The 144,179-nt window shown below is 34.9% G+C and overlaps 7 protein-coding genes and 1 non-coding gene across 15 annotated transcripts; 5 read left to right on the top strand and 3 right to left on the bottom strand.

Annotated features, from left to right (window-relative positions):
• Nucleotides 1-11,696: 11,696 nt before the first annotated feature.
• Nucleotides 11,697-11,777, top strand: Trnal-uag (transfer RNA leucine (anticodon UAG)). Its single transcript has one exon. It is a non-coding gene; the product is annotated as a tRNA-Leu (tRNA).
• Nucleotides 11,778-14,645: 2,868 nt separating this feature from the next.
• Nucleotides 14,646-28,198, bottom strand: LOC132565331 (probable protein phosphatase CG10417). The gene is made up of 10 exons (XM_060229972.1): nucleotides 28,080-28,198; nucleotides 25,901-25,973; nucleotides 25,055-25,249; nucleotides 23,963-24,750; nucleotides 22,683-22,807; nucleotides 21,775-21,877; nucleotides 19,750-19,984; nucleotides 19,232-19,361; nucleotides 18,622-18,715; nucleotides 14,646-18,062 (listed from the first exon to the last, which is right to left on the bottom strand). Exons 1-10 carry the CDS (start codon nucleotides 28,188-28,190, stop codon nucleotides 17,892-17,894), a joined length of 2,025 nt encoding a protein of 674 aa, XP_060085955.1. The 5' UTR covers nucleotides 28,191-28,198; the 3' UTR covers nucleotides 14,646-17,891.
• Nucleotides 28,199-28,518: 320 nt separating this feature from the next.
• LOC132565328 (nuclear receptor-binding protein-like) lies at nucleotides 28,519-39,884 on the top strand. Its single transcript, XM_060229969.1, has 14 exons — nucleotides 28,519-28,663; nucleotides 30,389-30,511; nucleotides 30,745-30,846; nucleotides 31,165-31,254; nucleotides 31,690-31,730; nucleotides 33,004-33,098; nucleotides 33,435-33,515; nucleotides 33,751-33,803; nucleotides 34,299-34,406; nucleotides 34,692-34,824; nucleotides 35,170-35,278; nucleotides 35,672-35,722; nucleotides 36,033-36,339; nucleotides 37,068-39,884. Exons 1-14 carry the CDS (start codon nucleotides 28,547-28,549, stop codon nucleotides 37,170-37,172), a joined length of 1,515 nt encoding a protein of 504 aa, XP_060085952.1. The 5' UTR covers nucleotides 28,519-28,546; the 3' UTR covers nucleotides 37,173-39,884.
• A 7,732-nt stretch (nucleotides 39,885-47,616) lies between these two features.
• Nucleotides 47,617-78,087, bottom strand: LOC132565335 (dual specificity protein phosphatase CDC14A-like). Of its 8 annotated transcripts, none has more exons than XM_060229978.1 (17): nucleotides 77,773-78,087; nucleotides 77,533-77,623; nucleotides 76,763-76,838; nucleotides 75,629-75,703; nucleotides 69,329-69,421; nucleotides 68,172-68,251; nucleotides 66,915-66,981; nucleotides 66,544-66,606; nucleotides 65,648-65,735; nucleotides 62,719-62,949; nucleotides 62,206-62,344; nucleotides 61,711-61,885; nucleotides 60,469-60,581; nucleotides 59,905-60,105; nucleotides 58,976-59,023; nucleotides 58,250-58,274; nucleotides 47,617-51,137 (listed from the first exon to the last, which is right to left on the bottom strand). In XM_060229978.1, exons 1-17 carry the CDS (start codon nucleotides 77,837-77,839, stop codon nucleotides 51,111-51,113), a joined length of 1,659 nt encoding a protein of 552 aa, XP_060085961.1. In that variant the 5' UTR covers nucleotides 77,840-78,087; the 3' UTR covers nucleotides 47,617-51,110. The 8 variants fall into 8 exon arrangements, with proteins under 8 accessions (XP_060085961.1, XP_060085958.1, XP_060085959.1 ...); XM_060229975.1 differs by lacking the exon at nucleotides 58,250-58,274 and adding an exon at nucleotides 54,457-54,595; XM_060229976.1 differs by lacking the exon at nucleotides 58,250-58,274 and adding an exon at nucleotides 54,457-54,592.
• A 3,626-nt stretch (nucleotides 78,088-81,713) lies between these two features.
• LOC132565336 (guanine nucleotide exchange factor C9orf72 homolog) lies at nucleotides 81,714-91,502 on the top strand. The gene is made up of 9 exons (XM_060229984.1): nucleotides 81,714-81,803; nucleotides 82,220-83,326; nucleotides 83,860-83,967; nucleotides 85,310-85,438; nucleotides 86,085-86,195; nucleotides 86,833-86,984; nucleotides 87,411-87,471; nucleotides 89,895-90,004; nucleotides 90,247-91,502. The coding sequence occupies exons 2-9, from the start codon at nucleotides 82,787-82,789 to the stop codon at nucleotides 90,440-90,442; spliced, it is 1,407 nt and encodes a 468-aa protein (XP_060085967.1). The 5' UTR covers nucleotides 81,714-81,803; nucleotides 82,220-82,786; the 3' UTR covers nucleotides 90,443-91,502.
• A 562-nt stretch (nucleotides 91,503-92,064) lies between these two features.
• Nucleotides 92,065-104,570, bottom strand: LOC132565344 (adenine DNA glycosylase-like). The gene is made up of 15 exons (XM_060229992.1): nucleotides 104,563-104,570; nucleotides 104,020-104,215; nucleotides 100,900-100,936; nucleotides 99,710-99,825; nucleotides 99,319-99,390; nucleotides 97,976-98,089; nucleotides 97,290-97,387; nucleotides 96,333-96,477; nucleotides 95,404-95,479; nucleotides 94,904-94,955; nucleotides 94,496-94,629; nucleotides 94,053-94,186; nucleotides 93,059-93,214; nucleotides 92,369-92,422; nucleotides 92,065-92,196 (listed from the first exon to the last, which is right to left on the bottom strand). The coding sequence occupies exons 1-15, from the start codon at nucleotides 104,568-104,570 to the stop codon at nucleotides 92,119-92,121; spliced, it is 1,470 nt and encodes a 489-aa protein (XP_060085975.1). The 3' UTR covers nucleotides 92,065-92,118.
• Nucleotides 104,571-104,972: 402 nt separating this feature from the next.
• LOC132565329 (kynurenine/alpha-aminoadipate aminotransferase, mitochondrial-like) lies at nucleotides 104,973-115,141 on the top strand. The gene is made up of 12 exons (XM_060229970.1): nucleotides 104,973-105,054; nucleotides 105,775-105,874; nucleotides 106,268-106,367; nucleotides 106,782-106,850; nucleotides 107,852-107,969; nucleotides 108,586-108,660; nucleotides 109,199-109,474; nucleotides 111,257-111,339; nucleotides 111,922-112,018; nucleotides 112,672-112,798; nucleotides 113,494-113,702; nucleotides 114,069-115,141. Exons 2-12 carry the CDS (start codon nucleotides 105,808-105,810, stop codon nucleotides 114,120-114,122), a joined length of 1,275 nt encoding a protein of 424 aa, XP_060085953.1. The 5' UTR covers nucleotides 104,973-105,054; nucleotides 105,775-105,807; the 3' UTR covers nucleotides 114,123-115,141.
• A 3,816-nt stretch (nucleotides 115,142-118,957) lies between these two features.
• On the top strand, nucleotides 118,958-143,504 carry LOC132565334 (multiple epidermal growth factor-like domains protein 11). Its single transcript, XM_060229974.1, has 14 exons — nucleotides 118,958-119,067; nucleotides 120,074-120,162; nucleotides 128,100-128,300; nucleotides 129,147-129,389; nucleotides 130,464-130,562; nucleotides 130,827-130,922; nucleotides 131,226-131,318; nucleotides 140,273-140,362; nucleotides 141,045-141,140; nucleotides 141,418-141,513; nucleotides 141,601-141,696; nucleotides 142,472-142,589; nucleotides 143,262-143,296; nucleotides 143,416-143,504. The coding sequence occupies exons 1-14, from the start codon at nucleotides 118,958-118,960 to the stop codon at nucleotides 143,502-143,504; spliced, it is 1,551 nt and encodes a 516-aa protein (XP_060085957.1).
• Nucleotides 143,505-144,179: the final 675 nt, after the last annotated feature.

The following is a 144,179-nucleotide window of genomic DNA, read 5'->3' as shown; positions in this document are numbered from 1 at the left end:
ATCAGGTAAGTATTTCTATCATCAGGTATTATTTCTACCATCAGACAAGTATTTCTATCATCAGGTATGTATTTCTACCACCAGGTAAGTATTTCACCCATCAGGTATGTATTTCTACCATCAGGTAAGTATTTCAACCACCAGGTATTTCTTACATCAGGTAAGTATTTCTACCATCAGGTAAGCATTTCAACCATCAAGTAAGTATTTCTACCATCAGGCAAGTATTTCTATCATCAGGCAAGTATTTCATATTTTTACTATCAGGTAAGTATTTCTACAAACAGATAAGTATTTCTATCATCAGGCAAGCATTTCTCTCATCAGGTATGTATTTCTACCATCAGGTAAGTATTTCTACCATCAGGTAAGTATTCTACCATCAGGTATGTATTTCTACCATCAGGTAAGTATTTCTACCACCAGGTATGTATTTCTACCACCAGGTATGTATTTCTACCATCAGGTAAGTATTTCTACAAACAGATAAGTATTTCTATCATTAGGTAAGTATTTCTACCATCAGGTAAGTATTATTACCCATCAGGTATGTATTTCTACCATCAGGTAAGTATTTCTACAATTAGGTAAGTATTTTACCATGAATTTAACACCATTAACCAAGTATTTTTACCATTCAGTTTAAGAATTTCTACCATTTGGTTAGTATTTCTACCATCAGGCAAGTATTTCTACCATCAGGTATGTATTTCTACCATCAGGTAAGTATTTCTACCACCAGGTAAGTATTTCACCTATCAGGTAAGCATTTCTACCATCAGATAAGTATTTCTACCATCAGGCATGTATTTCAACCATCAGGTATGTATTTCTACCATCAGGTATGTATTTCTACCATCAGGCAAGTATTTCAACCACGAGGTATTTCTACCATCAGGTAAGCATTTCAACCATCAAGTAAGCATTTATACCATCAGGTAAGTATTTCCCTCATCAGGTATGTATTTCCCTCATCAGGTATGTATTTCTACCATCAGGTATGTATTTCTACCATCAGGTATGTATTTTGTATTTCTACCATCAGGTAAGTATTTCTACAATCAGATAAGTATTTCTATCATTAGGCAAGTATTTCATATTTCTACTATCAGGTAAGTATTTCTACCATCAGGTAAGTATTTCTACCATCAGGTATGTATTTCTATCATCAGGCAAGTATTTCTACCATCAGGTATGTATTTTTACCATCAGGTATGTATTTCTACAATTAGGTAAGTATTTCTGTCATCAGATATGTATTTCTACCATCAGGTATGTATTTCTACCATCAGGTAAGCATTTCAACCATCAGGTAAGTATTTCAACCACCAGGTATTTCTACCATCAGGTAAGTATTTCAACCATCAAGTAAGTATTTCTACCATCAGGCAAGTATTTCTATCATCAGGTAAGTATTTCTCTCATCAGCTATGTATTTCTACCATCAGGTAAGTATTTCTACCATCAGGTAAGTATTTCTACCATCAGTTAAGCATTTCAACCATCAGGTAAGTATTTCTACCATCAGGTAAGTATTTCTACCATGAGGTAAGTATTTCTACCATCAGGTAAGTATTTCTACCATGAGGTAAGTATTTCTATCATTAGGCAAGTATTTCATATTTCTACTATCAGGTAAGTATTTCTACTATCAGGTAAGTATTTCTACAATCAGATAAGTATTTCTACCATCAGGTATGTATTTCTATCATCAGGCAAGTATTTCAACCATCAGGTATGTATTTCTATCATCAGGCAAGTATTTCAACCATCAGGTATGTATTTCTACCATCAGGTAAGTATTTCTACCATCAGGTAAGTATTTCTACAATCAGATAAGTATTTCTATCATTAGGTAAGTATTTCTGTCATCAGGTAAGTATTTCTACCATCAGGTAAATATTTCTACAATTAGGTAAATATTTTACCATGAAGTAAACACCATTAACAACGTATTTTTACCATTCAGTTTAAGAATTTCTACCATTTGGTTAGTATTTCTTTTATCTTTGTCTTGCTAACTGATACAACAGTAAGGCATCCTTTGTTTGTCAATTCTTCAATGTTTTTAAAAACAATAATTTAGAGATTTTTGATAAAAAAAAAATAAACACTGTGAATATGTCAACAGCAGGAAATGGTGGCCAAGAAATATATGCTTCAAATTTCTAATGTACAGATATATAAGCTAGATTCATCTCTCTTGATGCACCTGCGGCCGTTTTATATTTCAAATAGATCTATCCAAATTCACATAAGAATTTTTTATGGTAGATTTTCCCTTTATTTCTTTGTAGAGATGTTGTTGTCAATATGACGAAATCATTGAACACTTTCCATTGTCATGGTGTAAATTTGGACTCGCAGTAAAATGTCATCTCTCAGTTTAATCTGTAATATGTTAATGTGACAGGCTCTTCAAAGATTATACTTGGTCTAGTGGCTTTATACCAGAGTGAAATACACTGAATGAGATCAGAATTTGTGTAGCCTCACAGGAACCAATACTGAACCTGTGTTCTTGAATCATAATCATGTTAGATATTGAATGTCAAGCACAATTGTCAGGTGAGGGGGTAACGTAACTATACAGGGCAGGAGGGTGGGCAAGGGCATGATGCAATCAATTGATTTCTCTTTGTTTCTGTTATTATTCAAATCAGAAACATCCTTAAATACATATGTAATTGGTAGAGAAACCGTCACGCTTGACCTGTGATTGCTGTAAGGCCAGACTAAGTAAAACCAAATATATCAATACTGCCTTGCCTCTGAACATCGATGTATTTTAAACATATCTGGAAATGCTTGCATGGAAATGTTCTATGAGGGGCAAGGACTTGCATGTTGGATACATGGGGTGGGGACTTGACATGTCAGTGATTGGACACACAGGGAAGACGGGAGACATGAGGGGCAAGGACTTGCATGTTGGATACATGGGGTGGGGACTTGACATGTCAGTGATTGGACACTCAGGGAAGACAGGAGACATGAGGGGCAAGGACTTGCATGTTGGATACATGGGCTGGGGACATGACATGTCAAAGATAGGATACAAACGGAATGCTAAAATCTAAGGACAGACAATACAGTCAACCAAAGATTTAAGATATCAAGGATATAAACAAAAGGATTGATAAAAGACTGAGGACATGAGAGACAAAGTTAAAAGCTTGAAACATGGACAATAAAGTAAAGACATAAGGGATAAAAGACATGAGGCAAAGACAATAAACTGAGAAAATGAGGGACAAAGATAAAGGCATGAGAGAAAGACAATAATTTGAAGACAGGAAGGACAAAGACTAAACCATGAGACAAAGATCATAGCGTGATGACATGAGGGACAAATAAAAGCTAGAAACAGCTGACATAAGCTGTATCTAGTAATCCAACCCTGTAGATGATATGTCAGGAAATGCAATTCTTGGTAATATACAGGCCAACACAAAGCCACAAACAAATCTTGATACAAATCCTGTATGAATGCATTCATGTAGAAATTATGTAAGAATCCTGTCTATTTATGTCTGACAAAAAGTCTTGTGACATTAATCAGGATGGTCATAGTAAATGAATAACCTACATTTATTAACAATTATATGAAATAATCAATAGACTAGGAGTCATTGATTCAGAGACATAGGATCCTAAACACAGAAAATACCATGATATACAACATAGGAAATCTTACAACTTAATTATACATCTAGAATCACGAACGCACACGCACGCACACACGCACTCACACACACACAAAGAGTAGATGTTTCTGATTTCTAGTCTTACCATAAACATTTCCTCTCTACAGTTATGGCTTTATGGTAATGTTAAGCCTTGTAGTCTTTAACTTTTTTATAGATGTCATACAAAATCATTTTATTAAGTAACTCCGAACTCAAACACATTCATAATGACCAAGAAGTTGGTTAGAATGTCCTTCTAGAGTATGTTGATGCCTGGTGAGTGTTTTTTATCAAACAGGTCGTATTATAGAACATATCTATTACATAGATGTTGTACATTATTATGGAGGTGATATCGTACATTACACAATGCCTTATTATATATCAGTGAGGCTTGATAAAGTGGCTAGTGAACTGGACTTGCTGAAGAAATTATTATGAAAAATACTTTTTATTTCTGTAATAATTACCATAACTTTAGTATGTAATAAAGTTATAGTAAGTATTACATCATGAAAATTGGTTTTACATGAAAAAACCTCAATTTCATTTCAGTAATAATTACCATAACTTTATTACATACTGAAGTATTACATCATGAAAATTTATTTTACATGAATTACCTCAAGACCATAGGACTGGAACACCTGGAGACATGTAACTCTATACCTCGTTATTGATGTTTATGAGTCATACAAGATATCTAGCAGAGGACATACCTCGTATAATCATTTACTCGATATCCCTCATTCAGATATCTAACTGAGGAAAGAGATCCCTCCTTTCAACTTTGGAAGGAACAAAGTTCTTAACACCAACATCCCTTTTTTGTGAAAACTTTTGATGTATGTACAGATGTATCATTGTCAAGAAAATTGAAGTTAAACTAAGCATTTTTTTAATCAACAATAAAAGCAAATCGCTAATAACATTTGCATAGGAAATTGAAAATTTTAAGGCAAGGTTTACAAACCTTACGTATGAGAATTTATCATGCTGCATTGCCCTGTCATTAACAAACATTAACAGTGACACAGCACATTAACCATTACCTTTCATTAACCACAATCACCATAGATGTTAATCTTACATATGAATTAGAGAAGTTAAAACATATATATAATATCCCTAATCACATTCATTATTACTACACTGTATCACTGTCTTCAATCAACTTGTATATTCCTTAAAATGTTGAACTTTCAAATGAAGCATCAGGTGAAAATAGTGAAAATTTCCAAAACGCTTCAAAGTTAAAAAAAAAAAAAATAGGAAATACAATTTATTTATAAGACTTGAATACCTTCATTACCATGTATAAATTATCAGCTGAATGTTCTCAAGATATGATATCAGTGACTTGTACCAAGACATGACTAAATATCTGACAGGATGGTTACAGAGAATGGAAAACAAATAATATGAAATCTTAATCGGACAGTTTATTAGCTGGATTTATCATATCACCATGTCACCTGGGTCCTTTTGATGCAGACTCTTTAAGGTATAGTCAGCTTCTATAACTCACTGAACATCTTGCAGGAGGCCCATCAAAGGATGCTATATTGGGTAAAGTGTCTTTCCACGACTACTACATTAAAGTCTACATTGTATGATTTAAGATTCCACAGAAATACAACTGCTTTTGTGTGCTTTAATCACAATTTGATAAGTGTCCTTCACTTTAAAATATGTTTTTTTTTATGTTTCAATTTTTACTTACAGCTAGAAGTGTCATTGATCATATTTTGAGACATAGAATTTTGAACATTTGCAATCTCGTGTTGGAAATTCCCAAAAGTACGCAAGTATGGAATTGAAAATTGGTTAAGATTTTACTGTGTTCAATCTGTTTGTAGTTAGTTGTGACATATCTCAAAAAATGCCGCTTCACACACACCCTCAAACCGACTACTCAACACACATACTAATCCTCTTAGGATAATACCATAACTTATTTATATTTTAAACAGATATATCTGAAATGGAACATTTACATGTCTGGTCTATTAATAAAGTTGAGTTGTAACTTATGAAATATAGGTAAATTTCACAAGATAGTTTTCTCAATCTGACTCTTTAAAATTTGGAAACTTTGCAAACATATATATATTAAATGAATGGCTATTTGTATCAACAATCTATGAGCGTTGTGGATAGGAAGTGAAAATGAAATAGCCGGGTAAACCTGATGTATGTTAAAGGGACGTAATCTACACTGATTTCTACCTAAACAGAAACGAAGTAATTATATCTAACTAACCTGAAACAGATAATTGTCATTTTTATTGAACTTTGACAATAATTAAAACAAGCATGTAAATTCTTATGTGTAATAGGCAGTATTAAGAATTTGACGTGAGTCTGCACCTGTCCCGGAACTTAAGTCGCTTGTAAACGTTCCTATCGATTCATATCAGACACAAAGCAGGTACGAATTACACGAACACATACCTGTCAGCCAATTTGATCATATTGGTGAGGTTGAACGTATATTTTGACTGCTAGAACACACTTGGTTCCCTTTCTGATAAGCTCATACTTCCATACACGTGTAACAACGAAAACACCTGCCGAACAGGTACTCCTCGTTCTCCGCCATACTACAACTGATCTGTTGGTTGTTGGGGGTTCCCCGTGGATATAGTATCTATATTCTAGCGACAAGACGTACCTACTTCCGTCACTAAGCTGGTCTCCTAGCTCTTGGATATAGGAAAGTATACGGAGAAAACACTCACAATCACTGTATTCTGTGGGAACGGAAAGTAGTTAAAAGAAAATGAAAAATATATGCGACCAGGTTTTATCTGTTAAATGCAAGTGTTCTCGTAAAAAATCGATAAGTCCATTGAGTTACAGCTACAAAATGTGGCATTTCCTACTTGTAATCTCACTGCGTTCGGTGAAATAAATATACCTTCTCAATAAACATGAAAGCCATTAGGTGCGACTTTTATACATTTGATATCAATCAAGATTAATCTAATATTTAATATATTAAATCCATGTCATTTCGTTTCACTACTATAGTTTTACAGTTATGGAAAAAGGGGGTGGGGGTTAGACCTCTAACTTCACTTCTTCTTCCTGCTAATATATATAAGTATATGAAAAGTGACTTGGGGGTTTGATGGTTTGGTTTGATCAGATCGAGGGGAAGAGAATGATCGAAATTTACAAAGTGGATTTCAATTTTACCTGAATCCTAGCTTTTTGGTGAAATGGTTTCCCTGCGCTCATTCTTGAATTCTTTGAATACATAAATCAATTACTCGAAGAGAAAAAAATCAATATGCCCGCCAGTAGACAATTTATTTATCCATATAAAATTCTTCTCTTATTGAACAAGTTATTTCAATAATTGTGTATAAGGAGTATTTCTAGCCCTTATCAAACAATGTAATGTAAGATTTAAAATAAACTGTCGAATTCTTAACTTAACATTTCCTTTTTTGTGTGTGTGTGTTTTGTTTTTGTTTTTATTTTACATAAAGTCCTCCATTAATGCTACGAACGTGCGGAATATCTCGTTCCTCAGTTACTGATAAATTATTCGACGCTAACATCCCAATTAACATATTGCTTTGCTCTCGCCATTTTCATGTCATAAAACATCTGTTCATGTGAAAGACCCTTTTAATGTTACGACTATAGATATGTAAATATTTACCTGCACGCGCTAAAATAAAATGTTAGGATACGAAGTAAAAAGCACGAGAAACGCACGTGGAATTTACCATGTAGACCCGAACCCTGTCCTGGCATTCATCTCTAGCTAACTTGTGATTTCAAAAAGAAGTTCAGATTTATGTGTGCTTGCTTTTTAAAACGATATAAACCATGATACTAAAATTCCATTTTACATTTTGTAGCTGTCAGACAGAAAAGTGCATTGAGTCGTATCGACGACAAATAGTGTATTACTAAAAAACTACAGTCTGTTTCAGCAGGAACGTTTTTTTCTCGCATTATTACAAGGGAATGTAAGTCGTTAAAACACGTGCTTTAATTGGTGACTTCTTTTCTAGAATCCACACATCGTTATCACGAATCAAAATAGCACATCTTGTAGCAGTGTTACTTACAAACGGATTCGGATTGTTTCGTTTTAATCCAATTATAAATGCGATGAAAACATCCCTGATATGTTATCTTCTGCACACTGCAAGCAAGGTATTTCATCATGTAATGTCGACACAAATAGATTCCAACCCCCTCAAAATGTTGGTTCAACAGCTGTCATTGGTGGTGATAAGGGGTTGAGCTGTTGAAAACACTTGACTAATTTAACCGAGACATCCATTAAAAATAACTAGTAAATGTCTCTTAAAATGTCTGTTACTGATCGAAACATTTTATTTTACATATACAAACAGCAGCATTGAAATTACTTTCATTATCATTTCTACAAGAATATACCTCACGGATTTTTTTTATAGTACACTTCCCAGACTGCTGGTGGAGTTCACACTCTAGCCTAGAAAACAGCATTGCTATTTCATAAACTGGTTTTATGATGCTTTGCATCATCACGGTATTATCATTGAATTCAATCTGTCTATAAGATCGAAATATGGCATTCGAAGATTGTGATATGTGACGTAAGAATTGTGTAAAAGGAGTGGTTTACATTTGCCAGAGTTCGGCGTGACATTTTTCAGTGATTTCTGTTTTTCAACTGGAATAGCACATCCCACAAAGTCGAGAGTTTTGTATGAGTCACATACCTTATCACTTTATCACTGATATAACAGTAGTCGTTTGGCTCCTCTCTAGAGGGATATGATTGACAGATCATTATCACGTTTGTAGCGCCCTGTGGATTACGATGAAGCAATAATAAAAATGGAATCTGGTCCACTTATTAAGATGAAGTAAGAATCCAGGACTACAAAAGTACAATTGTTTTCAATCCACCCCTTTACATAAAGCATTATCATTCTATACATTTTAATTGTTGAAAATTTACACCTTACAGCACTGGGCAGCACAGTATTTATATTTATGTGTGAATGTCTTAAAACAAACTAACCCAAAACAATTGTGATTTAGCGTACGATAAATACCGCCCAGCACGTGACCATTACATGGTACCGTCTTGTTATGGCATTTATGGTATCATAAATGACTGAGATTTTCTGGTAATCATATTTCTTTTGCGTCGTCCTGCGATTTATTTGCCTGGATTACATTTCATTGAACTGATGAACAGAAACTGTTCGCACCGCCGTCTTTGATTACGAAACGTTATAACCCAGAGCCCGATGGGAGGGGTTAAACGCATAAAACTTATGGGTAATACAATTATGTCCAATTATCCGTAACCAATTTACCTCCTCCAGGTACAGAAACTGTACAGTGCCACCGATTCGATACTGAGGCGTTTAACTTTCACGAAGGAAAGATACAAAGCGCTATTTCATATGAGTTTGAATATCAAAGACTGTTTTCTGACCGTCTGACCATGCGTGTAGTTGTCTCTTATACACGGACAATGGAAATGGAATATAGATTTATAAACCTCGTTCAGAAAGTGACGTGAGTACCAGAGTCCAATGAAACACGTTTAAATCCTTCTAGTCCAGTGGTTAGATGTAACTGGAAATAACTTTTTAACAATGACTTTCACTCCTGCTCGATGAATAGGGCGAGATTAAATAAATTTAAAAAAAAAAAAAAACCATAGGCCTATACACGCCCATCGTTCCTGTCAAGTTACGTTCGGACGAACCCACATCGATTTCACGACCCAATGCACGCGTAGACGGAATATGATCACCATATAATGTACTGCGTGCAATATCTGTTTTAACCCACGCAAACAACTAAGAATCCAATGAAGAACAGAGTGTCCCTTGCATGACATCGTCACATGCCATGCAGTCTGCGATGCGAAGCTCTTTTGCATTTAAAAATGTATCAGTGTGGTTTAGAAATCCGAGGGTTCCATTCTCGATATACATGCACATGTTCACTATCGATATATCAATAATGAAATCGTAGAGTTCCCCTCTCGATATATCTGTAGTATTGAAATCGTAGAGTTCCACTCTCGATATATCTGTAGTATTGAAATCGTAGAGTTCCGTAGAGTTCCACTCTCGATATATCTGTAGTATTGAAATCGTAGAGTTCCACTCTCGATATATCTGTAGTATTGAAATCGTAGAGTTCCACTCTCGATATATCTGTAGTATTGAAATCGTAGAGTTCCACTCTCGATATATCTGTAGTATTGAAATCGTAGAGTTCCACTCTCGATATATCTGTAGTGTTGAAATCGTAGATTTCCACTCTAGATATATCTGTAGTATTGAAATCGTAGAGTTCCCCTCTCGATATATCTGTAGTATTGAAATCGTAGAGTTCCACTCTCGATATATCAATGATATTGAAATCGTAGATTTCCACTCTCGATATATCTGTAGTATTGAAATCGTAGAGTTCCACTCTCGATATATCTGTAGTATTGAAATCAGAGAGTTCCACTCTCGATATATCTGTAGTGTTGAAATCGTAGATTTCCACTCTCGATATATCAATGATATTGAAATTTTAGAGTTCCACTCTCGATATATCTGTAGTGTTGAAATCGTAGATTTCCACTCTAGATATATCTGTAGTATTGAAATCGTAGAGTTCCCCTCTCGATATATCTGTAGTATTGAAATCGTAGTTCCCCTCTCGATATATCTGTAGTATTGAAATCATAGAGTTCCACTCTCGATATATCGATAGTATTGAAATCGTAGTTCCCCTCTCGATATATCTGTAGTATTGAAATCGTAGTTCCACTCTCGATATATCTGTAGTATTGAAATCGTAGAGTTCCACTCTCGATATATCGATAGTATTGAAATCGTAGAGTTCCACTCTCGATATATCTGTAGTATTGAAATCATAGAGTTCCACTCTCGATATATCGATAGTATTGAAATCGTAGAGTTCCACTCTCGATATATCTGTAGTATTGAAATCGTAGTTCCCCTCTCGATATATCTGTAGTATTGAAATCGTAGAGTTCCCCTCTCGATAATCTACATTATTAAAATTCATGGGTTCCACCATCCATATATCTATGGAATAGAAACACAAGGATTTCACTTGTGATATATCTCCAGTACAGAGATTAAAGCAATTTTAAGCTGTACTTCTGGTGTCTTTCAAGATATCAAAGTTTTCATAAATTTAGATAAGCATCCATTTTAGCAAATAAACTTGTAAAATATGGACGCTATATTTAACCATGCCCAGATCATCGTCCAGAGCATGTGTACATTCTAATGGTAATATTTCCTTCAACATCTTTATTTTAGATTTATCAACAAAACAAAAACCATGACTACAGTCTTTAGGCCAGAAGAACAAATGTTACCGGGTTTGAAAATATCATCAAATGGCTTAAAGTTGAAAAAAAATTTGATTTCTTTGTAATCAAAGTCTGGTTGTTAAAAGTAATGATTTAACTATGATGTAAAGGGTGGTGAGAGCTGAGGGCTTCATGTGACACTTTCGTTATTACGACTTTTGGTTTAGTGATACATGAAAAAATACATATACAAAATTGTATGTCCACAGCTATTTGGGGGAGGGGGGAATTAAATGAAATATAAGATTGTCAAAGTCTTATCGTAAAGAATGAGAGGGAAAATATGTGTCCATAGTTTAATATTGAATGTAGTAAGCATGAAACTATTGGTGTTACGAAAAAAATATTTCAATATACATGTATCAATAAGATATCAAGGATTGGTATACTCTAAATATAGTTACGCATTTGATACGTTTGTCTTCACTATCTAGATTTCAGTTATACTTTGACAACCTGCAATGAATTTCCATATCTGTAACATCACAAAATCAAATATAAAATGCAAATTACTTTAAGTTAAGTCATCTCGTCCGCTGAAAGGTCGAAAGGCCAAACTAGTTTGACGTAAATCCGTTAATTAAGTAAGTGAAGTCATATAAAAACAAAAATTTCGAAAATGTGAAGTTTGTACAGGTAGCGTGGCCGAGCGGTCTAAGGCGCTGGTTTTAGGCACCAGTCTCATTGAGGCGTGGGTTCGAATCCCACCGCTGCCATGATTTCATTTTATCACACCACAACACTTTTTTCTGAATTGCAAAATCTGATTGAATCATTCTGAGAATTGAACTCAAAATGGATTCAAAACAGAAAAGTTTCCTGTTATGTTACCATAGGTTTTTCATGAGCCTTTATAGAAAATGATCACATGATTTGACATTTTATCAACATTAGTTGAAAGTCAGCAGCAGGATGCACAGCCCAACTTCAAAAATGCAATGTTCATTAGATACATGAACACATACACAATTGGCATTCAAAATGGGCACATCCAATCAATATCAATCCAATTCTACAATAAAGTTAAGCTTCTGACACTCAGCTCTAAACATTAACAGTTATGAACTGGATTATAGATGTCTTTTCTTGTCTTCTCTCGAATTTTGTTTAGCTTTGACCTAGAAACACCTTTCCATCAGATACAATGCTTCACAGACTTTCAGTTTACCAGAAGAAATCTTTGACAAATTTGACTCCTGTGGCAAATTCACGTTTCATTGTTTCATCCTATCAGTCAAATATTATGGCTCTAGGCCTATTGGTTAATCATTAAATCATTGAAAGGCTTCAACGAAATTGATCCCTCTGACCTTGAATCTCAGTCGTTAATTTTTTTTGTAAGATGTGTTGGATGAATAAGTTGTTCAGATTTCAACAAATTTGATGCCTGTGGCATTGATTATGGGTCCAGATATTTCTTTTCGCAAATTTTGTTCGGCCTCATCCAAGCATGTCAGCCAAACACCATTACTTTGAAACCCCTGCTTATTGAACGGAAGTCAAGGACATTAGACAAACAGACGGATCACAGACCATGAATGTCACACCATGACATAAGCTCACTTTCAGCCAAGAGAGCTAATAACCCAATGTGAAGGGTATTTTTGTGCTATGTTAAAAGCTTCACTGAAATTTGACCAAGGGTTGTAACTCAATATCTAAGACATAAACCACTTGAATGCAGGGCATGAGGGCATGGTAATGTTTAAAGTGCTATGGAATTTGGCAAGTTTGAAAAGTCTAGAAGGAGTTCCAGCAGACAGATTGTCTGATTTCAGTGAAACACCAACTTAGTTGGGGAGGATACGCAAAGTATGGATATCTAAACAGACTCGCAGCCTCATACCACATTAAACACCACAACAACATTCGGAGACTCCAAATTAATCTTTATTAGATCTACATCAGAACTGGGTGAGAATTAAACATATGACATGTAGTGTAACTATAGTGACATTCACAACTGAAACCACTTTAATATCATATGCAAGGTGTTTTGGTCAAAGATCCATATAGATTTATGTTAATGTTACATAGATCTGTGATTGATTTTGTTTCAATTTATTTCAACATTAGCAGCATAGATAGGGTGCATGTACAAAATCATTAATTAACATCATATATTGTACTTTGAAATCTGTAGCAGTGATCATAAAAGAAGCAAAAACACAGATCTCGGAGAGGTAACCTGATTCATACCTTTATTTGTTAGGACTGTTATTTTCCTCATACCAGAGACACGCATCTCTGGTTTTATAATATTCATCTAAATATTAGTCGAATATTAAAAATGCAGAACTTGGTTCTTATAAGAAGGCAACAATTTAAACATTGAATACTTGTCACCAGATCACTGACATTCATTGGTGAGACAATGCCTTATGAACTAGTGAAAATTAATAATCCATTGGTTTTGTAAAAGTCCATGTATTATAGTAATTACAAACCAGTGTGACTTCTAAATAAGGGCGAGTATCCTGTCCTATAAAAGTGACACAATCAGAGAACGCATTAACATTCTAGGTAAGTATTCATATAGTGTATTTATGTAATATATTCTACTTATTGGTGTCATAAAGCACAAAGCTACAAAGCAAAATATGTATACTCATATAGTACATCTTCATCACAACACATCACAAATCTTTGCCAAACTGTTCTTAAATTAGAGTTTGTAACATACTATAAGATGAAGTAGAGGACACAAGTAAAAACAGAAATGCCTCCCACCCACCCCCCAGCCACATTAAAATAAAATAACATCTCAATTCGCAACAAATCCTTTAAAATAGAATCCTGATAAATGACAAATGTCAATATTATCTCTTAGTAATATAGGGTACAGAACATTGCACTATTCCTAAAGCTAAATCATAAACGAATCTAATCAACATTATTTTGGAGTCTTTTTTTTTCCCCACTTGGGTCAGGCAAGTCCAGAATTTATAATTAATATAGGACTACCATAGATGTTTCATCAGATCACAGCCACACAGATCACATCTCTGATACAGTCTGACTGTCACAGTGAAACAGTAAGATCATACAATCATATTACAACTTCAAGACAAACTGTCACAGAAGAGCCATAAGACCACATCTGTAACACAGAGCGGTCAGATTAAATCTGTCGCTAAGTCCAACCATATGATCAGATCATGTCTCTAACACAGTCTGACTGAAACAGTAGCATGGTCAGATCATGTCTCTAACACAGTCTGACTGTCACAGTACAAGGTCAGATCATGTCTCTAACACAGTCTGACTGTCACAGTACAAGGTCAGATCATGTCTCTAACACAGTCTGACTGTCACAGTACAAGGTCAGATCATGTCTCTAACACAGTCTGACTGAAACAGTAGCATGGTCAGATCATGTCTCTAACACAGTCTGACTGAAACAGTAGCATGGTCAGATCATGTCTCTCACAGTCCGACTGTCACAGCAGAATGGTCAGATCATGTCTCTCACAGTCCGACTGTCACAGCAGAATGGTCAGATCATGTCTCTCACACACACAGCAGAATCTCAGATCATGTCACAGCAGATGTCTCTAACACAGTCTGACTGGTCAGATCAGATCATGTCTCTAACACAGTCTGACTGAAACAGTAGCATGGTCAGATCATGTCTCTAACACAGTCTGACTGAAACAGTAGCATGGTCAGATCATGTCTCTTACACAGTCTGACTGAAACAGTAGCATGGTCAGATCATGTCTCTAACACAGTCTGACTGAAACAGTAGCATGGTCAGATCATGTCTCTAACACAGTCTGACTGAAACAGTAGCATGGTCAGATCATGTCTCTAACACAGTCTGACTGTCACAGCAGAATGGTCAGATCATGTCTCTAACACAGTCTGACTGAAACAGTAGCATGGTCAGATCATGTCTCTAACACAGTCTGACTGAAACAGTAGCATGGTCAGATCATGTCTCTAACACAGTCTGACTGAAACAGTAGCATGGTCAGATCATGTCTCTAACACAGTCTGACTGAAACAGTAGCATGGTCAGATCATGTCTCTAACACAGTCTGACTGAAACAGTAGCATGGTCAGATCATGTCTCTAACACAGTCTGACTGAAACAGTAGCATGGTCAGATCATGTCTCTAACACAGTCTGACTGAAACAGTAGCATGGTCAGATCATGTCTCTTACACAGTCAGATTGTCACAGTACAAGGTCAGATCATGTCTCACACACAGTCCGACTGTCACAGCAGAATGGTCAGATCATGTCTCTCACAGTCCGACTGTCACAGCAGAATGGTCAGATCATGTCTCTCACACAGTCTGACTGTCACAGTAGAATGATCGGATCATTTCTCTCACACAGTCCGACTGACACAGCAGAATGGTCGGATCATTTCTCTCACAGTCTGACTGTCAGAGTAGAATGGTTAGATCATGACCCTCTCACAGTCTGACTCACCATAGTATGTTCATATCATGTCTTTAACAGTCTGACTGTCACAGTAGAATGGTCAGATTATGTCTCTGACACAGTCTGACTCACTATAGAATGGTCAGATCATGTCTCTCACAGTCTGACTCACTATAGAATGGTCAGATCACAGCTCTCTCACAGTCTGACTCACTATAGAATGGTCAGATCACAGCTCTCTCACAGTCTGACTGTCACTATAGAATGTTCAGATCACGGCTCTCTCATAGTCTGACTGTCACTATAGAATGGTCAGATCATGTCTATGACACAGTTGGATTGTCACAGTAGAATGGTCAGATCACAGCTCTCTCACAGTCTGACTGTCACTATAGAATGTTCAGATCACAGCTCTCTCACAGTCTGACTGTCACTATAGAATGTTCAGATCACAGCTCTCTCATAGTCTGACTGTCACTATAGAATGGTCACATCTCTAGCACTGTCAATATGACAACTATACTAGAAGAGATGCCTATGTAAAAACTGCCAACCACATTCCAAGCGCATATATAATTTGCGGAACACATCACAATTACGACATTCATTCAGATGAATACTTAATTAAGTAAGCTACTTGGAGTTGAGGACACCAGTGATCAACAACCTCTGTCAGAACTGGTAAGTCAGGTTGAGGAAAATATTGATCAGTGAACTCAGTTAAGACTACCAATAAAGTCAAAGACACCAGCTAGTGGTTGTGACCTCAGTTACAATCATCTCGTCAAGTTGATGATACAAGTGATCTGTGAAGTCAAGTCATGTCTAACCAATCAATTTGAGGAAACAATAGATCAGTGACTTCAGGCAGGACCAATCAAGTCAGGGTCACAGGAGATTAGTGACCTCAGTCAGGACCAATCAAGTCAGGGTCACAGGAGGTAAGTGACCTCAGTCAGGACCAATCAAGTCAGGCTCACAAGTGATTAGTGCTCTCAGTCAGAACCAGCCAATCAAGTCGAGGACACCAGTGATGGCGCTCTCAGTCAGAACCAGCCAATCAAGTCGAGGACACCAGTGATGGCGCTCTCAGTCAGAACCAGCCAATCAAGTCAAGGACACCAGTGATGGTGCCCCTCGGTCGGAACAAGCCAATCAAGTCAAGGACACCAGTGATGGTGCTCTCAGTCAGAACCAGCCAATCAAGTTGAGGACACCAGTGATGGTGCCCTCAGTCAGAACCAGCCAATAAAGTCAAGGACACCAGTGATGGTGACCTCAGTCCGGACCACATATCAAGTCAGGGACACAAGAGATTAGGTTCTTCAGTCGGGACCAGCCAATCAAGGACAGCAGTGATGGTAACCTCAGTCGGGACCAGCCATTCAAGTCAAGGACACAAGTGATGGTGACCTCAGGCCGGACCACATATCAAGTCAGAGACACAAGAGATTAGGTTCTTCAGTCGGGACCAGCCAATCAAGGACAGCAGTGATGGTAACCTGTCGGAACCTGCCATTCAAGTCAAGGACACAAGTGATGGTGACCTCAGGCCGGACCACATATCAAGTCAGAGACACAAGAGATTAGGTTCTTCAGTCGGGACCAGCCAATCAAGGACAGCAGTGATGGTAACCTGTCGGAACCTGCCATTCAAGTCAAGGACACAAGTGATGGTGACCTCAGTCAGAACCAGCCAATCAAGTCGAGGACACAAGCGATGGTGACCTCAGTCAGAACCAGCCGATCAAGTCAAGGACACAAGCGATGGTGACCTCAGTCAGAACCAGCCATTCAAGTCAAATGATCTCCTTTCACAATTACTGTTTGTAGCTGCATTTCTATGTAAATAATACCAGTTGTACAAATTTCTCCCCTCGGTAAAATCTATATATCACCTCTTGTCTACTAATAGAGAATTTATGTACAAATCACTGAAAAAAAAAAAAAAAAAAAAACCCTGACAGATGTATGCGATTCTCCTCCCCATTGAAACCTTAAGGTTATCTAAATCCTGCCAAATAACGTAAATATATTGTAACCAGTTTTGGCTTGGACCTGTATTCACATGTCTACTATATCAGTAACAATAACATGATTAATAACATAATCCTTTCTGCTAAACTGTCTAGATCAAAACAACCAGCATTGTTAAACTAGCTGAAGGCATCGCCCATTCTGATAAATTATGACTGTTTCATAAGTTCATTCTGACATGATGAACATTTCAACAAACAAACATCTTAATCTTCATTTCGATCAACACATCTTCATAGAACTTAAAATCCATTTAAACATGGATAAAATTGTGCATTTTACAGGTAGCACTCATCTAGTCTCAAGAAAACATGTCCTTATTGTATACATGTGTTGCTAGACAAGACAACCTGCTCATATACAAAACTGAACTGTCCAAACAGTTAAGTGTCTGCATTGGTTCATGTCTGCTCCACCTTGACACGTTTTTCTGGCTGTCCATCAAGCTGGTCGGCAGAGCGTTTGTTTTGGTTGTTATTCCACATCTGGTCGAAGGTTACAATGATACATGTCATATTGTCACAGCCAGTCCCATCACCAAGGGTGTTTGGTGCAAGGCAGTAATCAAATATCTGTACAACACAAAAAGCAAATGTCGATTGTTTAATGATAGTATATATCATAGTCAGTGAGCAACCTACAATTTATTTTTATGAGTCCTTTTCAACCTTAATGCTAAATATAATGGGCTACTCTGTTACACTTGAGTTTTTCAAGAAATTCTTCTGTAAATTTTGAGTATTTCCAAAAATTCTTCAAGTCTCATAAAAATTTTATGATAACAGGACTCACATGTAGATAAATCACTGCATAGTGCTATAAAATCCATGCAAGAGAAACAGATCACATAATGGTACAAAAATTTATACAAGGGAAGTAACTCTGGATAAACAACTAGCACATATAACAAAGCTAGTAGAATGTTACCTTAACTACCTGAGAAATAGATTGCAATTTAACACCAAGCACCAAAATCAATGAATTTATATTGATCTAAATTTGCAATGTAAATACTGTCATAAACTATTGGCACATCAATTTGTCAAAGATATATTTAATACAGTGTAACACCTTCAGCATGTTACTTAAATGCATAGTAGTGATAAATACATTAAAGTATAATATATATACCTCTTCACAGATCACAGATGGTTTTTTCTTTTTCTCAGGATCCTTTAACCTCTCAGAAACAAAATCAACAACTTCCTGGCTAGTCATGTAGTTCCTGAAATTTAAGGTTTTACAGTGAATCAATACTTTATACTTTTAATTCTTCCAGGCAATGTTTGCGAAGTATATTCACTAGTTTTTCACTATCAAGAATTTTGGTTCATGTTAAATGAAACCGATCATTTGACTGCGAAAATGAATTAATTTGAAATTATATAATGATGGTAAATGGAAAGAAAAATTATCCTTTGCCATGCAAGTGTTAATTGTAAAATTGACATCAAATGATCACAGAGTATCATAAATGTATTACAGGGAAGTAACTCTTGATGCACAACTGGCATGTGGGACAAAGTCAGCAGAATGTTCCCTTTCCAGCACATCTTATCTATTACTGACATCAAAATCACATGCCACAAAACATCAAGGTATCAGTCATTGTGTTCCATTTTGAATCATACTAACTTTGATATTAGACAGAGTGACTTCTAAAATAATACAAAACATTAGTTTATTTGGTGGCAATTATTTAGTTTTTCATTTAAATAGGAGAAGTCATTTAAATACTGACCATATGCCATCACAGGCAAGCACCATGAACTGGTCGGTCTCTTGTAATGTAGTGCACTGAAGATCAGGTAATGCAGTAATCATCTGTTCCTTAGCATCCTTCTCCTTGTTCCTCTTGTAGAAATGGTCGCCTGTAAACAGAGAAGCCTGAATTGACAATGCTCATCAACCTACATCTTCCTTTTATGTAAACAGGAATAAAGACTTGTTATTTATAAAGAAAACATATTTGCTTTCTTCTCTGACATTTTGTTGTACATGTATACTATGAATTATAATTTCTAAAAATCTTAAATAAATTAAATTGGATACAAGCAGTTTATATCATCTGTATCCTTGAAGAACATAAAATCATCAATGTGACAATGATTTTTTTTTATCTATAAATGGACAAATTGAATACTGCATGTAGCTGGCATTGCTTCAAATGGAGATACACAAATGTACAATAAAACTTGTTGACAATAGAGGAAAAATCCTAGTTTTATTTATAAGTCCTTTCAAGTAAAAATTACTTACCAATTGCCCTAGAGAGGTTGAGACCTCCATTTACCCGTCCATCACTAGTAACTTTGCCCCCAGCAGCCACTATTCTGTTACGTTCTATATCATCCTCTGGCTTGTGGTCAAAGGACAAATCCAGAGCCTTCCCATCCCTGCACAGTATACAGCGGGAGTCTCCAGCATTGGCCACTACCACCTCTTTATCATTAACAACAGCCACAACCGCGGTACAGCCACTACAGTATCCAGGCTACAAACAACAATCACATCATCAACAACAGCCACCACAGCGGTACAGCCACTACAGTATCCAGGCTACAAACAACAATCTCATCATCAACAAGAGCCACCACAACAGTACAGCCACTACAGTATCCAGGCTACAAACAACAATCACATCATCAACAACAGCCACCACAGCGGTACAGCCACTACAGTATCCAGGCTATGAAAAATAATCACATCATTAACAACAGTCACCACTGCGGTACAGCCATTACAGTATCCAGGCTACGAAAAATAATCACATCATTAATGACAGTCGCCATTGTGGTACAGCCATTACAGTATCCAGACTACAAACAGCAATCTCATCATTAATAACAGTTGCCATTGTGGTACAGCCATTACAGTATCCAGGCTACAAACAACAATCACATCATTAACAACAGTCGCCACTGTGGTACAGAAACTACAGTATCGAGGCTACAAACATCAATCACATCATTAACAACAGTCGCCACTGAGGTACAGCCATTACAGTATCCAGGCTACAAACATCAATCTCATCATTAACAAGTCGCCACAGCAGTACAGCTACTACAGTATCCAGACTACAAACAACAATCACATCATTAACAACAGCCACCACAACGGTACAGCCATTACAGTATCCAGGCTACAAACAACAATCTCATCATTAACAACAGTCGCCACTGTGGTACAGCCATTACAGTATCCAGGCTACAAACAACAATCTCATCATTAACAACATTCACCACTGTGGTACAGCAACTACAGTATCAAGACTACAAAAAACAATCACATCATTAACAACAGGGGCCACAGCAGTACAGCTACTACAGTATCCAGACTACAAACAACAATCACATCATTAACAACAGCCACCACAGCGGTACAGCCATTACAGTATCCAGGCTACAAACAACAATCTCATCATTAACATCATTAACAAGTCACCCTGTGGTACAGCCACTACAGCATCTAGGCTACAAACCAACAGTCTCATCATTAACAACAGTCGTCACAGCTGTATAGCCACTACAGTATCCAGACTACAAACAACAATCACATCATTAACAAGTCACCCCTGTGGTACAGCCACTACAGCATCTAGGCTACAAACCAACAGTCTCATCATTAACAACAGTCGTCACAGCTGTATAGCCACTACAGTATCCAGACTACAAACAACAATCACATCATTAACAAGTCACCCCTGTGGTACAGCCACTACAGTATCTAGGCTACAAACCAACAATCTCATCATTAACAACAGTCGCCACAGCAGTACAGCTACTACAGTATCCAGACTACAAACAACAATCACATCATTAAAAGGTCACCCCTGTGGTACAGCCACTACAGTATCTAGGCTACAAACCAACAATCTCATCATTAACGACAGTCGTCACAGCAGTACAGCCACTACAGTATCCAGACTACAAACAATCACATCATTAACAAGTCACCCCTGTGGTACAGCCACTACAGTATCTAGGCTACAAACCAACAATCTCATCATTAACAACAGTCGCCACAGCAGTACAGCTACTACAGTATCCAGACTACAAACAACAATCACATCATTAACAAGTCACCCCTGTGGTACAGCCACTACAGTATCTAGGCTACAAACCAACAATCTCATCATTAACAACAGTCGCCACAGCAGTACAGCTACTGCAGTATCCAGACTACAAACCAACAATCACCTTATAAATAACAGCCACAATGGCGGTACATCTACTACAGTACCACGATCTTTCTACAAACATTTTTTGATTACGTTAGAAATACCTCATCATTGTTCTGATCACTGCCAGTCGGGTAACATAAATCATCATCTTCGTCCTCTTCACTTTCCTCGCTATCTTCACTTTCATCTTCCTCCTCGTCACTACTGTGAGAAAAATATAAACAATGCCAGGTAAACATTAAGGAATAGGATTTTATTGTTTTTGAGTGTCAAGAAGTGTCATGAAATATATATATAGAAATCAATAAACAACTTCAAAAGTTTAATACCTTGAAAAGATTGATGACTGTTAAAACTTTCATGGTCTTAACAAAAACTTAGAAGCAAAAAGATTTATTTTTCCTAGAAATCCTGAAATGGACCATTAATCTGCTGTATTCAAGATATTACATAATTATCTGCTTATGCATCCTTGATATTCCAGGGGTTATGACCATTTTAGCTCTCTTCAACCCTACAACATTTCATGGCAAAATTGAAGGTTCCATGTGTGACACCCTATGGAAGAGACACAAAACACTTTGATGTCCACCAAATGACCCTCAAGGCTGCAGAAATATTTTTTACTGGCTTTGACATTGGGTGTTACTCAATTGTAATCTTCAAAGGAGTGCATAAGCCTTTGATTGGTCAGTCTTTTGCTCCTATAACCCACTCTAAACCCAATAAATTCACTTCACCTGTGCCTTCAAGTTTGCCATGAAATGATCCAGGTGTGCAGACAGTGAAAGTGATGATAACCCAGGAGTATCAAGGACACAATCTTTGTAATTCCATTCTTGTGAATTGGGAAGATCAGAACATTTGCAAAAGAAATACCAGTAAATGTATTTTGTCAGTCTTGTGGCAGACAATGAATGTTTTGCCATCAATAACGTACCAGTTGTTGGAGAATAATATTTTGTGTACCCAAGATGAAACAGTGTATCTGTGCAAGTCTATCAATTACCTGTTAAACTCTACATCTTCATCTTCACTATCCTCATCATCTAATTCCTCTTCATCACTGTCTATATCTTCTAAGTGTCTACTCTTTCCTAGCTTCTTTCCTCCGGATGACGATCCTCCCCCAATCTATCACATTAAAATTTTGAAAAAATGTTGAAGCATTTGCAATATTCATAAACTGATGTTTCAAAAATAGCTTTTGCAATTTTTTTGCTTCGCTGAAAGATGCATTAATTGCAGCAGCTCAAGTATCTCACAGATAAATTTAGGATCAGAAAATAGACCAGATTACTTGAGATCCACAGTATGCATCAGGTGGTGTGATACTCGATCACCCTGTGGATGTAGAGTGACATCTTGGTGTAGGGAATTTAAGTCCCATGTTTCAACCGGTCAACACCCAACACCGGCAAATATATTCAAACATTTTAATCAATTTAAAATTATTCGATAAAATGCAGACATTTGTAAATTACAAAAGCACAATCTTAACCCACGGTAAAATGTATTTACATTCAGTATAATTTGCAAGACGAAATATGACTCATAGATAAAATTCAGGAACTGACCACATTCATTTGTGAAATCAAATGCTGTAATCAAGAGGTGCAACTCAGCATTATGACCAAATATGGCATTGCTATAAATAACACAAACCCAGAGACAGTAATTAATGGATTTAGATTATCAAACATTACATAATGAAAGTAATTCTCTGATTGTCCATAAACATGGGACTTGTGTTTCTGCTGCAAGTCCCAGTCCCAGAGCCACAGATAGATACACTTAATCTACAGTACGATTACTAGTTAGACAAGTCCTTTGTTTCACTAAACCCAACACCTGTCCACATAGAGTTGAGCCAGTGTCAGTATACAGGTAAAAAACTTGGGTGTTAAGCTGGTGTGATCCGGTGTTTCAACCTGTTTCGACTGTGTCCATGAGTGGATGGGATTTAGAGCCTACACTGTGCGGGTGTTTGAGTACTACAATGCTTGACACATACTGTATACTGTACCTCTAGATCTCTACCCTTTCATTTACTTGACAAATCATTTTGTTGGTATTCAAAGATTTACACACACCTGGTGTCGTATGATTATGGAAATTCAGGAGATGACAATCTCAACGAACTGAAGACTGAGAATATATGACCTGGAGTGCAATATGTTTGTGTAAAGATATATACAGCATAGTACAAAGTGGTGCTGCTAACTTTAGAAATATCACTCCACTTAAATCACTAAGAAAGAGCAATATCAATAATAGACATGTATTTACCTGACTTGAGCTGCTTGAACCTCCATTGCTCATCTGATCAGGGTCAGCACTTCCTGTGGATCCCTCTACACTACTATCCATTCCACGGGTAGATGATGGGCTCTCATGCATCTCAGAGTTTTGACTAGATGATCCGCCTACAGACCCTTTTGCTGTTCCAGTCTCCTGTGATGTGCTATCTGCTTCTGCGGTCTCTTCCACCTCACACTTGCTTGTCACTGCCTCCTGGTTATTGTCTGTGCTAGAAACACTGGCATTTTGTACCGATTGTCCTCCACTACATAATGACGATGAAGATGACGATAATACAGATGAAGAGCAAGCCTCAGATGACTCGACTCGCTGAGTCGATGATGGAGTGGATTCCTCGTCTGTCTTAATAACACTGTCACATTCCATCTTTCTTATATCACTTACAGAAGAAGCTGCCATACTTCCTTGGGCTTTCTGTAGAATTTCACTCTGTTCCTTCTCTCTATTAAGATTGTTTTCATTCTCTGCATGACCATTTGCCAGCTTTTCTTGGATGTCAGCTGTGGCCCGCAGTGGGATGACTGACCCTTCTAGTGGCCCATTGTCTTTTACATCACTCTCCTCACTATCATCTCCCTGGCCAAACATTGGCCTTTTGGCACGAATCATTGGTGAATTAATTTGTTTTTTTTTACGAAGATTTTTTATTTCTGATGGTGTGCCAACACCGCCTTCGTATTGTGCCATGAGTTCCTCAATAGGCATATCAGCTTCCTGTCTCAACATTTCAGCCTCATTCTTCTGTCGTATTTTCTCTGAAAACACATAAAAAATAATGAAAAGAAAAAAAAGAAAAGAAAAAAAAGCCAAAGTTAGATTCTTCTCACCAAATCAATTTTGTCTACATTGAAGTCTGAAGTAATTCAAATATAAACTTCTTGGAATCTTTAAACTGCGTTTGAATGAACAAACTTATTGCCTCCTTTGGGCTATTTTTTTTATGCAAATGACTCATAACAGTCTTTACTAATGAAATATATACTGTAATTTTGAAGTATAAAAGTGTTTGTGTGATAGGGTATTTACAGTGAGTTTGGTGTATATATCATTACATAATACCTTCTTCATCATCAACAATATCATCTAATCCTGCAGACACTTTGAGAGCTTTCTGGACCTCATCTGTAAGCAAATGGCTGTCGAACCCGAGGAAGGCTTCTTCGAGGGCAGGACCTATTTCTTTGCTTTTGAACTTGTCAAGGTTCTTCAAGTATTCAGGAAAATGTTCTGCACAATACTGAGCAACTTCAGCACCTAAAAATCATTTCAATTTTAAAAATGTTATTAAGCTTGCAACAGAGAGCAATCATTATCAAATGAGTTAACATGAGCAGACTCTTTTGAAAATGGGAAACATTATGATATTTGAAGAATGGCAGCAGTAATGCAGTCTGGCTGAAACTTTCCAGTAAGATTAACAAAAGTAGTCTTTCAATGTTTTAGGTTAGTATACAAAATATTTACATCAAATGCTGTTTTTGTAAATTGTAACATTGACTATCATCTTCATGCAATATTGACAAATGGTTAAATGTACATCTAAATGTAAAAAGAAATAAAAATGATATTTGTATCTAGATATAACATTGGATATTGAAGACTACTTTACTTATGTTTCATATTTTTACCTTTCAGCCTAGTGATATCCTTTGAGATTGCAAAATAACGATGGTTAACAAAAAGTTCTTGATATTTTGTGACCAATAACAATATTTATGATAGCTTACATATTTTAATTCTGGAAAAAAGAGTCTGATCAATCCTGATATAGAGTGAGAAAATCTAGCTTAAATATATCTGCTACATATTCTAAAACAATCAACACAAAATTCTGGCAACAGGTTTCAAATGCCTGGCTGGGAGGCGCAACTATAAAGTAAATAGAGAAAAATTAACAAAACATACCTCCATGGCCATCATAAACAGCAAAAAAGGATGTATTATTTCCTGCAAAGTTTGGAATACAGTTGTGGGCATCCTGTAACAGTAAAAAAACAAACGCTTTAGTCTGACACAAATCACAACTGAAAATTTAATACTATTTTGCTAGCTACATGAACATATATGATGGCCAGTGTATTAATCATGAAATTGGGACTATTTATTACCACTCTCAGTTTAACATTTCCAATATTTTTTAGATGATGCAGTTACAATCATAACATATTACATATATGCAAAGACATCCTTTGAGCTCGGATTGTCATTGATGTTGAAAATGTGTTTCTAAATCTAAAGGAAAAATGTTTCAGAGATTATAAGTAACCTTGCTGTATTTGTCAAATAGGAACAGCAACAGGTAAGGCAGACCACCTGCACACATAATCAAGGTCTCTATAGACGAGTGCACTGTCCAATTATCTAATTAGTGTCACTTAAGTTAATTCTTGCTGACCACGCTGCTACCCTGTCAGGGAGTACACCTCTGTACCCAGTCGATTGTTTTCTACCTAATTAACAATAGATCATTGGTCAGGACTCATGAGGGGACCATGTTAAATGGTCAGTTAACATGAGGATCATTATACAGACTATTAAGTGGTTGTTACCATGTTTCAGCCAAATAACAAATTCATCATAAAAATGGTTTGAAAAACATCTTTATGACGGAACAATGTGCAAGTGTTCCTCAATCAATGCCAATAATTTAAACATATCAGTCCTTAAAAAGCCTAATTAGTTGGCATCCTGAGTAATAAATCAGACCAAAGAAACATTTCACTCACTTTAAAGTTGACTAAAATTACAAGTATGTTGGGTTTTCCCCAAAAAAACGTGATAATGGTTGAACAGGATGCAGCAACACTTTTGCAAAATAGGAACCGATAGGAACGGATAGGAACAGGACCACACCAGAATAATATTTTTACATTTAATTTATGAATAAACATTTCACAGTAAATCCAAATATTAAAACATCATGAACCATGAGATACTGATTAAAATATTTTGAATTTCAGGAAAGACTTTATTTCATTTATCTTTTTGTACTTCTTTCTCTAAAATTTTAATAAAATGGCAGCTTAAAATTTCATGAGATGACTAATATTATTTTTCCCTTATTTTGAAAATAGTTTCACATATTAACTTCTCTGACTATGACTGAGGTCCCATCCAATCATCAGTTTTGCTAATGCAAGGTTGATTTTTGTCTTGTACAATTAAAATTTCGAAATATTTATATAACAGTTGTATTACAGAATTTTTTTTTAATCATGTTATGTTATCATGGTCTGTTCAGTGTTTCTGACATGGCTATTCCATGTCATATAGGTATATGACATGATAGTAAAAAGAATATATATACACTAAGTAAAAGGTAGCTAACTTCTCACATGGCAAGAGATGACATGAGTCTGTATACCTTGGGCTATACTTATGCATGTCATGTATTTTTAGGGTTAAAAGTCACACCTGTATTTTCAATGTGATCCACAAAGTAGCAGCATTGAAGTATAAGCCGCACCCCTTTTTTTACAAGACGGTAACCACTATGCATTTTTACCAAGATGCTATGATTAGTCAATGTAAAGCAAACAGGTAAATGGCGGTACCCTACCTGACCTGCCTCAACGTTTCATTCCTTTTGGTTTTTTTTAATACATATAGTTGAAATAAATATCACAAATTACACCAGTATACCAGCCCTGATTTTGCCATTTTTATGGCATAATGTAACTTATGGAACTATTACTGTTCTAGTATATACTTCTTATGCTCAGCTGGCCACAAACTTGTGAGCATGACTGGTCAGGATTTTAAAGTCTTGGATTATATCAAGTCATCTGTAGGTCTATCATGGTGAGATTTTAAAGTCTTTAGAAGTATAAATCAGTTACAATGTCAATGATGAGACAATTTTCTCAAGTTGTACAACAGAACACATCATTACTAATTGGAGGTCACACCTACAAAATGTAAGAGAGATCCTTGCAATCATTCCAAAACTTAATATATGCTAAATGAATTTCACAAGATGACTATTCAAAATAAAACATTTATGCGAACACGACCCAAATTACTGATCAGTGTTTTATGTATGATGGAGTCCGAACCCACAAGGAAAACCTTGTCATTGTGATACCTCTTGAGACATTCGCCATCCCTGCATTGATGACGCGCCATATGTAAAATTGCTACATTCTTGATCGGTAGAGTTTTTCTCCGTGTTTGGCGTAGACAGATACACACCCATGGTTAAAGCAGACACTGTAAGATTCCACTTACTTTTACGTGTATACTATAACCCTACATGTGTGTATTTCGCGGTTTGTCGGATAGGCTCACGTGACATCATCTGAGCAGCAAATATTTCTTTTGTTGTGTATTGGCCAAAATATGAAAGAAATAACAACATCTAACATTAATGAGACCGTATATGAAAACAAAGATATTTAATAACTGTCTGATCGATTTCTGACCAAGTAGGTTTCAAGACTAAGACAAATAGGAGAAAATCTTTGTATTTTAGCCAATCGCTTTCCACTTCAAGCCCGTTCTGCTTAGCCACAAATTTCTTGCAGTTGAGGAAGTGCCCGACAGTTGTCAAATATGGCAGAGGTTGACCAAGAAAACCCTGCTAAATCAGACAGTGCTGATGAATCTGAGGATGAAAGTGAGGTTTTAGAAGAGAGTCCGTGTGGCCGATGGCAAAAACGACGAGAAGAGGTTTGTATGGTTTTCTTCTTGGCACTGGCAATGTAAGGGAAATAACTCATGCAACTGTGTAATGACTTAGGATCTGAATGCAAGTCAATAATAGACAGATTTATTTCTTATAGTTTTATAGAATGTATTAGTTTTGATTCTTTACTAATCACCCTTCGCTAATGTACTTTACTCAAACTATCTTCAACAGTTAATGTAACGCAAATTGATGACGTCCGCCATACGCGAGTATTTTGCCTCAGTTACTTGGAGATTTTGGTTTTTTTTTTAGTATTATTTAAGGGATAGACTTTCCAATAGGAGCATGAGTATTACGATGAAACAATAATAAATGAAATAATAATATTTGAATTAATTCCCTCCCAAAGTAGACTAGTCTGAAAATTTCTGTCTTAATGTTGTTTTTACATTGATCATGATGTAATTGACATTTACATTTCCATTGACTAAGCTCATTCACTTTAGAGACAGAATGGACCTGTACATTAAAGTGGTAGAAACACACCCACCATGGATGCGGTGAATTAAACAATGATTCCAGCAACATACTCAGAAGTCTTGGGTTCATTTCAAACCAAAACAAGTTTATTTGCCACGCTCATTTTTTTGAGACCTCATTGTTTGTTATTTCTAAATCATTCAAGTGTATTTTTCCCCTCTCCACTTCAACTTATAAGTTTGATTGCTTTGCCATTATTAGTTATACTAATACTAGCTTGGCATAGTCCAGAATAGCCTGGCTGAACAGCATTTGGCTGCTCCTGGTAGTACTGGACAGTATCGAGCAGTAGAAGGCTGGTGTCAGTATAAATGTTAATGATTTAGTGTTAACCAATGGTTTATATTAGAAAGATTGTGTTCATCATAATAATTTTGAAATGGGCCAAAATACTACGTTATCAGTAATGTCTGTGTTACCATCAGTTGGACATACAAATTTCCAACTCTCAGTTCAGCACATATGAATATTATGCATGCCTTGGGTATCCCCCACAGCACGGGCAAAGATGTCTTCTCCTGATCAAAAGAGCTGGTGTTTATATCCAATGGAGTAGAAATCTATTTCCATAGAATCTTTCTTTTACTTTGGTGAAACCTGTGGGATTATAGTTTTCCTCTCCATCCCAGCCTTTGTCCCTGCATCTGTGAGAGATGTGGGATACGGTCAGGGACATGAACTGTATTTTCCGGGCTATAAACCACATCTGAGTATATGCTGAAGGGCTGGTTTTAAGCAATTTTTCTATTTGATCCACCTATAAGACAGCGGAATTTAAGGCGCACCCATTCTTATTGATCGTCATCAAAGTATTGATATAACAGACAACGGAAGGCTTCAGAAGCAATTACGAAAGTTCTTCCTGTATATTGTTGCAAATGACAGTTCTAGATGATCTGTTTCAGTCACAAACATGTGATGGACAGGTACTCATAAAAAACTTGGTACAGACGTCTCGTACTGATGTACTGGTATCCTTAGTTTAAATCAATATTTTTTATTCTTTCTGGAAGCATGACATGTTACAGCAACCAAAATTATCAGGGTGTAAAGTCAGGCTGGTCAATAGTGCATTTGATACGTCTGTCGACAAAATGACAGTTCCAAAATACATATCGATTTGGAATTGATGCCCAGACGATACTTTTCATTTTTTATTTCATTCTGCCAATTTTTTTTTGTCCATATATCAGCTGCATACTCAATATTTTAATGAATTTTTTCAGGTTGAACAACGGGATGTCCCAAGCATTGATAATGCTTTCCTTGCCATGGACACAGAAGAAGGAGTGGAGGTCGTGTGGAATGAAGTTCAGTTCTCGGAAAACAGGAATCTCAAAGCCCAGGAGGTAACTTATAACTCATCATCACAAGAATAGATGAGGGCTGTATACAGTAATGTATTGATGAAAATAATGTTTCGTAACATGATTTAATATTCTTCAAATGAAAAAAAAATCAAGGGCTATAAGAGTTCAAAAATCACATTCAGTACTCCAGTAAAAGTAAGTTGTAAGATATCAATGTTCTGTTAACTACATCTGTTTGTAAATGTCATATTAAAATTGAAATTGTATTACAGGAGAAGATTGGACAAGTGTTTGACAATCTCATACAGTTGGACCATCCAAATATTGTAAAATTCCACAAGTACTGGACAGACAATAAAGATGGGAAGCCTAGAGTAAGTATTAATAAGGGCATAAGTAATGGCACACTTTCATTTCTTTATGTGATCACAAATTTATAAATTTGTACTGTTTGCAGTGCTATACTTCATGCATTTAACAAACTTGTTAACTGATAAAGGTACAGATTCTTGCAACATTACAAATTAAAGAACATAAAACATAAAAATAATGTCAGCAATTTTGTAAAAGGGCTTCTAGGATAGGTCAGCTTTTTTTGTTCGGTAGTTATAGTATAATCTAGTTCTGCTATATTTATGCATAAATTCTGAAACTACTGCCAAACTTTACTGATTATGCCATTTTCATGACAGGTGATATTTATAACAGAGTACATGTCATCAGGATCTTTAAAACAGTTCCTAAAGAAGACAAAGAAGAACAACAAAACATTCCAGTTAAAGGTAGAGTTTCATTTTAAGGCTTCAGTCAGTCTTTTGTAAAAATTCTGATATGGTACAGTCTCTGTTCACTTACCAAATATGAAAGTAAAAGGAAACTACAAATTATTGATTTATCAAAAATAAATTAATGTCAAATTGAAATCCATTAAACTGATATGTGTTTTTGTACATGGAAACATAAAGTATCATGAAATCAGACCTTAGATATCTGACCCCTGCGTGCTTTAACCTCCCATTTAATGAGGCTGTGGTCTTATTTCTTGTGAAAGAACAACTTTGTATGTGTTATTTTGTATTGTCAAATTTGACCAAAATGTTGTATTTCCATAAGTTCACTTCTGACCTAAATGTTGTGTCCCCATTACTTAATATTGGAAAAGATTTTACATCGTTGCATTGATGGTCATTTAAGGGCAAAAACTGTGATTTTTGCAGGCTTGGAAGAGATGGTGTACACAAATCCTGTCTGCGTTAAGGTAGGTACTTGAACCCTTTCATGGTAGAATTTTAAAAGAAGTGTTTTCAAAAAGACGCATTTGATACAAGAAATAAAAATCACTTAAAAAGATTTGTTTTCATTGTTGTTGATTTTAAGATATTGATGTTAGTTATTTTTATGTGGTAAGATCAGGGATAATGCAGGTCCGTTGTGGGTCAACTAAAAGTCTCATAATGACCTATTGGGATGGTCTTTTGTCCAGAGTAAACTTTTTAACATTTTAAAAAACCCATGAGCTGATTTCACTGAAATTGTACAAAAAACCTTCCACGGCCAGAGGTGCAGGAAATTGTAAATTATATGGTTCCCACCCCCAACGGGCCTGAGGGGCAGGGCTGAAAAGGGTCAAATTGATTGAAACTTCAAGAATCCTAATCTAAATACTCAAGTACAGTAGATTTGAATACTCTTCGTGGATGGAAAGGCCTTACGATGCTTTACCAAAGTTGTAAATTTCCTGTCTCCAGGGTCCCATATTTCCCCCTGGAGAGGGGGTAAAGTTTACTGTAGTTTATATAGGCAAATAACATTTTTGAGCATGATTTGTTTATTTTCTATTGGAAATAGTTTTAACTTGGTTGGAATTGTTACTTCATGATGACTATTAGATGATGTGCACATATTGACCCTGGCTGATCCCGTAACGGCTGATGGGCTGGGAGGGGCCAAAAAGAGGGGCAAATTGACTGAAATTTCCAAAATCTTCCTTTCAATACACGGATAAGGTAGAACCAAATTCTCCTCATAGATGGAAGTGTCTTAAGGTGCTTTACCAAAATTGTAAATTTCATGACCCCAAGTTCTCACATTTCCCCGCGGGGAGGGTATAAAGTTTATTACAGTTTATATAAGAAAATTTGGAGCATAATTTGTTTATTTCTTATTGGAAATAGTTGAACCTTGGTTAAAATTATTACTATAAGATAATTATTTAATGATACACACTTATTGATCCTGACTGGCCCTAGGGGCTGGTGGGGCCAAAAGGGGTCAGATTATCTCATATTTCAAAGATAAACCCAATACCCATATATGATAGAATCTATTAAGTACTGCTCATTAGTGGAAGAGTTTTTTAAGGAAAATTACTTTTTTCAGTCCAATTTCTTTTAATCGGAAGGTGGTTAGAAGCCTTAGCTTGGGATGGCAGTTAATGTTATCCACCGTTTTTATTTGCATCACATGTACTAGCTCAGGATATCTTCCTTTATTAACAAGATTATTTCTGTTGTATTTGTGTCTTATTACAGTTACTTACATTCCTGTACACCACCTGTTATCCATGGTAACCTCACATGTGATACCATTTTCATACAGCATAATGGCCTCATCAAGATTGGCTCAGGTAAGAGTTTGATTTATTAGCAACTTATTGATCTGATATTGTATTGGTAGTCTCAGAACATACAATGTAGATATGCTGGTGCTAACACTGTTACAGCTTTACCTTCTATTCTTTACCTTGAGTGTTTGTGACATTATACATCTCTGTTTCTAAAGTAGAGTAAAATTTTGATTTGAAAATATTTTTAGGGGCCTTGTTCTAGGTGATATCAAACTAAATTCAGTGTTGTGTTTTTTGTGTTAACTACATGAAAAACAGTATGAAAGACTTTTTCTTTACAAATAAAAAACTACAGTCATGTTGGAGTTGAAATTTAATTGTGTTTGAATGTTTAAGTGGCTCCTGATGCTATGCACCACGTGAAGACTTACAGAAAAGATATCCGCAACATGCATTGTGTGGCTCCAGAGTATGGAGGTAAACCATGATACATTGTACAACAATAAACAGTCATTCTCATTGTTTAGTCAAACTAGATTTTCACCAGACCAAATATTTTACAAAAATTGTAGTAAAGTAAATTAGTTTACAGTGAGAAAAATTTTTTAAATCCTGTTTATAAAGACCTCACTATAGGTTTTTCTTATAAAGTCATTTTGATCGTTTTTATTTTACAACTGAAGTCATAGATAGACATCTTATTTCCTTTCAGAAAACTTTGGAACACCTATTGACATTTATTCATTTGGAATGTGTGCTCTAGAGGTGAGATGATGGTGGTTTGTAAACTGACATTTTCTGATTTTTTACCTAAGTAGAATATTTAATGGCATTTCTTTCTCAAGCTCTGGTATGATGAATGTTGTTGTGTAAATGCACTATAAATTGACTTATATGATTTCTGAGGAAGTCTTAGAAACATTTCAATTCTAGACTTTTTCATATAAATTATCCTGCTAGAATAAGAGTTTTATTGTGCAATGATGTCTTACACAAATTGAACTTCTTTGAAATAGAAGTTATTCAGATGCCAAAAGTAAAACCCCAAATAAAACAGACGTTTTTTAAAGACACCACTCTTAAGAGCCTCACTGTGGCAAAGAATACACCATCCATTGTGTTTGTAGTTGAGAAGAGTTGTATATAATTTACTTGATTTCATTAATTTGGTACATGATTAATGCTTCCTAGGACTGGTTGTATATATATGTATTTTTTTTTGTTAAGAACTAAACGAAGTTATGGCTAACATTTTTGTAGATTGCTGCTCTAGGAATCCAAGGTAATGGAGGCGATGGTGGTGGTAACCATATTAGTGAAGATAGTGTTAAGAGCACACTGGAGTCTCTTGATAATGCCCAACAGAGGGTAAGGCCACTTCTGTTTGAAGAAATCAGTTGTTTTTTCTGTTTTAATCATTAACAATTGGAAATATATTTGCAAAAGTGAAGAATCAGTAGACAAATTCTAGAGATAAAGTGATTTGTTAAATACTTGAAATTTGGTTTGTTTCATTTCTATGGAATTCTCTTATAACTTGTATTTAAGGTAGACAGATATTTTTTTGTCATCAATTTTATGCCTTATAACTGATTGAAAAAAATGAAAATAAGACCTTTGACAAAAGTGCACAAGTTTTGATTTTTTTTGTAGGACTTCATTTCCAAGTGTATACAAAAAGATGGTAGTTTACGCCCATCAGCCCGGGAGCTATTGTTCCATGCAGTTCTCTTTGAAGTGCACTCACTCCAACTCCTTGCGGCACACGTCTTTGTGAACAGTCTTTGTGAGTACTGAAAGTTTTCAGGTATCAGAATATTGAAAATTAATGATAGCAAAATATTGGTAGATAATATTCATTTAAAGTCCATCACATGTCAATTTATAGGTAAGATATCTGGTAACTGAATGTCGAGAATTTTATTAAACTCTCAGTTGTCATTGATTAGGATAGATTTATTTTTCAGAAGTGTATAACCTTCACAATACCATTTCCCATAGGCATTATTGCTTCAGGGACATTATGTAATTGTTCAATAATCAGAGTTTAATGAAGCAGCAATGCTGATAATACTTGCCTGTAAAGTTTTCATTCTTCCATAAGATTGATATGAAATTTTTTTTGTTTTAGCCATTCTCCCTGAAAATTTGTCAGATGAATCAAATATAAAGAAGCTGGAGCCAAATCGAGTGATAGCGGAAATCCGACATAGTGATGGACGAGAACCAATCTATTATAAGTAAGAGTTGCCCTGATATTTCTTGTTGTAAAAATGGCTTGGGTATAAAGGTGTTTGAAAGGTCATACTGTCGGCCTTATTGATGTTCATTAGCTTAAATAGTGAATGGCAAATACTGGTAATTCATTTCATAGTATCAAACACATTTCAGACTTAACTGTCAAAAAGTCTTCCACCAAAAGTTTGAGACAGTCAAAATTCCCTAGATACCTGTGTTAATAAAGTTGTGTCAGTGTCTAATGATTGAAGGGTTCCATTCCCCAATAGATTTTTTTGCTTTCTAATGGGTAAAAATTTAGGAATGTGTGTTGTTTATTTTTTCTTTCATTCATGGAAATATAGATATCAGTAAAACTTTGTTGGGTTTTTGACTGTGTGTTCACTTGCATGCAGGTTATCCCAGTGTCCTCCTCTGGAGACGGAGAAATTTCTAGAAGATGTACGGTAAGTTTACTATCAATAATTATCAAACTAAATCATTTTGTTATCATGAGGAAAACTGATTTTGTCAACCCCATATAGCTTTGGAAATTAGAATCACAATTATAAAAGAAAACATTGTAGAACTTCATCACCCAGTATTCTTTACAGGATTTCTGTTAGTTCCAGCATGTAATACTTTCTTTCAGATGCAGCTCCTTAGCAACATGATAGATAAAATATTTGCATAACTTTAACTTTTCTAATAAACTGATTATTTCAAGAAACTTTGAAATACTTAATCAGGGCTTTCTTCAAAATTCTTTGATCACAGAAATGGTATATATCCTTTGACTGCCTTCAACCTCAAACGACCTCGACCATCACGACCACGAGCCAAGACTCCAGAGGTCACAGAATCAGAGAAATTGGAAGACACCGAACGTATGGATATAGAACAGAGACTTGTGATGAACATGAAATGTGAAATGAAAAAAGTGGATGACAGTTCAAACTTCCTGTTGACACTTATTCTAAAAATGGACGATAAAATTAATCGCAAATTACAAGCTGAAGTAACGTCGGAAGACAACTCCCAACTTTTGGCCCAAGAACTTGTGCAATATGGTTTCATAAATGAGGTATGTTGAGATTAGTTTCAATTATTTCATGACTTTTTTCCTGTATTGGGTCTATAGAATACTGATTCCAGAAGTAAAATCTTACTAGTTAATACACGTCTAAACACATTGTCAAAATTTGCCACAAAATTAATCTGAACACATTTCCTATCTATGAACCAAACTGACAACTCATTTGTATCTTTGAAAATTACCCTAATTTTAGACTGGAATTTTGCACAAGACATTAATTTTATATACATACTGTAGGTCACAGTAAATGATTTAAAACAATGACATCTGAATACAAAGCTGCAAGATTGAATGTAATCTGCATTTGTGTGAAAAATCACTCTCAAATTGATATTTTAAATACATCAATATAACAAAAGATAACATATCAGTCTTTGATTGATAAAGAATGTCCTTTCATTAAATATATAATCTGCAAAATAGTTACAAAGGTTTTAAATGTTATATTACTTGATACAGTTTCAAAAGTACATACAAATTTATTTATTTTTACTGTGTTTCTATATTGATTTTGAATATAGGTATGTTTACTGCTCAGCTTTCATAAATATTGATGCTAGAAAATTGATTTGGAGAAAATAACAAGTTTCAGAATGATTAATGAGTAAATCTACAACTGGAGTCCTGTTTTGGGCCTAATAATAGTTTCACATGCTCTTTTTACAGAGATTGATTTGTTTTAAGAAGATAATGTTAGTAATTTTATATTTTTACAGAGTGACCGTGAGAAGATTGCTGACTTGATAGCCCCTCACTTCCAGTCCTGTATGCCCTTGACCAATGGTTCAAGCTCTTCAAATGGTATTCTTGCCTCAGCCTGATTCTACGGAACTCTGATCCAAATTTTTACTTTCTCCACAAGCTTTTTCTGTACACTTGCTTACAAAAATTCTGATATTAATGCCTGATTTAAATGCAAAATAGTGCTGAGAAAATCCCTATGACAACCACATTGTCTCAGTTTGTGTTTAGAGACATCCCTCTCTGCACTGGTGGCATCCATATTGGGATTGAGTTTTTGAGATGGAGAAAACATGGGAACATAGACTGTGATATGGTGTAGTTACATGTAATACATGCTGAAACTAGCCCCCATGATAAACAATATGTGTGTTATGAAATGGTGCTGAGAAAATCCCTGTTCAACATAATGCAATGTCCATGTTTTCAGTTGAAAAACATTGGAAGAGACATGAAATGTTGTTCCCTTGTTTGTACTAGAAACATTTTGAGATGACTCATGAAAGTTCCCTGAGGTTCACGGTTATAGTTTGAGACAACCTTTGAGACTTCAGTGGCATCCATTGTTTAAATGGTTAATGTGTGCCTTTCATTACCAACATTTGATGGGGAATTACAAGTTTATTGATGACCTTTTTAGATCAGTGATTTGCTATAGATTGGTGATCAGTGAATATTTTAGTTTGTGCCAAGTGGCATTTCTTTGGCAATACTCAGTATTTAATTACTTTTGAACATCCCTTATTCAAGCATAGAACAATCTAAGTCAGTGATTCCAGAAATACCTCACTTAAATTTAATAACAAAGAAAAGATAAACAAGTAACAGAAATTTTGATGCAAGTTTCTTCGTTTGATATTCATGCATGCTAATCAAGTGCTATACTACAAAGTCTCTTACAGAGGAAATATCTGGAGCTGCTTTTGTGATAAGTCTCCATCATGTAGTTAGCATGTCACCAGAATATCAGTGTTGTTGGCTAGGAATGGTTTTGATGGTTAAAAAAAAGGGGAATGTTTTCATATTCATGTTAATAAAAGGGTCCGAAAACTTGATCATAATCACAACCTTTTTTGGATATATTTGTGTATTTGTATCGATGATAAAAGGTTTTTTTTTTTGTTTTATTCAGCTGAAATTACAACAGTTGTATTGGAGCATTTTGTGAAGGTTGTACATGATATAAATTTTAACTGTGAACTTCCTTATTAACAAATTCACTACTTTTCAACAGTTTAAATGTTAAAAAGTCCATAAAAGAGCCATTATTATTTTTGAACATGAAAGGATTTCACTAAGATTACAACATGGTGTATTGAGTTGTTTAATAACACTCTTAGTCAGTAGTAAAATTTGGTGAAAGGCTTTGGTACTCTGTTAACTAAAATGCAATATGATGACTCAATTTCCTATGAAACATACACAATAATAACAGTTAGATCTTTCATCCAGCTGTAAATAGTCTGATATGTTGGGGTACAATTATCTGTTTTTAATGACTTTCCAAAGCCAAGTGTCTCTGGTCAGGTAATAAGTAATTCAGATATTACCATCATTGTCTTGTTAGGTATACCAGAGAGCAGATGTTATCAATGATTGGTTGATGTAAGTGGTTTATGTACAGTGCTGTGTTTTAAAGGAATTCTGTTGGAATGAAGTGTGAATGCAATGAATGGAATAAAAACATGTTGATGTACAAATCACAGAAGTTTTAAAGGTTGACTATGGTGTGTTACTGTAAATGTGCTTCGTTTGGCATATTCAAATTTTAGCACATGATTACTTTATTTTGGTAAATTGGGAGTGTTGACAAATATTCAATATCATCAACACACAGAAACTACAATTAGCACAATTACATTTTAATTTTAGCACAATATATTCGGCATGAAAAGCATAAACTAAGGTTACCGCTAAAATACATTTACAGTACTTGGATTTTGTTTTGTTGAGTCAGCTGTGTCAAGATGATTGAACTTATTGTGAATATAAGTGTGTAAATTGTTTAAAACATTTAAAAAAATAAACACCTACGACATTCTTATTAATTAAAGAAATGCTTTTTTTTAGGACAAATAAAATGCTTCATATTAAAACCTGGGAAACTGAAACATGTATTATATACATGTAGTTTCAACTACTGTGATTTGGATCATCAGACGGACTTGAAATATATATATCTTGATCTAGTTTCTTGTGATGCCTTGCAATTTTTGTTTAATATCATGCCATGATTTTTCAGATGTACATATGTATGTTCGTCATGAACCACTGTAGGATCCTCTCTGTGAGGGTTTTAAAGTGTTGATTTTTGAGGATATGACTCTAGACTGGAGTTAAGAGATATTTTGTGAAGATCAGAATAGAATTGTTATAATGAAACATTGTTAATCAAGTAAACTTTGAGAATATTTGTGGAAATTCATGAAGATTTGAGAAAGTCACTGTTTGCCTACATACAGGTATTTCATGAATTCCTCCTTATGCAATAAAATTTTTATTGAAACCTGTTGGGGGTTTCTTACAAGATACCTGAAAATTGTCCCAAGGTTTATATAATCAATTACAGATAATTAATATTAAGCTTTCTGAGATATGAAAACATTTAATAGATTGAAAACAGTATCTTGTTTTAATCTTATTTTTTTCTTATTATTAAAATATTGGTCCCAGTTATCATGACTGCAATACTTAATCCTGATGGCACAACTGATGAACTGGAGCCTGCTGTACAATGAAGTTGTCAAGGATACTGTTATGTTGTTTCATTTGAATAAAAAATGTAAAGTGCAGTGTATGTATTTTTATCTCATTTCTCTAATTTTGAACGAATGCAAGTTGGGAGAGATTAGGAAAAGTCTTTCACTTTCTGCTTTCAGTGTTTCTCTCCTCTATTATGTTGGTACTGCTACATATATCAGTCACACTAAGGTGTCACACCTTGATCAAGTCCACATTTACACCCCTCCCCTTTTATATTGGGTCCGGACTGGGTCAGCCACTCTTGGATATGATTTTGTCAAATTTGGGTTCAGGTTCCATGGGTATGTTTTAGTTGAAATTTCTTCTCAACTACCAATAGGCTCAAGGCTAAAACTTGCCACGAGTTCTGTCGTACATGATTCAGAAAACAAAACTCAACTTGATGTTGCTCCATTAGATTATTCTACAGTTTTTGATAACGCCAAAGATGACAGATTTCTTAAAACCACATTCTGATTGAATCAGAAACGGGCATTCTCAGTTACTCCTAAAATACTGCAGTCAGCTTGTTGTACTCCAGGGTGTTCAATCTGAAAAGGCCCGATGTATCCCACGGGAGTTATTGGCCCTCTTTTACTTCTGTAAAATTTTGAATACGGAAATTTACTTAGGTAAATATATAGAGCAAATACTTGGTGGTCATCACTTCATCAGATCTAGCAAGGACAATAAGTAACACTGATTACGTCACATCTTACGTCATAGTGCTTACTTTGGCTAACTTCTGGTACCAGCACACAACAGACGGTATCATCAGCAATCTGTTCAGAATCCGTATTTAGCTCACGACTCTCGAAATGCCAGTGATATAATAGTACGTGATCTAATGGTAGTGATGAAACTTTAGTTCGTTGTTTTACTTTTGACAACTTCTCGAAGATTGTCAGCAATTGGGTCCTAATATTTGGTCAGAAGATACCAGGGATGGATTGCCATGAAGTTTCCTTATGTTAACAGCCTTGATTTAATTTCACTGTCATATGGTTCATATATATGTATACATATATATATATACTCAACAAAAAAAAGAAAGGTTAACATGTTTCCTTGGCGAATACCTGTAAATGAGTGAAAACAAAATGACGTTTGTGCAATATTAGAAAATGGTAATGTTTTACATTACAAAATCCAAGGGGGTTACCAAAATCATTCAAGCGTGAAAGGCTGTATTAGCGAAAGAGCTGCACGAAGTTTTCTGCGACTAACTTGTATCTTCGCTTGAATTTCATAAACATTCAAACTGACAACTGTTCCCTAGATCCTTAGGACTTTGAAATCACCTAATCTTGCTATCTATCAACTTATCATTATGCCCTGGCTGTCACAAGTACAGAGAGAAAGGGCTGTAGGCATGATCCAGGCTGGGGAGTCTCGCCGTCGAGTTGCACGGCATTTTGGTTGCAGTGTTAAGACAACTTGCCAGTTGGTAAGTCGTTTAAACCAAACTGGGTCAACATCCTATCGTCCCCGAAGCGGCCGACCCCGTAAAACGACCGCCAGGGATGACCGTCGTATACGATTGATACACTTGCGCAATCGATTCGTAATCGCAGTAGAGACTACAAGGACATTATTTGGGCGTCGTGTGTCTCCCCAAACAGTCCGCAACAGGTTGAGGGCCTACCAATTGAAAGCGCGGCGTCCCTACACTGGACCCAATTTGTTGCGACGTCACCGTAATAATCGGTGTAACTGGACCCGTGTACACCGTCGTTGGGCCTTACGACAATGGAACAATGTTCTGTTTTCAGATGAGTCCAGGTTTTGTCTGCAACACGGTGACGGAAGGTGCAGAGTGTGGAGGCGACGAGGGGAGCGTTTTGCGATCTGCTGCGTCGCAGAACGGGACCGCTTTGGCGGCGGAAGTGTAATGGTTTGGAGTGGTATTTGTGGGGGGACTCGTACCAGGCTTGTTGTGTTAAAATGGCAATTTAACCGGCATTCGATATTGGGACGAAATTTTAAGACCAGTGGTTCTGCCATTCTTAAGACGCCATAGCGTTGGCGCCATTTTTCAACAGGATAACGCACCAGCGCACACCAGTCGCGTCAGCAGAACTTTCTTGCAGCAGAATAACGCACAGGTGTTAGATTGGCCATCTAAATCACCTGATTTGTCACCGATTGAGCATGTCTGGGACGTTCTTGGGCGACGCGTGAGAGAACGTCAAAATCAGCCGTCAAACTTGCCGGAGCTGGCCCAAGCCTTGATCGCTGAATGGAACAACATCTCTCCTCGAATTATCCGCCGGTTTACGAGTTTCATGCGACGACGCTGCACTGCTGTTTACTTCGCAAACGGTGGCCATACCCGTTACTAATGGTGTTACCTTTGAAATTGACCCCAACGTCCTTTACAGTCGAATAAAATCAACTGAACGCGAAGTTTTATAATGAACCATGACTGCAGTTTTATCAGAATTGATCAATTACTTTATTCGTACATGATTGGTAAGGATTTATGAAGGGGTTAATTAATTAATCACAGAATAAAGTAGTGCTACCTTTCTTTTTTGTTTAGTATATATTAGGAGATCTAGGCTCATCATATTTGGCAAGTAGGTGTCTTGGATCTTGGATTGGTTTTCTCATGAAAAATAGTATTACTTACGTTTTTGGTCACGGCGGTCAAATACAGTGAACGTTTTAATAATCTCTGCTTTCATATGACCAGAGCCTTGTTAAATGGTTACCAGTAAGTCCTGTCGGGATGGTCGGCTAAGATTTGTTTGTATATAAATTACCTTTACCTAGCTTGAATGTCACACGGGTCAAATATATCATAAATCTTATACCCTATATGAAGGAGACAGCGTCCTTGTGGTATTTGGACACCAGATGTCAAGAATGAGTAGTGATGACGTCTCTTCGTATAAATGACATTGACATAGTTTCATAGCTGCCAAATGGGAATTCCTAAGAACTCGGGGTTCTGAAGCAATGACAATTGTTGCCAGTAGGTACCCGAGAAAAAGTGTTATAGAGTCCTCTGATGAATGGTGTGGACATGTTTCCAAAGTCTTTCGGATAGATGTGTTAAAATCTTCATGGCTATATCCGGTAGACCAGCAGTGTACATACCTACTCGCATGTTTACTACTAGCGCCTTCAACAACTGTCTGTAGTATTTTCATTAACCATTTAAGTTTAACATGGGGAATGCTACCAGCAGTACCGATATTTTTTTTCTTTCGCCGAGCTCTATATACCCTTTGACCTAACTCATTCGCCTGCTTTAATAGCTCAGTTCCAATAGACTGCAGATTTTATGTCCTTATAACATCTTACCCATATCCAAAATCCAAAACATCGAATTAGACCACCATCCGTTTAGATTTCATGTCAATACTAATCCTTGGCTCCGCCATTAATTAGCTCGGTCATTTATAACTACACATACTGCTGATATTGATAATCTGTTATAATTCCTAACTCCTGGATAGCATTCTTTTATCTTCCGCGAATCTTTATTATCTCTCTCTCTCCCTAAAAGAAAAACACACATGCTTACAGCAATACGTTGTAGTTATTTCAAACACTTTCTATAATTCTGACGATAATGCATCGTGCATATATGTACTTATAACAAGTTTTCTTCGAATACTCTATTGTCTAAATACGATGATAATCAAGATGATGATAATGACTGCAAGGAAGTATGATTTTTAAGTATAAAGACAATGTTTTTAATGATGTCTGGTTCGTTTGCTGAAAGACCGAAAGGTCGTGATAGTCGACGTAAAACATGTTAAATAAATAAATGAATAAATAGATAAATAAATGTCTGGTGGTGATAATGATAATGATTGATGATGAACGCGGAAATATATATTTTGATGGATGGCAAAGTAATGATTAATAGATGACGACGATGATAATGACGAGAATGATGTCTTTTTACAGACGACGACAGTGATTGTGATGATGATGATGATGATGATGATGATGATGATGATTTATGTTTTTGAACTTTGTAATGTTAATGTATAACGACGGACGATGATGTTAATGATGATGGTGTCTGTTTACTGACGATGATGATGATGATGATCTTGATGATGATGATGATGATGTTGATCTTTAACAAAGTTGTGGTATGATAACGGATGACAATGAAGATGAGATTGATGTATGTTTACTGTTGAGAATGATGGTGACATTTAAATTTGAGACTCATGCATGTCTTCATATGAAATGTATGAAAATCACAAAAAAATATAATGCGTGGTATGGCGTTTACGGTAGTTTTAACTGACAGAGCTTGTACATTTAACGGTAGAGTGCGCGATATGGCAATTCACCTCCAAAACTCTTGTCATTTATACCGACCCTAAAAGTCTTAACAATATGATTCATTACTTAAATGTATATATTTTGATGCCTCATGTCAGTAATAATTTGATTTAACATGGGGGAATTCACTTCAGTCAGTGTAATCTGTGAAGTAAACAGAGTAATTTTGACGGTAAACCGTTCATGGTCACAAGCTGGATGGCATTTATTGTACTGTAATTTTAATTCCAACTACCTCCAGTACTGTGAATACACTCCAAGAAATATGCACAGTTCATATCTTGGGAGATATACATGTATTTGTAAATCGCAAATACATGTTGTATTGTATGTCACTGAGCGGGGATATTAATGAGCGTTTCCTTGAGGATTTTATTGGTTTCATATTGGTACTTTTAAATTCATTCCCTATTAGTTATCATTAACATGTACCGTAAAACGCAACACCTGTGCCCGACCTTGACCGTGCGACAGAAGATGATGGGTTTGGCCCGATGTGATTCATACAAGGGGTCCAACCTAAACCCGTAGGTCACGGCCTAACTATCCCCGGTCACAACCAAAATGGCGGCGACCATCCGCTTCACGACACAGCGGTGAGTAAAATAAGTGTTTTGTCTGCTTACAGAGAACGTTCCTTATCACATCAATATTGCGTTTCGGATCTAGAGGAATTTATCTTTATATTCGTGCAACGAATTCACAATATAACCCAGTCCTGTAAAAATAAACGTGAAAAAACCTCAGTGTTTTGACAGTCAAAACTGGTATCGAGGTCGGTTTTCCCACTTATTTGCCTAATATATTACATATCAAACATTTGTACGATAACAGAATATGCAATATAAAACCCGAATTGTATAACATAATTGCAAATTATGGCTTATGAATAACACACTGTTTCAATTTCGGACTTATTAGGCACACCTTCGTTGGTCCAATAGAGGTTAGGATGTCATTTTCGTCGTTCCCATTTTTACAGGCAAATTATATGCGTATTGTTTTCAGACACGACTGTGAGGAGTGCGGCCAGTTGTACGCGGGGGGGATCGGCCCTTCGCCGTCATAGAATTAGAAAATATGGCAAACCAGGGGGGATGTCCTGCGATGACTGGGCGAATATTCACAGCATCTGATGATCTGAGAGCGCATAAAGTGTCTTTTCATAAATCCAAGGAAGGCGTTCTACTATGTGATAAATGCCAGAAACAATTTGCGTACCAAAAGGATCTACATTATCACAAACGCAATGATGTCTGTGGGAAATTAAAACCAAAACCAGACAAAATGTCTTTTAAATGTCCTCATGAAAATTGCCAGAAAGAATTCAAAAGCCAAAAGTATCTCAACCAACACCAAAACGTCCACGGAGAGAGAAAAAATATTTGCCATGTATGTGGGAAAACATTTATTTGGAAGTGTGCATTAAGAAAACACCTAAATATTTGCGACAAATAGATGCTTATGTCACATGAGTTTCCTCCGGGATATGGGACAGACACTGATTTCTGTGTTCGTTTCTTTTTTACTTATTTTTATTTTGTCGTTAGCTGCATGCGACTTATTTTACGTTCCGTTTCCTTCAAATAGTGGGTTGTTTTTTGATAAAGAGTAGTTTTTCGCTTTATCCCCGACAAGACCAAAGATAACATGCGTGAGAAGATCATTTATGGACATTGTGGTAGACTATACATTGTCCTAAACTCGGCGTGACCGACGAAGGTTTTCCTAAACTAACAAAAATCGAACCAGTGGGTGTTTCATATACCAGTACCAGTATTTCTTTTACACAATTCAGGTTTTATATTGCATATTCTGTTATCGTTACATCATACAAATGTTTGATATGTAATATATTAGTCAAATAAGTAGGAAAACCGACCTCGATACCAGTTTTGACTGTCAAAACACTGAGGTTTTTTCACGTTTATTTTTACAGGACTGGGTTATATTGTGAATTCGTTGCACGAATATAAAGATAAATTCCTCTAGATCCGAAACGCAATATTGATGTGATAAGGAACGTTCTCTGTAAGCAGACAAAACACTTATTTTACTCACCGCTGTGTCGTGAAGCGGATGGTGACCGGGGATAGTTAGGCCGTGACCTACGGTTTAGGTTGGACCCCTTGTCATAGTGGCAACGATATGCGTGGACGTGTCTGGAATCATCGTTTTCACCGCCTCACACATCTACAAATGGGAACCTAAAACATCAGATCGACATTTATCTCAACGGGCCTCTCTGTTGTAAACCATAGGACACAAGTATGTGCACATTGATCAAACCGGATTATCATTCTGGTACAGCAATACTACAAGGCCCCTGTGCCTCGTCCAGATAAAATGCAAAGCCGACATCAAAAAGATTAGCGGCTGGAAAGAAAACGTGTCATGTTAGGACGCTTAATGAGATTTGAACTAAACGTAAAAAACATGGTTATTTAATGCACATATAACCTTTTTCACCTCTCTAGCTCCTAAGGGCCAAGAAAGGTTGAGACTACCCATTAATTTCATTCCCCAATGATGCCTCCGACAAAATTTTGTCAAAATCCACTGTGTCGTTTAAGACGAGGATTTGTAGAAAAAACAATGGACGGACGATGTAGTCAATAGTTCTAATGGCCCGTGGAGCCAGGTGAGCTAATAACTGTACAGCAAGGATTTTGTATCCGAAATACCTTCAGTTTGGAAGGTGATGCGAAAAGCAAGCCTTTTTGCCCAACACGTGTAGGCATTTTGTGCATGGTACCAAGAAATCCAAGATGAGTACATTGTCATTGCATAATGTATTTCCAAATTCTGTATGGCAACCGACTCATGGGATTACCTCATGTTGAGCACTTATAGTCCAATTAGAGTCATGACCTTTGGTTGACCATGACCCTCATTGCTGAGTTTTACACATCCACCACACTAAAACAACACAATGTTGCTTATGTATATACGGTTGTTTGTCCCTCTTTATACAAAGAGTTATAACCTTTTGTTCATTTTCAAAATTTTTCCAGGGCATTGGGATAATTCCCTTTATTTGACACAACACTAAATTTTTACTGCTTTCTATAGGTCATTACATAAATCGATGGAGCCATGGCATACCGAGTTTCAATTCTAATAGTTTGTAGTTTTTTTTTTTTTTGGCAGAAGTTCCCAGCAAACAAATCCAATTATCAAGAGTTGTAGCCCTTTAAAACAAAACGACACTGACATTGTGTACAAAAGCATTAAAACTTTTCTTGGAAAATTTTAATGGGGTGTATACAACCAGCCTGGTACTATATAATCTTCCACAAAAATTATATGAAGTGTATTTTATTACACCAATATTGGAAATGTGGGATTGGGGATTTATACTAAGTACAATAATTACCTTTGTTTTTGTTTTTTTTTTGTTTGGTATTATTTCAACCACAAATGTAATGTACTGAGTTGAATGAAAAGTTCAATAATAAAAACAATAACTATGAAGGAAATAGTCTTTTATTTTCCCCAGGAGTGATGATTTTCTCACTCTCATTTCATTCTCTCTATAATTCTCTAAAACAATAGAATAATAAAAATATTGTCAACTATACACTTGGTTCATTATTATGTACACTCATGTGACTATCACTACATGTAGAAACGGCTCTCCTATACATCAACTGTACAGCAAAAATGTTTGTCATCACTGACTCAATTTACAAAGGGATTATCACATATTCCATCCTCCTCACCCAAACATTGTTCATGGGAAACAGATTAAATATATAAAGTTCGTGCAGTATTTGGGTGAAAACAATAACAGTGACATCCTTTGTATGGTTATAATTATATATATTTTTTTGGTATACATTTTTCACTTTTTCTTGTATAACATATTTGGTGTGATAAATCACGTATCAACAGTCTCAAACACTGCTACACACATTTTCTGTGATACTCCAGCACAAAGAATTGTTCACAGGTTGAAGATAAAAAAATACACAGTGACACATACCTGGTGTAGAATGTAAATAAATACAGGAAAATAATCAGTGTTAATTGCACAGACTAAAACAACATTTTAGGTAGCTATAGCTATGTAAGGATTAACAGTAAATTGTACAACTTAATTTTTTGAATACAGCATCTGTTTTTACTGAAAACTGCTTACAAGAAAAACTGTTTTAAATGAACAGCTGCCAATCTAATAGTCTTCCCCTTGAAATAAGATTTTTTTTTCTTTCCTGGTAATTTTGATACGATTATTTCAAGTTTCTAAAACTAACCAAATTCTTATTAATCTGGTCACTTGGTTCCATACAAGATAAAGAAATTCACATGGAAGTAGATATGTGTAGTAAAGGCACTGTGAATATGACCTTGACCTTATAGATAACAACAAGTGAAGGATATGACCTTGACATTAGTAACCTTTGATAATGGTTGATAACAGAGGTACACTACATGACCAGTCTTATTCCACTTCCTTTTGTTCCAGTCACTTAATATGATCCATTAGTTCAAATTAATTTGTAAATTAATGTTATATTAAGTAATATAAGTTAATGAGGACATTTTGAGAGGTATTTTTAATATGAAACTTTGGTCACTACAATGTTTGTGAAGGTGCATTTCCACTCAATATCAAGCAAAACACTGATGGAAATCCACCACAAATTATATATAAACAACTTGATGGGTAACAACAATTGGATATTAATGGCTTTCCTCTCAACAGGATGCAATAAGTTATAGGTGTTAAATGGAAAGAGGGTGTAATTATCATGGTTCATTATTAAATTTGAGGTGGATATTTCTACAAGATGGAGTTTGGATGATATGAACACATGTAATATTACTGATTCTTGGTGTTGGTTCATCACTGATCGGCATACATTATAAGGATCCTGAGCACCTTTCCTGTCAGCCAAAGATAATGCACAATCAATTTGCAACTTCCTAACTTGAAAAGTCTCAATTTTTTTCATATATATTCTTAATCAATTCATTTAAGAAAAGAAAAAAAAATTGTAAATTTCAAATATGAACCAAACTGCAAATAAAAAGCAGTTCTTGGCATTGGTGAGTTGATATTGGTACAAATAATGGTTTTCTCCTATTCTTATATGTACATTTTTAAAATACTATCAAAGTGCTATCGATATTGTATACATATAAACAATCCTGTTTGACACAGCAGTGTCAACAGTTCAACCAAACCAAATAAATGGATGTCACCATGTGATGCTACAGTGGATCATGAAGGATATTTCATCTTCATATGACCTTAACACCTGAAGTTCAACTCTGGCATCAAATTTACCTTGGCAACGAACCCTATCCCCTTAACAACACATTACAACAAAACTTCCAATAATTCAATACAACATCACATTGTATTTGAAATTAAAATCAAGTGTTTTTCCCCTAATGTCAAAGAATCAGGTTAAAAACATGCAAAACAAATTAAAAAAAACAGGAGAAAAACAACACTAAAACATTTCTGTCATCAAATTAAAATTTTTATCACAGAAATATTTAACATGGATACCATCAACAGTAAAAGCTCAGTAAGATGGAAAGTATAGAAGAATAAAAGACTAAAATGTTCTAAAATAAGCCATGACTATAGAGCATAATGTAGCAACATGCAGGAATAAATAGACGAAGCAGATATGATCCAACATCTTATATATGTTCTTAATCCTTCATATCAGATTTTTCAATAATCATTTGAAAAATCAGGCAGGACATCAAATCAAAAGTGCAGAAAAATGATGAAAAGTCATTTTGAAACAATTAACACACTGTGTAAGGGTTCACATTCATTAGTACTTATGCACCAACAGAAATGAAACTTAACAGAACTTTTTAATGTGGGATGATGTTTAAAACTGAATGAATCAGGATATACATTGAATATCTGATAATCATGTAGGGTATAAAGTCATTACTGGAACATAATGTAACAGTATCAATGCCATTATAACAGTGGGTAACAAAATGTTCATTCAAAATGATAACACATTTTCCTGCCTCCATTCATTGAGTTTTTCTTTAGCACATGGTGACATTAGTGTTTTGAAGGAAAACTCAATTATAACATTTATATCAGCAACAACATGGCCAGAGCCAATCTCGAGTCTAATCTATGTTACTGACTCTTCATGCTGGTAAAAACACACATTTAAAAGATGATTCTAATAACAATACCATAAAATATAAATATAAAACAGTTCAACAAGCCTGAAGCCTAAATTCCAAGTTGTCTAATGCTGTGTTAAAATCACTTTGTAAAGACTAAAAAAAAAAAAAAAAATATTAAGATTTGTTTCTTTCAAGTCTGAGATATTGTCACCTACAATAAGTGGATTTATGTTATGAAGAAACTGACCAAAGACGTGATCAAGCGACAAAATGGACACACTTTTCATTCAAAGGCATTGAATTGACTAGAGAACTTCTAATAATTTTATGATCAACTGGTTTTGGTTTTAATAAAAAATAAATATTTTCAAACAGCATATTTACTGTAACTCCTGAAACACATGGTAAACACACAAGCTTGGAAATTTTGCATGACAATGGTTTTGTTTCTCGCCCTAACAATTATGAAAGACTATGAACTAAATTTTTCATAATTTCAATCAATATTTCTTTTTTTTTTCTTTTCTTTAAAATTTCTAGCACAAGTTCAATTTCCATAATCAACAAAGACTATTTCATCTTCTCCTTCAATCTCCTTTGTAGTTCAATAAATATTCCATAGGCTGCATTTTTTCATAAATATAATAACTTCTGAAAGCTTCTCAAGAAATGAAGAATTAAAATTGATAAATATTGTTCACAGAATTTGATCCTTCTCATTTTTCCCCATGATTATTAAAATCATGACAAAGCGGTTGTTTTTTTTTTGTCACATGCATAGTCGATTAATTATCACAACCACCTGGTCAGATGCTGGTTAGCTCTGTCATCGTATCAGGGTGGTCTTAGTACTGCGAGTATGAGGAACCGACCTGAAAGAGAAGAAGAAAAATAAATAATGCAACTAAACAAGAATCTAAATTCCGTCCAACATATCTGTTGTTAGTGAGATACATGACCTATCATGATGTTCCTATCTTTAAACTTCCACATTAAGTTGGATTTCATCATCAGTGTCATGAAATCATTTAATCTCACATTGGTGTAATTAGAGATACTCTCTCCCATGATCAAATTCCATTTTTCTTGAAATTAGATTTTAAGTAAATTGGTAAAATGGCACACATCCTTAGAAGTGTGTCTGTCTCTTTGTTTGAAATACCTTGTTTTGAATTGTTACTACATATGTATATCAAAAATGAAAATTTTGATTATCCTTTACTTGACCTGCAAATGCTAAATTTCATCTTAAAGGTGATGTACAAATTATGTATACAAGCTCTTTTCTCTAACAAACAATGTTGATATATGTATATCTTTATCATAAATATTTCATACATTTGCTTTAACTTTCAAGTAGCAATGAAAACAAAAACCAGACTGAATACTTAATTTGGTCAATAAGGCATTATAATGATGAAAATACACACTTATAAATGAATGTAAAAATGTTGTATATTTTTCAAAACATAGGCAGACAACATTAATCACAGCTTTTGCTGGTCTTGAGTATATTTATAAATACCATAGCTAAAAATGCTAAAGCAATGAACAAAACAGATGTATAATTATCACTGTACAATAGATGTACAATATGGATGATGCTGTACAATGTGTGGTATATGAACACTCCAGCACACAAACCATGCACTTCATAGTATCTCAAGTCAAAAAGGGGGAAAAGGCAGAAATTGCAATACTGCAATGTTAAATGAAAGTGTTTAGAAACCATGGACCACAAAATTGACTTCCATGATATGTCAGTGACATCAGTATACTGAAATGATTCAGTACACACCATAGTACAGATTTAAATTACAGACGGTAAAACATTCTGTCAGGATGGTAGTTTTCTCCAAGGTGAAGGTCTATACTGACGTTATTTATTCTACATTTCACACTGGAAACTGATTTCTTTTTTCCACATAAAAACTGCAGTTGTAAACATTCTGGTATGTCCATTCTTCCTGATTGGCATCTTCAGATACTATGTCGTGTCTTAAGAAGACTCACCATCTATTCCTCCCATTCCAATATCATATAACTTCAGCTGCTTGACTGAATCAAGTTATGTAGCTATTTTGAAACCAGCCCCCCCTCCCCTCCCCAAGATACAGTATGACAACATAGATAACAGCAATTTATCACAATTTATTGATATGTATACAGACAATTAAATCACATAATCAGCATACATAATACTGGGAGCTGAAAGCAGCAGTTATTTTCGGTCAAAGTCAAAAAAGAAAATGCACCATCATTTCAATGTAAAATAATAGAATCACAGAAAATGAAAAACAATCTCAATTGTATCCTTTTCCCAATAAATTCTGAAGCACAGAAATTCAATATAACCCACATGTTCTGGATACTGACATGTTGCTTAAGTCAATTAAAGATGTAAAAAACTTTCCCACTGCATTCATTTTATAATCTGCAGATGTTTCATAAACATGTATTATAACTATAAACTACCTGATATTCAACACATGGAGATTATACATATGAACCTCACCATATCACTTGATTTGTGACAGACGTTCAGCTTACATATGGTATATATTAAAAATGAAGAAATTTACAGTTCACTGCAAAAGGACAAAAAGTAAGTAATCTGTTAGCAGACAATGTACCACATTAAGTCATTTTCATAGTATCACAACAAGGACAGAAACCAAAACTTTGAAAGATAAGTAGTCGACAAAAAGATTTTTAGAGAAAGAAGATGGTACTTATTGAGTTACAGGAATAAATCCCAATTGGAGACAGGACACTGGTAGATCCCACAAACATCCTTAAAAGTCACACCAACACTCACCACATCCGAAAATCTAGGGCAATGGTTGTTGTCCCGTGAAATTTCCAGAGAACTTACCTCTCATAGTTTAAGTCAAAGAATGTCAGAACAAAAGAAAGTCACAGCACAAAGTTGGAATATTTGAAATCCTCCGATCAACCGGAGCCAAAACATGAAAACAACATAGAGGACATGTTCAGTACGTAAGAGGACATTATTACTATGGTAACCAACACCTTTTGTAAATCCATGGGTATTAGAGTAAGAAATGAATAATTCATTGTTTTCTAATATATATATATATATATGTACGTATTCAATCCACAGCACACCTATACAGATATCTTACACCGTCCCCTTCAAATGAGATGCCAGTATTAGTGTGTGGTCGCTTAGTAACCTGGTAATCAAAAAAATTGTTAATTTGTGTACAGTATATTCAACAACAGAGAGGTGAAAAATTCATCAAGCATGTTATATTTCCCAAATACCAACAATGCCCAGAGTTTACAACATTCACAACAACCAGAATGGAGGTGGTCATAGCCCTCTTCGAAAGCTTAGCAATGTGTAAGAAACTTTCATATTTTGTATCCATGTCCAAAAATAAAAAAGTTTGAGAGTATGAAATTTGAATGTACAAATACTTGGTATACCACTGTTTCTTTAATTTCAAGTTGGACACCATTTGTACTTTGTTTTATTGAGTGTCTATTGACATCAAAACATATCAATTTCTCTGCACTATTTACACAAAACTAAGACATAAGTGAGGGTTTAAAACAGCCTCTTCCTGATACCATCCAACTATCTAACTACCGGTAGCCTAGATTGCCACAGCTTTCTCCTGGAAAATCGGGTTAAAGCTCTCGTTACTTTACAAATACGAGAAAGAATCATATTCAAAAGTCAAAAATAAATAACAATTTAACTTACTGCTAGCAATTTTAGTTAATTAAGAATTTATCAAATGGTACAATGAAATCTGTTATACATTTTACAATTCAAATTAACTTGCTATTTTTGACACGGAAATACAATTTGGCATCATATGATAATTTCAGATATAAATGTTGATATACTTTTTAAATCACACAGTTACTTTACTTAAGTTAGCTGATTTCTTGCTCTGAGCTAGGACAGGAAATTTACACTGAAATGGCCAGTTTAACAGGAATTAAGCTTACTCTAACAAGGTGCAATTAACAGCTACAGTGGCTGAAATACAACAGTGAGAAATATGTGTCTATATCGAGTAACAACGCGAAAATGGTGGTAGTTAGTGTGTTAGGACAGCAAAGTAGTGGCTACATAGAACAGCTAAACACAACGATGAAACCATTATCACGGAAGCTGATTAAGACGAAGGTGATGAAAATGATTAATTAACTTACTGTAGAAGAACGTAACTGATATTTGTACGGCCATGAGCTCAGGTCTGCTGAAGTATTATACAGGTTGCTTTTAAAATCCTTGTTGAGTCTATTCTCAAAGTAGTCTTGGGAATCATTGTCATATCTGCTTGAAGAGCTGCTGTCAAGGGAGGCAATAGATACAAGCGAATATGCATTAGATTTTGGAGAGAGAATTGTTTATATTGCAGGAATGTAAGCCATGAATGCTGAGAATAAATAATTTTGAGCATTTTTTCTGTATTTCCATTTTCTTCTCAATATTCATTGTTGTTGTTGCTAAGGAAATCTATGAAGATGAATTTTTTCTTTCTTTTTTAAATATGTGAATTTTGGAAAACAACTGACAGCCTTTTATCAATTTTGGTAACTTTGAGAAATATATATATATATGGAAATTCGGATGGGAAGGAATGAATGATGGTAAGGTTAGCACCAGTTTAGTGGTTAGGGCTGACACCAGTATACACGACAAAGGTTAGCGATTGTGAGGCTTCTACATCACACCATCCGCATACACACAGACGACTCCTGATCACCACTGTGTGATAGATCATTAACACCACATAAATCTACAGTACTACTACAGTAGTGCTACGTGTGTCCCTGGCATCCAAATGCTTTGTTACAATCAACTTCCTATAAATCTCCCACTTGCCTAGTAAACCTACAAGCTTGCATATACAGGAAGTAAGTGATGACAAGACAAAATGTCTATATATCTGTGGATGATATAGGATAGAAATGTTGTTGTGAGGGTTGAGTTACAATGCTTGTATCTACAGGTACAAGTGTTGATGATGACAAGGTGCCCCCCCACCCTTATTTAGCATATGATACAGGCTACAGAATGATGTTGCAAGGATTGAACTACAATGCCTGTACCTACAGGTACAAGTGTTGATGGTGACAAGGTGCCCCCCCCCCCCTTATTTAGCAGATGATATAGGCTACAGAATGATGTGGGAGCATTGAATTACAATGCCTGTACCTACAGGTGCAAGTGTTGATGGTGACAAGGTGCCCCCCTTTATTTAGCATATGATACAGGCTACAGAATGATGCTTTTTGGATCATTGAATTACAATGCCTGTACCTACAGGTACAAGTGTTGATGGTGACAAGGTGCCCCCCTTTATTTAGCATATGATACAGGCTACAGAATGATGCTTTTTGGATCATTGAATTACAATGCCTGTACCTACAGGTACAAGTGTTGATGGTGACAAGGTGCCCCCTCCCCCTTTTCTTTCAGATTATACAGGCTACATGATCAAGTAGGGGTTATGACTACTTCTGTATCAACAGGTACTTCCTAGTGTTCACATCAATAAGGTGCTCTACATTTAAGTGGATGATACAGACTACAAAATGTTGTTGAGAAGGTTGAATTACAGCTGCTGTATCCACAAGTGTCAGCAGACACGTCAGTGAAACAATGGATTTGGTGATTCGAGAAATGGTTAATGATGAAAATTGGGAAAAACCATCAATATGTAATGTGAAACCCAGGTGGATAACAGGATACTCATTGGTAGACCAAAATAAAAATGTTCAACTTGGTTCAGTTAAGAGACAACAGGACTTATTTTAAAGTAGGTCTAAAGTCATGATGTAACAATATAGGACCAAGCCTGAAAAGCTCATTCTAAGGTTATGTTGCAAGATTAAATCTTCAAAGTAAATTCTGCAGCGAAATTACAGGGACTTTGAGTCATAACCAAGAATAAAGAGACAGAAGTATATAATGAAGTTACAAGCATATGACACGCAAAAACACAATAACTTTATATAACCCTTATTTAGCCAGAATGTGCTATGAAAGGATCTAACGATTGGGGAAGTACTAAATGAAGATATGACTGTAGACCCACTGTAAAATGTTAACAAGAAAGAAAGGAAAGTTAATGAAGTGAATCCTTGTTCTTTGAAGTGACACTGATGATTTGAATGCTCATTTAAAACCAATATCGATTGTAAATCACTCATAATGAGCAAATTTCTAGGAGTCTACAGATACTGACATGAACATAATGATGATTGCACTTTTTTTTAACTTAAAATGTTTTAACATGTTTAGCTGAATTTTTCATTCAGTTGAAAGTGACAGACTAAAAGTAGTAGATAAGTACATGTAAAATTCAATAATCTATGGTACCCTTTATAAACAGCCTAAAATATTAATGTTACAATTTGTGTTGATTGGAAGATGTGGAGTTAACAGAGTTAACACTTGGTTAGTTATTTCCATGCTTTTTGGAATAAGGTTAATGTCACTTTTCGACAAATGTACATGTGTTCATAAATAGATACATATTTAAAATATTTTCTAGAATTTAAGCATCAAGTTTCTGAATCTGTCCATGCTAAATTAATACCCAATCCCTTTTATAATAGATACTACTTGCATATTAATATTGGAGTCTATATCAAATTTTGGTAGGGGTCACAAATCCCATCCATTAACTTCGAAAAGAATCATGTATTTGATATTTAAATGACAATCGAAATTTTCAACAACTACACATGGAATTATTCTAAAATGAACACAAATGGTGAGAATGGTAAAAAGAATATTTAGAAATGTAAGGTGTGAATATGAAAAGGAATATGTGAATTTTTTTATCATCCAGCAATGATACGTCGCAAACAAAACTTGTATTACCAGATTTTTAAAGAACATTTCTCATTAATATGCCCATGGTGAAAAGCATGCTGATGCTTACTAGCAAGACAAATGCTCACAAGCGGATCAATTCCCACTAGCATGCCAAAGTTTCCATGATCTTCACAAGCAAGTTGATTTATGGAGCAAGAAAGCAAGGCAATATCAAACCCAGCTGAGGAGTTTAGTTCTGGGATATTGTTCTATTGTATTCAGGGCTAATCATCAATCAAGTTCAAAAGACAAAATTCTAATCCTGACATCATATTTTTTCACACCCCTTCCCCTCTCTCATCATAGTGATGATCTAAAGAGAAACAAACATGAAGAGATGGAGATGTATGCTTAGAAATGACTGAATATTGAAGAAAGTTTGACTAACTACTGTGGTGTAATACAATCTGCTAATCACAGACACCAAGACAAGATACAATCCCACACATTTAATCTGGCTATACAGAAAGTTGTAACCATCGATCAAATATATATATAGGTCTAGACAGGCTTAGCATGCACTGTAGTACATGGTATGTATGATTGTGATTTTGGAGACGAGAATCAAGTCTAGGTTACTAAGGTCAAGTCAACCAAGAGGAAGAACACTGATACAAACAAGTTACAATTACTATTTATATAAATATTCAATACAAAGTCACAATTATAAAATCATTTTCTTCTGTGTGAGAGATTTTACAGAATTCTATAAGAATACAGCAAAAGCATGAAAAAGAGAGGTGGTGAATTAAAAAATTTGAACTTCATTTTCCTCTAATCAAAATGTTTTACCAACGATGAGAATCCTGATCACTTATCAAATATCCATTCTCTTCTCATAACTATATACGTAATATATCACACATATATCAAATATGTCAGTTTGATATCCATCTTCACTATAACAGAAAATTATAGGCTCCAACATAAACACATGCAAAACTTGTAGCTTAGATAACAGGGAAGACACAACACCAAGTCAGATCCACATCAAAAGCTGCCAAGTCCAAACTTGGATAGAAAAAGACAATGGATTGTGGTAGAAGATAAAATAGATTGGAGAGAAGTGGATGGAAGCCATGTAAAAATGAAACCAAATCTCATGAGCCCACATACAGAAAGATGAACAGTCATTGTATAACTGTAAATAAAACATACAAAAAATAAATAAGATATTATTGCAAAAATCAAACAAATTGTCAAAGTCGATATCGAGGAGTTTTCAAGTAACTTTTCATTAAGTGGTACTTTCTACTTTTATATATATTTAGAATTCTCAAGATTATGACATGAAGGTTGTGATCTATAAACTCCAGTTAAGTGCCAGTCACCAGACTAGGTTACATATTAAACCACAAATCTTACATTTAGGTATAGACTCCCCGGAATACTTCTATAATAAAATGCCGAACACCATATGTAGTTCCATTGTTATTTTCTTCTAACTAGTGATACTAAGTTTCCAAATATCCTCATTCAGGCATTATGATAGGTTTATCACAAGAACACATACAGTTTGTATTATAAAAATAAAACGACATTAAAAAATACGATATACATAACATGAAATATCAACACTCCCCAAATTAATGTAAAATCACAAGTCCAACAAAAGTCCAAGCCTACAAAAATTAAGAATTTACACCAAAAAAAAAATGAAATAAAACAACAAAAAAACATCACAGCTGGATAATAAATTAAGTTTGACTGTACGCAAGCATGCAGTGTGAGAACCAAACGTGAGGATCGCTGTAGGAGTAAAAAAAAATCAAAATCAGGGGTCCAGTGGACCAGGGTTCTAAGAAAAAACGCCAGTATATATCTCGTTAGGGCAATATATACCTTGTGCCCATGGCCTTCCTCAGGCTATAGGTGTGGGAGTGGTACTTTCTACAAAAACCAGAAGGCGACATTTCATACACAACTTTAAAATTTCATCATATATACAGTATGTTAAAAGAAAAAAAAAACAAAAAAATAAAAAAACCCATACACCCCTGAACTTTCAAAGATATTGAAAATGACAGACAAAGAATTTCTTTCCATAAATACATTGTTAGTTATGAGGAGACTTCCTATGCAAAAAAGGAATCCAAAATATTTGAGTAATACAGGATAAAAATTTACAAGAAACCATGTGAAAAATAACTCCAACTATTTAAGATTGTAAAAAAAAAAAAAAAAAAAACAAGAAAAATGTTAGTTATCAATGGAGAATAAATAAGAATAAAAAAATTGTTTACCCAATAAATAGTTAACAATGAGAATAATCTTCTCTCTCTCTCTCTCGCATGCACACACGCACACAAACACACACGCACACAAAATCTCAATTTACATAACTTTCTTTAAAAATACAAAGAAAATTCCTACACCAAAAAATAAAAAGATAAGAGATAACAGATTCTTAAGGCTTCGTGCTGTTTGGCAGTTCATCAGGAAAATGATTATATTCTAGTTTCTCAAAGCAGACTTTTTTAATTACACAAAGATATAATCAATATCTGCTCCTTTCTTATCAAACAATATAATACAAGAAACAAGATTAGTTCAATGAATTGTGACTGTGTTGAAGGACAAGGAAGGAAGGATAAAGCGGTTGAAAGTTCAAAGAGGTCAAAGTGCAAATCTGAATTGCAACTGTATTATGAACTCAAGCAATGTATACTATACAGCATTCAATGGTAGTCCATGTCCAGGTTCAATGTACTGTCACATACACAGAATAAAAACACAAGGGGTCAAAGTTCAACTTGGGAGTAAAATCTTACCTTTTGGCACTAGTGGAGGAGCCGGTAGCATGGCGTGTGTTCCGCTTTACAGATGATGTTGAGTTGCTATGGTTGTTGCTAACAGTGCTGACCTTTGAGGCCTTTAGTGGAGACATTGCTGTGCCTGAGTGAGCACTCTTTGACCCTATGGGGCGGAAAGGCTGTGTTGTCGATCGTTTGTGGCCCTTCACATCATCATGCCTATATCAATAAGAAAGCAGTGTAACTTCTAGCCCTAACAGAGGACGAGACAACAGGACAAACTCAAACTCCGAACATACACAGACTCAAAGCACTAGCATACGAGTACAAATCAAGCAGAGCATAAGACACTAACCACATGTAGAATATCCTGGTGACAAAGTTCTGGAAACATTGTTTATATAAGACTCATAGTGTTTCCATAACATGTCAAAAATTTGAAATTGATATCAATTATCTATTAAACTGAATAAAAAACATTTATTATCTTTCAAATATTCTATTTGAAAATTTGACAGAAATAAATTTTTCCTGAAACTGCAAACAAGACTAATTTTCAGTTGAATTTATTATCATATTTACCCTACTGCACCGGCGGTGGCAGAGCGGGCGTGTTTAGACCGTAGAAGTTTCATCTGGTTTAGTTTGTCTCCTTGTGTCTCAATAAGACTGCCTCTGGTAACAGGACCGGAGTACTGAAATGTTCAAAAACCAATATCCTTCATAACATGTAATCTTTAAAGCAGAAAAATAGTTAAGAGAAAGGAATTCATACACTTCATGGGTCACAGCACTTTCAGTACTTGAAAAATTTGTAAATTTTCAAAATGATTTATCTTTTGGGTGACAGATTATTTGCAGCCACAGGCCACATTACTTGCACTGTATTGTCAAATCATCTGCTAAGGGCTGTTCCAGAATTAAATGTGCTTAGCAGTCTGGCAGCAGATGAACTATTTTTTTGTGGGTGGTTTGGACAACACTTCAAAAGTTCAAGGGAGATCACTTGTATTGGTTTTGGGATGGGAGAACAAATGCAACTTCGAAAAAAAGTGACGAAGGAAAACTAGAGTATAAATGAGGTGGCCACATGGCTTGACGAAAATGGCCTGGAATCCTTAATGGGGACATTCATAAGTAAGCATTTCTGTTGATTGTAGTCAAGCTGACTCTTGGCATGTTCATAATACAAAATCACATCAATATATTGTAGTGGACCAGTCTGGATTTGACATAAGGAGAAAATAACCACATCATGTGAAATAAATGAAGTAAAAATGGCATATAATGAGTACTTCTCTCCATTGTATTCATTGCAAACTTCCAGTATAGGTATGGAGCTAATAGATTGAAAAATAACAACTTTCCAAGATCTAAATATGTGGCAATATATGGAGTTTTTTATTTTGAAATGTCAATATTTAGTGTGTTCAGTTTGGGAAAATATTTTTGGGTGTCATGTTAACAAGGAAAATTCTGTGGGGATTGCTGAAGTAACAAATTTAATTGGGTGGGTTATTGGATTTGGCAAAAACTCTATTATGCTTGAGAATTGGATAAATGTTACAGTATGGGTAAAAAAAAGTGGTCCCTCCGTTTCCCCATTTAATTCTGAAACAGCCCTAAGCAAGAACTCTAGCTTATCAGGTTACATATTCTGCATCAAGTTATTATTTTAACATCGATCATGAAATATCTATATCCTGTTAGCTGATCAAATTAATATTTCTTAAATGATTTCATATTTTAGTCACACAAACCATGAATTGTATTACAGATACTGTAAACTAGTTGAGTGGAATTTATCAATCAGAAATAACATACTAGATGAGATTCTGCCTCAAATGCATATTTCTCATTTTCAAGGGCATCTTGAATTCTCATGTCATCAACACCAGAGAGTATTTTAGACACACTGTGATGCCGGTCTCGTTTCCGATCATTTTCTTTAATCTTTGCTCGAAATAGATCTCCCTGCATCCACAACCATGCCTGTTTTCTGTAAATGGTAAAATCATTACAGCTAGTAAGATATACAGTACTTGCTTTTCTGTGTCTCTGCTTTAGACAAAAACGTTGTCTCAGAAATATCTAAATACAAATATTCATTTCAAAAGTGCAACAACTGGTTTTGTAGTGCTAAAAAATAAAGTTCTAAATACATGCACATATTTTTTCCACTTGCTACAGAAGAAAATAACTTATTTTTCTGGAAAGAATGTCTTACTTGAAAATCTGTTTATCATACTAGATCATCATTACTTTGTTTGAACAAACCCAGTCTAAAATTCAAATAAGATGTAACCTAATGACACATACTCTTCTAAAAAGTTCTGTTGTGGCCCGATGACCGAGCCTGGCCGTGATATCCTGCACCATGCTATAGACTCAGCTGCTGTGAACTTATAGTGTTTCATCATATAACAAGCTATCAGAGTACCCGTACGACCAAGACCCGCTGCAAGACAAAAAGAACATATTTATAGCAAGTCAAACTGGAAATACCACACCACAACTGACACTGTCAGGGGAGTTAATCAGATATCCAGCTCACAAAAGAAGTGTTAATTCTGAATGTTGGCAGGGGTGACCTCCCTTTACAGTACATGGACATTAACATAAGCATACTGGGCTAAAAGGGTTGATATCAAAACTGATTACAGATAAGATACATTAATACACTATCATATTGCGACAGGAAAGTAAGATACAATACTATGTCGCGATCAATGATTCAAAGACCATGAACGTTGAGTCAAAACATAATATGCATACACAGAGTTACTCAATAAATCTTATATCTATCTTATTTAATTTGTGTGTGGACTATACCTTTACAATGAACAGCTATGCCCCCCTCTGCATTTTCACTAAGTTCTAGGAACTGTCGCATTATACTATCACTCGGCGTGCTGCCATCTATAAAGAACAGGTCATAGTGGTCGAAGCCAGCGTCTGTGAATCGACGTGCATCGTAAATCTTCTTGTTTAGTCGCACTATTGTTGTGACGTTGTGTTTTCTGAAGTAAGGGAAATACGCCTCGGGTGCATGGAGGGGGTAGCCTGAAAATGCAAAAATCAACAGTAATGAACACAATTACAGAACTAGTAGACAATTTTTATAAAAAAAGAAAATACATGTAGTAGCAAAAAATCATTTTAGTATACCTGATCTTTCCATGAAAAAATAAATTTCAAGATCTTCACTTGCAACCACTTTACATTTCATTAAATAGAGAACAAATGACAATATACTGAGTTGAATATGAAAGATATCGTTATCAACAATTAAACATTAAACACTTAACTGTCTCTGATGAATAGCAAACATTTCAAGATATTCAGTTAAAAAACAAAAAAAAAACATGCATTAATTCAACCCAGTATATGTGAAAACTGATGTCATTATAAAGTTTTAATCAAAACACAGATATATATGATAAACTGGTGTTTGCTAGCAGTGTACGCATCTTAAGAATCTACTATGATATTTCCTGAGTTATCCTAACATCATATATCATGTCATTACATACTCTTAAAGCCCTCATTATCTTCAGGCTTAATCCCCTGGAAATATTATTTAAGTATTTGACAAAAATACATCCAAGCATCTCACAATTTAACTTTAAAAATCTCAGTTATTCCCTTCATCAAAATCAGAGCAAACCAGATAACTATATCCCAAGAACTACCTGATGTTAAAAACACAACAAACTATTAATACAAATATGTTACATTGTGGTTGTACTTATAATGTCGTCAGCCTGTAGCTGTATTAATTTATCATCTTGAAGTAAACTTAACCCTTTCCATTGAATCTGGCTTTGTGTGTTGTCATCCTAAATAGGACAAATAAATGGAAAATAAGACATAAATCTGTTACTGATCTATCTTCTTAAGATATTCTTAATATATCCATGAAAGTTCAAATCAAATATTGTTTCATATAATTGTGCTCACAGGCCAAAATGTTTATCTTTGCACTCTTTCAGTTAAAATTTTCCAGTTGGAGATCAAAGTGAAAATACTGTTTTCATTCTGATGTAAAAGATTTTTCCACATCAGCTCTCGCCAAATGTTGATATAGGTTTATGACAGGACTATGACAATGACTTTTATTGGTCATTCTACTTCAGTGATCAATGATGTGAGCTGACTTATTTCCAGATATTGGATGCCAGATTTCAAAATAAAGTGTGATACCTTATCACTTCAATATGTAACCAATCTTTGATGACGGCTACCACTAAAACTGCTAAAGTCACTGTGTTAACATTATTAAGTACACTGGATGTGATTAACCAAGGAATGAAAATCTGAATTGAATAAATCCAAGGTAGTGTGGGCAAACAGTCAACTTTATTCTTTAGTCTCCAGTGCCAGTCAATCTGTGATATTGGATAATTGACAGATGTGGTAGAGTACCCTAAAATAGATTTCAACATATCCATATATACAAGGCCTATTTCTATCACTACTATATATAGCCAAATTCAACTATCCTAATTCATGCTGCATACAAATAAATTATGGAGATTTCTCTATACTAATGATGGGTATGAACCATGCACTCTGCAATATGAGTGCACTGAGAAGATTGATGGTTTGCCAACTACAGTATCTACAAACCTACAAACTAAACAAAGAATCTATCAAGACAATTTGACTTAATCAAAAGAAATGAACAAAAAAAAAAAAAAAAAAAAAAGAAAAACTAAGTGTTTGCCCACTTCCTTACTAAAATTTACAAAAATCATGTTTTCCCTGTGCTAGATATAAATAACCATGTAGTTTTTGAAATTGTATTAAAAGAGAAATTCGAAAATAAAAATGATTTTCTCATCTTTGACTACATTTCTAAGTAAAGTACATATAGAGAAATAACTGTTCCTCTTGACTTGATATGATAGTAAAGAGATAGAAAATTCTGATAGTTTATGAACTCTAGGGGTGAAGATGTTCTCAGAATTTATGAACAAAGAAAAATTGTCAACTACCAAGTACAACTAAATGATGGTGTTTAGAGGCACAGCAACAGCAGCTGTTAGCAGACAGATAAAGGCATGAGTTCAAAGGTCACTGCTTGTGACTATTCCGGACAACTACAGCTATATGTGTAGCACTCAGCGGGCACGCTGATAATGACATCATACCATTCTCTATCTGGCTCTTGGAGTGGGGACCACTAAAGGCCAACATTTTACGGGGAATAAGCCAATTGAGGTCCCCATTTTCCACCCGCTAAAGAGGAAGAGAAAATCAAAATCATTTTCATCAGAAAACAATCCAATCCCTTACAAACATATTTAGAGTAGTCAATGTTTATGTGTACCAATCAGAAAAAAGAAAAATCCCTCAATAATCATAGGGAAGTTGGTAGGCCAAAAAATACATCCATATTTCAAAAGATATGGAAATTATTTTCCATTCCCCGTCTCCCCATTTTTATCCCTTTTATATAATCAGATATTGATAAATGTTTGGTGGAATACAAAGACAAATTCTGATTTTCTGATTGTTCACTGTTAATCAACATTGACCAGTATACATGTAATACAGTGAAGTTTCTTGTCCAACACATAATATTAACCTGAAATCACTGTTCCAGTCCTGGTTAAAATTTGTTTTCCAGGACAGTAACCTGAGAGTTAGGATAACAATATACAGTGGACACAAACTTCTCAGCCTGACCGGCACCAGACGCCCACAGCTGTGATATTGGGTATTAGTACTACAATTTGTCAATGCTAAAGGGGCCTACCATTTTCAATCTTGGTTTTGGTATGTGGCCCACAAAAGGCCAAGAATTTGTTTGGCACAATCCAGTTGAAGTCTCCATTTTCTACTTTCTGGAATAAAGAATTGTCATCACTCTTATTAAGACTTCGTGCCCTGCAGTGACGAAACAGTGATTGAAATATTGAAGTTTACAAGGCACCTTGTAGGGATTATAGAAAATGAAAAAAGAGTTAAAACTATAGAGAGAATAATAGAACTAGATCCAAGTGAAAAATATCATATCACAACTATAATCATAGTCTTGTTACATACATCCTTGTTATCTGCAGATTGTACATTTATGCAATATTCTGATCATAAAACAATATTGTAGGACAACGAAATGAAAATCAACATTGTAGGACACAACAAAATGAAAATCAATGTTAAAATTTTCACCAGAAAAGACTTTCCTATACCCTGTATATGTATATGAGATTATATTAATAAATAGGACAATTTCTATTGTGAATACACTAAATTATTTTAACAATGTTTCTTTTTTAAAATTTTGAACACATAATTTTTACATGCAGAATGCACATTAGTGTTCTCAATATATTTAAATACAATAGAACTGTACTTTTCTCTCAGTGGCATCTGATACAGAATATTGTGACAAAGAGTTCAAATTTTCTCTATAGAAACACCTCAAAACATTAGACATTTTACAGCCTAATAGATTGAATGAACCAGAGTCATGAACATCATCTGAAAGTCAGTGTTCATCATATACAGCAGATTTTCCTAAAAATCATTGATGATTTAGAATCATATATTATTCATCAATTGCATTAATTTCTACAATACTTTAATTTCAACTATAAAAGTCTATTGGGTTTTTGAAGCTAGCATACAGCACTATTCTATCATACATACCTCGTAATGTTCATATTCATCCACATCAAATGTGTCAAAGTTAAAGAAACCATTTGCTAATGCCTGAAATAAACAAAACACATTTTAAAAGACAATATATTACTGGTCTTTGGTAATATTTTTTTAAAAACAAATGAAGGAAAAATTTGAAGCATTGAATACTTTTTTTCTTTGCTATTTGAAATTGAAAAGTCCAATATATGACCATTTGGCAAATTTTCAAAAATACAAAATTGACATTTTCTATCTACTGAATATATTTCAAAGCTTGAAAATTCTCTATATTCATCTGAATGCTTAACAAGTCCAATAAAGTTGCTAGACATTTTATCAGCACCTAAGATGGCCTACCAAATGAAGAGAGAACTTACCTTACTTATACCATGTAAACAATCTAGTAACGTTAGGTTGTATGTACACGCTCCAAAAGAGGCATCCCTACAACACAAGTATAGTATATTACAACACCACAAAACTATTCAATACATTTCTCTACATAGTAATTTACTTTGTGTACTGATCAAATGTATCATTAGCTTTTCAAAATATTTTTTTAAAGTCTATTGTTCAATCTATAAAGTACTGCATATCAATTCTCAATGATATTAAGAACAGGAGTGTTTACTGTCATAGATATCCTTGAAATTAAGACATTTGTGAATTATTACTGCCATATATTCTTTCCTTGAAATTGTTGTTGCCTTATATGAAATGAATTTGCAATTAACAGAGCTAATGATGACAATACAAATAAATCTAAGTGTGGTTGTAATAATAACTTTAATCTAAAATCTAAATGACAATAACTACCTTAGAATGAAAAACATGTGAATGAATGATAACAACACTTTCTTCATACCAAAACTGACACAAAATGAATATTTTTTAAAACTTATTTGGCAATACCAGTAACGGGTAATAAATATTTAATCCATGATACATAAAAAATATAACAAGTCAGAAAAATTGCTTCAGTTGGAAACCAGGTTAAGAGTTTTCTAGATTAAATTTATCTATAACAATGTCAATTTCACTACCAATTCTCATATGACGTGTATACATGTATATATCCATGTACCTAGAAAGCTACATTTGGAGTGTCCGACTTCATTACATATTGACATAAGACGTCACTACCTGAATGATATCAGTGTTTCTGGCACCATGACAAATAATGTCACCAATAGAAATCTATATCCCTCTGTAATCCTACATTTCAATAACTCCATTGATCTTATCAACATGTATTATGAAATGGAACATAACTTTATATTGTAAGTCAAATGACAGCATGTACAACTTTGAAACAGACTATAGACTGAACTTAACTAGGACCTTTAAAGACTTTAGTATTGTCCACTACACAAAAAACATTATTCTTATCACCATAAATCTCACTGTATTAACATATATGCTGATTACAAGGAATTATTGTTACTGACTATAAGTATATCTATACAGCAAAAAATACTTGAGGTAAGGCCATGAATTATAGATCTAAATCTGTCTTGTTCTTTACATGCAGAGATTTCCTAAATCCCACCAAAGGTTTTTTGGAACAGGATGTAAGAGTTTGGACTTCTTAATCTCTACCATTGTCATAAAACTATTTCTGCGTGTGAGTTTACCTGAAAGGTAGAAATGGTGGGTTGGAGCCAGCCACTAAAGGTCTATATGCTTCCTCTGGAGTTTTCTTGAGATAAATAATCTGTAACACAAAAACACATTTATATACAACTGTAATGAGGTATCTACTGAAACATCAGTATTTACATCAAGTGTCCATATTTTGATACACACACGAAATTTGCTATCGAAAATAAAATCAGTACCAAGACATGATCTGTATAAACAAAGTTAAAATATGACACTACGGGGCCACTAAATGATGTATTCAGGTGGTAACAACACTACAGATCTAACGTAGAAATCTCGTCTACATCCACATATCCAATAAACATGTTATGAGCTGAACTGGGAATGTTATTTCCTGGACTATATAACTAAACATCTTTCAGCCATGTTCACTTTATTTCAGGAAGCCACCAAAACTTCGGTTATAAATTATCAACAAATAGACAGTTTCACTGCAAAAAAATTCAAAAGAAATACTTTCAAAATTGCATGTAAGAAAACTTGTAATATAAGTAGACATTGTTATTGAGATAGCTTTCAAAACATCTATTACAGAAATCATTTCCTCTTTACTGATCTTGCTTTACAACTGAGAAACAGCATCACTGACCTTTACAAACCTCAGCCTATAAAACATATGTAACTTTCCATTTAAAAAAACTTGTTTTTTCACTATCATCTCTGCATGTAATAGTGGAAAAAATAGGGATATGTATCTAAATTTTGGATAATGGCACCTGAAATACAATTGTATTATGTATATATAGTAAATCTTCTAGGGCCATACAATGTAACACCAATCCATATACATGATGTGTAGTAACTTTGCTAATTTTACCGTATTCTCAGTCTAATCATTAGTACTCTGTTATAGATAAATAGGTAATCATTTGATTAACAAACACAGATCATCAAGATAATACTGAATTTTCTATCCCATTCATCACAGGCATCTGTGTAATGGCCATCCTTGAATTATAAATCATCGCCCACATGCCTGATCGGTAAAGTAATGAGTAGCTACCAGTACAGTGAAGGTGTCTTCAGCAGCACTAGTGTAAACATACACCAATAAATGGTATAGCTATTGAATAATTGATGTGCCACCAAATCTGTTAACACCATCAAATGATCATTTATACATACTCACCGCATAGGCAGATATAAGAAATGCTGCATTTGCTCGTTTTCTTGCATCAAAACTTGTGTAGTGTATAATTCTCTTCTTTGCAAGGGAGAAAGACTGAAAGAAAGATTTCAAATTACGTTTCATCATGATTTTATATATATATTTTTCTATATTGAAATTTGGATTATCTTTTTTTCTCTAAAGCCTTATGTATTCAGAACTTCTTGATGTTCCATATGAAAAACCCTTGGAGGTTTAGAAATATTTTCGCCTATTGATATGTACTAGGTCTACTGTTAATTTGATTGAGTCAAAATACCTATTTTTGGTAGCAGTAATTTTGAGATAATCAGATTTGACAATACTGCTATCACAAGTGGTGAATTATTTATAACAACTTATGTAGCTCTACATGTAATACATATGGATCTATGTGTACTTAATACATTTTTTTTTTTCGATATATATGGCACATTCAGGCCAACTGAAGCATAAGCAGGTGGTTGTAAGTTCTTAACCAAGTTTTTTTTATTTGTTTTTTTAAAAATAACTATACCTTACACTATAAGTGTCTTAATCTAATTTGAGCACTTTCCAAGTCATCAAGTTGATAAAAATTCTGAATGAAGTTTATAGCAAAACATTTTATTTTTTAAACTAGATAAAAAAACTCCTTTAAATTAATTAAAATTGTTTTACAAAGCCATAATATCATACTGAGAATGATATTTACGAACAATTACTAGGGTAATTATTTTACACACAGTATTTTGTAAAGGTTGATTCACACATGCAGTATCATAACTTTTAACTTCATGCAACAAGAACCTGTATATGTGCTATATTAAAAAATTACACATTTGATTGACTTGTCACATGGGAATTCCTAAAATATTAAAATTTCCTTATATGACTTATTTTTCTTCAAAATGAAAAAAAAACAAACAAACAAAAATACAATTTCAAGTACCTAGAGTGACGTTTAAAAAATGCTTTAATGTTGAGTCCTCCATTTATGTGTTTACATACATATCCTGAAAATGTGTTTATACAAGATATATATATCCTGAAAACTTCATGTACATATGTTCACCAAACAACTACACACCAGTACTACATCACATGTAGACATAAAATGAAAATCACAAGGTTCTGGACTCATTTCAAAGGAGATCTGCAAACATACTGAACAAAAGTGCCATCATTATCAAACACTGTTAACCCCAGGTAAAATCATTCATTATCTATCTCATGGTATTTTATCTCTATTTACAAATATACAGTAGGAAGTTACACATTTTTAAAGTTGAGTGCCTCTGCAAACATTCCTCCATATTGATTTTTGATATCAATGAGTTTATAGTCCAATCCCCATACAGTTCAAACTTTTATTCAAGTATATAAGTTTTATTTGTTGAAAGGGGAGTGACTGATAAGGACCGTACAAAGCCCTCGTTGATTGACATGGAGTTTAATGGGTACAAGGTTTACCTAAATCCTATCATATATATAAACATGTATTATTATAGCTACCGTCTACCTTTAAACACTCGTCTTAGCTCCATCCATTTTAATGTCATTCTGTTTTCTACACAACCATTATGTTTCTAACTTGAAGTGAGTCACCATTTAAATGAACTTAACATCAAATGACAATAATGCTCTGATATGACTCAAAGTCAATGTCATTATAATTAAGTCTAGATCAATAGTATGGTACACTCTGGGCATGAAAGAACTTTTTACACCATAGGACAATGTGTTAATCTTTAGATGGATTTCTATTAACCTAATTAAGATCATTAGTATTCTACTATGTCAGCAGAAAATAATTCTAGAGTAAGATATCTGGTTATAACAGTTGCATTCATAACAACCAAATTGAGAAAGCTTGTTTTCAGTGTCAACATTTACTGTGGCGATATCAAAATCTTTGGATATTCAATTACGGTACATTACACTGTCGTGATTCTATGTAAATAGATTTTCACCTGTCTCAAACTGACATTGGATCTGTTGCATGTATGTACTAGTGACCGACATTGAAAGTTCATTCACATAACTCTTAAATGTTAACAAGACATGAAATAAAAATGTTTAATTAATGAAAGTGACAAACAGTTTGACAAAAAATATATGAAATTTGTTTCGTCACACATTCTGCACTCTTTGTTCTAGATAGAGTAACTGGATATATTCTTGTATAAGATGTGCAATTATTTAAAGCTGATTTTCTAACTTATTAAACCTTTATTTTTACACATTGTACTTATGGTTCAACAATGATGATTGTGTATGAAGAAGTTCTAAGCATGGTTGTAACTTGGATAGTATAATCAGGGATGTAGTTATATCTAGTTACATATCAAGAGGTTTTATATAGGGACATATGTCAGGTATAAGGGGGACATATGTCAGGTATATGTACCATCAAGGATGGAGTTAACTATTACAAACATTCTAATGAAGGGTTGTCAGGAAACACTGGCATACCTTTCAAGTTTTAACATGTAATTTGTATACAAGTAAACAAAATGTGACACAAGGGCAGTCTATCTACTTAACCAACATGGGCCAAGGTGATAACAGACCCCTCTCTGTACACTCTACATCCTACATTAAGTGTAGAAGATACTGAAGTAGTCTGCCTTGTTTACAAACACATCCTTGGATGCTTGCCATAGGGGAATAACCTTCACCCCTATCAAATCTTATAGATATATCTCTCAAAACATTTTATTTTCATTGTTTTTGTGGTCTACTGCCCAGAACCTGAATGTTGAAATCAGTTTGTGGAAATATATAGACATCTTGTCACACCAGCTAACCTAGAATGTAATCAGAGCATAGCAAAACAGAGCCTTTCCTTTTCCTGTGGTTTAATAATGTACACAATACATAAACAACAATATGTCTGCTGAGTATACACCAAGGTGCATCATCTTCAGAAAATGGCAGACTGCCAAACTTTGAGGCACAGAATTGTGTAATCTTGTACATACATATTGCAGCAGTATTGTGTGAGTCTAAGAAGCATATGTGTATGTGTTTCAATGTGTGGAGTGTACAGAATTGATTGTGTATAAAGCTATATACTTTAGCAATGTACAAAGTATTTGTCAAATTTCTCTGTACTCTTATAAGTACACCCACCTGTTGATGTATATAACTGACTAATCAGAATCTTATTTAGTTCTAATGATAATATTCCCAAAAATAAAACCAAAACTGTTATCACTAAACCAAGTGTTTTTTTTAAAAACAAAATGCCTTTCATAAAAATTGCTAATCTATTTCTGAAATTAAGATAAAGAGAAGAAGAAAAAATACTAAAAGATTGGGATAAGGATTTAGCTATAAAACTGTAGAAATATACACCACAATTGTTTTTCTTAACACAGACTTTCACAATACTGGATGGCCTACATATATAAAACCAGCTTGTCAAGACGTTCAATGCCCTGTATGATATAGATAAATGCATATCTTGCCCTTTAAAGACTTATCTGGTATATACATAACACTATACACATTAATTGGTTTCAGTTTGACAGATGTGTCACATATTTGCATGGTGTCATTGAGAAGTTATACTGCATTGCAATGGGAGTTATGACACAAATTGACAACTATTTAACTGACCCTGTCATTCGTGAATGAAAAGTGGTATACACACTATAAGTTTTAATGAATTTATCAATAATTATCTATCAGGGAAGCTTTTTCTTAGACACAAGCTTCAACTTTTATGGAATATTTGTTTGGTGAATCTGTGGAAGGATGTTGGCTACAGTGGTCAAGCATCATCGAAATGAAATGTCATAAAGATGGCCAGTTAATGATGGATTCTACAATGTTTACTGACAAGAGTTAAACAAAGACCTTTGGTACTTACTGCCCTCAAATGAATCAAATTAGTTAGCCTACCAGAATTATTTCCACAAAACTTTGTTGATGTAGAAAGATTCAGAGTGTAACCTTTGGAGAAAACATTAGCCAGGTTTGTTTCTAGAATTATTCACATTTCTAAGGTATGATAACAGAAAATGTACTGAATACATGACAGTTCATCAAATTGAGACTAAGGAGTATTGTATATCTACCGTATTTTCCATGTTAAAAGTTGCACAAGTATATAAGCCACAGAGCGGATTTTTATCAATTTTTTCCAATTTGATCCACATATTAGCCACACCAGAATATAAGCAACATACTTTCTTATGATATAGTAACTGTAACATTGACCGAAGTTTGTTGATGTAACAGACAATGGAAGGCAATTAATCAAGATCATCAGTCAAACAAGTTTGCAAATAAATTATGCACAAACAATCCTACAAGTTCATTGATCTAAATATTATTCTGGTCCTTCAAAATACATAAAATAGCAAATATCAAACTTGTTTGGCTTGGGAATTGTCTATGCAGATATAGGGTTTGACATTACATACTGTTTACTAAACAATCTCTCAGTTGGTGTCTGGACTGTTAAATATTAACAAAGACCCTTGCATGCTGATAAAATTCTTATAGTCCAATATCATTCCTTGTAATTTGCATAAAGCTAATCATATCCAAGACAAGCAAGGTGGTCTTTTTAGAATTTGACCTATCACCCGTTCACCTATCGATTCCTGGGTGCAAAATGCCATTGAAAATTTCTGCAATGCCTTCTTGCAATCGCTGTGTAGTAACTGTGAAAGTAAAGTGATTTATATTCAAGGTATGATTGATTAAATCCACAAGAATGTTATTTCTTCTGCAATCTTCAAATCATTCTGTATACAATTACAAGTGACAGTTCTACACAATCTGTTTCAGTCACAAACACATGACTGACTGATAATCCTTCAAAAAGCAGTGCTGTCTCATACCGGTACGCTATGTTTTGCTTTCGTTCCGCCTAAATTTTTTGTCCACATTTAAGCCAAAAATTCTGCCAGTTTTTTCCTGTCCAGACGCACTTACTGTGATAAAAGTTGTGACTTATAATCCAGAAAATATGGTACTATAAACAAGTTCATAGATGACTTTGATTTTGAAAGATTAATCAAGTTTCTAAAAATATTAGGATGGCTTGAGTATTATGACTGGCTTCTCTGGTGCAAGTTTGCCTTTCTATTTCTTTTTTGACTAGAATTTCAGCCAGAATTTTTTCAAAACATTTCATCTAATTAAAAGAAAACTCACAGTTTTGAGTTAAAAAAATGACTTTTTAACAAAGCCATTGGAATACCATAAAAGCTTAAGCAGTGTAGTTATGTCTGATCTAACGTCAAAACAGGAAAAGCAAGGTCTTCAGTTTTAACTTTCCTATGGCAGCTATGACCTTCATTTGACTGATTTTAAATAGAGTGGAGACTTTATTCAAAGTTGGTGTCTTTTACAGGTACAAATTATACCTATATATAAATTTGATACACATTTTAAAACTGCAATAAGTATCTTGACTTTCAAAACTGTGCAAGAATGTTTGCAAACTGTCATCATTGAAACTGATTAATTTATTATCTATATTGTGTCAGAGTGAAATACAAGTACACCTATCAGTCACTTTAAGAACATGCATACATCTGGTCGTAAAACATATGAGCAATAACTTAAATCCTTATCTATTTTTTTTTGTTCACACACAATACTGCGGGAAAATTAACTGATAACGTACAACTGTAAATCTGTGATCATGCTCAAATCATGTGATCAAAATTTGGTGTCTGAACTCTTACTGGGAAAGCAAGGTCAGCATTCACATGGAACTGCTAAAAACAGACTTGTCACTTCAGACATTACAAACACTCAAATAATAAAATTTCTGAATTAGCATGAACGTAACACTGACCATGCAGCTTAGATCATTTCAAGATGCAAATTCAAAGCCATTGTCTTTTCAAAGTTCTAGAGCATTCTGATAAGATGTGTGAATTTGGGAAAAAAATGTCAACTGAACAATATCAATATCTACATGATATGATGGAATAGTACCAACACTTGTACAATAAAATATTTTTATGAAAACTTGTTTTTTTCTAAATTGTCAAAGATCCCATCATGTCATCTTTTGGTTGTAAACACAAATACAAGGATATGTGTGTGCTTTTTGTCTAAGAAAACAATCATATCTGTAGATAAAACACAATATCATAATTCAAGTTTAATATACATTAGATATCAAGAATGTTATGAGGAGAAGGAATTTGATAAACAGGATCATTTAAATAGCTTGCATAACAAGATTTGACAGGGAAATGTCATCTTCCTTTTGACTGCATTTTTGGTGAATCAAAAAGTCCATGCATGGATGCAGTTGTGTAAACCACTTACATCTGTGATAACATTATCATTGTCATTTCCTGTGTTGTCAAAATCACAGTTGGTCAAACTTATACCACAATGAGCCTGAAAAAGCATATGATATCTTATAAAAAAGTCTAACAAAAAGTCTGAAATCAAATATTTCTCAATAATTTTGTGTCTGAAAAGTGAAATGCATGCTTTTCCAAAAAAAAAAAAAAAAAGAAAAAGAAAAAAAAAAGCTGTGAACAGTATATGAAAAGCAATCTGATGTGTTAAAACTTACAAAAACAAAAAAAAATGAGATAAAAGGAAAGTTTGATCTATAGCTGTTCATCTGCTTATCATCATTTTAAAATTGCAGGGAAATACTGTGGTAGAAATTTCTACAAAATAAACTATAATATGTGATGCTCTTGTACATGATATTTGTTCATGTTGTATAATTTATTTCAGTACATTATGAAAGTTCCTGAGCACAAAAGTTTGATCTAATTAGAATTTAATTATGTGCACTGAATATTTATAAGGAACACCTATGCAATCAAATTTTACATTTTCTTTACCAATGACCTTATGATACAAGCTAATGACTCAGATTTGATGTAAATTCTGCTTGGTAATGTCACTACCAGGTGTGGGTAAATGTATGTTTTATGGAACCTAAAACTAGTCACTGTCAATATGCTTTACTTAAAGAGTGGAATGGTCATATATAACACCTTTTATAGGTTCACAGCCAAAAACTGAGATCCTGTAATATAATGTCGACAACAGTTGATAACAGAAATGGCATAGTGAGTCTGTATTGTCATTTAGTATTAAACCACAAGTTTAACATGTTTAACAATATTTGGTAAAAAGATATAATGTACTGAATATTAAATTTTCTTTTAATTAATCTTATCTGAATTGACAATAATTTCTTGATATGTTGGTTATACAAATATACCTTGGAAGATGAATGCAATTTTCCTGTTTAGAAGATGATTTGAAGGTTCCTGTAACAGAATTTCTCATGCTCCACATATTCCAAGAATGTGATCCAGAAGAATAAACTACTGATATTTTTGTCTTTTTTCTCTCTCTCTCTCTCCAGCAACACATTCTTGGGTTAAATAGAATCTGACGTGTGTTATTTAAAATTCATTTACTTGTACCTACCTTTAACTTTTTGTTGAGTTTACAACAATATCTGTATAGCAATGCCAAATTCAACGGCCCGAAGTCTGCATAGAAACTGCAAGTCAAATAATGTATACATGTTAAAAACAAAATTCTTATAAAAGCTTTACTACAGATATGTATATAAGGTGTCATAGTAAACCTGATATTGATCACTGCATGATAACAATTAATATTTTTCTTGCCTCAAGCACTTTTTCAGTGTTTCTGCCTTGAAGGCAACATCATTTTTCAACAATTAAAACACTGCATGCATAAGGTTTTTTTTTATCCCGTTCTGGTAACATATGCTGTGCCAGTACCAAGGAATAATGATTCAATATATAGTCAATCCAATATAAAGATTTATGTTGGATGCAATTTGTCAGAACATCCGAGAAACCAATAACTGAGACAGAAAAGGAATTGGGAGGTACTGTGAACCCCAATTTGTTTATAAATCAATTGCAAACTAGTGTCATAACTGAGGTTCAAAGACTATTATAAAGCAATTTCTGTATACAGACAACTACGGTATGGTTCATACAAATAATTGTTATAACGAAATGGGATTATTGCAATCTATTTGGATATATGTAATCAATCTGTATTTCCAAATCTTTTTCATCTATATGCTACTTTGTAACTGGCTTGCTGCCAGCTTACATGGAATGTGGGAATCATGAAATGGTGGTCAGGGAAGTTTGTGTCAAACTTGAACCAGGTTATTCGAAACGCCGGGACACATGACTTTGTTTACATATACTTACTTCTCATATACAAGTTCATCATCGACACAGAAGTAGTGTGTATGTGCTGTCGATCTTGGTTTAGATCTAAGAGTTGCAAAATACAATCGATCTGAAAGAGAAAGCATCGACCATCTTTTAAAGTCCAATATATCGCGAATCAATCTGTCGAGACTTGTTTCAAAATGATCACGTATCGTTCCAACCGAATAACTCAAAATAATTACAAAATTCACACACGTACCCATCTAAATTACTTACCTTTTATGAATTCTGACGCACTTCCAATGATATCATTCTCATCGGCCATATTCTGTATTGAATACATCGAAAGGTAGTCACCTGCTGGGGTTCTCAAAATATGAAGATTCGCTCTTTAGAATACACACGGATGGTAAAAATGTTGGTGCTTACAGCACAATCAAAGCAATCGTATTATGCTTAAATATCTCAATAACATGGGTAGCCTTTTCCTTGTCCCATAAACACATAGATCGTTAAATGTATGCCATAAAATGTGAAAATAATACGCGAAAACTAGTCACCCCCCTTCGTAACTTCGTAGTTGACGGCCATGTTTGAAATGGAACGAAGTTGAGTGCAATAACATCACATGACTCGATTGAACCAATGGAAATGCAGACAACAATTGTCGTCATGACGATTCTGTTCTTAGCCAATGAAATCTTTGTTTATTAGAAATGCTAACATGTGCCCAAGTGTCATTCTCATTGGAATGTATACACAGGTCATAAGAAATTGAATTCCTGTGATTTATATATAATTATAAAACATATTCGGAAGAGTGATTATTCCTTCGTTTTGAGGAAGATCTGCAATCAGAACATGATTCTATCTTTCATCAGCTTGTATTTGCTTAGCATGTTTAAACTCGACTTCTGATCTGGTTTTCACTACTTTATAATGATTGAGATCGAGGCACCGATGGGAGCTCGATTGCACCTAATAAGTTGGACCTGGATAAGACCATAGATATATATGGATAAGACTATATATTTAAGTCTGTGGTCTATAGTAGCATTCCTTAGTTAAGAAATACTGAACAAAAATAGAGAAGAAAAATAGGTTAATGTCATCCTTTCAATGGTTGTTACTGATAAAGTCCTTCCAAAAATCACGATGAAAATGCAATTAACATCCCGACCCCAAAAAATGAGAGTTAAAAAATAAAGATAAAAAAAACATGGGTAGGGATTGTCAGGAGTAAATAAATCATTCTGGTCTGTTTTCATTCCGTTGTAGTGTAAGGGACACGTTCGAAGGGACATAACTCATTACTTAAGTCATAACGAGTAATTTCCCCTTAACTACGATTTGTATCTGGTCTACTATTTATAAAAAAAATATTTTTATTATCAATCTTTTTACAAAACATTTTCTTTAAAACATGCATTTTCAAGATAAACTTTTGTTGATTTGATCTTGTCTGTATGGAATTCGCAACACATAACAAAATAACTAAATTATGTATGGCTTACTTGATTAAAGTTCCAAATGTATGTGAACGAGTGAAAGGAATGCAATGGCACGATATATGATGATATACGGTTGAAATCTAAGTTGTTTTAGTGAATTGTGCATAGTTTCAGCAATGTTGGTTGTCAGGTTATATTACTTTTCGTAGTTTATGTACACTTGCATATAAGTTTATATCTGTACCAAACCAATGTCATCTTGATTACAATGTATGAAAATAATATACATCATTAATATAGCGCACAGTTTAATTTGCAATATTACTCTTCTGTGCTTTACATTACATGAATAATAATCAATTTAGTGTTTCACAATGTAGAGAAGCATTTATAAACTTTTGCACTGCATTACCACTACAACACTAACGAGACACTGGATAGCATAGCCGTAGTGATATGAAGAAAAAAAACTGGTCTAAACGGTATGTGTTACCTGTTAAATATGATAAAGCAATCAGTAGGAATATTTACAGTTTTATTTGAATAAAAGTCTTAATTATTAAAGCACATTAGTTATTGGTCTTGGTGAGTAAATAGGTAAGTGACATATGTAGCAGAAATGCAGAAGAAAACATTCGACCTTGGATTCGGTTGGGATTTTCACAGCGTATGGCAAACGAGCCTGAGTAATAAAGTAATTACTCTGAAGTTTTGTATCGGTATATCATATAAATATGATAACGTACTCCCAATCCTATAGAGCACATTGATGCATATAATGTATAAAGATAAAAAATATCCCGTAACTTCATTGTATCACCCACTGGGCATGGATTTTACGCATTTTAAAAATGACTCTGCGAAATAAATTTTGTTTGAAATTTGTCCTTATACCAATCTTTGTCGAACATTTTGGTTTTCTTTTATGGATTTTCAATAGAATAAACCCCTTCAATTTGATGGCATTTTGCAAAAGTCATATAAATGTATGTGAAACATTTGAAAACATTGTTATTTGTTTTGTTGTTGTGGTATCAGAAAGACTGAAACAATAACTAAGCCGTTCGATTCCGTGATGGTAGTTTTTATGCTCCACGAAGAGAGAGCTTAAGTCGCTGCTTTGTCTGTCCGTCCGTTGTAATATTTTGTCCAGAGTATAATACTAAAACTATGAGAGGTACCAACATAAAAAAAAATCATAGGCATATAGATTACAGCAAGGTGAAGTGCAGTGTACAAGAACCATCATTTGTTTTGATATAATTTAGAAGTTATTGCCTATTGTCCGCATCATTACACTAAAACTATGAGAGGTATCAATATAAAACTTCATAGGTAGATAGATTTTAACAAGGAGAAGTGCAGTGCACAAGAACCATCGCTCTCTTTTTGCATTATTTATGTGTATGTGTTATTGCCCTTTGCTATTTTTCATAGTTAAATTTTGTCTGAAGCATTACTAAATTATAAGATTTATTATCATGTAAATCTCTGGGTAGATAGGTGTCAACGAGTAGGAGAGCAATGCACAAGAATCATGACACTCTCACTGCCCTTTGTTATTTCTTATACTTTGAATTTGTCCCAATCGGGGAGCATAGCCGGTATCTTACGACCCTATTTAATTAAACTGGTAATCAGAATGTTTTCGTTAATTTTTCTTTCTGTAAATCTTGTAAAAAACGAAAATACATTTTTAACGCAGGAGAGCTGTAATTACACTGAAGAATTAATTTTCTATTTGTTTATCGCGATTGGATGATAACTATAATTAGAATCGGGTAAATTTTACATAACAGGCTTACGGAAATCAGTAGTAGTTATCCCCGGATAATGTAAACGAACAACAAAGTTAATCCTTAAGGTGGGAGTGAAATTGTGTACGTCGTTCCCGGTCCGGTACTCGTACCAGTAAGAAATAATTAATATTTCGAGACAAAAAATCTAATGAATCTCATTTTTGAAAACATAAATCCACTTAAACATGAAATGATTTAAATATCTTTAAACATTCAGACAGTCACGACTCCACTCGACCACACAAATACCAACATTAAAATTGATAGGTATAGTGATGGTATCGTTGGTACTAGATATGATGATGAAAAGAAGAAAATGACGACGACGATATTATATCATATACTTCAACTCTATTACGCTCCTGGGGAAACTTGAACAAGAGGTGTTTATTTCATCTATCACATGTTACACATCGACGATATAACAGTTAATGAGAAATGTTCTATGAAAGTTAAGTTAAGCTTCCAACGTTTGGGGAGTTTACATATACTTCCTGTTGTATAGTAAGGCCTTGCGTGATTAACATGACACTTGTTTTGATTATAACAATGCCAACTCCCCAACTTAAGCGCATATATTCTACTTTCACTTTGCCCACTACATTTTCAATCCTCTGACGATAGAGAGTTCCGTCTGGGTGATGGCGTAAGTGTTGATACTCACAACTCTATAAACGACCATTTTCTTTATCATTGCGTCAGTTCTACATTGATCCATGTACATTACCTCATTCAATGCACATTCATGTTGGTAATATTAACATATATTATTGCAAAACGGTCATGATGCCAAATTTGGGATACCGACGTTTAGGCCCATTTCTGATCATCTGTAAGAACATGTTTGTTTACAAAGCCTCTTTTGTACAAAACAGTAATATGTATCCTTCCTTATGTATCCTTATGTATCCTTATGTTGTTTCCGCCTGCAGGACCTACTGTTCGTAAACACCACGTAATGACTTGCCGTCCTGTCAGTATCTGGTCCATAGCTTGCTGTGAAGTCAGACCGTAGAGGGTGGTTTTCCCAGAGCTTGTCAATTCTGTTCTTGAAAAGGTTTGTTGTCCTGGCTGAGACTACTTGTTCCAGAAGACTGTTCCATGTATCTACTATTCTGTGTACAAAGTTGTATTTCCTAATGTCTCTGGTGCAATGTTGTTTCACTAATTTTAACGAGTTTCCTCTTGTGCTGCTGGACATGTTTAATTTCAACAAATCAGAAGTAACTTCCAGATCATAAATTCCTTTAAAAAATTTAAAGACTTCGATCATATCTCCGCGCATTCGTCTGAATTTGAGGGTTGGTAACTTCAGATGTTTTAGACGTTGTTCATAGCTCATGTCTTTCATATTTCGTAGCATCCTTGTAGCTCGCCTTTGGACGTTTTCTACTGCCTCCATATCCTTTTTCTTGTAAGATGACCAGGCAGAGCTTATTTAAGGATTTTATCTATCATTTAATTTTTTTGCAGATCTATGCCAAATACACATATTTATGCGACAGCCAAAAAGAGAAGCTGAGATCTTCGAAAGTTTCTGATTTAAGATATTCTAACGAGGAAACAACATTTCATGGCTATGATCTATCCTTACATGACAAATGAGGGAGGAATGGGTTTCAGAGATCACTAACCGTGAAGGGTTGATCCTCCTATTTGTGAACTACACTTTCTTTTCGGTGATTTTCCTTGTGTGTCTCCTGTTCATGCTGTGTTTGGCAAATACTACGTCCTCACCAAATGACCTTCTCATGTCCTTGATGCTACTAGCAATGAGTTTTGTACTGGTCAACATGGTGATTGCTGATTATGTTGTGTGTATGATACACTCCCACAGGGATCCTCAACCGATTATGTGACCTTGCACATGTGGTATAACCTTTAATGCATGTCTAAGTAGCTGCAAGTTCGAACTTACAGGAAAGGTTTTAAAACCATAGCGATTATGAGAATAATTGTTTTTTGATACTTCTTTAATCTGTTCAAAACTTTCATACAAATATTCATATAAATTTTAAAATAGAATATATATTTTGATTTATGATGTCAAATTCACGCAACATAAAACAAATAACCCGTCACGTTGATGCTGGTGTGATACATCTGACATCCGAAACAAGTTTGTCATCAACTCACCTAGATATTGAATCACCATTGAGCCCTTCATCAAGTTATGTTAAAAGTAAACTGGGCAAAGAAATAAGTCCGGACTTTATAAGTGCTTTCATGTTGGCACACTGGGACAATATTTTGGGACCACGCATCCTTAATGTGTGGCTGGGTACTGAATGTCACCTGACGGAACAGCTGTTCAATCAAGTGTGCAGTCGTTCATTGAGTGGAGAAATGTGTAGAGATACTCAGGACAGTTTTGTAGATTTCAAATTTCTTGACTTATCGGAGATGGACATGATCTTGGCTGGGTTTGTATTCGTGGCACGTGGTAGTAGCGGCCTTGGTGTTCATTCTTTGTCCGTGTTGATGCCGCATTCTGAACTTGGAACATACTTGGAGATACATGACCTGCTCTCACGATGTCTTAACAGAACCATCAACAAATTACGACGGTTTTTACACATGGTATGTTGTCAAATAAGATATTTAAAGCCTAGATGTTTTTTGTTGTTTCCCATGTTTATTTCTTACTGTATGATTAGCTGATAATTACAGAATCTAATTCATTTCTTGTCAATTGTTTCCTTTTCAAGATATTTTAATGTAACACTGATCCATATCAACAGTTTTCTTGGTTTTTTTCTCGGATCATTTTACATTGCGATGTATGCTAAACTGACCACATTCAATCTCATCAAGATTTAATTTTGACTGATTTAAAATATAATATTAAAAATAATTTACACCACAAACATGTATTTTATATATACTGTTAAACATGTGTAAAATGACCAGGAAAGGGAGAAGATGATACTAACCTTGACAGACTTGTGGAATTTCACTATTTGTATTCTATTGGGACCTGAAGCAGTGACCTTTATAAACAGGAACTGGCTTTTTACAGCTAGTTTGACACTATATGTATACTTTTCTTTCAGATTTTAATTTGTTGAACAGGAGGAAGTCAAAATTGATTAAATTTTTATTGCTATTTTCAGTCTGATACTCCACAACCAGATATCAATGGAGAATTTGTTGAGAAGTCTAGAGAATGTCTGAAGATGCTGGCATCTATATACAAGTCTTCCTTAGCACTACCAATTAACGTAAGCCTTCATAACACAACCAAATGGTTGTTAACTTTTTTCTCAGGCAGATCATGTCACAAAAAATAGTGTTTTAAACTCTGGTTTTACTATTAAGTGAGAATTCATTTTGTTAGAAAAAAATGACGTCTACAGATGCATGTTTTCCTTGATAATAAGTATCACCTATCCTTGTAAAGTCACATTTACAAAGGACTCCCTTGGGTCTGTCCCATTAGGTATAAGGCAATGAAATTGTTAAGTTTCAAATTATTTTCTTGACCCTAAGCTGAAGGATCAAGCCAGTTAGTGTAAGGTTTTTTACAGCTAAGTGCTTGTTTTAAGATGTTGATTCAGACAACATTGACTGTATAAACAAGACTCAATTTTCATACAAAAATTTTGGTCTTAGCAACATTCAGTTTACTCAAGCTATATTGTATTCATTGTAAGGTCATGACCTGAAGGTTCAGGTGGCATTGAGCTGAAACTTGCTGAAATGATCCTGACCAAGAGTTGTTATTTTTTGGATTGATCCAAAATTCAATGTGGTCACCATCTTCAATGTTAAACTTCTTTACAAATTCTGCTGGCACCGTTGAGCTGAAAATTGGTGGAAATGTTTAAGAAGAGAAGTAGACAAAGTGTTGATATTTTATGAATTTGTCAAAAGTTCTACATGACCAGGGGCGGATACAGGAATTTAAGTTAGGGGGGGGGCGTTATAATTAACTTACTTAACTCTTTCTGTCGTTATGTGATCAACTATAATAAAGTTACTGTATACTTGAAAATTAGCCCAACTTAAGTCATCTATAGCTGTTTAGAACAGTGATAGTCATAACATACGACCAAGACCATCCAGTATACTTCGTAACTCACCCTTACTCTGCCAATTTTAGGGGGGGCGTGCATTTTGTATGACAGCCAAAGTAGTCATTTTGTAACATGGTTGTGCAGTCATGGTTTTCCTGAACAAGACCTACTTTAAACTCCTTCTCTAGTTTTTTAGTGGCATTGAGCCGAACCTTGATCCTGAAATGGTCCTGACCAAGTGTTGTTATTTATTGGATTAGTCTGAAATCTAATGTGGCCACCATTTTGAAAAACACATTTTAAACTTCTCAAGATCCTCTGGTACCCTTCAGCTGAATATTGTGTTAAGGAATTGAGATGAGAGTGTTTTTTTGCCAGTATTGCTAAAACAATCCAAACTATTTTAATTATTCAATAACTGTTGCCTCTACTCATACTGCTAAGGTCCATGGGCTTCTTAGGTGTATTTATTTCTTGTTATGCTATAAGGACAGTAGAGTCAAGTCAGCCTGTTATCACTGATGATGACCATTGTTTATCATTACAGCTGTCAGAAACGTTCCTTAGTCCGTCTCATTTACTGGAAAGAGAGTTCCTGTGTCGCTGTATTGCAGCTCATCTTCTCACATTTGGTCACAGTCTAGTGATAGGGGAAAATAGCAACAGAATCAACTTGGTGAGCTTTGTACCTGAGTAAAATCATTCACTTTGTACATCCTGAATATGATTTCTATTAACAAACCATCTTTTCAGGATATTTATTGTTGCTTTCTTCAGGAATTATAAACCATTATTTGCTGCAATGAATTGTAACTTACAAGATGTACAGTGATTGAATAATTCTTACAAGGAACATGCACCTTACTGGCGTTTTCACTGCAGTTTAAAGAATTTCTGAAAGTATTGGAAAGGAGTATCTGGATTAAATGCCTCAAATTTTCAAATCTCGTTTATAATATATATCATACAGACTGATAGTTGATACTTGAAATACATATTTGAGAATTTCTACCATACTTCAGTGATATAATGAACACATCTCTTGTCATTAATGGAAAAAAAATCATTGCTTGTCTAGTTCCTCACAAAATGTACACAACTTCTTTTGGGACACAAAAAAAGTATACTTTTAAGATACTGTTAAAATCATCTCTGAATGATTCATATAATTATATAAAATGACATACATTTGTACCAGGGAAATCATTAGAAGAAATCTGTCCTAGATAAACCTATAATAGGAGAAATCCTGTTACTTCTCAATCAGCTTTGAGAGAGTTGTCATTAGTGGAGATCAAGTAGGTAACATTTTCTTCTTGTAGCTGATAACTACACTGGCCTTGTTCAACACAAAGAAAGAAAGACGATGTTCCATGAGAATAAAAGAGGGATGTACCTGTCACCATGATCTATTTGTTCAGGGCATTGTGAAGGTAATAATCAGTACAAAAACTTCATACTGAATCTTCAGGTCTCGTGTATACACAGCATCATTGATTTTCGTGTATATATAAAGAACTTACATATCTGTTACACTGAAATCTGTGCTATGTAAAGAACTTGATTATTGTTTATTTCAATGCCTCTGTTTGGATTCAAACCCAGATCCTTTGGCTCGCTAGTCTGACGCTCAATCAATTGAGCTAGTATCATACCAGGGTTAAATACTCCCTTCGAGTAAATAACTCGTCCTTGAATTTCCAGGGGTTACAGCGAAGCTTGTTAAAGTAACGCTCAATATTTATTCCAGAGTAACTACATGGGTGCCAGTGTAACAGAGGACATTATTTATTTTAATGCCTCAGCTAGGATTAAAACCTGGGACTCCTGGCTCATTATTTTGATGCTCGACTAATTGAGCTAAATAGAAATTCTCTCACGCCAAGCAGTATATTGCAGCTAGTATTTTACCAAGGTTACATAAACGTGTGTGTGTGTATATATATATGTACGTACACACACATGAAGAATTCTTGCAAGGACACTACATTGAGTAGAGCATTTTTCAAAATTTTTGGAATATGTATGACTACAGGAATGTATAAAGAATGTCTCTACATATTAATACAGAAATGTAATGATGCCTATGACCTACCGGTGGCCCAGATAGTGGATAGTAAATATCCAGTCAGCATTATTAACTTGACCACTCGAGATGTGAAGCAAGCTTACTCCTATCATCACCAGAGAGTGTATAGTCCACAAGGCATGGCTCCAAACAAGTCAGTATACCAAACTGTTCAGTAATCACATCTTTTCCTGATCACTATAAATTACTGTTTATAGCTATTTTAATCTATTAGATCCCAGAATTCCAAAATAGATAAGTTCTGTTCATGGTTCAGGTTCCTGCCTTTTACTTCTAAGAAATTTTGGATTAAAATTTGAAGGGTGGTTCCCCTAAAAAAAACCTGGAGTCCTGGGTCATTGTCACCTAGCTCCTTTATGTTTAAATATATCATAATGTTTGTCTTGATATCTTTCAAAATTCCTTTTTTCCACCACAGTTTATGATATTCTGATGGTTTTAAATGGGATATCAATGACCTAATTAGGCATTGATTTTGCATTGGATTAACCAGGAGTAAATTGTGTGCTTACCTTGATAACAATAGACTAAATGAAGATAACTAATTTTTTGTTGATAGTGAACTTACCCTGATCCCAGTAGAACACAGTGAGAACCTGGTGCTAGCACTCATGGATGAGGTCAGTATAACTAAGTTGAGAATACTCAGAACAAATAAATGTTTTCTTTGTTGTTGCTTAATTTTTTGACCTTCCAAAAATTAATGACTTGTATGACTGTTAAAATTAGGGTTAATAGTAATGATATCTACTGGTTATTTCTTTCAAGAATGATTAACATGGAATATATCTGTTGTTTCTCAAATCAATACATAAATGTTTGGGTTACTGTATATCCGTTGGGGTAAACTATAAATTACATTTGTACTTGTGTTGTATGTTGTATACCCCATAAGTAAAACAGAATGTTTACATGTTACGTCATCTCCCATATTAAAGGATAATGTATGCCTTTCACAATGTGTAGCTATATTGTCTACCATGATGTCTGTTTATCAATTTAATCTATCACCAAATTTGTAACATTGAGTGTCTGTCTTATGTTCCAATTAATAACATTGATTGTGTATAATGTGTCAGTTAGTAATAGTGAGTGTCTATCATGTCCAAATAAGCAACATTGAGTGTATGTGTTATTTCCCAATTAGTAACATTGAGTGTATGTGTTATTTCCCAATTAGTAACATTGAGTGTCTGTGTTATGTCCTAATTTGTGACATTGGGTGTCTATATTATATTCCAATTAGTAACATTGAGTGACTGTGCCATGTCCCAATTAGTAACACTGAAAGTCTGTGTAATGTCAAAACAAGTAACATTGAGTGGTTATGTTATGTCCTTTTTAGGTCATCTGACCCGAAGGGTCCGATGACCTATAGTCATCATGCTTCGTCCGTCGTCGTCCGCCGTGCACCGTGCGCCGTGCGCCGTCCGTAAACTTTTCATTCAAACGACTTCTTCTGAAATACTAGAAGGTCTAGGGGGCTAATACTTGGCACAGAGGATACTGGCATGGAGCTCTACCAAGTTTGTTCAAATGAATGACCTTGACCCACTTTAAAGGTCACAGGGGTCAAATATGTTAAAATCTTTAAACAACTTCTTCTCATTAACCAAAAGGCTCAGAGTGTAGATATTGGGCCTGTGACATGCTGGGATGAAGGACTACCAAGTTTGTTCAAATGAATGACCTTGACCCACTTTAAAGGTCATAGGGGTCAAATATGTTAAAATCTTTAAACAACTTCTTCTCAATAACCAAAAGGCTCAGATTGCTGATATTGTGCCTGTGGCATGCTGGGATGAAGGGCTATCAAGTTTGTTTAAATGAATGACCTTGACCAACTTTCAAGGTCACAGGGGTCAAATATGTCAAAATCTTTAAATAACTTCTTCTCAAATACTAGAAGGCCTAGGGGGCTAATACTTGGCCCATAGCATGCTGGCATGGAGCCCTACAAAGTTTGTTCAAATGAATGACCTTGGCCCACTTTCAAGGTCACAGGGGTCAAATATGTTAAAATATACAAAGGACTTCATCTCAATAAGCAAAAGTCTATGAGTGCCGATATTGGGTCTGTAGCATGCTGGGAGGAAAGGCTACCAAGTTTATTTAAATGAATGACCTTGAACAACTTTCAAGGTCGCAGGGGTCAAATATGTCAAAATCTTTAAATAACTTCTTCTCAAATACTAGAAGGCCTAGGGGGCTAATACTTGGCCCATAGCATGCTGGCATGGAGCCCTACAAAGTTTGTTCAAATGAATGACCTTGGCCCACTTTCAAGGTCACAGGGGTCAAATATGTTAAAATATACAAAGGACTTCATCTCAATAAGCAAAAGTCTATGAGTGCCGATATTGGGTCTGTAGCATGCTGGGAGGAAAGGCTACCAAGTTTATTCAAATGAATGACCTCAACCCACTTTCAAGGTCACAGGGGTCAAATATGTTAAAATATACAAATGACTTCTTCTCAACAAGCAAAAGTCCATGAGTGCTGATATTGGGCCTGTAAGATGCTTGGAGGAGAGGCTACCAAGTTTGTTCAAATGAATGACCTCAACCCACTTTCTAGGTTTGGCTTGCTTTTTGTCAGATGACCGTTAAGGCCCATGGGCCTCTTGTTAGTGACATTGAATGTCTGTGTTATGTCCCAATTAGTAACATTGAGTGTCTGTGTTATTTCCCAATTAGTAACATTGAGTGTCTGTGTTATGTCCTAATTTGTGACATTGGGTGTCTATATTATATTCCAATTAGTAACATTGAATGACTGTGCCATGTCCCAATTAGTAACACTGAAAGTCTGTGTAATGTCAAAACAAGTAACATTGAGTGGTTATGTTATGTCCTCTTTAGTGACATTGAATGTCTGTGTTATGTTCCAATTAGCAACTGAGTGTCTGTGTTATGTCTCAATTAGTTACATTGAGTGTCTGTTCTGTATACCAATTAGTAAAACTGAGTGTCTGTCTAATGTCCCAATTAGTAACACTGAGTGTCTGTCTTTCCCTTATTCTGAGTATCTGTTTTATTGACAGTTGGAGAAGCTGCCAGCAGAGTGTGGTGTTCGAGAGGCTTACATCTGCCACTTTGTCTTGACACTGCAAAGGAAGGCACTTGCTCTCATAAAATATGTGGAAGGTGAAACGTATGTATACATATGTACAATCCCATTAAATCATTTATATGTTCAGTATAGCACAACAACTTAAAACTTACACACTGTTGTTGTTGTGGGCTTCTACATGTCAAATTCAGAAACAACTATTAAAGACTTAGTAGGTTTGATGTACTATTTTATATGTAACTTTAGGTGAAAGTAGAAGAATGTTAATATTTATGTATAAAATGGATTCAACTTCTAAATTCTAAAATTGTCTCTTTCATCAGGAATTTTGGAAGCACCATGTTTCGGTCAGGGATGAAGAAATTACGGCAGGATTTGGGAATAGCATCTGAAGGAGATCTACAAATTTTACTGGCCACAGCAGAGAAACTGAAACCTGGAATTATTTATTTTGTGTTCGGCGATGGACAGTGGTCCAGTAGAAGTAATGATGGCTGGTCATCAGGGGTTATGGAATAAAATAGGAATAGGTTGACAAAGAAATGAAAATAGAAACTTGAGCTTTACTTCATGCAGTGATGGAGGTATCTTTGAACCCAATTTGTGTGAAGAATCAGTGACTTTGTAAGAATTGTTTCTATTCTGTTAAGTTTCATCTCCAGAAATCTATGATTTTCTTGGATTTGTTAAGTTTCATCTCTGGAAATCTATGAGAACAAATAACACTGCACTAAGAACTAGTAGTTGAATATTTCAGATCCAAGTATTGACTTTTCAGAAGTATGGTATTTAGGATGAATGTAGAAGTAATGTTTGTGTCAATCAAAAAAGGAAGAATCTTCATTTCATCACAGAACAATTCTAGAAGAAAATCGGTGTCTCGTCCTCACTTCAGTCGGGCTACATATGGTTGATTTTGATGTTTATGGTGTGTATTTACAAAAATATCTGTGATAATAATAGGAACACATGCTTGTACAAATTACATGAAAACTTCATCATGTGTATGTTGTATTATGTGGAAACTAATTTCAACTGTGTCACAATTCACTTTGATACAGTAGGAGTCACTCGGTCATGTATTAACTGAGCATTAGGTTATATCGTTGTGTTTAAGTGTTATTTTGTCTATAAAAAATCCAAATCAAATCTTACATCAGACAAGTAACTTAAACTTCTGTTCCCCATATTTCTTCCTTTTACATAACATTCCATAATTCCTTAGAAGACAATTTCTAAAGAATAAAATACATTAACTTATAAGTTGAAAATATTGTGGTTTAATTCAAACTGACTGCACAGTATGCAGAAAAATAATTAATGAGAAAAAAGATCCTGTTAATAATAAATGAACACAACCATTATGTGTGATCATGTTAATTGTAAATGCACCAGTTGTGTGAACATTTTAATGGTAAATTAACACAATTGTTTTATTGTCGTGTTAATGGCAAACTAGCACGATTGTGTGTTATTATGTTAATGATAAACTATCACACCTGTTGTGTGTGATCACGCCAATAGTAAATTAACAAACAGTTGTGTGTGATTATTTTAATAGTAAATTAACACAATTGTTCTTGATCAGGTTATTGATAAATGAACACACCAGTTGTGTGTGATTATTTTGATGATGAATGAACACAACAATTGTTCTTGATCAGGTTATTGATAAATGAACAAACCAATTGTGTGTGATTATTTTGATGATAAATTAGCACACCAGTTGTGTGTGATCATGTTGATGATAAATTAGCACACCAGTTGTGTGTGAACATTTTAATGGTAAATTTACACAATAATTGAGTAATCATGCTAATTATAAATTTAAAAAGTCAAGTCTGGTTCATTTGGTGTTAGCGATTTAAATATAAATGCCGAGTAATTTATACCAAATTATGATGAATATTTGTCCCACGATTTGTTTCTTCAATATTATCTTTGTACTTATTAAACATTCCAAAAATTATAGTTGTAATATGTTGTATTTCATAAAAGTCACAGTGTGAGTTTATTTATTGTCATGGCTTGTAAGCTGAAAACTTAAATATTCTTTTCTTCATCATTTGATATATAACTGAGAAGAGAGGTTAAAATCATGTATTTATTTATCAAGTACACAATATTTACATCATGATATTTGCACATTAATATATTTACAAATTAATTCCCACTTAGTATTGAAGTGGGAGGTTTTAGGATGAAGATTTAGGTTTGAAGAAACAACTAATAGATCTTTGTTTATCATCTGGCTTACTTGCAGTCTTCTTATTCTGAAAAAGCAGAGAAACAAAATTTATACCCGGATTTAATAAAAGTGACAAAATTCAGAAATCTTTACCATTTCATGGCATACATTTATAATCATTTAAATCTGTAGAATCTGTAACTGTGTTGGACACTATTCACTAACCTGAAGAAAACATGTAGGAAACTGAGAATTACCTTCTTGTTGCTGCTTGATTTGGGTGATAACACTGATTCAAATGCCTTTAAGACCTGTCCAATCAAAAACCAATACAGAAATCAACACATTTGAATAGCTAAAGAACACAAAGTCCTGCATCTATTACTCTAAGACAGAAGCGTAACTTTTGAAATTTCAAAGATGACTTATTTGGTTAACCTGCACATCAGCTGCTTTTGATGCAGGTACAGTTAAAATTTTATCAATAAAGGCTTGGAATATTAAGCCTGCACAATACGTTTGAAAGAAGAACCTGTAGTAGACTGATAGATCTCTTCCAATTGGAATGCCATAAAAAAAAATTTGGTCAAAATCCTATCTTCTATTGAAGGAGTGCTTTACAAGAATTTGTAAAATAAACTTCTTTAGCTATAGGACACAGAACCACAATCTATACTGGTTTTGTGATTACCAAACTAACAATTTACATAAAATTGGGTTGTTCATCCAAGAATGCATCTAACCAAATATGGTTAAAATTTACCCAGTCATTCATGACTTGCTGCGATTGATCCTTGGGACTAGGAGAGCCAATAATTACCTATAATTCCTATAAAAACTGAATGAGTATGAGATATTGAATTTGTTACATTATAATTATTTGATTTGGACTACATGATTTGGTTTTAACTTATATCCAGACGCTGCTGCATTAACTAAATCCTCACCTTCTTCATCCCTGTTGATACTGCACACTCAAGGAACTCTTCTTTGGAGACCCAGCGACTAGGTGGTTGCTCTGTATCTAGAGTGACCTCCCCTTCCTCTACTGTAATGGCCTGGATAACGTATGTTTGATGAATGTGGGAGAAAATATGAACCACCTTAAAAATAAGATGTAGAAGTAAATTGAAAATTTCACAACATTCTCTTACATTTTTCAATCAGTGACATCACGGTTAAAAGTTTTTTTAAAACTAATTTTTTGTAATTATTGCATTTCTGTATCAAGTGTATCACCTTTATGAACCATGACAGCTAGTTTCCACTGAAATATGCACACAAAGAGTTAACTAATAGTTATAAAAAGGAAATCCTTATCTGTCGATTAACAGTCTCGATAGTTGATTTTTGCATCATTTATGATAATGCTTGTGCACAGAATACTGTCGCCTGTAAACAAAAATGGCTTCCCGCCTGAATCAGTCAAGACAATGTTGGCAATAAACGTCACTTATTTCGTAATTCTGAAATGACTTAGAGTAATCAAGTAACATCTGATCCTGAAAAGGAGGATCTCTCTTACTGTGTCACTGCTATTGCTGTCATATCTGTTTGTCATCAAGTGTTCATGTTTATAAAATAAACAGCCTCATTTCCAAAACTATTACAAAACAATTATCAGTGCTTTTTGAGAGGGGGATTTCTGATCGAGCTGGACATTGGATATTGGTGAATATTGAGAAAGCACAGAAACATAAATAGAAGTATAAAAAAAAACAATAACAAAATGTTTTTCACTGTGACATCCCTGTAACATGAATTTAACACAAGTTTCATTTAATGGTACATGGGTTGTAAAAGACTTGTATTAAAACAAGTGATTTACATAGCCACTGTCATATTTATAATGTTTATGAATATCAACCTTTCACTAGTATTATCATTCTCTACTTAGATAATAATCTGATCTATTTTCTGTAAGCTTACTGTAAGTTATACCTCTCCGATATGCTGTCTTTGTCCAGTTGTTCGTAATGAGGCCCCACAAGCCTTGTCTAAAACTGTCTCAATAGGATTTTCTGATTCTTCTGTCTGCAGAAGTGATGGAAATTCCCACATTCCGGCCAGTAAACCTGCCAAGAAAACAGTGGTTATACGAACAGATAACTATATGCACTGTAATTTTAGCAGGCAAAAAGAAAACACGAAATAAAATAAATATATACACAGCTGTACATCATTCCATTGCTCTCTGATCCCACATTCATCACCTGTATCCAACTTTAAAATGATCTCAGCCTGTTTAAAGTTATAGGTATATTTACCAGTATATTTGTCACCAGTGTTTACAGGGTTTACATCTCAATTTCATTTACCAAGTATATGTCTTGCCGCTGTTTACAGGTACACTTTTCACTTGTGTTTACAGGTACATTTCTCACCTTTATTTGGACGCTGTACAATGAGGTACTGATCCTTGCTGTCATGTCCTTTCTGACATAAGATACACACGTCTGTTCGTTCCTCCCTTGCTGCTTTCTTCTTACCCTTCCTGGGATAGTTTTCAACACCATTGCTGAAAAAGAAGAAAAACATTTGGCAAAAATTCATTTGAGTCATCATATTGTTTTTCTCCTTTTAAATTTTCAAATTCTATCGTTTGTGTTTATAGTAGATTATGAATGTTTCAAGAATTCCACAAAAGAAAGCTTGATAATCTAAGATTATTTCATTTATTTCATTTTTCACCATATATGTATTTCTTAAATTAAAATGATTCACACGTCAAATGAAATCTTTTTCACAATTAATGTAATTGTAAATTTGGACATTAATTACTAAAATCTTACCTCGGCTCCCATGTGTTATCGTCCTGGAAGCACAGTGGACAGTTATCAGTCACTGGAGTAAGAAAACTAAGCTATTATTGTGTATTGTAGGTAAAACCTGTAGCAGTCAGTGTATTATTCTTTTTTTTTTTTGGGGTGATGACTTTTAAATCTTGCAAACTGAGACATACCTGTATTCATCAGATAGGTAAAGATGTCCAAATTCTTTTTTAAAGGCAACCACATACATTATGTTGATTGCAATCTAAATTTTGTTAAAATAATAAAAAAAACACCTGCAGAATTTTTTTTATTATTCAGGAAAAAAAAAAGAAGTTTGATGGGTATTTTATAAATTTCAGTCTGTTACTGTGTTCTAGAGCTTCTTGTCATCAATATTTTTAGGTTCTACTTGTAAAGTAATATGTACTTGAATAATATATACTCCTCAAACACTTTCACACTTAAAAGACATAGTGATAAAGTATGCACAGCAACACCCCTTCAGTAGTGATACCTACAACATTCAATGTCTGTAATGATGTTATTGTTGTTGGTGAGGATCTTTTTGGCTGATTTCTGCTTTTCCTGTTCTACCTGAAGTGGAAAAACAACGACAATTATATCTAGTAACAGACTGCTAAGTTTTATGATGAGTAAATTAATGTATAAGCTACAGTAAAAGATGATGTCCACAGTATTTTGATATTTTGAGTTAGGTGTTGGTACTTTACTCCTGGGATTAGATAAAGACACACACTTTGTGTACACAATATCTCTATAAAGGATATTTGTTTTACACAAATCAATACACTGTCCAGTCTCATCCAGCCTCTGTTAGCTATATCCCCTCCCCATGATATCAATTTACCTTCAATTTAATAACTGCCCTTGATGTCTGATTCAATATCCAGTATTAAAAATGTTTTTTTCCCCTTAAAGTCAAGTTGTTGCATTCTGTGAAGATAACATTTCATGCATGCATTGACTAACTCAACTTTCTTCTAAAATAACTCACTTTAAGAGACTAGAAAATGTGTGCAAGGCATGAATATCCCTTTCATTCAAACCAGAATTTTATCAGATTTAGAACTTGTTATGACACTGTGGAGCAAACAGGAATTAAATTGTTCAGGAGTTCTCAAGGTATGGATTTGGGATTTGGATTTAGGAGATACAAAATGATGACTGATACTGTTAATTCTAAAGGCTCCTCCCAGCCCCAATAATAGGCCAGGCGCCTAAACTAGAGCATTATTTTTGTTTGTTGGCGATGTTTCAATCATTATTGTATTTTCTTACAGATACAGAATATATAGAATTTAAAGAATTAAAATGATCATTTCCTTTTTATAAAGCTTCAAAGATTTATATGTCAATACCTTCACTTAATACTGAATACAGCAGTGGTCACATGACAAATTGACATGATATAGTCAAAAAGACTAACCTGTGAGTAAGCTAGACATATATGTTTGACAGGACAAGAGTCACAGGACGGTGACTTTGGGGTACAGACAGTAGCTCCTAACTCCATCATCCCTTGATTGAAGTCACCTGGTCTCTCTGGATCCACAACACTGTTAGCATGGGACCTTCAAAAAGAATAGAGTGTGAGACATTTCTGTTGTATTATGATGTATCATATTTCCAGTAACTGAACATTAAATGTTTCAATAATGCAGATGCTTGTATCAAACATGCTTGAAACGATAAGTCAAATGTTTTGTTCGGTCCCAATTTTTTCTCTTCTTTATCCTAGTACATTAAACATGGATGATTCGAACACAGTTGTGTCTAATACCGTCTTTGTGTCAAATATATTTGGTGGTCCATCCCTTCTAACTTCTACCAAGTACTGAGTTTCATTTCAAAATATTGTTGATGTGACTTGCTAATGTTTAGGACATAAATGTGAGTACAAAATATGTATCATTTTAGATATCAATTTCCCTATGTTATGTGTATGAGAGTAGGTGTGTATCCATGTGTGTGCTTCAATGATGAGTGTTTCACATTCTGTTTTTTGTTTTATTGTCATTAGGATATAAAAACATACAACAACTTCATTTATTTTTTATTTATTTATTACTGTCATACCATGATATGAGACATATCTGGTAAACAGCCAATGAAAATAGGGTCAATCTTCAAAACACAGCTTAGTCGATCCATCAGATAAGTGAAATATTTGATTTGCTCCAATTGACTTAAACCTTAAGTGTTTTACTGTATTTATTATTATACTTAATGTCTTTCACAAGCATTTTACTTTTTTATCATTTTTTTTTCTTTCTCCATTTTTTTCACATTTCATTTTCATAATCGTTTGATATTGTATTGTTTGAAATATTTGGAAACTATTTATAGCATTAAGTATTGATGCAACATTTAGTACAATATCTACCATAGTTTATCTTGTACTGCTTGACCAGTGCTGTCTCCTCCCATCATCCTCATACGACACATCACTCGAATCACGTTTCCATCTACAAGTCCCGTAACCTATCAGAAATATTTAAACAAGTATATATATATATATTTAATTTTCTTTTGTGGTTTTAAACTTGACATACAGCTTTCTTAATCTTAGAAGTCTTGTTCAGGTATTCATGAAAGTAACAATATTTTTTAATTAAAAAAAAAAAATCCAGTTTTTTCCTTAAATTTCTGAGTAGAAATACAATTTCTTTGACGAACTTAATGACGGTTTTGAATTTTTATTTTTTTTTGTAATACTACAAATGTACCTTGTTTATTTGTAATAGTTTGTACACATTATTCTTTTAAATTATCAACCTTATTTATTGTAAATGTACAATATACTTGCTTCACAAGATTTATTAAAAATTAAAAACTAATTTGTAAATCTTCTCAACAGCCTCAAGACCAAAGATGAACTTGAATATAAATGTATTAAATTGCATATTTGGTAAGCTAAATTATCTAATCTCAATGAGTACTGTATCACTAATCAGACAAAGAAACCTCCAAAATTCCACCATTTTTTTGGCATACTGTTTATATAACTAAACAGACTGAAAAATCCAAATATCCACCTCTTCAGGACACAGTATAATTGATCAAACTTACTTGATTGTAGGCTATGGAGGCAATTGCCCCTGCTGTGTACCGACCGACCCCTGGCAGCAACTTCTGAAGATCATCTGCTGTTTTTGGCATCTCACCATTCAACTCCTCAACAACCTTAAAAATTCAATAATTACCTCATCTGACCCCTTTACTCCCAGGGAATTTTAATGACACTAAGGAAAATCTGTCATTTTGTTTCAACATGAATTTTCACACTTTTTCGGTCATGTTTATGGTAAGCAACCCCATATATTTAGAAACGTGGAAATACAAGCTTTCCTAATCTTTTGACAAAAATCATGTTTTACGAATAATGATGTTACCGTAGCAATCAGAATTTTAAACATTTGAAAAAAAAATTCAATTTTCTATCATTGGTAAATGTTTTCGATGAGTAGTAACAAAGATCATACTTTTTAATATTTTAAAATCCATATCAGCACAAAACAAAAGACTGCATCAACTCTAAACCAAAGCAACAAAATGACACCAATGTAAGAACCTTCGATATCAAAACAAATATGGCCAAATGGGCTTGCATCATTTACCTTCCATTCAGTGCTTTTCACAATGACCTTGAATATGGATCAAGGTAATTTCTTTTACTACACTTTATTGAGATTCACCAGAGGAGTCTACCGGCCAATTATCATGATTATAGATCTTTCGGTTAATCAGAAGAAATTTTTTGAAGGTTTATTTGGACAACATGGTACAGGCTCACTTGGTCCCTGGGCTGGATGAATTTACCTGTGCTGAAATCAAGATGCTACAGTGATAAAAGTCACTAAGTCAAATTTCAGTGGGTTTCACAGGTACCATGAATGTTTGCATTTCTGAAGAGGTATTAGAACTATGAAAACATTTTCTTTGATATAAACATTTTTGGGGTTGAAAAATCCTAGGAATACCTTGTTCATGACTGTACGAACAGCTGTGACTTCATTCAATATAGATTCTATGAATTGTTTGTTGACTTATATTGAACAGCCAGTGCTATTTTTTAGAAGAGGTTTCCTTGTAGTAGCTGGTGGCTAATCCTTTGAACATGATGTGGGGAGCCTACTGTATGCTATACAAATTGAGTAAGGTCTCTTGCCAGAACAAGACTGTCTGTGATCCTAGCTTCCTTAGATGTATTGCCTCAGGTTGCTCAACAGTGCACTATTACAGCCACTGCAAATTCCACAAAGTGTATTACTGGTCATCAGAAATCAATATCTTTTCGATTACAATTAGCCGTGGGACTGGATTTTTGCAGGAGAAAATTCCCTGTCCTAGGATCAATGATGAAAATATATCCAACACTAACCTCTTATGTTGTGCTATAAATTTTGTCCTACCTTTTTGGCTCCTTCGTGGAGTCGGCGTCCCCTTGAATAGTAACCAAGGCCAGACCACAACTCATTCACTTCCTGAAATTATTGGCTTCCATGTAATTTCTTGCAATGAAGTGACACAAATGGCCTTCAGCTTTTTCAAATTTTCTTTAACAAAAAATGTTCAGTCATTTATAAGTGTTTTACCTTTTGATAAATGAAAATGAATAAATCGGTTGATTTTAAATTTTGAATATAATGATAAATATTAAGTTAGTTTAAATTTCAGAACTGCTATTGAGGAAAAAAAAATGTGAGGACATTTTTATATTAATGTAATAACTCTTGTTTCTTTTTCATATATCAAATTTCCTATCAAATATAAAGGCATACTGTAGAATCTTAATGCGTTTACCTCTAAGTCAACTTTAGCCAAATCTTGAAGCCTCGGCCACTTTTCCATCCATCTGTTGTAGTAGCTGATCACTGTGGCAACCTGAGTTTGCTGTAACATGATCTCTGATACCCAAACTGTTCAATATGAGAAGTAACAGAGAAATGGTCATTAACTTTCAATGACAATGTACATCACAGTATTGGCACAAATTTAATGACTTACCAATAACTTGTAGCTAATTCCTGGTTAGTTATAGCTAACCATTAAAATGTTTAAATGAAAAATTCATGATGATTTAAAAAAAAAAAAAATACAATGGAGATACATTATACAATTTTTCAAAAATGTAGCGGTCATTCGATTTTTTTTTTTTTTTGAAATATCAAATATGATTAACTGATCATATATCTGAGTCCGGTGATGTTTTAATTCACAACATGATTAGTTTAGATATGTTTGTATTCTAGGAACTCTAAAACTAATAAATACACTGGATATGGGGAGACTTTTTCCACTGTTCAATCTTTGCCCTTTCTCCAATAAGGGGAAAATAAGATTTTCAAGCAGAGAGACAAGCAATTTTGACACTTAGTGAAATTGAATAGTTTTATGGAAGGTGAAAATAACCTAAGTGAATGTTGTCCCGTGAACAGCATGGTTTTGGTTATAACATATATTTCAAGACCAAATATGTAGGGGATATCTTTCTTTCATTTCAACTGTCAAAGAAACAATGTTGATTTGAATTTCATTTAATATCTACTTTTTCATTTTATGTATATAAACATACTCCTTGTTAGAATTATATAATTACATTTACACAAAAGAAATGAATCACCTGTTAATAGACCACAATCCTGCTACAAAGTATCACATTTTTAGTTGTCTATTCTGATTTGACAACAGTACACTGAGGTAAACAAGATAAGAATCACATCAAGGCACAATGATGCACTGAGGATATCGTGCAGATATAATTTTCCATCAAAATTTGAATAATTTTTATAAATCCACTTCAGATCTTATCTCATTTAAATGCTTTTGAAGATAATACTGTACTGTTTTTTGTATATATTTTACATAAATATATCCACTTTAATATGTTCTGATGTGTTCTTTTTCAAAAAATAAAAACATGAGTGCACCCAATCAGTGGAAAAAATGTTATTATGTAACATATACACAGACATGATCAGGATTGTACTTACCAGCATAAGCTCTTTGGTTGATATCTGGGTTGAGAGCCTGTAAGGAAAATCATTACCTCAGTCACCATTAAGCTATCTGGGATATCATCAACATGTGATACATTAATTAAATTCTGAGGAACACAATCTGTCAGAATGGGACACCATTAATCTGTGTGGGACACTACAATACAAGATATTCTCATTTCTGCTGAACACTATCCATTAGAATAGGACACCATTAATCTGTGTGGGACACTACAATACAAGATATTCTCATTTCTGCTGAACACTATCCATTAGAATAGGACACCATTAATCTGTGTGGGACACTACAATACAAGATATTCTCATTTCTGCTGAACACTATCCATTAGAATAGGACACCATTAATCTGTGTGGGACACTACAATACAAGATATTCTCATTTCTGCTGAACACTATCCATTAGAATAGGACACCATTAATCTGTGTGGGACACTACAATACAAGATATTCTCATTTCTGCTGAACACTATCCATTAGAATAGGACACCATTAATCTGTGTGGGACACTACAATACAAGATATTCTCATTTCTGCTGAACACTATCCATTAGAATAGGACACCATTAATCTGTGTGGGACACTACAATACAAGATATTCTCATTTCTGCTGAACACTATCCATTAGAATAGGACACCATTAATCTGTGTGGGACACTACAATACAAGATATTCTCATTTCTGCTGAACACTATCCATTAGAATAGGACACCATTAATCTGTGTGGGACACTACAATACAAGATATTCTCATTTCTGCTGAACACTATCCATTAGAATAGGACACCATTAATCTGTGTGGGACACTACAATACAAGATATTCTCATTTCTGCTGAACACTATCCATTAGAATAGGACACCATTAATCTGTGTGGGACACTACAATACAAGATATTCTCATTTCTGCTGAACACTATCCATTAGAATAGGACACCATTAATCTGTGTGGGACACTACAATACAAGATATTCTCATTTCTGCTGAACACTATCCATTAGAATAGGACACCATTAATCTGTGTGGGACACTACAATACAAGATATTCTCATTTCTGCTGAACACTATCCATTAGAATGGGACACCATTAATCTGTGTGGGACACTACAATACAAGATATTCTCATTTCTGCTGAACACTATCCATTAGAATGGGACACCATTAATCTGTGTGGGACACTACAATACAAGATATTCTCATTTCTGCTGAACACTATCCATCAGAATGGGACACCATTAATCTGTGTGAGACATCATCAATATGGGAAACACTAATCTATTTCTGAAAAACACTGTTAATTGCAATTGGACATTATCAAATTATGAGGAACATTCATTAACATGTCTCAACAAATTACTATCAATCTGTAAGAGACATAATGGAGTATGACTTCCATTAATCTGAGGTAATGTTGGAATGATAGGCACCATAAATATACCGTAAATTTGCAATTATAGTGCACAAGTACGTTTTTGGGGTCAGATTTGTGAAGAAAAAAAGAATAAATATATATGATATAAATACTGATCACCGGTTACCACGGTGTAACAGTTGTTGTTTTGATCCATGGATAATTAGGAAACCACAAGGAGTGCGACCATAACACATTTAATTATCTTATGTTAACAAATTCATGCATGTGCCTGACTTAACAAGTATTAAAGACTAGGCTTATTTGATTATTAACAGTTATGAACAGGTAACACTTTGAGTATGAAGAGATTGATGACATCTGGCTTGTGCTGAACGTGTGCTATTGGTCAGAAAACAATGTTGTTTTAATAGTCTGAAAATGTTCAATCCTCCCTTGTACCCAAAGAGAAACTAGATGCCATTGACTATGCCGAAAGACTTAGGTTTCATTCCAACTCACTTTGACATCCCAGAATCCAACATTCGGGTATGGTAGAAAAAAGAACAACTAAAGCCGAAACCCCTGACCAGAAAGGCTGAAAGAGGTGCCACAGTGAAACATCCAGAGATGGAGAGAGAGCTGTATCATTTCGCATGTGATTGCCAAGATGTTGGCATTGTTGTCAGTATGACAGAACTGCACCTGCAGGCCATGTAGATACAGAGGTCATAAGGTCACTGACTTCAAAGCATCAATGGGATGGACTGATAGTGGACCTGACGTTGATGTTGACATGAAGGATGAATACGACCTGTTTTACAACGACAAAAAAAGATCTACCAGGGCAGAATTTGATCTGGAGTCCTTCTTTAACAGTGACATTGATGAGGAGGAATTAGAAGGATGTAAGTGACTGTGTTTGTTTGAAGCATAGTAACGAAAGTGATCGGTGACTGTGTTATTTGAAAAGTAACTTAAGTGCTATAAACTGCTTTCTCCTTAGTGATCTATGGATTTATCAGTCATAGGTTGCTTTCTTTATATGAATAAAAAAATGAATTGCATTAAAACATTCTAAATTCAAATTATTCTTTGTTGTTTTCTTCAATCTATCATAAATGAATGACGACTCTAAAGGGACTATGTGAAGGGAGGTAATCAAATATTGGAGACAAAAAATTGAAAGTGAAAACCCCAAGAATGGCATGTTCCTGCATATAGTATGTACCCTCTATTTGACACAACATTTTTGCCTAAAAAAGTGTGCACTATACATGCAAATTTAGAGTATGTGGATAACCATCAAATTGTGTTCCTAAATCTAAAACTGGATCTGGACCAACTTTTTCTTTGATATAGGTGAAGCACTAAAATGTAGGTCAGCATGAATGACATACCACCTCATCAAGCTGGACCTATATATGAAGTTCCACAGAAAAGTAGTTTAGGAGATATAGCCCCAGACAAACTATTTCTGTGAAGTAGGTCAAAGGTCAAAATGTAGGTTAGCATGATCTGCTTTTGATACATAACATACCGCCTCATCAATATGAACCCATATATCCCAAGTATGATGTTCCATTGACAAGCACTGTAAGAGATTGTAACCCTTTGATAAAGGTCAGAGTAAAAATGTTGGTCAGAGTTTACTATATTCCTCCTTGGCTCCTAATGGAGAACTAATTTAAATTTAAATGTACAACACAAAAAGGCAACAAAGCATTGCAAATCTTTGGTAAACCAACCTGTTTTCTCCATGGCAAGTCACGTTTTTTTTCATCATACCATGCCAGCAACGATGATCTGAACTGATTCTTTTCAACCTCTGAGAAGTCATGGATGGAAGGAGAACCATTTCCAGCTTTAAGTTTCCTTTCTACAATTGAAAAAAAATATATAACATGCAGAGAAAGAGAAATAAGAAAATGTCCGACCTTAAATCTTTTATTAGTAAAGTTTGACTTTGTTCAAAAGCAGGACTTTCTCAGGTGGTTATGTTAAGTTTTCAATCTGGATCACATTTAGTAGCTAGGTTTCGAGTATTCTCAAAATTTTGTTTTTGAACAAATCCAAAGGTTCATATCACCTTACACAGTGTTATTTTGAGAGTCAGATTGATGTTCTTATATCATTTATACTAATCGTGACTAGTAGGGATTTCCCGTTAGCTTTTTGGGTGTGGTGATGGACTCTCAAATGTTTTGGTGTTGTGACTTCGTCCGTTGTACCAGCACATGCTACGATACCGATATTTCAAAGATTTGTTGTAGTTTGGGTAGATGACATACATGTACATATTACTCAGACAAATTTCTGAACTTCATGCAACATCGGAATCCAATAAAATCGATTAAAATGCATTGTGCATGGTCTCACCGATAGATGGGGGTTTTGATTTTCTTTTCGACATCATGGACATCAACCTCATAATATAAAACGCGGGAAATCGGGATCAATCCTTATTTTTAAAACAAAAAATCATGACAATTTTTGTTTCAAACCATAAGTATGCAAATCAAAGAGAGTAATATATATATGTAAACGTTTTATTAATAAAGACAAAAGAGATAGTCTAAATAACATTATCGAATTAGATTGCCTCCTTGTCTAATGTATTTTTACAACAATGTATGCTCTTTGATACTTTTTGTAACTCAGCATGCAGAAGAGTGATGTAAACAATGTCTGCATGTCGCCTGTCATTGTAAGGGTCATGAACAACAGATCTGCATAATTTACAGATATAATATCATATGAAAACAAATTGAACACGTCAACAGGTAAAGAACTGCACATGTGCACGTATTACAGATTGTGACAGCACGGTCCGTCTCAAATAGAACGTACACGTTATGAATGTTTAAATTATTTTACTGTTTAACGTATGATATTCAGTCAAGTAAAAGGAATCGCACGTTCTATATGTGAAATACAACTACTATACTGATAAGATAGCAGGATACATTTATAATTCCTTTTATTTTAACAAAATAATAGCTCTATTTAAAATAATAATTGAAATGTATGGCCTGAATGTCTGTTATGGCATCTGCATTTCTTAACTTACATGGATATGGAGCGTTAAGCAGTTAAATGGAAATGTCATCGGTTTTTAGCCACGCTAGTGTAAGCAGTGAAAGTGATCAAGTTTGCGTTTTTACATGTAGTCACACTTGATTTTTTTGTGAAAATGTACAATGTTGCATTGGTAACTCAATTGGGCTATGTAAAAAACTGGCACTTTTTTGTTGTAAATGTTAGAAGTTTCTGTACATGTATACATTTCTATTTCGAATGATTGCATATGAGTAACTTATTGATTAAGATAAGTTTATTTCTGGTTTAGGACTTACATATGTACAAGTCCTCAAAAATGTTATTTAAGGCAGTCTCTGATTCACATTGAACATGTATGAGGGCAGAAAGTAAGTGTTAATGCCACAAATGAGTATATCAAAATGATACATTTTTCTTCACAAATAAATTTTGTTTTGTCGCAGGATTTCTCACATAAAAATCAAGAAGGTATCAAGATGAATTATGCTCGCTTTTTCAACAAAGTCAGTTTGGCGAGGAAGCCATCACCCATCAGGGTCCTGAGTAAGTTGTATCTTTCACATTTTAGTCAGATGATGAATTCTGTTAAACAATTTCATTCATTAATTGAAAAAAAGTTACATGAAAATATGACTAGATGTGTGTGTGTGGGGGGAAATTAAAATTATTTGATAGGTAATATTAGGTATAATAGGTAAATTGAAGAAAGTTTGAACATACATGTATCAAAATACAGGAAATAGATGATCTCCGATATATTAAGTCCATTTTGTGTCAGCTGTGAAAATAAACAAAAGAAAACTAATTTTTGATACGAGTAACTTCTTCTTTTAACATAATGCATCACTATATTGAATAACTGCGAAAGCCTTATGTTTCAATGGTGAATTTTTATTCAAATGTTTTGTTGTGTAAAGCAGGTATTATCTATTACAGCTGAGATAATACAGAACAGTCCCAAGTCATTGATCAGCATGGCTGGTGGAATGCCTAATGTGGAGACTTTTCCTTTCACAGAGGCAACCATAACTCTAAAGTTAGTGAATAAGGGCTTATTGACCAGCTTTTTAAAATTTCAAGTCTCAGAAAAATGTATTTATTGAGCTTTTTTACCAACCAACAAATCAATATTATTTCAGATAGACTTTTGGCAGACAATTTTTTGTCAAATTATACATGTTTTAAAGATTTAGAGATATTGATGATTCATGTCTTAAATTGAAAACAAAATTCTTGCATTTTCTTCCCTTAATAGGATGGGTTGCCAAGTATGTAGAAGTTGTGAAATGTTGAAGTATTCTTTTTTTAAAAAGATGTTGCCAGCATTATAGAAAAAATAAATGTAAAGCATGTTAGATACATATACTTGAGCCTGTTTACAGAATGAATATCCCAGGAGCAGCATCCTTAATTATTTTTCAGAATTTTCAGCATCACATGTTTATTGTAGGAATGGATCTAAACTACACCTGGATCAAACAGCCATGAACAAATCTCTGCAATACTCTGCAACTTCAGGGTAAATTAATTTAACAATTTATAAATCAACAACTTAATTGTGCTTTGCATCAAGTTATATAATCAATTATGAATTAGACGACAAGTAATCTGCATGCCAAGGAGCAGGTAAGAAATCTGTATCAATGATTTTAATATGTTCACTCTTTTCATTGCATTTCATCACTACTTCAATTCAACAGATAATTGTTTTGCTATTCAATATGGAATTATTGGAAATATAGATTTGACCAAAGGTCTTAGTCAGATTTCAATAAATCTCCTGGATAGTGAGATAATTATTATGTTAAATAGGGTTGTCTCCCCTGTATGACTAGCTCTAAATTGTTCAATAACTTTACCAGTGATAATTTTTGCTTATTCCAAGACCAAATACATTAAGTGCACAAATAGACAACTTTTGTAATCTTACTTATTCTAGGACAATCCTAATGGTCAAAAGCTAAAGATATTAAATATGACCTTTATTTAGTTTGCAACAATTGCAAAACAAGCTAACAGCTTGTATAATATTAATCACTCTTATTGGCCCGCATAGAAGCATAACTTTGTGAATGCTGATCTAGAAATGACTTTAACTTCATGAATGACAAGCTAATAGGGACATGGACTCTACAAGACTCCAATATTGGTAAATGAATTAACATGGATGCCATCCAGAGTTATTGTCATACAAGTAATTGCACAGGATTTGAATTTGCAATTGTCTCTCTTTGTGTCTTTGGTAATCCTGGAAGTTAATTACGATAATCCCAAACGTTAATTATAATTATCCCAGAAGATATATAAGATGCCCTTGATTGGTATGCTATTCTCGGAACTTTGTGTCCTTAAAAGGAAGTAGTCAGATTTTAAAAGGAATTGTGTAAACAGCCATGTCATATGTTTTTGATTTTCCCTTTATGATAGTATTATACCAAAAGTAGATCCCATTTATATTTTCTGTTAAATAAGGTATTTGAATGTCACTGATTTCTGGTATATGTTTTTCCTTGTGTATAGATTGCCCATGCTACACCAGTGGGTCAGTGAGCTCCAGACCAATGTCCACCATCCTCCAGACAACGGACACCCAATGACTTGTGTCATCACTAACGGTAGTCAGGATGGACTCTGTAAGGTTTGTCCTTCATATACGGTACTCATTCTGCAATAAACCCATACCGGGTAAAAATTCCACCCCCATCTAAAATCTTAAATCTTGAAAACTGCCAACTTTTTGTATAGGCATATGCATTTGAAAGTTTCAGGAAATGATTTTGTTAGCCAAGTTTTAAGGTCACTAGCTTCAAGGTCAGCAACACTTAAAGAATAGGAGAATAAAACTGCCAATTTTTGTGAAAATCTTTAAAACTTTTAGCATAGGCATATACAGTAGAAGCATCATTTTTGTTGTTACACGATACTCCACATCCTTACCCAACATTTTGTCCCAGTGCAACATGAGGTTATTTATGGGCAGGCTGGTCTTAGTTTTGCAGGAAATTTAACAACCTAGAGAAGAAATACCTGTAGAGACTGAAATATGAATTTTTGCTCCTAGAACTAGAGTGATTGTCAAGGCCCAATGGGCCTGTTGTTTGAGTTATGTGATAAACCACAGCTTTTGAGGATTTGCATTTGTCTAGAACAACATTTTATGTCATTGATTAAACTAAAAGACATGAAAAAAAATCATACAGAACATAAATTTGTCATTGGTTATTAGTAATTATGACCTCATTATTGTTTTCCAGGCATTTGAAGCTTTTGTGTCTCCAGGTGACAATATTCTGTTAGAACACCCAGTCTATCCTGGCTCGCTAGCTGCAGTAAGTTCTTGTTTTCTCAATAAATAAAATAATGATTACATTTTCTCCATTATGTACTCACTAATACTCATATTTTCAATCATTTACAGCAAAATATCTTTTCAAGCCATGATTGATTTTGAAAAATATTGGTGGTAAGATTGTACAAAAGATACTATGCAAGTGAATACTACCCTTTAATGCAAATTTATAGATACCCAATCAAAGAATTGAAATTAAATGTGTTCTAAAAGGAAAATGATTAACTGCAGTGGTGATTTAGCTGTGCTGAGAAATGCAAGGAAATGAAATAGATATCATGAAGTATGATATGAGCAGCATAATCACAAAATCACTCATGCAGGACGCTGCTTGATTTTACAAATGATTTCTATAACTAACATAGAAATTTTAATGACTTTTTTGGGCTTAACTGGTCCAGCATAGGGTGAAAAATCAGTGAGATGAGACAACTTTCTGTTATATGATAAATAAGGTTTAGAAAAAAACCCAAGGATAACAACTATAAAATTTCAGCAATTATTTCTTATCCCGTAAGGTTCAGCCACTGGGCAGTAATCTGATCCCAGTCCATTCGGATGGGGATGGTATTGATCCAGATGACCTCCGTCAGACCTTATCTCGTTGGAGTCCTGGGGATGCCAAAGACCCAGAAAGTGACATTCCTAAGGTGTTGTACTGTATCCCAAATGGAGGAAACCCTACAGGATCTGGTCTGACTCTACAAAGGAAAAAGGAAATTTACTCCCTAGCCCAGCAGTATGACCTCATGATACTGGAAGATGACCCTTATTTTTACATACAGTTTGCCAGGGTAAGTATTGGGCAAGTCTAATTATTGACCATGAAGTTTTCCCATCTTATGCAGTTACATATGTCAACCAATCTCTGCATTTCTTCCAAATGTTGATGGTGTCTATTTGTAAATATATATGTGCATTACATGCTGCCAAAATAAGAAATCAGCATTGTTTTAAAGAAGTGCATTTGTATAAAAGCTTACAGATGTAACCATAGGTGGTGATTGAACTCACCCAATTTATCAAAGGGAACATATTAAAGGGGGTAACTTGTTTTGTGTAGGACAGAATTTGTTATAAACCTTGATCCCTAGTAATGCTTGCACTCCCTGGGTAAAAAAATATATTACTATTAATAAAAATAAACAAGTCTAAAGGTGTTTTGGTTTAAACTGGAGAAAATGGAAACCTATTTAGGAATCATAGGATGTTTTTATTACCAGTTATTATGATTATCATATTGTACATCATGTTTTGTAATTTTATTAACTGGATATAGTCTTGACATTGCTGAGTCAACTAACTATATTATAAATTTCATATCAGTCACATGTTATTAACTGGTATACACATGGTGGAAACTGTACCTCTCTCTCTTCTCTCTCTCTCTCTTGTCCATCTCCCACTCTCTCTCTCCCTGTCTCTCTAAAAGGTTTAAGCCAAAAGGTTTAAGCCTGTTAGATTTCTTTTGCTTATCAAGATACTATTTCACTAAACATTTAGGGGATGAAGGATGTGTGTTGACGTGAAAATGAGTGAATGTGTGGAGAAAAATTCTCAAATGTAAAACTTCATTATGCTGATGTGTAAAATGTTGAAGGTGATGACAGTTTTTTAATTGACATCATGCAGTTTAAGTACTTTTGTTATGATGATAAATGATGATGTATGAACAATGATAATAAAATATGTTAAAATCAATGATTATGTTATGCATGACAATGTTGATGATAATGATAATTGTTGATATAAAATCTGAGGGTGAGTGGATGTGATTTTATGTTATTATGTATACCATGTAAAATTTTCTGAAATTTCTTTTCTGTGCCATTGCTTTGCCCACAGTTAAGCAAGGATCACGAAACTTAGTGTATGTTTTGATCATACTAAGACAATGTGGTGTGTTCCAAATCCAAGGCACTTGAACCTCAATTACAGAGTTATTGCCCTTTGTGAAAATTTCTTGTCTGGAGCTTAACTTTGCTTGCATTTAGGATAATAAAACTTGCTGTATACATTGATCATACGAGGACAATGTGGGGTGTACCAATGTTAGGGCCGACAATGCCTTAATTACAGAGTAATCACTCTTTGTTGAAATTTTGTGTCATGAAGCATAGCTTTGCTTGCATTAAAACTAGGAGCATGAAACATGGTGTAAACATTTGTCATACTAAGAAAATGTGCTGTATATCAAATTTAAGGCATGCAACCTCTTAATTACAGAAATATTGCCCTTTACTAACATTTTTTATCCAATAAAGTTGTACACTGATACTCTTGTTCATAAAGTCTGTTACCAGCATTTCTAGTATATTACTGAGGGGATCACATTAAAAAGAAACAAAACATAGATACTTACCTTGTTTTCTGTCCCTATTGTTTCTTTCTAATTTCATATTGATCTGGAAAAGATTTTTATCTTGCAGCAATTATTTGATATCCATTTCATCAGGACTCTGTTCAAATGTCAAACTCTTGCTCCCATTTGGCACTTCAAAACTTGAACTATTGGATTAAGAATTATGTGTATTTAAATGTAAAAAAAATATTTTGCTAATTCTGCTTTTGTTTAGCCATTTGTACCAAGCTTCCTGTCTCTAGATGTGGATGGAAGAGTGGTACGATTTGATTCGTTATCAAAACTCCTGTCCTCAGGGTGAGTAATGACTGATGGATAACTGTATTTTGTATAGTGTGTCGAAACATGTAAACCATTAAACTCGACTGAAATCTACCGAAGGCGTTGTCTGGCTGTCTGTTCCTTTTGTATTTTGGAATTGTTCTTGCCAAGAGGAAATTCTTATCTTGAAGGTAATGTGATGTGAACATTTTTGCACATTTATGCTGATTGTAGAACTGGATATGTGAGGGTAGGAGAAGCTCCAGTATGGGTATTAGTTGACTCGAAGCAAATTTCTTTTTGTTTTTTTTATTGGATAATATGGGTATCATCATTTAAGCTTGCAGCTGTCAGAATCCATATCAGGTAATAAAAGTGTATCTGTATTCTGGATATGTTCAGAGGAAAGGATAATTTCTGACATATTGATTTGAGAATGAATGTTTTGGTATGTTGAAGCAGAACTGGATTTGTAAGGGATGATGATCAGACTGGCGTAGATAATTTTTCTTAACTTTGCTGTTTTACTTAAGATTTTGATTGTTTTAATTTTTTTTATGCTGACAGTATTTCATAAAAGATATTTTCTGATTTACGGGTATTCTTATTCTGTTTCAGTATGCGCATTGGTTTTGTGACAGGACCTAAACCAGTTGTTGACCGTTTCACTTACCATCTAATGTGTTCCTCTATGCAAGCCAGTGGTCTCTCGCAGGTAGATAGGATCAATGCTAATCATAGGATATTGTTCAAGTGCATACTACAGCATATTATTCTATCAATAAGAAAGTTTTAATTATCATTCATTACAGTTTAAGATTTTTATGATTCTTAAAATTGAAAGAACTTCTATATTGCTTGTCTTGAATATAACTTCAGAAAAATGATTGGCTGATATGTAACCTACCACAAAGTTGCTTATACACAGGTCAGTGTGCAGATATCTGCTGGACATTGAAGGTTTTGGCAAAGCTTGATATGTTATTCAATGTTGATTTTGTTGGGCGGGGCAATAAAGCCTTCTAACTTTGAACTTGTTTCTTCATATGTCATGTGTTTTATGACAATCACAATATTAAAACCACATCTGACCCAAGTAAAGGAAACTCATCGTTGTTCACTGTTGCAAGTGAGGTCATTGCTCCATCCTGAAAATGTGTTACTATAAGATTCAAGGAAAGTAAAATAAAATAACAATTATACAAAGAACCTTAACTCTATACTAAAATCTGTATTACGATAGTATAAATGGTTTCAAGTGAGAAGAAACTGACAGCACCTGAATAAACCTTAGTCTATCAGAGTGCCATTGGAACTTCTCATAAACTTGTTTGATGTTCTCTGCAAGCTTTTGTCTTTGTTTTACAGATGACACTAGCAATGATCCTAAAAGACTGGGGACTAGATGGCTTCTTGGAGCATACAGAGAAAACTGCAAAATTTTACAAAAATCGATGCCAGCAATGTCTGAAAGCAGCTGAAAAACACCTCACAGGTAAAAAAAAAATTTTAACTTACAGATGAAAAATATCTTATAGATGAAAACTTTTTCATATAAGGTTGAATTTACCTTTAATTACTGAAGTGATTTTGCTTTGGAATCAAGAAGTTGTTTGTGACATATTTTTAATTGTTTGCCCATGTCATCTTAGAATATCTATAGGTAGATCAAGGAGTATACTACCTAAATCAGGATTTTCAAAATATTGCTTTTTGTTTTTACTATTTGGTCTTGTTTACAACTGAAGCTGCTGTTACTTGATCTTTTACAGTCTCGAGACTATTGTCAATAAGAATGCAATGTTTGTCTGTTGAGTGATTGCATTTGTGTTTATTTAATATTTATATGTTCACATTTCATTTTGACATATTATTTTATCAAGTTAAAAATATTTTCCCTCCTTGTAAGTAGGGTTAATCACAATAATCTATATGTAATTGATTTATGTAAAGCTGTGTCATCTGATCAAACAACATGCATGGTGGCAAATGACGTCATATTATTGTCTCATGATCTACAGTTTATCTTTGCTGTGGTGAATACTATTCTGATTAACAAAGAAGTAATTGGAGACAATGGCAGAAAATTTAAACAAAATTCAATTATCATTATCTTATTATTGCAATTAACGAACTATTTCTATTACTGGTGTCTTTTAGATATTGATGTCCTTTATCGGTCATTGCTAGGTCTAGCTGAGTGGTCAGAGCCCTCTGGTGGGATGTTCCTCTGGTTGAAGCTCCTGAACATCACAGATGCTCATGAACTCATCACAAAAAAGGCTTATTTACGAGACGTTCTGTTTGTGCCAGGGAATGTGTTCACATTTGATAGCAGTGCCCCCTGCCAGTATGTCAGGGCTTCATACTCGACAGCATCAGAAGAGGAAATGAATGCTGTAAATAAAATTTTGTTGTATAAGTATCTAGTTCATAAAATTCTTTTCTAAAATAGTTTGTTTGTCATATGAACATTTCTTCATATGTGTTGTTGGTTGTTTGTTCAAAATGAGAAATGCTTACCTACATGCAGGTTCTAAAATTGTTCAGATATGTGAATAAAACTAAAACTGGCATATAAATTAATTATAGCAATGGTTTACCCATCCAATCCACCGAGAATTGCTGTATTTATTCTACAAAGTGTAAGGGACAAATACTTTACTCAGAATTAGAGTCAGGGAGTGTAACTTCCCTTGTTTCTGCTAAAAGCAGTTGTTATTTTACAGTTATCTTAATTTTCTTTATTTTTTTTTTTGTTGCAGGCATTTTCAAGATTAGCAGATCTACTCAAAGAAGAGACCTCAAAGAGCAATTAATGTTGACAAACTTTTTAACTTTTATGGAAAATAAGTTTACAAAAACTTTGTGCAAATAATGTAATCAGACAGATAATATATCTCAGGATTCACCAGTCAAAAGGTGATTTTTTACACCGGTGAACACTTTAGGAACTCAAAATGATATGAGATTATCAACATATTTTGAAATATATGAAACAGATGTTATTTACATTTATTTTAAATGTCTTGTTATCAGGTTTTTGGGTTTGGTCACAATTTTTTCCACCTTTTATCTAAAAGGTGTTTTAAAAATATATGTTCTGTCACAGACTTAGATAAGTCTGTGGTTCTGTAAACCTGTTAGAATAATTAGAGTAGTTTCATTTTATACTCCTTTTTATATTTGCGTAATCTGCCATAGTCTATATGTATTTTAACATGTGTATGTGTGTTTTCATAATATAGCTAGTATGAGGTTTGTCTATCTGATTGAAGATACAGGCATTTATCTTATTGCGTTGCATCTGATCAGGGTTTATTATATCTAGAACATAGTATACAAAGATAGGGTCCCTTGCAAGAGGGAAAGTGCAAACGTAAAAAAATTGTGAGATATTTTACTTTAAAATTAAACTCCTCGAAATGGCATATATGTCTGCATACATATTTATTTTGATTTTTTTTGGACAATGTCATGGTGATGATATTTTGACTACATTAATTCAATGTGATCACTTTTGCTGGGAGAGTGGATGTTCAGTAAAAAAAAAATGGGAATGCAGTTATTCTACTCAAAAATGATCTGCTTGTTCCATCTGTATACCTCTGTTTATAATGTAATATATCATGTCAATAGGTGAGATCACTGCTGTCAATTTATGCTGCATATTTTAAAATATATATATTTATGGGATGTTGTGATGGTGTAATGGTAAGGCAGTCTGGAATATTCTTGGCTAAGCTTTTCTGATGTCAGATTGTGAGTTTGAGACCCAGTCTTCCTTCGTGAATTGTGTTACAATGGCTAAAAATATCAATAAATTAACATAATGCAACGTATGCAGTAATGTTGTTGATACAAAGGGTCCTGGTTTGAATTACCTGTCATAATTGTACCCGAGTACATCAAAGGTATGCAAACAGGCCAAACTTTCAAGTTTTGAAAACCCTCAATAGATATGAAAAGTTACATAATTTCATAACTGATATCACTTTCAGATTGCTGTCATGGGCTTAATGTTTTTGGCTAAGAAATAAAGAGTGGTAGCCTATCTTATAAAGAAGAACAGAATCAATGTGAACATATACCTCTATAGCACAGAATGTTGAGTAATCAATAGTTCATTTGTCTCTACAAAATCAATAGCAATTAAGTGGCATTCCCACTGCAACGCGTTGAGGTTTTATACCGTATGATTGCAAACGCCTCAGCACAGTATCATGGCTTATTCTCGAATGATGTGTCCCTGGTGTCTCGTTTGCGGTTTTCTGTGCAGTTCGGAAGCGGTTGCGCAGATGATGAACCTCATGAAACGGTCCTGGCGTGGTGTCGTAACCTTCGGTCGGCTAGTTGTAGGGAGGTCAGCAGTTGTACCAGTAGTTTTAAGGCAGGCGTATAGTCGACTAATAGTGCTTTTATGGACATTTAATACCCTTGCCACAGCATTTTGAGTGTTTCCACCCAATAGTAACTGCACTGCTCTGTTACGTTCATCATTGGTTAGCCGAGGCATCTTGTCTGCGCAACAAAAATGTTAATCAATAGTGGGTAATTCTTACCAAATACCTGAAAGATAACAAACAGGTCTGATACTCACGAAGTGCTGCCATGTGTACGCGTGCACTTGCAAATCGGGGTATATGGCCGTGTCTCGCCCGTCCGTCCGTAAACAATTCTTGTTACCGCTATTTCTGGAAAAGTACTGGATGGATCTTTCTCAAATTTCATATGCAGGTTCCCGTTGGTCCCTAGTTGTGCATTGTACCTTTTTTGAACTGATTCGCATTCAAGATGGCCGACAGGTGGCCATCTTGAATTTTGGAAGTAAAAGTTTGTTACCGCTATTTCTGGAAAAGTACTGGATGGATCTTTCTCAAATTTCATATGCAGTTTCCCCTTAGTCCCTAGTTGTGCATTGTACCTTTTTTGGACTGATTCGAATTCAAGATGGCCGACAGGTGGCCATCTTGGATTTTGGATGTAAAAGTTTGTTACTGCTATTTCTTGGAAAGTACTGGATGGATCTTTCTCAAATTCCATATGCAGTTTCCCCTTGGTCCCTAGTTGTGCATTGTACCTTTTTTTGGACTGATTCGAATTCAAGATGGCCGACAGGCAGCCATCTTGGATTTTGGAAGTAAAAGTTTGTTACTGCTATTTCTTGGAAAGTACTGGATGGATCTTGCTCAAATTTCATATGCAGGTTCCCTTTGGTTCTAGGTTGTGCATTGTACCTTTGTTGGACTGATCTGAAATCAAGATGGCTGACAGGCAACCATCTTGGATTTTGAGAGTAAAATCTTGTTACTGCTATATCTGAGGAAGTACTGGATGGATCCTTCTGATATTTCATAGATATTGGTTTCCCTTGGTCCCTAGTTGTGCATTGTACCTTTGTTGGACTGATTTGAAATCAAGGTGGCCCACAGGCAGCCATCTTGGATGTCGACAGTAATACAACACAAGCATATTGTCCATTATCCACCTGTAACTGACTGCTATCAAATGATATTTGCTAATAGGTGCTTAATAAAAATATCTTGTGCCATCATTGAGTACATTCAATGAAGACCAGTTCATGAACATTTACAACACCTGTAACAAACAAAAAAAAATAAACAAATCTTCAAGAACTGAAAACAGATCCTCAAATGGTGGGCGCCAAGATCCCTCTGGGATCTCTTGTTAACAAAATAATTTCTGTGACATGTTGCAAAAAGCATTGTGACTCAGGTGACCATGAAGGCCCTTTGGCCTCTTGTTCTTGTCATTAGTTGCTGAATTTTGTGCCAAATTTGAAGACTGAAATGTGTGAAAAATAGGTATGATGCATTTGCACTTTTGCAAATTCCTCTGTAAATGACAATACTTTAAAACAAAATCGTGAAAAGTTCTCTTATTCTGCAGACACTGTCAACATACTGAACAGTTGATAATACTCGTGGGAATTAAATGAAGGAAGATCGTATGATAGTGTTACGATTTCTCTTATATCTCTTGGTCTAGTAAATAGTGTACAGTTTATTTCAGTTTGAGAATTGAAGATGAACATTTTAAACAGTTAATGGCTACAGGGCATTATTTCACCTTTAACAATTGCATACATGGTTATGGGTTGCATATCCCTCACGGAACAATGCTCACCAAATTCGGCTTATATTTTATAACGGGTATGTCCTCCATTCGCTCTTTCCACAGTCTGGATTCTCCTAGGCATTGAGTTCATGAGTGAGTTTATCCTCCTCATTGGGATGTTGGCCCATTGTTCCAGGAGAGCTGCTCTTAGTTGGGCCAAGGTAACAGGGGAAGGCTGGCGTCGTCGATCCTGTCTATCCAGCTGGTCCCACAAGAACTCAATAAACTACAGGTCGGGACTGTATGGCGGCTAGACCAGTGGGTGGACATTAGCTTAGCTTAGTGTAGCTTAGTAGTTACTGAACGCAGGCATTATGCCTCTATGTTCAGATCCGAAGCCTTATCAAAATCCATTTTTTTAATATTGTCACTTCTGGTTGGAATAAAGATGTTATATGTTCTCTCCGCACTTTTCCAATATTCATCAAGCCTAATTTCAAATGAGTTCAAAGTTGGCGCCTGTACGATAACTTCTGGTAGAGAGTTCCACACATTTACCACCCTTTGAGAAAAAGAAAACTTTCTGAGATCCAGACGTGATCTAGCTTTTTCCAGGCTTTTTCGTAGATCATTCATTGTCATGCAATCCTCTCAAGATCTTGAAAACCTCAAACATGTCCCCACGGTCCTGTCTGTACTTTAATGATGACAATTTTAATCTTATCATTCTCTCAACATATGTTAAATCTTTCATTCCTGGTAAAAGTTATGTTGCTCTTCTTTGTCCATTCTCTAATAAATTAATATCCTGTATGTGATGCGGGTTCCAAATACTAGCGCCGTACTCCAAATGTGATTTTACTAACGCTTTATATAGTAAACAGAATGATCGTTCATCCAGGTATGTATAAGTCCTTCTTATTGTGCCTAATATTCTGTTAGCTTTATTTATGGTTGTCTGTATGTGATACCTGAAATTTAACTTGTTATCTAATATTATTCCTGGATCTTTTTCCTCTTCGTGTACTTGTAGTTGACTTTGTCTTCTAATCCCATCAGTAACTTTATACAGATGCAAGTTTGGTACACTAGAGTCTTTCCCAATTCTCATTTGATGACATTAATCCGGGTGAAATTTTAGCAACCATATATCGGACCAATCTTGGAGACTATCCAAATCCTGCTGCACATTCATGTTTTTTCCTGGAATCACTGTATAGCTTAGTATCATCCGCAAATAATATTGTAATTGAACTGACTGCTTCTGGTAGGTCATATTGCTGTGTGAGAAAGTCGCAACAGATCCTCCCTATATAGGAACCGAACATTATCCTGCTGTAATGTGAAGTTATTTTGCTGCAATAATGGGACAACATGGGGTCGGAGTATCTCATTTTTATACCAAGAGACAGTTAAATTACCCGCTACCACAACCAGTGATGATTTAACTCTATGTGAAATTCCTTCCCACACCATAACTGATCCACCCCAAAACCTATCCGTTTCTACTACGCAGAAGTCGGTAAAACATTCTCAACGACGCCTGTATACAAGACGTCGACCGTCTGCTCGAAACATGGTGAACCGGGACTCATCAGTAAACAAGACCTGCCTCCACTGTCTCAATGGGAATATTCCGGGACATGTGAAGCCATCCAAGCCATCCGACGCTGGCAACGAGCAGCGGTAAGGGGGAGACCTACAAATGGGTGACCCGCAACCCGCCCAGTTTCTCTTAAACGTCTAACAAGACGTTCTATAGTTCAAATATGGAAATGTCTGGAAACCTGTATATACCTTTGACATTGCATAATTATCACAATGGCTTGACCCCTCTGAACTTCCGTCAGCCATGCCATTGTTTAATGTTATCAGAAATTAATAAAAAAAAATATCGGGAAATGATGTGTCTCTATGAAGACTACCTAATGGTATGAGCAGTGTAACTCAATATCACAACACTGCTGTGCACGAGATTTTTTCGTTTCGTGTTTTCCCCGGAAGACATCGTCACGCAATACAATTTATATCGTATTGCATTTGAAAAGATTCATATGATTCTGTTTGTTAGTACACGTTTCAATAGTTTAAATTCAAAAACGTAATAAAATAATTTTAGATTTGCATCAGCAACCACCTCCCCCAAAGATATTGATTACACATATACCTACCTATACACTGACCAGTGTCTTTTACACAAGTATTGATCTTACAGTTGATGGGGCAATTTTAAAAGCAGAAATCACCAAGCCCAGATATACACACTGAAATTGTTACACTTGCAGATGCAACAATTATTGTTAGAAAAGGCATGTAAAACAAATACAACATACAACGATATATATTTCTTGTTAGAGACAAAACAAAATCAATATATCAGAGAAAGACATTGAAGGACTTAACAAGGTCTCTGTAACCTGTGATAAGTCATTCGTTCAATTCAGCCTCATACAGAAACAACCACATATCAGCCAAGAGATGGTCACAAGTTGTTCACATTGGGTCCGTTCGAAAATCTTGCCGATCTCAGCCAGAAAATAATTAATTCTAATAATTTCATCTTTCCTATATTTCTGCTTGACTATAGACGTACTTTACACAAAATACGTCCGGTATGCTTCGAAAAGAGAGTTTGAAAAACCACATAAAGAACTGATTTTGTTATTTAAGAATATGATGCTGTGTTGCATAGTGTGAAAAAAGAATTACCCAAACTCAGATTCTATACAACTAGGGCCAAATATGAACAGAAGAAAGATTCACAGGAAGACACACTAAGAAGTACAACAAGAATAAGACCAGGTGTTCCGGAAGAGTGAGCGTCTTACAGACCATTGACGACACCCTCCATGTAAGCCTTGGTCTATCTAATTAAGTTATGCGACTGTCTCAAATGAGAAAGAGGCAAAATAACGAACATTAAACACATCCCGTTTCATATCACACAAAGAAATATTTCTCAATGAAATCACAATGACGACCGCAAAACTTCCTCGTAATTTTCATTAACCTGCATCTTTTGAAACCCAGTGTTATGAGTTTGTCCGTCAGTTGACAACTTTTATTTGGACTATGGTTTACGCTAAAACTTACACAGATAAAACTTAGACCAAATCACTGAACAATATCAACGCGGTATTTCCTATCAGTTGACATAATCAACAGATTTAAGGTTCTCTTACTTGAACAACAGGCTGTGTCCTGTGCACAGAAGCCATCAAGGGAATTCACGGAACATTCGATCTCACACTGGTCACCTCGCTTTCCTGTGATACACTCTGATTATATCTAATAATACAAAGGTATCGTATGCACTGAAAGAAACTACGACACGTTTTACTAAGTACTAAAAAGAGTCTTAGAGTGAATATTTCACACCTCTCGCCATATAGTGTTAAATATATGGTGGCATACTCACTTATCCGGTTATTAGTTAGATTGCGTAACTGTAACACGACTTTGCGCCATAATATTTGCAACCAGTTTTTCTATCATTAGGTTTAGCCAAACTACCGCGACTCTTTAGTTCAAGCTTAATTTTTTATCAAGATCCATTATAACACGAGTTCAATAACAACCGCAAAAAGTCGTGTAACCGTAATACAACAGAAAGTAATTGGATGGCGAAAATATGCTACCATAAAAATAGGGTTGGGTAGGGTTTTTTTTTTTTTTTTTTAGAAAACTCTAAATGTGTTAGTCTCCTAATATACTGATATTTCGTGGTTAAATAGCATAGGTTAAGTGGTTAGAACTTATTTTAAAGATGCGCAAGCAGTGGGATATGTTTCTGAGGAGGAATGATGTCTAACAAGAGATATATGGATAATAAAGCGAAAAAAACAAAACAAAAACATTATTATAACAGTTAATCAGGTATCAAAAAAGGTCCTCCAATTCGTCTTTTGGTGAGGTAACATGTACAAAAAGAAACGCTGGTTTCGGTCAATATGCTGCCGCATCGACCTGATAGAAAAAACATTGACCTTGCGTTCTCACAAAATGTCCATAATTGATATATGCAACAAAAATAGATGATTTCATTGCTCATTAGTACGATAGGTTGCTTCGTTTTTGTTTAGTTAATATAATGTACAACTGATTTGCATACCGAAATAAATGTTGAACATCATAACTTAAATACTCAAAGGGAGATTTAATAAAAAATGATATCCATGAATAAATAAATAATTAATTAACAGGTATTATTTGTATGTTCTACAATATTGAATAGTTGTGGTTAGATTGACTTTAAATGGCTTTTGAGGCAAACTCTATTTCTGTTATTTACATATATTAGTTTATTTGAGTTCGTAAACTACATGAATGTGATTTAACAATGTAACAATGTAGGTTGACTGTTGTGTTTGGAAGGAATGACACTTCCGGATTTTGGTTAAGATGGAATATGATATTTAGACTACTTATAAGTGTCAAATAAAGTCCTCACATACACTAGGTGTGTACACAATATTTCAAGACACAGACTACAACACTATCGAATTTAATAAAGTTTTCATGGCATATCTGCGTCATGGGAAGACATTAAGAGGGAAAACTGGTTCACATGATTAGCAGTTAAAGCGGTTTCCCACTAAATAGAATACTTACTTCTTATCAAATGTAAATATTAAGCGTGAAATGAATACACACACACACACACACATATATATATATATGTATGTATAACCCACACCGTCTCTCCTATACCAAACCTGTCTCAATATGAATGTATCAAAATACCAACACCGTCTCTCCTATACCTAATTTGTCTCAATATGAATGTATAAAAAAACCACACCATCTCTCCCATACCAAACCTGTCTCCGAATGTGTAAAACAACCCACATCGTCTCTCCTATACCAAACCTGCCTCAATATGAATGTATCAAAATACCAACACCGTCTCTCCTATACCTAATTTGTCTCAATATGAATGTATAAAAAAACCACACCATCTCTCCCATACCAAACCTGTCTCCGAATGTGTAAAACAACCCACATCGTCTCTCCTATACCAAACCTGCCTCAATATGAATGTATCAAAATACCAACACCGTCTCTCCTATACCTAATTTGTCTCAATATGAATGTATAAAAAAACCACACCATCTCTCCCATACCAAACCTGTCTCAATATGAATGTATCAAAAACCCACACCGTCTCTCCTATACCTAATTTGTCTCAATATGAATGTATAAAATAACCCACACCGTCTCTCCTATACCAAACCTGTCTCAATATGAATGTATCAAAAACCCACACCGTCTCTCCTATACCTAATTTGTCTCAATATGAATGTATAAAAAAAACCCACACCGTCTCTCCTATACCTAATTTGTCTCAATATGAATGTATAAAAAAACCCACACCGTCTCTCCTATACCAAACCTGTCTCAATATGAATGTATCAAAAACCCACACCGTCTCTCCTATACCTTATTTGTCTCAATATGAATGTATCAAAACACCCACACCGTCTCTCCTATACCAAACCTGTCTCAATATGAATGTATAAAAAAACCCACACCGTCTCTCCTATACCTAATTTGTCTCAATATGAAAGTATAAAAAACCCACACCGTCTCTCCTATACCTAATTTGTCTCAATATGAATGTATAAAAAAATCCACACCGTCTCTCCTATACCTAATTTGTCTCAATATGAATGTATCAAAAAACCCTCACCGTCTCTACTATACCAAACCTGTCTCAATATGAATGTATCAAAACCCACACCGTCTCTCCTGTACCTTATTTGTCTCAGTATGAATGTATAAAAAAACCCACACCGTTTCTCCTATACCAAATTTGTCTCAATATGAAATGAGGACATCTAAGTGTTATATGCTTTATTGTGTGAATGTCTTTTTGTATATATATATTATCACTAGTCTTCTGGGAAAAAAAAATCAAAATAAGGGTTGGCTATAGCAGCCGTCACCGTGTAAAACTAAAGCGTTGTCATTGAACATTAGTATACTTTTCTGTTCCGACATCTGTAACGTTTTTCTTTCTCTTACCTATTTTTTTGGTCGGAGCCCTTTGTGTTCTTGATTTAATTGTAAATGGCAAAATTATCCAGATCGCATTGCAATTTTATACATCTATATATTTCAGAATTAAATAGATATTATAAAAGGTCAGTAAGAAAGCCAATATGGACATTAACCCTATCCTAACATTAAACTTGCATTTGACAAGAACAAAAGCGAATCAAAGATGGAACTACCTCATATACAGAAAATGTGATAAGAACTATCTTTACAAACATAGTCGGTATCAAACTAAGAAGACAAAAATAAAAACTCCCACATACCAATTAAAGGGAGGTAGCATGGGGTGGTTGGTGGGACGTGTTGTAAAATATATCCAGGTGAATAATAAAGTTAGGTTGCAAATAAGAAGAAAACTTCTAGAGAAAATTAAAAAATCAATATGGCGTCGAAATGTCTGAAAAATACTGCTGAAGTGGGGTTTTCAATAGCCTCGCAGGGGCAAAGTGACCCCAGATCGGACAAACGGGGATCACCGAAGCCGCACAGGGTTCAATTATACTGACCAATCAGTGATCACCTGACTTAATTACCATACACACATTTTCATATAAACTGAAACATTATGTACATAAAACCTGAGTATGTGTGAACCTTTATTGTACGAATATATGTCTATAAATAGACATTTGTTTTCTCATTTTAAAAAGACAATTTCTGATTTAGAGTGTGGCTGAGATGTACCGGTTGACTAATTTCCTCGCAGTGTGACATGCATTAATTGTACTATATATATATATATATCTTCCTGGTTACTTGTAGTTGGTGAATTCAGACCCGTGCGGGTAACAACCATGTCTATCAGGAGAATTTCAGTCTTTTGTGGAGCTTGTTTCTTCATATTTTATACACATGTATTGCGATCCGAGGGTAAGTGCTTATTTTCACCGGGATATTGATAGTAAGAGTGAGGAAAATGTGTAGATTTTTAAATGTAGCTGGTAAGAAGGCGGAACTGTCATTCACATGTTTACGATCATATGTATGCATGTTTGTGTATCAGGGGTACGAGAAAATATGAGCTTGCCTATATGCTATATTAGCTGTTTTAATTATAACTCGTTTTAGCTCGTGATTAAATTTTATATCCATTGGGTAGACATGTAATCTATAATAATCTGATAAATTTCCGAGATCAGCATTATAATGACGACGTCGATATCATTATATATATACTTAATCATAGAATGGTATAATTATAATAATAATTAAATACGAAGTTAATTTAATTACATCTATGATGTGAGTTCGATTTATTTATTAAGCACAACATTCGGTTGGCGGAGGTGCTTCATAACTTTCCTCTCGTATCTAAACTTTTCCATCCGCGGATAGATATCATATCACGTGACCATCGAGAGCGTCACTTTGGAAAATCGACTTGAGTCTAAAGGTAAGAAGCACCGTGCTATTTTTAAAGTACCCGCCTCCCCCTTGTTTCCACTTTTCTTTATATTATGTATGTATTACGTATGTGTATTTATTATTGTACTATAGGTATTTAAGTGATAATATTTTGAGCCTTTGTAACATTGATTTGTACTGCATGTATACTACTTGCGTGGTTTTGCAGGCTGTTATGTATCACCTTGTGTAGGGGCGCTTTTGCCCCCCCCCCCCCCTCCTTCACATAATGAGTTAGTTTGTGTAATTATTTAGGCATACATGTAACTCAGTTCCAGTGTGATATAACATGGTCTTGTATACATGTTTTTATTTTATGCCGTTTTTTGTAATAAACGGCCAGTATCATTTCACACTTCTGTTTTACTGGTTATCTTTCACAGTGTTTGATGTTATCTATTATATCATATACTGATGTACATGAGAAGTGCTCTTCATAAATAAACATAATTTATATATGGTATCATATACATATACTTTATTTATGTCTGATATCATATACATATACTCAATTAATGTCTGGTATCATATGCTTATAGGTATATGATACCAGACATAAATTAAGTATCAATCCCTCGAGATGTGATGTACTTAAACAGGTCGTTTGTCGATTTGTCTTGTCAATATGTATTTTGTCAAACTTTACAGGGAACGGGATAAATATAGTAATTATTACAAAACATGTTTAAATCCTAGTCGGTACATTCGCCTGCACCACCTTGTGTGTTTGCTACCATATCTTAACATCTTGATGAAAAGCATTTCTCTTTAAAGCATGTGAGTCGGCTATCAAAAAGTGGTTGTCATGCAGACAAAATACAGTTTACAAGTGACACATTCATATACATCGATAATTCGTTGAAGTATTGGAAAGGCATATTAGTTTAACATATTTTAAATACAACAGCGACTTGATATAATCTAAAGAGAGGACAGGCCATTACAACGTGTTCTCATAATAATCACATTGTTTTATCATTTGGATCAACATATAAGTACACGGAACATACGCAGTGACAACAATGGTATGGAATTACATAGAATGGTCTTATTAGACCAATGACAGATACTTCTAAACAAACAAATACACGCGTTAAAGAAGAGTGTGCAATGTGAAGTTATATGATCGCAAAAGCAAGACACCGTTTAGGACCACGTCATTTCCTTTAATATGGGATGGATGAATTATCCTGCTTTCGGGCTATAAGCAAGTGAGAAAGAGAGGGTGGAGGTTAACATATTTAAAGATACTTAAATTCATTTGGAAGAATTTCATATCAAAATGAATTCATTCACGGGTCAGATTATGTAAATGACAATTATGTTTTCTGGTATCTAATGCAACTGTAATTTTAATGTCATGCAACTTGTCATGGTGAATTATTATGATCGTGTTGTGGGACAGAGCAAACAAATTCAAAAGTTAAATCAACAGCTCCTTTGCAGTTCACACTTTAATTTTGCCCACACTTGGCTGAAAGGATTGGACTCGGAATATATACTTGATACACCTTGGGGTTTTAGGGAGGGACCGATAAGGGTCAAATTGAACAACAGTTGAAAATTATGAATCAAACGAATCGTGGATCTCACTTTCCCCATTCCTTCTTTGGAGAGGGGCTAAAATTCGCTATGACGTATAGAGGAAAATTAAGTTCCATTTGGTTAATCCCCTTAGAATTCAAATTTGTTTGGCATTTCAACCATAGAAGAGTGTTTGGTGGTATGCATTTACTGACTCTGAATGAACTTAAGTGGCTTCGAGGCAAAACGGAACGAATTGCTTGATACTTTAAACGTTTCTTTTCATATTTGGATAATCTCGAACTATGGTCTAAATAAAACAGAAACAATTAATAAAAAGTGGCAAAATAAAATTGAATCTATCAGAAAGACAATTTAATGTTGGAAATGTAGACACCTTACAATATTTGGGGGAACTCAGATTGTAAGATCATTATTAATTCCCAAACTAACTTTTCTATTTTCAGTACTACAAGTTTCATTAAATGAGTTAAAAGGAATTGAAAGATGTGTTTTGATGAATATATTTGGCAAGAGAAAATAAAAAATCAAAAGAAAAACATTAATAAGGAAATATGAGGATGATGGAATAAATATGATGGACATAAGATCACATATCAATACAATACGATTAAGCTGGGTAAAAAGACTTCCAAGTGATGATGAAGCCTTATGGAAAGTTATTCCAAAACTATTTGTAGAAAAATTGGGCCTAATATGTATATATGTAAAATGAACCTAGCTAATCTTAAAAATCTTCCCGAAAATAAAGAGTTTCCTCCCTTCTATTATGACATTATTTCAACATGGATACTCACAACAGATACCAATACACAGCCTAACAATATTAATAATATACTCTCACAGATTATATGGGGAAATAGATACATTGAATATAATGGAAAGTACCTATGCTTTAAAAATTGGATTAATTCGGAAATACTTAGGAAAAACTATTGCAAATAACTAGTGGAAAACCAAATTAAACATAAAAGACAGTAGCATAACTTCAACAACATCATTAATATTTTTTCTATTTAGAAGACAACAAGTTAAAGGAATTTAGATGGAAGCTTTTAAACAGAATCTTAACAAATAAGCAGTTATTGTTTCAATGGAAAATTGTAAATGATCCACTCTGCAATGTTTGTAGCACTATAGAGGATTACCAACACTTTTTCATTACATGTTAATACTTGAAAGATTTTCACAACTTAATAAAGGAAATATTCATACCTCTGGGATACAAAAAAGACATGATCACTTTGAAAAATATTGTAATGGGATATGAAATAAACGTGTCTTTTTATACTTGGATAATGTCGAACTAACGTATGTATGTGGACGCAAGGGTCTTAAAACCAAAACTGGGAATTTTAGGGGTGAGTTGGGGTCGGGTAAGGATGGGTAGGGAGAGGGATTGTGGATAAACATAACATTTCTCGTTACGTTTGTTCATCATTACATCATTCGTCTTTGTTCCGGTTCCCGTATCTGTTACGGATGTTAATGAATAGGAGAAACAGAATTGTAGTTTCTTGGTAACGATATTTATTCATTTATTTTACCTCTTGAAACTCTCTTGAATGCAACCCGAGCACATTTATGATTTACTTATTTAATGTTATAATTGAAACAATTATAACAATTACGTATATTAATTACCCTTATTTAAATCCTTAAAATTGATCGTTGTAATCATACTTCATGATAGGGTTTTCCGTTTGTTGTAGAAAACCTCTCGTTTGGAAAGACTTCTACCCAGAGTAGTACACACGACAGATGGACCGCAGATAGGGCCGTAGACGGATGCTTGAATCAAGACGTGTTTTCAAATTGCTGTATACATACAGCTAATACTATAAAAGAAGTCTGGTGGCAGGTAGATCTTGGAAGTCTAAATACCATCAATTACATCACAATATACTATCGAGGTGGGTTCAAAGAACATTTAAAAGTTTACTTTTTAATATTACATGCGGTTCAAGAACGCAATAGAACATTTTTATGATAATTTATTTTGTGGTACAATAATAATTTTTAACACCTTTCAAAAACATGTCTAAAATTGGCATGATATACACACACTGTTCCTATCTGAACTAAATCACAAAATAGCAGTTAAAGAGTTCGAAGTGTACAAAGCATCAAAATATGAAGAAAAAATAAGAGTATCAATCATTAAGAATTGTCAATTATGGATACAAAATTTTGATCACCATTGAATCGATCCGTACATAGGTTCATGTGTAAAGTTTGCTTGAAGTTTAAAAACATTTGCGCAATTTGTATATCAAAACACCATTATACAAGCAGTAAGACTCACCTTGAGTTTTCGAATATCAACAAAAGGTGTTAAGTTAAATAGTGTGCCTGTTGGTTTCCTAGTAATTCACATTGATCTCATTTGAGAAGATGGAATTACGATCATGAACAAACCAAAGTTTAAGATCACATTATTTTAGTGGTACATTTTCCCTTAATGATCTATGGTAATTCTACATGTAAATATAACAACGAGATATCTTTTTTTTATCCGTATATTAAGATGTTTCCATTGATCGAGCATATATAAGCTTAAGGAACAATTTATTGGTTACCGCTTGTATATGTCAAATAACACTAACTGGACGAAGTCATCCTAAATGTTGCTAAACCATGAGAAGAAAATTGACTGACTAGAAATGATGACAATTTCAATTTTTGAATGATGAATAGTATAATGCACATGATTAATGAGATGGCTTTTCTAACAGGAATTTTTCAATGATTTATTATAGATGCGTATGAAAGACGATTTGCAGGTTACCAGTTGTATTTGTCCAATACCACGGACTGGACACAGGGTAACCTATGTTACGAAGATACTAGTAAGAATTTGGCTGAAGTAGAACTGATCGTAACGCACCAGTGCCCATATGTAGCTAGGTATGTTGTCGTGTACAACTACAGAAGCTATCCAAAGCGACACGAGTGGTATGATGACTTTGTTATACTAGAGCTTTGTGAGGTACAAGTGTTTGGTAAGTTAAATACTCAGTTATCAGTTTAAGATCTTAATATTGTTACATTTTTGACGTTATCCATCAAGCATTAAGAATACTAAAAAATTGGTCCAGTGCCTTCACGTGCACCTTTTCTGCAGTTTTCAAGACAAAACTTCGTTGGATATGTTTATTCTTCAATTTTTCAATTCCAGTTAAAGTAAATTGTTGAACACTGTATGGCATACTGGTGACTTGATATCATAATCTTGAGCTCTTGTCTCAATAAAAAGCAAGAAAATACCAACACAAATATAATCAAATTACAAATTATATAAAACTACAGTAAAACATTAACAAGAGAATGGTTTACACGGAGAATCCTGATAAAGTACAAGACCAGAGGTGTAAACGTTTTCTCCTTAATCGACGAAATCTGTCAATCAAAGTAAGTAATGTTACGCTTTCAAATGAGAACATGATATTCAACAACAGAACCAACAGGCAAACTAACTAGCATCAAACACATTTAGCTTCATATCGTACAAAGAAAAAGAATATTTCTCAATGAGATTGATATAACCATCATATAACTTCCCCTATAATCTTTATCAACCACTATATTTTGAACTCGTGCGTTACGAGTTTGCCAGTCCGTTGACGACTTTTTTCACGGAAGTCGTGATATTGGGAACATGTCTTTGATCATCGAATCAACTGCGACATGAAAACACCAGGTTGGAGTAGCAGAAATGTTACTATCCAGAAATGGAAGATTCACAATAGGAAAATTAAAAATTATTGCGCTAATCATAAAGTTTGTTGGATAGCTGTCCATGTTGGTTAAGTTGTAGGAAAATATATTTTCGTGTGAACACTTTCCTCCGATATCTTCATTTAATTTCTTTCATATTTCATATCGTGTTATGGCTTAGCATTGCTGAAATCAATATTGATGATATAATTATGCATTCCATTGTAATACATTGTAACGTACACATTTATAAGAAATAGTAATACGAAATAGCATTAATTATCATGATTCTGATAGTCACATTCCGTTGTTCTTAAAGTGAGATGATTAATAAAAATCTACAAATTCTGTGTTTGTAGGGTGTCCTATACAGAAACATGGCTATGGAAACTGCAACAAAAACTGCTCGCATAACTGTTATGGGGGCAACTGTAACGGAGTAACTGGTTCCTGCTTTTGTGAGTTATTTTGCAATTGATGAAACTTTAAAAAACAAAAAAAAAAAAAAAAAAAAACAAAAAACTTATACACATTTGTTTATTTTACTGAAAGTCATCAATTTCCTTTTCTATTTTTCGAGTTTATCTAATGATTTTTTTTATTGAATTCATAATTATTTTTGAAATGTTCTTGTTATGTTAACATGTTACATTGAATAACTCTAACTTCAACTTTGGTAATCAATCCCAATGAATTATTCTATTGGTTGAGTTATATTTTAGACTGTCTTCCTGGAAAGTGGGGTGATGCCTGTGATCAAGATTGTCCTACCACCTGCAAAACCAATACCTGTATACCCAATAATGGATCGTGTACAGGTTAATATACTTGTAAATTAGTTATTGCATTGATCTACATACAACTGACACACTTCAAATCTCCATGTGATATGTATCAAAAAGGACCGTTTAAAATAAACACGTTATAGGTTGATAATTTTAATGACAAACTGCTGATACTTGAAAAGCTATGATAATGACAACGACATTACTGTATTCATCTTTTTTCAAAGATAGCTCACTAATTTGGATGTAGTGCAAAAATCAAATTCTATTCAGAATGGTTAAAAAATTGTTTATACTTATAGTGGTAACCAATATATTATTTCATGCTTTACTTAGAATGTAAACCAGGGAGGCATGGAGATGTATGTGACAAATATTGTCCTGTCACCTGTAATGGAACCTGTGATAAAGTCTCCAGCTATTGTAGAGGTAAATATTTCATTTATCACTAACCTACTAGAATCATCTAAATAAACAGGATACACAACCGGCAAGTAGTAGTATGACATTTGCCTGTGCCCCTGTGCCCTCATTAATTTTTTTTTAAATGGCGGCACTTCCAGTTCCTGTATGTCACGTCCCCGTCGTCATTTCCACACGTCATGTCCGGTATGTCATTTTCCGTATTTCTCAACGGGTTGTCCTTCTACGGTTATCCTGTTCTTACACGACAAGTCACGCCCTGGAATTATCATAATAAGAATTCTTAAAACCCCAATAAATTGGTACGATATGATTTTTGTTACCCCTCTATGTTGTACTATCCTTATGTTATACAAAAGACCAGCAACAACCGTTCTTAAGTACAAATGTTGAGTATTAGCACAAGTTACAACAATGATAATATGTATGGCATGAGTATCGAGCTTAACAAGTTACTCCTTCCACGGCCACACCCGGACTGACTCTATTTGTTGTGGTCTTACAGTTTATCCTAAAGTAATTATAATCTAATTCTGATAGGGAAAAGTGTCTTCTACTGATCTACAATTAAACCGTGACCAGTTAATGTCTCACTGGTGGAGAGCATGTCCAGCCAATGTTTCACGGCATGATTCTGACAGAAGGTGACCGCAATTAAACTGTCTGATAAGCCAGCCGGTCACATTAAGATTTAACACAAATTATGTTCTACACTTGAGCGACAAATGTCACTATTAACATCCCCCTGCCTAAGAAAACTTTCACGGTCTAAAAGTTCAGAGATAGCAAACTGCTCATGATACTCAGGCTGAGATAATATTTAGTATGTACACAAACACTGGTAAAGTTTACTTGAACAACAGTTAATTCTAAATTCTACAATTAACACAGTTCATAAGTCTGATTCAGATACTGTTAACTTCCTTAGATAAGGTACTTCTGTCAGACTGTCACTGTTTGTTCTTAAGGTATACACATCACAAAACCTTAAAACACATGTCAAGAACTGATGATACATCCAGAGTCAGTGTTCGTCCTTTATTTTTTTTTCAAAATATATACACTCTTTATTCAATTCTGGATAGTCCGTCCGCATTGGCATTTTCCTGGCCCCGTCGATACCTGATTGTATAATGAAACTGTTGTAATGCCAGTGCCCATCTTAACAGTCTCTGATTCTTTTGCTTGGTATTATCAAGCCATTTAAGTGGATTGTGGTCAGTCAAAATGGTAAAGTGAACACCACTAATATAATAGGAGAATGACTCCACACTCCAAACGATAGCTAAACATTCCTTCTCCACTGTAGTGTAATTTTGTTCCCGCGGTAGTAACTTTCTGCTGATGTACGCAATAGGGTGTTCCTTATCGTTGATATTCTGACTTAAGACCGCTCCAATAGCCACGTTGCTGGCATCAGTCTGAATGATGAAGGGCTCTTTAAAATCCGGATTTGCTGGTACCGGTGCCTTGGTCATATCGTCCTTTAGTTGGTTGAATGCATTTACAGTGTCATCCGTCCATTTGGGTTGCCTTGGTTTGTCTTTCCTTAGCATGTTGGTCAATGGAGCCGATATCTTGGCATAATCCTGAATGAAACGCCGATAGTAACCAGTCATACCTAGAAATGACCTAATCCCTTTTTTGGTTTGTGGGAGGGGGAAGTCAACCATGGCTTGAACCTTTCGACTATCTGGTTTAAGCTTTCCTTTCCCGACAATGTGTCCCAGACAGTAAAGTTCCTCTTCAACAAACTGGCATTTTAATGGCTTTACTGTTAATCCACATTCCCGAAGTTTGTCCAATACAGTCTTGAAATATTCAAGGTGTTCCTTCCATGTGTCGCTGTCTACCACTATATCATCAAAGTAAGCGACCACATGTTCTTCTCCTGCTAACAGTCTGTCCATCATCCTTGCAAATGTAGCAGGCGCTGTTTTCATACCAAAAGGCATTACCTTGAATTGGAAGTGTCCCGATTCAGTTACGAATGCTGACTTTTCCTGTGAATCTGGAGACAGAGGTATCTGCCAGTATCCCTATGCATAGTGCTGAGGTATTGAGCTTTGCCTAGCTTTTCAAATATCTCGTCCACCCTGGGTATTGGGTACCCGTCACATACAGTTACGTCGTTGAGTTTCCTGTAATCCACACATAGCCGAGTTGTAGTATCCTTCTTTTCCACCAAAACTATTGGAGATGAGTATGGACTTGAGGAAGGTGTTATATAACCACGCTCTGTCATTTCATCCAACATTTTCTTCACCTCTTGTTTTTTGGCTTGAGGAATTCTGTATGGCTGTTGTCGGATTGGTTTCTCACACGTTGTCCTCAGGCTGTGCGTAACTAACAATGTTTTTCCCGGATTAGGATTTATGACATCACTGTATTCTTGACAAAGCTGGCGGATTTCTTGGCGCTGTGACTTATTTAACAGTTTGCCAAGTGTAACATCCAGCGTTACCTCCAATGTTGAATTAGAACCGTCAAAATCAGAATCGGCGATGTCAACCTTTTCGACAAACATGACGTTTTGGACAGCTCTATTGTACTTCCGTAGTAGGTTGATATGATAAACAACTCGTTTACGACGTCCTCCAACCTTGACCTCATAGTTGACGTCGTTGACTTTCCTTATGACCCTATATGGTCCTTTCCATTGGGCGACCATTTTTGACGTGATTGATGGTAGTAATAGTAGAACCTCGTCCCCAGGTCGAAGTTCCCGTTTTGTGGCGTTCCTGTCGTACCACTCTTGGATCTTTTGCCGTTTGATTGTCATTTTTTCCTGTACTGTTTCTCTAACCATTGCGAGCTTTTCTCTCATCTGAACAACATGGTCAATGACAGATTTTCTAAGCTCCCTCTCGCCTGTCATGGCTTGCTCTAAAATCTGTAATGGCCCTCTGACCGGCCATCCATATAGCATCTCAAATGGTGAGAATCCCGTTTCCTCATGGGGTACTTCCCTATATGCAAACAATGCATATGGCAAAAGCTCGTCCCAGGCTTCCTGCTTTGACGTGCAGAGTTTCTTTAACACAGCTTTGAGAGTTGCGTTAAATCTTTCTACCTTCTTATTAGCCTGTTGGTGATATGGCGATGTTGTTATGCCCTTGATTCCCATCACACGGTAGAGTTCTTGTATCATTTTTGAGGTGAAATTTGTGCCCTGGTCTGTCAGAATAACACGAGGCACTCCTACCCTACACTCCTACCCTATTGAACAGTTCCACCAATGTGTTAGCTATGGTTTCTGCGTCCGCATTCTTTAATGCAAAAGCCTCTGGGTACCTTGTTACGTCATCCATAACGGTAAGAATTAACCTGTTCCCCTTCTTTGTTCGAGACAGTGGCCCAACAACATCCATAGATATTTTGTAAAATGGCTCACTGATGATCGGTGGTTGTCCTAATGGAGCTTTCTCGTCACCACGTCTTCTGGCGGTCTTTTGACATACGTTACAAGTACTACAGTATTCCTGTATGTCCTTAAAAATACCTGGCCAATAGAACGAATTAACGACACGCTCTTTGGTCTTTTCTATCCCTAAATGTCCCGCAAGTGGTCTGTCATGTCCCAATTTAATGATATTGAGAGGTAGTGCCTCTGGTAGTACTACCTGGACTCCATGTTGGGCTCCATTACTAGACTCCCATTTCCTACGGAGAATCCCATTTTCCCAGTACAGGGCATTCCTATCTTCCTGCACAGATTCCTCTGAACTTGCAGCTTTTCTTCGAATGTTTGCTAAAGTTGGATCTTCCTGTTGAAGCTTACTAAGCACTTCAGCATTTACAGCAGAAAGTTCAAGTGGTTCGTCTGTTGTTAACTGTATCGTCCTCATTGCTGTGAGATACAGTCTCACTGATGTTGTCAGTGTCCTCACCAACGTCATCGCCATGGTCCAGGTCCACATCGTTCGCCTGTCCAACATCACTTCCCTTACTGACATCCACTTGGTCCTCCTCGACGTCCGTATCGGGGTCCATTCCAACATTTACATGGCATTCCTTTGCCTTGTCCTCAGCTAGCCTTTCTTCAGCAATGTTATTACGATGTTTTGCACGCGTAACAACATTCACAGCCTTTGATTGTCTCTCTATGATGTCTACCCCCAACAGAGCTTCAGCGACAAGGTCAGGCACTAATCCAACCTGAGCATGTTTACCTTCTCTGTTTTTTGGACATTTCCTCGCGAAATGCCCATACTTGTTACAATTGTAACACTGCACACTTTTCATTTGCTCTGTCGATTTCTCCTTTCTCTGGTCCCGATCAGAGGTAAAAGTTTTTCCATTTATACTTTTACCTTGCGTTGATTTGTTTATATTCCGTTTAGGTAGAATATAATCCTCTGTGGCTTCAACCACACTGCTCGACCCTTTGTTACGGCGTATCCATTGTGCTTGTGACACTGGCAATGCACTAAGAAAATATTCCTCTTTGAATCTTTCCATGACATCCTCTACTGAATCCCCAAATCTAGTAAGATATTGTTCAATTCTTGCCATAAGTCCTCTGTATGTTTCCTTAGGTTCCTTTTTGGCTGTCTGTAATAGCTTGAAATATTGGTAGGGCCTTTTCCCGTACCTGTCCATTAGGGCTTTACAAAGTTCTTCAAATGACCAATGTGCTTGAATAGCTACCTTCTCTGGCCTCACCTGTTAACAAGGCTCTCAGCTGTAGCATTTTTACTTCTTCTGTCCATCCAGCCTGTGTTGATAAAGCAGTAAACTCTTATAAGAATGTCACTATATCCTCACTCTCAGTATGATTATAAGGTTGAAGTTTCAGTCTAAACGGTGCAGGGTTAGAATTTGTCTCACTCCGTTCCTTTTGAAGTTTTGCTTTTTCAATCTCTAGTTCCAATTCTTTCACTTTCCTTTGATGTTCTCTTTCCTTTTTTCGGCGTCCATTCTTATCTTTTCTCTGTCCACTTCCCTTTGATGTTCTCTTTCTTTTTCTTCGGCGTCCATTCTCATCTTTTCTCTTTCCACTTCCATCGTCATCCTTTCTCTTTCGAAATTCATTTGGCGTTCTTTTTCCTCTTTCTCTGCTTGAATTTCGAGTCTTCTTATTTCCAACTTTGTTTGTGCTGCCGTCACCTTCGCAGTTTCCGTTTCTTCAGGCGTCGACATATTGAACAGTTCTAATGAGCGTTATACCTTTGATAACGGAGTCCTTCTCCTTAGAATGATCCTTTACCGCTGCCACCAGAATATGTTACCCCTCTATGTTGTACCATCCTTATGTTATACAAAAGACCAGCAACAACAGTTCTCAAGTACAAATGTTGTGTATTAGCACAAGTTACAACAATGATAACATGTATGGCCTGAGTATCGAGCTTAACAAGTTACTCCTTCCACGGCCACACCCGGACTGACACTATTTGCTGTGGTCTTACAGTTTATCCTAAAGTAATTATAATCTAATTCTGATAGGGAAAAGTGTCTTCTACTGATCTACAATTAAACCGTGACCAGTTAATGTCTCACTGGTGGAGAGCATGTCCAGCCAATGTTTCACGGTATGATTCTGACACTAAGGTGACCGCAATTAAACTATCTGTCTGATAAGCCAGCCGGTCACATTAAGATTTAACACAAATTATGTTCTACACTTGAGCGACAAATTTCACTATTAACACTTTTATTGATGAATATATTGACAACATAGTTCCTATGCTAGGACAAGTCCAGTTTCTTTGGGGTTTTTTTCACTTGACACAGGATGATCTTTAATGGTTCCGTTGGTACTCTGAATATGTAAACTCTAGTCGTCTTAGTGTTTGGCGAATTTTCAAACGTTTTAGTTTCACATTCTTGCGGCGACGAAGGCGGAGGTCGGTTTCACGTTCTTGGTCTTGCTGACCAGATACGTCTTTGAACATAAACTGATCATTTCGTCTCCTTCTTACTCCCTCTTGAAGAGACTCTGCGTCCTATTGCTGTGTATCACCGTCTCAGAAGCCAGTGGTATTCGTCATCGACTGCGTTTCGATTTTCCTTGCAAAATCCGAATAATTTTTCTGATAAACATTCCTCATGTCCGTATCAATTTTCAACAGTATGTAATCGGATCTGTCAACATAGCCGTCCAAAACATCGTAATTGAAGGCGAGCATCCATAACTTTACGTAATACAGTATGAAATACCTTAATTTTATGAGGAGATCTAAACTGATCTTATCCTTGGACAATTTAGTTTCGTAAAATGCCGCCTCGGGTTCGAGACAGGTCCGAATGTTTCGTGAGGAACTTATGGCGCCATATCATTGAAATATTGAAAGGGTAACAACTCCTCATTCTGAAAGTGCGGTACTTGGATATCAAATTCTACCTATGCGAAAAGGTCTCTGCTCTGTATGGCTTTTACTATTTCAGCTCCCGTGTGTGAAGGATGTACATTCCCTCGTACATGTTCAGATAATTCATCCAATGTTTGGCTTTCACCCAGTGATCTGTGTATTCAGCATTGAATTGATTCGCCGATCGCCATTTGACAAAGGCCCTTACGATCATGTTTTGTCGATGGATCACGAGTACACAGCGTTGGCATTGAATCCCAGACCTTTCAGGCAACCTTGGCCTCCCCTTATCTTCATTTGGCCCTTAATGTCCACGCGATGGTAAAAGATCGACTGACCTCCGATGATGTTTTTCTTTATAGTCAGGTGTAAATCTTTGGCCCTTTTTTGTCCATGAGTGCAAATTCGTTTCTCTGGCCTTTCAGTAGAGCCGAGCGCGTGCCACTCCCGGAACGCTGAAGGTCATCTTGAATACATCGATTTTCCGTTCTCGCAGTCTTTCACCGCTATCAGAAATGGTCCGATGTTCAGGTTACTGTACTAGACAAGAAAATTGCGGATGGTTGACATTTTACATTTAGTCCCCACGCGTTGATAGAACTCTTCTTCTTCTTTGTCCCCTCGGACGACTGCTGTAGAACTCTTCTCGGGCATACTCCGGCTAATCGTAAAAGAAGTACCCTTACTGTTCTTTGACATGATAAGCTTTGCGAGAATTTGGTGTACAAAGTACAAGGGGCCAGGTTGTTCGTGATATCCAAGGACTGGGCTCGGAAGCCCATCGCTGGAGGTCTCACGAGTTTCTGAAGGAAGACACCATCGTGGACCAGAGCCTGTAAATGAGGAACTTATGGCGACATATCATTGAAATATTGAAAGGGTAACAACTCCTCATTCTGAAAGTCCGGTACTTGGATATCAAATTCTACCTATGCGAAAAGGTCTCTGCTCTGTATGGCTTTCACTATTTCAGCTCCTGTGTGTGAAGGATGTACATTCCCTCGTACATGTTCAGATAATTCATCCAATGTTTGGCTTTCACCCAGTGATCTGTGTATTCAGCATTGACATTGACAACAAACATTTAAAGTGTTGGGAAATACCAACATACTGACAACTATACAGCTACAAAGTCGGTGGCTTGGTTACAATTTCCGACCGATGCGCAAAGGAAGACTTCTCCTGTACAGAATAAAAGTCTTTTTAGGAGAAACTCAATAAAGCTTACGGACAGAATGCATATCTCGTGGAAAAGTTCGTACGCATGCGAAGGAGAGCTGAAAAAGAGTACCCAGTGAGACGAAAATGATCGAGAGCTAGATACGATCCAAGGACTGAAGAGGCCGATATGGAGGATATAAACAGAACAGAAAAAAAACAACAAACAAACGTGATGAGTGTGCCCATTGTTATCTGGTCCATAGACAACCCGACCATTGATGGCCACTGGGAAGTTTCAGAAAGAACGGCGACCATAAACGAAACCATAGCTACTGGTGTCTTCCGGTAGGTACGACGACACCGTCGTGGATGACAATGATAGAACCGATAGAATTATAGATATCATATACGGCACACCCTATGAAGTACTGCTCCGCGTAGGATATGTCAGTAACGTTGATAACTAAATAAGGCACTGGAACATTGCATCTACCTGAATAATTAGCGGCGACGTCACTGTTACAAACGATTGCCCTTTCACTGAAGACGATAGAACCCATATGCATATCGCATCAAATGTTATGGAAATCGTTCTACAAACAAATGTTTGGTGGTACTTTCGACCCCGGAAAATAAAGAAGCGGAGAAATGGGACGAGGTGTCGCAAGGATGTACGCTAAGAAACAGTAAATGATTCCCGGCAACCCAATAGTAATTCAAAACCAAAAGAAAAGATTGCAGTGGGACGATAAGTAACCCCATGGCGGCGGTAGACTAAATCCGACATGACAAAGACCATCGAGGAAGAACAACTACACGTCGCTATAAAAAAGTGGAGATAGCAACGAAACAGATCGAATCGGAGAGATCTTCCCAGAAAGCGACCTCGCGAAAAATAAAAAAAAAATACTTCCAAAAAGACGACGTAGTAAGAAACATGGCATACCTTGATATTACCTCGATTCCCAGAAGTAGACTGCATTAATGGAACGTAAATGACCTATAACGATTTTTTTAAAAATAATATGACCTTGATTGAATAACATACTGTTTTACTGCAAGCAAATTTATTTTCTCTTTAATCCACTGACAATAATTCTGACGGAGATGTAATGAAACTACAAGAAAATACCAACATGTCAACATAATCATAATCTAATCACAACTTCAATAAAACTAAGGCAAAATTTGAACCATAGAAAGATTTACACAGAACTCCAGAAAAAGTAAAAGGAGAATAAGACCAGCTGTTCCAGGAGAGTAAATGCCTTCATTGTACCCGCCATGAAAACCCTTGTTCAATCCTAATAGAACATCAATGGATATTAATTGTAGCTTTTGTAAGGTGGATTGGGAACTGTATAAATTACAAATAACTTTTCTAATGAATGACAACAAATGTGGTTTCAATTTCTTTCTATTATTTTTGTAATCATATTACTGTTCCTCTGTTCTATATCATCATTTTCCTTACGTAAATTTTAGATTGCGTCTTTGGACAATGGGGTGGCAAATGTGATCAGGAATGTGCTTTGAAATGTAAAGACTGCATTCAAACCAATGGATCATGTATATGTAACTATATGACGTGATTGTATTACTGATATAATCGCTTATTGAAAACACCTTTGCTGTATACCTATAATACAAAACGGTATGTAAAACACTACCCAACAAAAATGTTATAAAATGAATAAAACATATCATAATATTCAATGGGAAACTATTAGATTAAGAAGAACAGAAAAAGGAACAAGTTTTTGTTTTTAATGTCTAATTTCGAAAATTGCAAAAGGCTGAAACTGAAACAATCTTCATGATATTAACTTTGTGCATATTCATTTCTCAGTGTTTCTGATTTTTGACAAACAAGCTTAGGCTATAGCTTTCAAAATCTACACTACATTTGTTATATGATATTATGTACATAATATAATCCTACTTTTAGTAATAAATCAATTAAAGCATAGCAGTAATTATTGTTTAGAATAACATTTGTATGTTACTTTTAAAAGAGGTTGCATGAACTTTTGCAGACAAATCAATTTCCGTAACAATTACCACTACAGATACTGCATGAAAGCGAATTTTACTTTCAGTACACGAAAACCTCATAAACTATCAGGAGATATCAATTCCTATTCGTGAAATATCTAATGTTCAACAGCAAATGATTAAATACGCTTATTAACACTTCTCCAGTTTGTGAGTATCATGATTACAAAAAATGACATTAATCATTGTTTTTAATTGTTAGACTGCAATCCTGGAAGGTACGGACAAACATGTGACCTGTATTGCCCTACTAACTGCGCAAACGACGTCTGTGATAGAGAAACTGGTTCATGTTTCGGTAAGGGTTTACATGTTATCGACATACCAATGTCCTGTTGGTTTATGTATATACCACCTTGTGATGTAAAGATTTTATCAGCTTACCTGTTTTTAATGTCTCCAATATTTGCCATATGGTCACATACAAATAAAATCCGAAATGAAGTAATCATGTATTGAGACAATAGTAAAAGGATATAATGGAAAGGTCGACATTAATGATAAAAATCTAGTGTTTATCTGATGATGAAAGAAAAGAACAATTTTGTCAACATTATCATTTTCTTACCTTTGAGATTGTAAACCTGGAAAGCATGGAGAGACGTGTGACCTGGATTGTTCTGTACTGTGTGAAGGCCTTTTTTGCGAGAAAGACACAGGATTTTGTTCTGGTATGTACATAGCTATACATAAGCGCTCATTAAATCTATAGAAATGACTTGGACGTCTTTTCAAGAATAAAATATTTAATTTTCCAGAATGTAAAGACGGAATGCATGGATACCGATGTGACAAGCCATGTCCTGCTGGTTGTAGCTCCAACAGATGCAGGCGATATGACGGGACTTGTGGAGGTAGGATGACAGTTTTGAAACTGACAGGCAACGTGTCAGTTTCAAAATAAAGGACTTATGGTCATATGGGCCTAGTAATTTGTCAGGTATAGATTGTAATTTACTTGTATTGATTATACTTATCGTACAAGTACAAGTTTTAAATGTAATTTTATAGTTCATTTGATGTGAAAATAGGAATAAATAATGTGGTTGTGACTTACTTGACCAGGGTATGCTTGACAAATTGTAAATGCAGTTCCATTCTCAAAGCCTTTGCGTATTTTGCACAAAACACTAGGACATTGAGCTTGTTAAAACATTAAAGAGAAAAACAATCATTTCCAACTTCTCACTTCGACCAAAATTTTCTACGAATCCACACAAAAACTGGTGTCTTGGTCAACATATCTAAGGCAGCTGACCTTAATTGATCTCCCTACGGAATATAGAGCTATCTTAGAGTGACAGCATTATGATCCAGATTATTGTTATCGTGAATATATACACGTGTCATTTGTGTTACTTTGTAGACAATAAAGCATACACAAAAGATCACTCTATATCGAATACGTCTTTGCTCTTTCGTCAAGGTTTTAAACAGCCGGGTGAAAGAAACCAGATCTGTGTATGTTTCATCAATACCAGTCCGGAATTTCAATTAGTAAATATTACTGTATATTTTGATTCATTATGTATACAACAAAACCAATTGTCAAACTGGTCATTTACTAGACGCTGTATTGGGGTTGCTATTTATATGCTTGTAGTTTTAAAGTACTTTTTCCAATTACAGAAACAAACACCGCTACAGATAGCACATATACGGACAACAGGACAACTGTAGCTGTTCTAGCAGCTATTACTTGTATATTTCTGGTAGCAGCTATTGTCTTATTTGTCTGCATGCTGCGGTACGTCTATCAAAACTCAAAACCAATTAATGATTGTTAAAAGCGAGGTGAGAGAGGAATATAGATAACATATGATAAGCGTTCATTATAGCATTTAAATCAGCGTGTTACCTGAGATTGCAAATTAGTGTTTGGTTTAAAGGCCATCCTTACAATTAAAAAGACGATGCAATCTCTTCAGTTATCCGCCATATTAACGTTGTAGTTCTGTTTCGAGATTAATAGAATATTTCAACCCCCCCCCTTGGAGGTATGATAGGTGGATCTCGGTCCAAGAGGAAATATGATTAAGTTACGAAACACCAGACTTTTTCAAATTAATCATCTTTTCCCCAGGGTTGAGATCACACTTTCTCAACATCAAGAAAGGTAAATGATAATTTTTGGTCTGACCCCGCAGGCCTTATTATGTACTTGTGTGTATTTTTGTTGGGCCAATGATTCGCACCAGTGACGTGATTTGATGGTTGACGTGACGTCATTATATTGTTACTGTGACGTTATATCATTGTCCTGACTGAGGAACCCACCCGTTTCAACCCTAGGCTTAGACATCTCATCCCGGTAAAAATGCATGGATTTACCTTCCAGGGCAAGAGAATCATTTTAATCATATTAATTTGTCTTTAATAAAAAGGCATTTGATACGAAAGATACTTTATTTCGTTGTAGATTCAGAACAAAAGCCAAGAGAGGGCAAGGAAAAGGTATGTACGATAAGATGTATATAAAGATAATAAGAGTAATAGTATATTTATTTATTTCGGTAATTTTGGAAGTATGGCTTATTACTTCTACTTACTTTACTCTTATTGTTCATTTACAGAAGAAGAACATTACACAAACATTGACCAAGCAAAGAGAAATGTTCCGAATACCTACGAGATGACGCAGCAGAGAAATGACAAAAACTGAAAAGCAATAATCTTCAGATCAACATGAACTCGTTCAATTAAAAAAATTGAATTGATGAATAACATGCAAGCATATAATTGGATTAAATAGCTGGCTAAGCTTAATATTCAGTTCAGTGCATAGACGTATTTCATACACGGACACAGAATTGGACTTAACCACCGCGGAGGGGGGGAGTCGTGTCAAAGATATTACATCGTAAGCACACTTGTACATTGCTAACAAATACGTAAAAAACACCCAGACTGGAAGCATATATTGTATATAGTTGCTTAAATATATCATTCTCTGTTTGCACATACATTTATCTGACATAAAATTGAAAATTAATACAGTCGTAATATGAAAGCACATCTATCTGTTTATTGCATGTCAAGTCTATCAGTCACTTAAGGAGGAAAATAATTGGGATAATTCCTATCACCATCACTTTTGCCGAATCTCAAATTCGACCACAATCACAGACCTCGTCTTCCCCGTGGTCATTCGATCTTGAATTCTGATCAGCATCGCCAGACGTTGTTGAGTCAACAAACCAGCTAGAAAATTATGTCACGAAAAAACAAATGATTCTGTGAACTTTCCCGAAAATATCTGACCGGAACCGACAAGGCTTTTGAAGCGGTGTTGTGCATCCGGACGAGTAATCAGATACGATGAGCACATATTGACAAC

Source organism: Ylistrum balloti, unplaced genomic scaffold (assembly GCF_031769215.1).
Source record: "Ylistrum balloti isolate Yb309-2 unplaced genomic scaffold, AGI_CSIRO_Ybal_v1 Utg369716, whole genome shotgun sequence".
NCBI lineage: Eukaryota > Metazoa > Mollusca > Bivalvia > Pectinida > Pectinidae > Ylistrum > Ylistrum balloti.
This window is presented reverse-complemented; position numbering and strand designations above follow the sequence as displayed.

Coding starts and splice junctions, on each gene's coding strand:
- LOC132565329 (XM_060229970.1), top strand. CDS start 105,808: ATGAATTATGCTCGCTTTTTCAACAAAGTCAGTTTGGCGAGGAAGCCA. Junction 106,368..106,781: donor GAGGCAACCATAACTCTAAA/GTTAGTGAATAA, acceptor TGTTTATTGTAG/GAATGGATCTAAACTACACC. Junction 109,475..111,256: donor TTTACATACAGTTTGCCAGG/GTAAGTATTGGG, acceptor GCTTTTGTTTAG/CCATTTGTACCAAGCTTCCT.
- LOC132565336 (XM_060229984.1), top strand. CDS start 82,787: ATGATGTCAAATTCACGCAACATAAAACAAATAACCCGTCACGTTGAT. Junction 85,439..86,084: donor ATAGCAACAGAATCAACTTG/GTGAGCTTTGTA, acceptor TTCTTCTTGTAG/CTGATAACTACACTGGCCTT. Junction 86,196..86,832: donor TTGTTCAGGGCATTGTGAAG/GTAATAATCAGT, acceptor ATATTAATACAG/AAATGTAATGATGCCTATGA.
- LOC132565344 (XM_060229992.1), bottom strand. Junction 98,090..99,318: donor TCCACGAAGGAGCCAAAAAG/GTAGGACAAAAT, acceptor TGAATTTTTAAG/GTTGTTGAGGAGTTGAATGG. Junction 94,630..94,903: donor GATAACACATGGGAGCCGAG/GTAAGATTTTAG, acceptor CTTCTTTTTCAG/CAATGGTGTTGAAAACTATC.
- LOC132565331 (XM_060229972.1), bottom strand. CDS start 28,190: ATGGGTGTGTATCTGTCTACGCCAAACACGGAGAAAAACTCTACCGAT. Junction 22,808..23,962: donor GTTCAAGCAGCTCAAGTCAG/GTAAATACATGT, acceptor TTAATGTGATAG/ATTGGGGGAGGATCGTCATC. Junction 18,063..18,621: donor CATCTGTGATCTGTGAAGAG/GTATATATATTA, acceptor TGTGTTGTACAG/ATATTTGATTACTGCCTTGC.
- LOC132565334 (XM_060229974.1), top strand. CDS start 118,958: ATGGTGAACCGGGACTCATCAGTAAACAAGACCTGCCTCCACTGTCTC. Junction 119,068..120,073: donor GACGCTGGCAACGAGCAGCG/GTAAGGGGGAGA, acceptor TGTGTTGCATAG/TGTGAAAAAAGAATTACCCA. Junction 141,141..141,417: donor AGAAACTGGTTCATGTTTCG/GTAAGGGTTTAC, acceptor CTTACCTTTGAG/ATTGTAAACCTGGAAAGCAT.
- LOC132565328 (XM_060229969.1), top strand. CDS start 28,547: ATGGCAGAGGTTGACCAAGAAAACCCTGCTAAATCAGACAGTGCTGAT. Junction 31,731..33,003: donor CAAATCCTGTCTGCGTTAAG/GTAGGTACTTGA, acceptor GTCTTATTACAG/TTACTTACATTCCTGTACAC. Junction 33,099..33,434: donor CCTCATCAAGATTGGCTCAG/GTAAGAGTTTGA, acceptor TGAATGTTTAAG/TGGCTCCTGATGCTATGCAC.
- LOC132565335 (XM_060229975.1), bottom strand. CDS start 77,839: ATGTATTCAATACAGAATATGGCCGATGAGAATGATATCATTGGAAGT. Junction 62,345..62,718: donor CATAGCTGTTCATTGTAAAG/GTATAGTCCACA, acceptor TTTGTCTTGCAG/CGGGTCTTGGTCGTACGGGT. Junction 60,582..61,710: donor TTGAGGCAGAATCTCATCTA/GTATGTTATTTC, acceptor TGAACATTTCAG/TACTCCGGTCCTGTTACCAG.